A 144,179-nucleotide genomic window follows, 5' to 3' on the forward strand; every position below is an offset into this window, starting at 1 on the left:
GCATCCTTTTTGTTTTTTTACCCCTTGTATTTTCATGGCCAAAATGAAGATTTTGCTTCTCTTTGGCATTCCCCATAGAGAGAAATAAATCCACAGAAACCACAACTACTGTTTTCTGCTATCCCTCATCCTGTCCAGAAATAAAACAACCAAAAACAGTCAACTCTCACCAGAGCAATCACTCCTCCTCCACCAAATAAACCAATCAACACCTGATTGGGAAACATACACACACACACACAGTCCATATGGTCAGCTGCCGTTTTGATTTAAAGAGCTGCTCTAAAAGAACTCATTGTGTTTCTTTACAGTATTAAAAAAAAACTAATGAGATTTTATTTTAAAAAGATTAAACTTTCACAGCTCAAGTAGATAATTGCCCCTTGATGTTGCTGGAAAGGAGAAAGTGCTATTTCAGAGTTGGTCATTTTGCTTTCAACACAACAGCGTCATTACTCTGAAAGCTCCACAGTGATAAGTTGTCCTAATTTGCCTTGCCCTGTGGGCTGAGCACTTTCACAGCTTTAAGTAAGAGTAAATCCACTCTGCTGCAATGAAATAAAACCCGTGCTCCAGTCAAGTTTTCGCTCGTTGACAGGATAATGCTTTAATAAATGATAGCATTCTATACGTACCTCTTGTGGGATTTATGGGAAATCTAGTTGTATGAGAAATGGCAGAATGCTGTATGTATACACATGTTTCCCGATGATATTGTGCGTCTCGTTTTATTTCCCTGATTTAGTGAGGATTCTGGCCTCACCTTGTTCTTCTACTGTTTGTTGCCCTTAAAGTTGCAGTGAACGTTTGGTGATTTGGTGGAGAAACAATGTAAACATGGACCGTGTATAGAAATAGTCTTTCAGGTTGTTCCTGAGGCCAAATAGAAAGCTAAAATACGTATATAGGCACACGAGTGTGGCACCATCGGTTGCGTAAAGAAGTCTATGGAAACATGAGTCTAATTAACGTCAGTAAACATTTTTCCAGGGAGTTTATCGGTAGTTTCAGGTCTTTATCAATAGAACATGATGTCTGTTCTGTAACTTATGGAGAAAAGATAGTAGATAAAGTATGGCACATATGAGTGGACACCACTTGCAGGTGACGCCCTATGATCCTACGGTTGCAAAACGTCAACATGATGCCGGCCAAATCACAATTGGTTGCCACTTTGTTCATTTATCAGCGCCTGCTTTATCCTCAACATGAGGGTTCGTGGGGGCTGCTGGTTCCAATCCCAGCTGTGACATAGGGCGAAAGGCGGGGTCAAGTTCATCACAGGACATAGAGAAAAACAAAAAACCATTCACTCTCACACTCAATTTGAGAGTGTTCAATTAACCTCTGCATGCTTTTGGACACGCTAACACCCAACACTCAAGGAACGTTCCCCTATTGTTCTCCTGAGGTTAGTTACAACCAAACCAAAAGCTAACATTTAGAGAATGTTCCCTGAGGGTTAGGTGGGAGCCTAAAGCCTTGTTTATGCTTGAGCCTGACACTGTGGCGCGGGGTCCCTGCAGACGGCGCGCAACCTACAAGCATGCACGGAGGTGTTTATGCTCAACGTGTTGTTCGTTGCAGTATTTGCCTCAGCGTTAGGGGACTCTCGGACAGAAGAGTCATACAAATGCTTGTACAAGCCGATCTGCCCAGTCTTCCCTCCAAGGCGTCCATGTTGAAAATGAAGAGATGGCTCACGGCTGCAGCTGACAATGTTACAACAATTCAAAAAGAGGTGCACGACCAAGCGCCGCGACACCTTTTGGAGCCGACGCGCCCGACCTGACGCAGGATATGACGTCATTTGTGTTGCACGCCCGGCACTCTACGGCGACCATAAACCTAGCTTAACGCTCCCTAAACGTTGAGCGTTCTCTAAAGGTTGTATGGAGGTTGTGACAAAGTAACGTTCTGAGAACCGAACGTGCAGCCAAAAACTAACGTTATAGCAAAACTTTCCATATCAACCACAGGAGAACCTAGGGGGAGAACCTTCAGGGAGCGTTCAGAACTTTCTTGGGAACCAAAAATTGTTAGCTGAGACACAGGGAGAACATGCAAACACAGCAAGGCCCGAACCAGGGCACAACAGTGGTAGCCACGTGCACCACTGTGTGGCCCAGTTGCCACTTCAATGATATTTGTATGCTGTGTTCCTTCATCTGAAAACAGGCTCTGCCAAGCAATATACGTTCAGACCTGACTGAGGGAGCATTTGTGTGAGGCAGCACAAGTGTGGGCAGGGGCAAGGGTTGTTGAGTTTATCCTGTCAAATTGCTGAATGGCCGAGGTTTTATGAGCTTTTCTTTGTGATTTCAGTCATACTCCAACCTGCTTTGTGCCCAGTGTTGCTGTTGCCTCGTTACATAAAATGCGTGCGGTGCGGTGATGTCGCTGAGGAACACAACATCTCACCACTGCTATATTGAGAGTGAGTTGTATTGTGTGAACTGTGTGAACTCATGGTGAGTGGTTTGAATGTAACTGACATGTGTTTGTATTTAAAAGTTACACACTGCAGTTTTAATGACAGACTAAACAATCAGGAAAAGTATTTTCACGTGGGAAACTGAAAATACTTTATTAATATTGGTTATACAGTGCATTAACATGGGTAAGACCAAAAAACATTGCCTTGTCATTGAAGTTAGTGAAGTTTGAAGTCCATGGTCTTACAGCCTGTCACACCAGTACTGTGATGTCTCGATGTGCGATGGCACATCGGCGTGGATGACCTCCTGTGGGTCACATGGAGGACTGCGAGGAGGGCTGTTGACCCCCGAGTCACTATCAGGACTGTATGTGTTCAGCTTTCCCTCTTTGAAGGTCACCCCCAGCTTGTAAACAGGAAGTGATGCAGGTGCGGGCGACGCCTCGGCCTTTGGTTTTAAGTTTTTGAACTGTCGCAGGCGCACCACCTCCCTGCGCTCGCGCGTGCACGGCAGCAGCACAGAGACGTCCTTGCGGAATTTGGAGCTCATGCCGAAGTAGATGAGTGGGTTGTAGAAGCTGGCAGACTTGGCAAAGAGGCGCGTGATGATGCTGGTTGTGTTTGGCACATGGAAGCCCCAGGCCGACCACATAGACACCACTGCATATGGCGACCAGGCCAAGATGAAAGCTGTGCAGATTACAATGGAAATCTAGAAAAAAAACAAAAAAAAAACATAAGGGAACGATTGTCAGGAGTGTCATTACAAGAGATGAGTTTTATTTTCTTATTTAGAGAGCATTTTTAAAGGCACAGTATGTCATTCCTGCTGCTAGGTTTCTCTCAGTAAAACCAATGGCGAAAAATCGAGTTTGGTGACATCAGGAAGCAGTGTGGGATCATGGGAATTGTTGTCTTGTTGGCATTTCTGCTTTGCAAGGAGAGCTTTGATGGCAGAACATGCAGCAAAGTCGTACTATGATTTATATGATGTTTCGCCCCAAAAGTTGCTGAGATGGATAAAACAGATGATGTCTTTAAACACTGTCCAAAATGAAACTAAAACATATGTGTTTCTATGGATTTTTGATGGAAATATTTTGTCTAATATACTTTTTTTTTTTTTAACTGCAGGAATTCACGTCAAGATTCAAGAGTCTGAAAGGTCACATACCCTAGTGACGTCTCTTTCCACCTTCCTTTGGCGCGTGGTGAGTGACCCATCGGCTGACATGGCATTGGTGCTTTTCACTGAGTTGATAATGGAGACGTAAGAGAAGAGCATGATCATCACCGGGATGAAAAAGCAAAAGATGAGAATGGAGATGATGTAGGATTTGTGGATTGTGGAGTAGTTGGCTTTGGACCAGTCCACCTCACAGGTGCCGTAACCTCGATCTATAACAACAACACAAGAAACGGATTAAAAACACAATAGTTATTATTATCTTCTCCTTATCCAGGTCTGGATTGTGGGGACAGTAGTCACAGAAGAGACACTCCAGACAGATCCCAAGATGTTTCCAAGCCAGACAAGAGATGTAATCTCTCCGGCAAGATTAAAACAGAAATGAAGTCTTGTAATGATGTCCTTTGTTAGTGTATTTGGTGTGTGAGAACAGACCTGTGTAACTGCCCCAGCCCAAAAGCGGAGCGACGGACCAAAACATGGCTCCGGTCCAAACACAGATGAGTGAAACAGCGATGGTGTTCATGCTGATACAGTGTGCTGCGAAAACACACAACACACACACACGTGACACATTTGTGAAACAGCTGTTCGACTGTGGGTATTTCTTAAAAGGTTAGAAGTTGTGACTTTGGCAAATACGGGGCAGAAAAAGTGAGAGGCACATAAAGATCCAGCATTCTTGACTTTTTATAAATGTCAAGATTGTGACATTTATTCAACAATGAGGTCTTTTGTTACTTTAATAGCCTTTGCAAACATTTGGGACTGAAAAGAACCTCTATTGACAAAGTTCAAATGGCTGTCAGGGGAATAAAAATTGGTTCCCTCTATTCCCTAGCAGGTCTCGCATATCTTGTGTCAATATAGCATACAGTCAGTGCAGTAGAATTTCAATAGAAGGATTGTCAAAATATAATATCTTTGTTGTTATGGGTTACTAGCGTGCATGGGTTTGTCTGAAGGTCTGAATGTGCGTCTTATGGACCTGAAACCGCACTGCAAATTTAGATATATCTATATCTAGATCAGCATCTGTTGACTCTGGCAGTAGTTTTAAATATCTTCTGACCCCATAATACAGTTGACGATATCCCACATGTAACATGGATGTTAGCTTCAAAACCAGCGTGAAACAACACACACACGTTTATTTAGCTGATGTTTTATGAAAAACCACAAACAGCACAAAACCCACACTAACAAAAGAGGCACTTGCTGAATGTAATTTCCATATAATTAAGACATTCTTCAGCGTCAGGTTGACCCGAAAATAGAAAATGCCACCTCAAATTAACTTAATGACATGCTAACGTGGTGAAATTGTTAGAGACAAGTGGTAGTTGTTTCCACAGCTGACGTCGGTAATGAAGTTTCATTGGCACTGGGGAAAAAAACTGTCAAGATAAGAGCTGCGGGAATGCACACTCGTGTTCTGTCAATTCATTTCAAAGAGCTCTGCTCTGACCTTTGTTTGGATGACATCCCTTTATGTATCTGGTGATGCTGATAACGGTCAAGGTGTTGATGCTCGCGAGGCCAAACATCAGCGTGAAGAAGCCATCTACCTGGAAGCACAGAGAGGAGTTGGTGAATCGTCCCAGCTGACGCAAGGCGAACGACGAGGACAGAGCTGGACACCCGGAGACGGGACACACACAGAGGTGAACAACTATTCACTCTAACATTCTCTACTACAGGTAATTAAGAGTATTCAATTAACCTCTGCGTATTTTTGGACCCCTATCAGCTCGGGGCCCCAAGCAGTTGCCTGCCTTGCCTGTTCACAAGCTGCGCCTCTGGTTCTGACTGGGTCGTGACTAGAGCTGCAACTAACGATTATTTTCTCGATTAATTCTAATTTCTAATCGTTTGGTCCATAAAATACAGTCAGAAAATGTTAAACAATGTTGATCAGTGTTTGTGAAGCCTGGAAATGACGATGTTCTCGAATATCTTGTTTTGTCCACTAATCAAAGTGATTCAGTTTGAATGATTTCTTTGTTATGTGGAGCAAAGAAACTAAGAAAATATTCACATTTAAGAAGCTAAAACAGTCAGAAATGAAAAAAGCTTCAAACGGATGAATCGATGATCAAAATAGCCATTTAGTAATCGATGAATTGTTTCAACACTCCGACCTTAATCACATTGCCTCTGTTTCTCAGTCTGGCTCCAACTGTGTGACACCCAGCTCCTTCTTGTGCCGTTTCCAGGTGACATGGTTCAAATAAAATCTCTGATCTGACTTCCTTGAGCTTCCTTAGTACTAATACCTATTAAGGTCATGTTTTTTTTTATCACCCTCACATTTGGCACATTACCGGATTTCTTACGTCTGTCTAGACCAGTATGGGTTTAAATTAAAGCCTGTATTTTGCACATTATCCGTTTTCATAATAATTTACTGTCGGATCTCATCTGAAAAGACATCTGTGGCTTCTTGAAATGTGTTATTTGATCATCCCAGCTCAATCCTACCAGTTTAACAATAGTTTAACTTTTGCCTCTGGCTCAGAGCACAACAAAGGAGAATATTTTAAGTAAAATTATACTGTATTATTTTGAAAATATCAATCAACATGAAAGGGCTGATTCAATAGTACTCTGTCCCACTGGGTGCAAAAACACTGGCATCTGCAGCTTGCAACTATTCATGTCCCATCATGCTCCACGCAGTAATCGGGTTAATGCTTCTCACATGCCTGTCTCCTTCACCTTCTTGTTACTTCCCCTCCTCTATTTCTGTCACCACTCACTTTCCCCTTGTTTACTTCTGACGTTCCCTCTCTCAGGTCTCAGAAGAAGGCGAAATGAAATTTGCTGCACCAATATTTCTTTTTCACCCCGAAAACCTGAGACGGAATGTCTGGGAGATGAGATCATCTCAGTGGCTTCTACTGAAGCATTGGAGCAGCTCCCACCACACAGATTTTCACCTCTGAGGCCGAAGGTGATTTGATAATATCAGCTTGTTTTCATATATAACCCCAGAGGGTTCACTCAATGCAGCAAGGATATCATGGTTTCTACCACAGCTTTGCCTTGAGCAAGGAAAAAAAAAATTGCCTGGATGAATCCCAAGCTAAAGTATGACAACTATTTCATTTCAAGCTGTGGGTGTGGGAGATGGAAGGAAAACACAGGAAAGAACAGTATATCTTAGAAATTACACACAACAACTCACTTTTTTAATTTAAGGCAGATTATGTGTCATATTTCAGCAACATACTAGCAAATTATGCTGTCTGTGGATTTTTGTTTTTTTTCAAATGAGTTGTTTTCAGTTGGGTTGTTGACAGGTGCCACACTGCAGGTTTCTCCCATTTACATGCCTCCACAGTAGTAATCTTATTACAGATTTAACCTCCAGCAGACACGGCTAACAGCATAATCCCTTGCACATGAACTGGGATTGGCCAAAGACAGCAGATGGATACACACATCGTTTTTTTGTGTTCTGTAACACCATTACAGAGATTGAACTACTTATTAATGCTGTGAATTGCAAGGAATTCAGCCAGTAAAGAATTGTCCTTTATTTAAAATAGTGTTGATACACTAATAGACAAGATATTTTTGTACAAAATAACTGCTGCATGTTGTGATCTGTCTGGTTGTAAGTCTCTTCTGAAAGCACTGTTCAAAAGCCCCTCGGAAATCCGCAAATAACTAAGATGTTACAGAACCATTTACAAGCATGAACCGTTCTGGTGACGCCAAGCCGGAATATTATTTATGTTTAAAAAGAAAAAGTAAAAAAATAAATCAAACAATTCCTTTGGATGATGTTTACCTGGCAAGTCCAGATCCAGGTGATCAAGTATCCGTCATCTTTGAAGATGTTGAAGATTTCTAGGATCCCTCTGGAGTAGCCAAATACTGAGATGCTGGCATCAGAGACGGCGAGATTTAAAGTTAGAAAATCTGTCGGCTGAAGTGAGGCCCGTTGTCTGTACAGGATGAACATCACTAAACTGTTTCCAAACCAGGACAGCCATCCTACAGACAGACAAACATACACATTTACACATGTATAGTATAGTAGAGTATCATAGTATAGAGTATAATATAGTATAAAATAATATAGTATAGTATAATATAGTACAGTATAGTATAGTATAGTATAGGATAGTATGGCATAGTATAGTATAGTATCATATAATATAGTATATTATAATATAGTTTAGAATAATATAGTATAGTATGGTATAGCATGGTACAGTATAGTATAGTATAGTATAGTATAGTATTGAATAATATAGTACAGTATGGTATAGTATTGAATAATATAGTATAGTATGGTATAGTATAGTATTGAATAATATAGTATAGTATAATAGTATGGTATAGTATAGAATAATATAGTATAGTATCGTATTGAATAATATAGTATAGTATGGTATAGTATAGTATAGTATGGTATCGTATGGTATAGTATATAATAATATAGTATAGTATAGTATTGAATAATATAATATAGTGTAGTATAGTAATGAATAATAATAGTATAGTATGGTATAGTATAGTATTGAATAATATAGTATAGTATAGTATAGAATGATATAGTATAGTATAGAATAATATAGTATAGTATGGTATAGTATAATAGTATGGTGTATAGTATAGAATAATATAGTATAGTATCGTATTGAATAATATAGTATAGTATGGCATAGTATAGTATAGTATTGAATAATATAGTATAGTATAGTATAGAATATAGTATAGTATAGAATAATATAGTATGGTATAGTATAGTATTGAATAGTATAGTATGATATGTATGGTATGGTATAGTATATTATATTATATTATAGTATAGTAGAAGTTGGCAGCGTAGCTAAATAAAGTCAACAGATCAGAGTACAGCAGCAACAGTGCATCACAGTAGAGCAAAGAGATTAGAGTATGGTGGAGCAGAGCCGAGTAAAAGGTAATTTGAAGGTAAACATTTTAATTAAAAAAGACTTGAATAATGGAGAGAATAGAGGAAGAGTCTGATCGTATGTATTTCTTGAAATATAGTCTAATTTTTACAGCATGTATGTATCTAATGTATGGCATCTTCACTGATATTTGGTCCATGGATATAGGTAACACTCCTACTTCAAATCAAAAACAACTTTATATTTAGTTCATATGTTCCAATGTTCGAAGGTCGACTTACCCAACACTAACAGGTAGACGCCAATGATGGTCTCTCCTTGCTCGGACAGAGGAGGATCTGTGTGCAGAGTACTGAGGTTATTATTCCTCCATGGAATATTCACCACCTTCAGTGGGAAACCTTTCACCATTATTTCCATGGTCTGTCTGCCTTTGCTTCCAAGGCATGAATTGCCACTGTCCTCTTCAGTATCTCTGACCTCCTCTGCTCTCACTGCACACCGTCCTGTTACGACCAGGAGGGATTGACCGGTCACTACATTTTAAATCCAGCTTAGACGAAGTCTCCACTCACTGTCCTGTAGTGACTTCAGCTGTAATCCCATCAGTCAAGTAACAACTAAGAATATATTTATTATTCCTTGATTTTATTGCTGCTCTTTTTTTGAGAATGCTGTGAATGCAAGATCGCTCAGCATAGGGATTAAGTTATACATTATGTCCAGTTTATTCAAATTGGATTGATTTGGTTAAAGGTGCATTATGTAATAAATCTAAAGCAACTGGCCATAACATCCTCCTAATATGTCACAGAGACTCAAGAATAATGTTCATAGAGCAACAGTACTGAACAGTACAGCCAAAATATTTGCATTAAAAAAAATATTTTGCAGACTGCAAATCATATTTATGTTTTGAAATCATGTTTTGGCATGTGGCGCCACCTACCGCTGTCTACCAATCATTGCAGTCAGTAAAGTCTCAGCTGCCGGGCAACCACGGGTTGCCAGTTACGTCAGAAAACGAATTGAACGTAGTAACCGTTTTGGCCACATTCTTACATATGGCACCTTTAATTCTCCAGTAAAACAATCATTTGTGACTTATAATACTATGTGAAACTGAACTTGTATTTTGTTGTTGTTTTGTTGCTATAGATTAATATACAGCACATATCCACACAATATCATCATTTCAAACCTCAGAATATTGTAACTAATACAGAACCCCACAGACCAACATAGGGAAACTTCTTGTCACGTTGTATTTTCTGGCTATGGAAACATTTGTCACTGTGTTCCTGAAAAAGGTCAAGTTGAGTAAGGTCTGGCAACTATTTAACGTCACTGTCGCCACTCCAAAAAAAAAAACAGTCGTGCGCTAAATGTAACTCTTGTTCGCGTTCACGACAAATTCACTGTGCCAGGGTCAGTGCGAGAGTAGAGTGTATCACACGATATAAACAGTGTAAGTGAGGGCCAAACCAAGCCACAAAGCCAAGTTATGAGAGCCCTATGTTGGTGCAATCCTTTTGTAAATTTACATTAGCACAACACCTCCATCCATTACCCCTCCCCTCTTCACACTGAGCTCCTCTGTGTTAACACACATACAGATGGGGTAACCCGAACCACCCCCTCACTCTGTGTTTAGGTCACAGTGTGAACCTTGTTTCCCTCCTCTGGCTGTCACAGAGGAGCTCTGCTGGGCTTGCAGGATGTGGAGGGAAGGGTTGCTGGCTGCTGCCAGATACCCCGGTGCTTCCGAATTTTCCTCATCAAGCCCTTTCCTTCAGCCCCTGAAAGACCGCCGGTAGAAAAGAGGGACATGAAGCGAAAGGAAACGTGAACCTGTGACCTCAACTGTCACCCTGTTCAGCAGCAAACACTGAGCCCAGTCATCGTTCAACCCCAGCTTCACCCAGTGACGCCACACAACACAACTGTGAGTCCTGTGTGTGTGTGTGTGTGTGTTTGTGCAGCCCACAGTGGCTGAGGAGTCTTCTCTTTAAATGGATAGATAATGTCAGAATAATTGCAGGAAGCATCGTGTACAAACCTCAAAGTACAACAAAACCCGCTCATGGCCAGCCGTGACAGATGTTTGGGGTTTTAATCTGCTCGTAATAAAACACAAGATAATAGAGTGCTGCCCTGGTCAGTGCATATTTAAAAATATGCGATAAAAATAGAGGCAGCCACAGACAAAATGACAACTACCAAAATATGGTAATGCAAAATACCAAGGAAGTTGCACCAGAATGACAAAATAACGATTAGATAGATAGATAGATAGATAGATAGATAGATAGATAGATAGATAGATAGATAGATAGATAGATAGATAGATAGATAGATAGATCTGATAGCAAGCGAGTGGCACCTGACATGCTGCCAATAATGAGGACAGCTGCTACTGAGATTACACTGTGGCTAAGAGAAGTCATCAGAGGCTACAGAAGAGCCTGCACTTAGCAGGTGAACGTCTGACTGTCAGCAGGAGGCGGAGGGTATGAAGGCAGCCTCAACTCTGCAGTCATCCAGGCATGCATGCTCTATTTAAACCCAGAAAGCAGCAGTACACGCGGGGTCTACTAAACAAAGTCATCGGCTTGTTGTGCACACTGTGTACAATGCTCAGGTGTCAGCATGCTACTTCACGACTTCAAGATTGGCTTAACTGTCTCCTGTGTGCTTTGGCGCGCGTGTGAAGCTTGGCATTCAAACAGTGCAGCCACAGTAGGTCACTGTATCATTAGGCTTATGATTACTCTCTCTCTCTCTCTGTCTCTTTCCCTGTGTGTGTGTGTGTGTGTGTGTGTGTCGAGCAAAGCCTGCGACCGTGAGGTTAAAAGCTCACAGTTTTCCGAATGGAAACTCACAGACATAGATACTATTATGGAGGTGTGTGTTAAAGGCTGCAAGCTGTCTGAAGGCAACAAAGCCTCTCTTCACAGAGGACATACACCAGGTCAAGACAGGATCTGCTTTAAAAAAAAAAAAAAAAGAAAAGGTCTACACACACTTTCTCCCTGTCACTAAATGGGAGGCACAGGGACCACATGCATGAAGGCTCCACACAGTATGGAGGTAAATAGCTTGTCTGTCACTTTTTTCTGGAGTCAGTGTGTGCATGATTTTTGTCTGTAAATGTTTCTATACATCTACACAGTCATTAAAGGGCACAAAATCTTGGCCAACATGACTCTCAAGCCCAGTTTGGCCATATATATATATATATATGTACGTCATTTCTAAAATGGCTGGTGGACAGGATCGCTGACTTCCAAAAACATCCAGCTGGCCTACAGGTGAACATGGCACGCGTCCAATAACAAAACCCCTATAAACCGCATGTGCCAAGTTCACACCTCCGTCTCAAAGGGTTTGAGTCTCTCTCAGGGTGAATATCAGCTCACACAAGTGAGGAATTCACTGTTGTTCAGCAGATTACAACCCTGCATGTCACCGTGTAGCTCGAGACACTGTCGCTCGTGAGCATCGTACAAGTAAAGCTGACATTTGAGGTGGATATCACCCAAGAGATAACGGCGCAGATTTATGGTGCTGCTTTTAGATTTGTGAAACGGATTCTGAAGCACACAAATCCTGCAGTGACCTTACCGCAGACACAAAGACTTGGACTGTTTTCCTCCTCTGCTCTTGCTCCGTGCCACAGAGATTGTTGCTTAAAATACAATTGCTCAAAAGCCACTGCATTACGTTAACAAGCGTTAGCATTTCCGGCCCAGGAAAAGGGTAATTTACGCCACTGGATCTTATCTGCAACCATATTCGGGAGAAGAGGGCTACACTGTTGTTACCTTTAGAATAATACCTCATAATAAGGAAAAGAAACTGCATGTGTCTGAATGCATGTAAAGTTAACACAGGGGCCATGTGTTTTGACAAATGTGGATTGGTTTTGTGGCTCAAGATCTTTGGCTCTGAACCTCATGCAAACATTTATTTGGGCATTGGGGCCAATTTACAATTCCTCTTCCAGAGTTTGTTTGTTTAAGCAGGTAAGTTATGTAAATAGGTCTCATTTGGGGTTGACTGCCTGCTTTTCCTGAAGGGCTCCACACATCAGACTTGACTTGATATCCTGCCAAATGCTGTAATGTAATGATGTCTTCATATGGAATTTGTAAAGCTTATGACATGAGAAGTCATGCACACGATACGCTTGAGATTCAAGTGGTTAAGTTTTTGAGAGCAGGGACGCAGGGAACAGGAAATACAAATGCATAAATCATAACAGAAGTAAACGATTAGGAGGGACATTACAAAGACAAACTGTACATAAATAACATTACAATATAGCAACTTACTATACAAACAAAAATGAACTTCAGTGAGTTATTATAAGGTCAGCAAACTCCAACATTCAGAAAACCCTAAGGTTCATACCTCAAGAGGAGTGGATCTGTGTGGGTACAGTCCAGTTTTATAGCAGCTTTAAATCCACAAATAAAATCGTGCAGCCTGTTCAGATTCAGACACACTCAGATGCAAAAAAACAAAAAAAACATGGATCTTTTCCAAACGCAAACCAAAACACACTGGTAGCCTTAAAGTTTTTAAAGGATCTTTACATTGACGCCCTTTCTGTCAGTCTGTGGCTTTTGGTTCCAGCTTTTCAGAAAAGTGGGCAGCACTGCAGCAGTGTTTGGCTCAGTGGTGAGAGTACACAGATACGTTTTTTGCCTCAATGATCTGAGTGAAAGTGCTTTGACGTCGGACCTTGGATCCTCTCCCCAGGTGTTCTGTGGATCGAGAAGATTCCCTGACCTCGTTCCTTGGAGGAGCTCCAGCTGCAGCCTGACAAAACAATCTATCACACTGCAAATCTCTTTGGACGTGTCCAAGGAAGTACGTCTGTCCCACAGCCTGATGTGTTGGAACACATGGGCGGTGCTGCCGATGATGGAAAGTTGTAAACAAGCCCCGGAGCTGTCAGTCAGGATCAAAGTCACATCGGACAAGCATTTTCGAATCGCTTTTACAAAGCGTGACCTCATTAATCACGCAGGTGTTCTCAGCTGTCCTGACATGTCATTATCTTCTCCCTGAGTAGAAACTTGTTAGCCTTAAAGATGACACACTAGCTACTCCTGGTGACCCATGACACATGGCTGTTTGGGCCTAATTAAGAGACAACAACTGAATGACCTGCTGCCCGCTGGGTGAATGACGCCCCCTCCCCCCGGGCCCTTGTAAAACCTCAGTCCAAATTCAGATGTTTCATGTAGAACATTATAGAAATATGAATGTACTTGATCAGTGTTTATACATCTTTTCAAAAATGATACACCACTGTTGTGACCCGATCCAAGTATATTAAATTGTGACAAGAGAAAAGTTGTTTATAGTAGTCAGTGGTCAACATTTCTGATTGATATATTTCATGAGATGAATCAAAACTTAATTTTATGTAAGTTATTTAAAACATATAGAAATTACTCTAAAGTAAACTGCTGGAAAATGTTCAGCAAATGGATTTCCTGCTGCTCACCTGTTGGTCTTGAGCTGCAGTATAGTCTCTGGGAATAACTGCACTTGATCATCTTTCAGGAAATAATGAATATAGTTTGTGTTTACTCATTTGAGAAAATTGCTTATGATGTGTTGATATCTGTTTCTTATCTGCAGAGAAACCAAGGGCCAACTGTTGCTTCTGCTCAGATACAGAAGACTACATTTTATAGAGGCAAGTAATGTTAATCTTTCATCAATTGAAATATCAAACTATTTATTTGTTGTTGTTTTTTTGTTTTTTTTACAATGTATAACCCTCTAAGGTACACACCAAGAAAAAAGCAAAGGAAAAATTATTTATAATATATATACATATTAAATACAATAACGACATAACAATCCGACTCACAAAAACCTCGGAAAAGTTAATGCTGATATTCTACCACTGAACTATTGGACATTCAAAAGTTTAGAGAAAGTTCACCTGTAAAGGTTAGAGTGCATTTTAGGTGCATTCTGAAATTGAATCCAAAAGCCAAACATCCCTAACTTTTTGTGAGTAGTGTTTATATATCTTTTTTTTTTTTTTTTTAAATTAGACTCTACAGTATTTTAGATACAGTCCTCTACCAAACGGTTGAGATTTCTGTTCATAATAAACCTGGTTTGCGTAATTCATAAAGTACAACATTCAGAACAAGTCACATTAATTTACTAATTAGCGAGTTCAGCTGGATGCATTTTTCAACGAGATATAGTGACTTAAAGTGTGGTCGACCAAATGGTTGAGTAGTACCTTAAAGCGGAACTAGACCGGAAGTTCCTATTATCGCTGTTTTTTTGGTGTGTATCTGCGTCATTACCTTGTTTATGAAGCCCTGACGGTTCAAAACAAAGAGTTCAGCCATTGCTGAGAACGTTGTGTTTTATTGAAATCTCGGGGCTCAACGAGATCACTGAAAATCCCGTAATAGTTACGTAAGCAGCGGTTCTCCTGAACAACCGATCGTCCTGCTCCGGGCGGTAGTCCGGGCACATCCGGTTGCGTACATTGAACCGCAGAAGAAGAATAACGTCCGTTGTGGAGGTGTTTCACGAGCAACAGTGTCTTCTGACTCTGGGTCAGACTCCGGATTAAAGTCATAAAAGGGACTGTGGCGGGGAGTCGTGAAGAAGCTATTTTTAAACACTGTTAAAACAATGTTTTGATAATGAGGAGCAGTGCATCCGCCGTTCCAGAGGGGGGCGATGCGCTTCTGAGAACGGATGTGCTGGATAGTACTGGCCAATCACAAGACTCTGTCTTCTGGGGGTGAAAGTTCACTCTGAAATCTCGCAGCAGAAAAACACTGTCAGAAAAGAGGATTTCTATCGGCTAGTTTGCAGCAACTAGGAGGTTTTTGACCATAAAAACAAGTTAATGTATGTAAGTAGACCTCCATAACTAACATATATGTGCAACAGGACCACTCTATGTGACCTTTAAAGGGTTAACCAACCATTCTTGCATGTTTTGAAGGCAATCGAGAGGTCACACTGTGTTGGATCACGGAAAACTGATTTCACAAAGCTCTGGCCATCGCTGTGGAGAAAATAATAGGTAAGTAAAAAAAAAAGTAATGTGACAATTTAATACAGCAACTGGTAAAACATGGAGACATGCACATGTGTTCAGAAATACACACGGGGCAGGTGCATATAGACGGATAATAAATGAAATGGATGGACATGCACATGGTAGATGTAGCATTAAAGTGTTGATAGTTATTCGTTCAAGCTCATTTTTTTTGTATCCGCGACGGTTGAGCCTTCTGCAGCCTGGTCTCACTTAGAAGCACTTTCCTGACCACCTGGACAACATACCAGACAGTCCGTGTAGTGACTCACTTAAATGTTCAATTCCCAGCTGTACAACACCTGCTGAGATCTGTGCTCCCACTTTAAACACCAGCCACATGGTATTGTATCTTAACTGCGAACAACTGAGCCAAAGCAGAGCAAAAAAAAAAAAAAGGTTTATCATATCTAATATCTGTTTCATCATTAGAGAAGTAATGCCACACAAGAAGCTGAGCCGTCTAATCTAAAGAGTGACGGATGGAGAATGAGGAAGAATGACTCATCCTTTGAGGCCGGTGCCATTCATTGATAAAAAATAAAAAACCCCAACAACTTGTAATACAATCACACTGTCTACTAATGTAATCACAATCAATTTAATCTCTTCCTTTTGCCGGAGAGAAAGTGCAATTAGAGACTTAGTAACTGCAGCAACCTGCAACAACTGAAATTTCGGCCAGTGACTGAGTTTAAATGTAATATTAGTTTGGATTGTGAATGTTCTCCTTTTTCCTTTAGATCTACATTTTGGTCTCTAGGAAATCCTAAGGGAAATATCTGTCTCTTCTGTTGCTAAATGTGCTTCTATGCCACTGAACGTTAAATCTTTACTTTGCTTTTCCTGCTGAGAAAGTAATGTGGACTTTTTTTTTTTTTTTTTTTTTTACTGCCTGCACTGACCAAAAACCACACCACGAGAGCTGAGGGAGTAAACTTAAATGTTAAAGTTGCGGTCAAACGACTTAACAATCAGCTGTGGATTCAGGTGAAATTTTGACCCGTGAATTGACCCAGTATGCAAATGAAAATCACAATCCAAAACATTTAATTATCACTGCAGGCATTTTCTAAATCTAATTTGTTGATTTAAAGGAAGGTTCTCAAATGGCAGATTTCTGCGTGACTCAGCCCTCATGCATTTCTCCGCAGTGACATGTGTAGTGCATGTGTGTTCACATTTCCTCTTGATGTTCTCTATGTGTAGCAGTAAAGTTCAGCCCAGTTAATGTGATAGATATCCAACACCTTTCTCAAAGATACAGTAACCCCCACCTGACCACCCCTTCCCCTTTCCTTTCCACCCGCAGACACTTCATGGTCCTGTGCTGTGGAGAAGGAGAGCTCTGTTTCACAGGTCATGTGACACAGGTCAAGGTCTGCTCCTTGACAACAAGTACAGTGTCGAGGTTGAGGCTTATACATCTCAGGCCGATCCACTGGTACGGTTCTTTTAGAATACCTGCCTCTTTCGAGTCTTTAAAAAAGCGTAGCCAGAATAAAATAATCTTTATAATTTAAAATTAAAGGTGCATTATGTATTAAATCTAAAGCAACTGGCCATAAAATCCTCCTAATATGTCACAGAGACTGAGGAATAATATTCATATAACAAACTGAACTCACCAACAACAACAGTACAGACAAAATATTTGCATTAACAAAAGATATTTTGCAGACTGCAAATCATGTTTTGAAATCAGATTTTGGCATGTGGCGCCACCTACCGCCGTCTACCAATCATTACAGTCAGTAGAGTCTCAGCTGCTGAGCAACCACGGGTTGCCAGTTACGTCAGAAAACGAAACCTAAAAGACCTCGGTATTTTGAATTTGAATGTAGTAACCGTTTTTGGCCACATTGTTACATATGGCACCTTTAAGAAACAGAAACACAAAGTGAAACATGGCATCACAAGGTAAAATATATAACTATAGCTGTAGCAGAGAGATGAAAGAGTTCCCAGCTTGATCGTAGGCCTGAAGCCAAGACAATCTACTTTGAAACGTGCTGATGAAGCTGAAAGTCTCTGCAGGCTCATATCGCCGGGACATCTTTAACAGATTCTGATACTCATAAAATTGGCTCTAATCTATGATCAGACACTAAACATAAAAAAACACAATAAGCATGCATACATTACATCCCACAGCAATCACAGAGAAATAAGTCTTCATCAGAGAGAAGGCACAATATTAAAGGTCTCAGCTTTCATGGAGGTATTTTTGATCCAATGGTTAACGGATATTAATTTTTAATTGGATTGAAAATACCACATAAACATAAGTTCCCGCATTATACTGTATTTTACAACATGTTCAGATCTGCACACTGCTTTCAGCTCTGATGCTAATAGCAATGCAGGAATGTGTGTTTTTAAAAAAAGAGTGCTTAACTCTGTCAATACCTGCCGTAGAAAATCATATTAATTTAATTGTTTTTTTTTCCTTTGCGCACTTACCTATTCCGACCACATTCAAAAGGGTGTGTTTCAGTGAGAGCAGCTGTGTTGAGATTGTCGAGCTGATTTGAAGATATTTTTATTTCAAAGTTGACATGTCGGTGTGTTTCTGTAAAAACTAATTTGCGGTGGCCAAATTCAGCTTTTTGCGATTACTTATTGTTGTTGTTTTCTGTATTTTGTAAAGGTATTCTTGGTTTCTACAGTACAAATTTTATTGACATGGTTAAAGGTGCCATATGTAAGAATGTGGCCAAAAACGGTTACTACATTCAAATTCAAAATACAGCGGTCTTTTAGGTTTCGTTTTCTGACGTAACTGTCAACCAGTGGTTGCTCGGCAGCTGAGACTCTACTGACTGCAATGATTGGTAGACGGTGGTAGGTGGCGCCACATGCCAAAACGTGATTTCAAAACATAAACAGGATTTGCAGTCTGCAAAAGATTTTTTTTAATGCAAATATTTTGGCTGTACTGTTGTTGTTGGTGAGTTCAGTTTGTTATATGAACATTATTCCTGAGTCTCTGTCACATATTAGGAGGATTTTATGGCCAGTTGCTTTAGATTTATTACATAATGCACCTTTAGTTAATTCAAACTCACAGCAGGGTACAAAGCAATCATTGCATTTCTGTTCGCCTCGGTTTTACATAGAGTTTGGTTCTCATTAGTGAATGCTGGCAAAAAAGAAATTAACACACTAATATCACTGTATTTAGTCACGTGATTCACCTGATGTGACCTATAGACAGCTAAAGAGATAATGACTCTTTTTTACTTGACTGCGTAATTTCACTAAAATGCAACTGAAGGTCATCATTGTCAGGCAAGTGACTACAACATATGACTATCATCACCACCATCATCAGAACATCTTTCATGCAGTGTTAGAGTAGAAGTGCAGGGTTCACTCTAGCCGTAGTCTGTGTGATGGGATGGGAACGGTGCTGTTTGTCTGCACAGTGAACCTGCCGGGGGTCAGAGGTGAAGCTGAACCACCACTCCTGTCCTCACATGAATGACCTGAGGGGAGGCCAACAAAGAGATGAAAAGGTGGGAGGACAAGTGGAGTGAGAAAGCAAAATGAGCGACAGAGCATTATTGTGAAAATCCTCACTCCTCACTGCACTTTCACTTTTCATCAAGAGTTTTTCGGCTGCACATGAGCTGAAGGAATGCACCGCAGGGCAGCCTTCAGGCTCATGCTGACAGTGCACAGTTCCCCACAGCATCGTGTCCTCACCCTTCCCGTGCGTCTCACACCACCCACGTCCCGACATGTCCACGTCTGTCCAGATTCAGTATGTATACCTATGCAGCATCATCTGTTTTCCCACATCATTGAATAGACGCATGTTATTTAATTTCCATATAAATTCTAAGGCCAACCAGATGTGAGACTAAAAGCAGATTTCTTTAGACGTGTGGAGACAAATTACCTCGACTGGTGCCAATCCATCTGCACAGCGAGTATAAAGGAAGTCAAAGACGAGTGTTTGGCCTCCTCGTTCCCTCAGACAATGAGATTGATAGCCCTGCAGGTTATGTGTGGACATAACAACGTTGTCTCCCCTCTGTCCAACTTTCCTTTACAGCTGTGGAAGCTGCAGGTTGCACAAGTTGAAATGTGGTTCACTTTGAGATGCAGCCACAAGATAAAGACACTTTTTATTTTTTATTTCACAAGAATCACAAAGTGTCATTTAATCAGTAGCAATTGTACTTGTAGAAACCATTTTGCACTTTGGAGAACTATGACTTGGATGAGTGAGAATATACACAGACATCCCCTGGGGACTCAAACAATCCTCTCACCCACACCCTTGATAATATCTACACACATGCTACAACATTTTTAAAAAATGCTGCTTTTCCACAAGCTGTTTCCCTTCTACGCCTTGAGAAAAAACATGTTGGCTTCCAAAGTTAGATTGTAAAGGTTGTAGCTATTAGCAACCTGACCACAGACATACCTCTTTGAGTAACAGTTAAACAGAAAATCAAACACTTATTGTAAACATTTTAGGAATAGAAAGACAAATTGGTGCTCATGATGAGCCAGAAGCATATATTCTCTTTTCAGCTTCACTATAGAGTGAACTAGAGTGGATTTCACTCTTCAACAGTTGTCAAAAATCTTCCACTTGGCACAAATAAGCCCATATTCACATATGTACGAATACCTAAATACCAACACCCCCATTTTCTTCATTGTCACACACCCTCTGATACACACACCGTAAAAAAACCAGAGAGCAATAAAAACAAAGTCGATCATAAAAGACAGATGTGGGCTACGTAGTGGTGCAGTGAAATCTGCAGGTTGTTGGTTCTCTTGAGATTTTCCCATTTCCTCCCACAGTCCAAAAACATGCAACATTGGGGATTAGGTTAATTAAATACAAAATATACAAAAAATACAAAATACTTGTGAATGAGAGTGAATGGTTGCCCTGCGATGGACTGGCAACCCATCCAGCTCCCTGTGACTCTCATTTAGAGAATAAAGTGGCAGAAAATGGATGGATGGAAGACAGATGTTGCAATAGGATACAAGATTAAACTTGGCTTCTTGCCTCCAGTGAGAGACAAAGATAATACTGCTATGGTATATGAACGTATGCATTGGGTGTGCAGGGTCGGTTGAACAGTAGCAGCCAGTGCTGAAAAGTGCAAACAGTTCGGCCCTGAAGGCTTTCCACTGTATAAGCCCATAGCTCACATATTTAGACCAATAGTGATAAAAGGGCCAAATGCCAAATAGGAAAAGATATTATTTTCTACCAGTTTAACAATTTACAACCAGGCTTTTCTTTTAAAAACACTTCAGCTCAGAAACACACTCCAGTGTGGTCCTGCACAGTCAGTGCATTCTCTCTAAAGTACTATTGTGGGGCAGAGCAGTTGACAAATGATGTTTGATTTATGTTCAATACTTCCACCAACTCAAAAAGTTATCCCTGCACTTCTGGCAGCCTTACGGTGAAGCACATCGTCTCAGTTTAACCAAACCCTCTCATCCATATGCTGTTTTCATACCGGTGCACTTGAAGAAACACTGACTGTTAGTGAGAAGTCCTCCCTGTGTTGACTATTATTCTACTCTCTACAGGGTGGGCTATTTCATTGGAGGTATCAAATGATCACATATTCTGCTTTCCCTTGTGTGGATGTAGTGGTGAAGGCATCAATGAGCCACTGTCGAGGTGAAGGACGCTCACACGCAACCAGAAAGAGGCAGCTGTCGGTCATACACAGGATTAAACCACCTCAGGAATACTTCATCTTTGGTCAGTTAAAGACTTTAAAGGTTCAGTGTGTGATATCAAAGATGTTTTATTGGCATACATTGAATATAGCACCTATAAATGAGTTTGTACAGTATACGTTTATAATCTCAATAATAAAAAAAAACCCTTGTGCCTTAGAATATGAGTAAGGTACAGTCGGATGTGAATTTCACACAAGCGGCATGTGTACTTCCTGAAGTAGATGGGAAAGGAAGGATTTCAATTACAGGATGTACAACACAATAACCTGTAACTCTCATTTTACCACCTGCGGGTAGTATTTAATACTCAAAACAACATGACGAAGGAGCCTTTCAAGTACCCTGGCATATTTGATTACATGCTCACAGTGAAGGGTTAACAGAAACAGAGCTGATGACCAAACCCATGAGCCATTAACACTCTTCATTTTCACCTGGCATCATGAAAGAAGATCTTCAGTCACGACATGTTGAAGAACACACTCCAACGTCTCTGCCAGGGGGGGTGGAGAGTAGTCTTAATAGTATTAGGTGTGGTTGCAACTCTGGGTAAGTGTTTTTGCACTAACAAGACATTTTTGCTTGTTCTTCAACTTCAAATGAAGTACAGGCTTAAAAATCAGAGAGTCTCTAAACATCTGCTGGAGCAGATGATGCAGCTGCTGCACCACAAACCAGAGGCAACACCATCAGCTGACTTCAGTACGGGCCTTTGGGAGAGAGGTGGGACACTGTGCTCTCCCTACAGGTATCAGTGACTCCTGAGCTGCAGGAATCAGATCCAGATGTGAAGCTATTATTATTATTATTATTAGTAGTAGTATTATTGTAATATATTTTTAATGCACACAAACCATAACCTTAAAATATTCAGACATACCCAAAACTGCAAAGTAAATACAACCCACTCAGCATTATTCATTGTAATTTAATGCATATCATGCATCTGTGGTTATGTGTAAAATATACTTAACCTGAAGCCACAATAATTGCTCATGCTATGGAAAAACTGATCTGCAGCACCATCTACCTACAAGAGCGAAGAGGAGCAGGTGCGACCGAGACTAAATAAACGGTCATGAAAACATTTCTCTAAAACCAAACTCGAGTGACTATGTTCATAGAGATCATTCCACCTTTCCCTTAAATAAAGCCTCAAACTTCTAACTAACAGTATAGGATACTATAGTTTATCTTATTTATTAGTAAGCTGTCAATGAGTTAAAATCATACATGTGTATGTAATTCTCAAACAGGAAATAGTAGGGCAAACCAATTTTTAGCAATAACAGTAATAAGTCTAATCTAATGGTGGCCCAAACATGCACAGTACTGCATATATTTAATATAATGATAAATGCATCTGTGCGATTCTGCAGTTGTAATTAAAAGAAGAAACCTATCGCCAGAGAAAGAATCAAGGCAGAGTCACTTTAATGAATGTATTTAATGAAGAGTGGGGTTAGTGGGAGTGCTTAAACTACATGTCATTGGATTCATTACTTTGTTAGGCAACACAAGTGATTCCTTTCAAATACAAATATTCATATTCGCAAACAATAAGAACCAATGGTAAAACGTATAATACAAAAGCACAATATGGTCAATTGTTCAAATTATAATTGTTCCTTCATGCGTACAAGTACCGAGAGCACTTGGTGATCAATACCATCAACATGTCATTACATCATGTAGCTACAGTGATGGATGTGTAGAATAATCTAACTTGGTTACAGCAAGTATTGCCCTCTTATGGCAAGAGAAAGTGGATTTGTAATTTTGCAGGACATTCTTGAGAATAAATAAAATTCATTTCAAGTAGATAATCAAGAGTATAATAACACAAAAGAAACCCTAAAGACTCATAATCAAACCTTTCCAAAAATAGGAAAGTCATAAAGCTTACAAACATCATAATATTTATTATACATTATACCTATAAGGCTTTACCAACCTAAAACAAAGGTTATTTCAGGTTTTTAGCTCATCTGTAGGTGTAAATTTAAAATTAATTTTATTTTCAATCGCTGTTTTTTTTTTTGTTCAGTGACAAGGCTATCTAAAGTTCAAAATGCTGTTGTGTCACCAAAATCCTTGTTCCATTTGGTGTACATATGAAGAGTGGTTGGGCTAACGCTGGGTTTGATTCGCTTCAGGGAATCTTCAAAGTCTTTCCTCCTGATGTTCCGCATCTGTGAACGCACACACAAGCTTAACTATACAGATAAATACCACGCAATGATGAATGAGTTTGAAGGAGTCAGTGTGTCACATTCCTGGTACTTTAAAAATGACAATCTCACCTCATTAGCAGCCATACATCGGACCTGGTCTGGTCCCAACTCTGTGTAGAATACATTTTTACATGAAACCCAAGCAAAAAAAAACGTCCATTATATATGCATAAACTTGAGAATGTGATTAATACAATAATGTAATGATGAGGTAATACCTCTTATTGGCCCAAGTGCAGCATCTTTGGCTAATGACGTCAGATCACTTCCTGAATATCCTGAAGTCTCTCTGTCAAATTACATATCGAGGCATTATTGCACAGTAACGGTAAAATAACTTGGTAAAAGCTGTGTGACAAGATCATTTGAAACTCACTTTGCCAGATAGGACAGCTCACTCGTGCTCAGTGGATTCCCATGCCTTCCCAAAAGATTTTTCAGCAGTGTGAGTCTTGTCTGGAGCACAGAATATAACAACATTTAAATCAATAAAAAAAGCAGACAAATTACCTTTATGCACTCATGACAAATCTCACAGTAAATACCTGTTCATCTGGCAACGCCACGTAAACCCTCTTTGCAAACCGTCTGTTGATAAACATAAGAAAATTGTGTTTACCTTGTACCAACAAAACCAATAATGACTGAATTGTTATAGTGACTGTATGGTATACCTGAGGACAGCTTCATCAAGCTCTTGAGGCCTGTTGGTTGCTCCCATTACAAGTACTCTATCATCTCCTCCTGACTGCACCTACAACAAAGACGCACTGCTGTCAAAATGACACCAATGACCGACACACCCATGTCATGATCAGATTACAGTGGCTGCTCTTACCCCATCAAACTCGATGAGGAACTCCGTTTTTAAACGACGAGAGGCATCATGTTCTCCCTCTCTCCTTTCACAAAGTAAACTATCGACTTCATCTGAGAGTCAAAAACAGACAAACAATTCAAGGTTTATTCATCAGTTGAAATCAGGAGAATAAAACTGTATGAACAAAGTAATACATACCGATAAAGATGACAGAGGGCTGTAATTCTCTGGAAACTGCAAAAAGTGCTCTAACAAGCTTCTCGCCTTCTCCCACCTGTGATGGAGATGAAATAAGAGGTTAAAGAAATAACAGGACTGAATTTAACCTCATGTCACAGACCTACTCCGCAAAAACAGACCATTTGAATTGTTTTACTTACATATTTCGACGTCAAACTGGCTGCGCTGATGTTGAAGAATGTTGCATTTGACTCCGCTGCGACAGCTTTGGCCTTGGAAAAGGAAACAATCCATGTTAGTTCATCACCATCACTGATGAAATCAGTATCAACAGCTACAGGCAAATGAAAACGCATACTGCATAGATACAAAAACTGTTGGACAGTTATGCGATTAACAGACAGACGATGTGTTCCTTGAATGAATAGATAGTTGTTGAACATACCAGCATGGTTTTCCCATTTCCAGGTGGGCCAAATAAAAGCAGACCACGTGGTGGAGCTCTCAGGCCAGTGAAGAGCTACATGGGCAAATGGCATGAAAAAAAGTAGAACATGACATGAAACCTTGGATAGATATGGAGAGCAAAGACATAATGTGTTACGTGATTACCTCTGGTCTTAAGGCAGGCAGGATAACTATCTCTTGGAGTGCTTGCTTGGCCAGATTCTGTCCTGCAATGTCTTCAAAGGATACAGCAGGTCCACTACAACGAACAAGAGCAAATGACTTTAACTGCATATTTTTTTCATTTGAATGTCAGTCACGGATTAGAGTCGTAACAGTATTGCTTCTGCATACCTGTCAATGATTTCATTCAGAATCAAGTTGGCCAACTTGCTGTCCACGTTCTTAAAGTTTCTCATATCTCTCCTCTGTGGTTTCGATGATGCAGGTTTTCCATTTTGTGTTTTTCCCACCCTTGGGGTCACCTTAGAGGGGGACAAAATATCCAGAGAATAAACACTTCATCAGAGGGAGACATCTTGACAACACTAGTCTCACTGCACTGTATCAGCCCCAGGGAATGATGTGGCTACACTCATTATCATTATGTTACAGGGAAGAAAGTGCTCCATTAGGATTTCTTTATTCAATCACAGTTGCCTTGAGCAATGATAAGCCATGGATGCCATGAGTTGTGTCCCTGCATAATAATAATGTCCTTTTTTTGTCTTTTTTTTTTTTAACCGTAAGACACGGAAAGCAGAAGGAAAGAAGAAAATGACAGGCTTACACCCATAATCCGGTGGGTCAGAGTATGAAATAAAATACAATATCAACAGAATAAATACCAAAATGCATCGTTTCATTCACCTTTGCATCAGATGCTCGAGTTGGGGGTCTGACAGCACTGTGCGGCCTGATGTTTGTGGAAACTGTGGGTTGACATTTAGGAGTAGGCTTTGGCTGTGGAGGGACATGATTTAAAGTCTTCCTGGGTTCATTCTTGCTTTTAGATGCCAGTGTTGTCTCTGGAAGATAAAACATAAATAAGCATCTTCAGCTAAACAACGATTGACAAAAGTATTATGGTAATACCTGTGAGCAGAGAAAGACTTCAATAGGCATGGGACAAAATCAAAACTTCCTGTCTCAGTTACTCTGACCAAAATAACTGTGACAATATTGTGATAATTGTAAAAGTATGCTTTAATATAGTTTCTTTTTTGGGTTCTTTAACATATACTGGTGGAGTCTTCTGTCTGCGCTATCCATAGGCTTTAGACAGTGTGCACAAGCATAACTGAATGTGCGATTTACCAGAGACATGCTCCAATATAACTCTTTTATTCTTAAATATAAACAGGCGGAGATTTGTGTCTATACCCTACATTAATTTGTTTCGTACTTATGAATATGATACACATGAACAAATGTTACTAAATATACGTTACTTACATTAATAAAAAAATTACTTAAGACACACGCTTTTAAATTGTAATCATTTCCTCCATTAACAACAATGAAAAAACGTGGTCAACTTATTATGGATGTATTTCATCCAGAGTCATGAGAATATCGTGTATCGTCCCATCATAAGATGACATTACCTAAAAGAGCAAGTCTGTCTCTAGCCATGGTGAGATTGTTGATCATTTTATCCTGTAGCCTCTTTGCACGGTCATATTGGTCACCTGCTAAAAAGACAAACAAACAGAATATTAGGCTTAATCATGTCAACACTGCACATCATGTGTATCTGAGGGGTTCTTTGTAAATTACCTGGTGCTGTGATCTCGACTGCAATACCCTTTTCAAGCTCAGCAATTCCTTTCTTGTACCATTGCACAGCCTCCCCCTTCTCACCTGTCATCAGAGAGGACGTGGTGTTTATAACTGTAGCTGTCACACACCACCACACATCGGTTGTTAGCTCATAAACACGACAAACAAACCTGTATCATCTTCGTCAATCCTCAACGCCTTCGAAATGTGCTCAAACGCCTGTTTGTGGTAGTTTTTAATAACTTCGCCGCTGTCTTTGCTCTTACTAGCGTTCATTTTGGCCGACAATACTCCCACGACACGGTCTCTTTCTTCTCAAAAGTTCGCCCAAATACGAAAATGGATGCGGTCAAATTCAGCTCTTTAAAAATCTGCATTTATTAACGCTTCGGTTCGCAGAAAATGATACAACAACAACAGCCATATATTATCTGCGATAATGGCTCCTCATCAATACACAGACGTTCCATCCGCTTCTGACTTCCGCTTTCCGTCTCAGTGTGCACCCTCGATATCAGTCCCCCACCTATGCGTGGTGAAAACAAACGCCTCTAATTCAGGATTGCGTCCGAATTTAGGGATTTATGGCGATATTAGAATAACTACAAATGTTGAAAAATAATAATGATAATAATAATAATAATAATCATTTATGGCAAAATTATACATTCATTTTTTTCCGTGTAGCCCCAGTCAGACCCACCTCCAAGACCAACCAGTGGCCCATAATGCACACTTTGGGAATCACTGGATTAATTTAATTGAATGTAATTAAATTTTATTCAGTGTTACTGTTTGCTTTGCACTGTTATATCCGCATTTCTCCTCCTAAAATGTTCAGATCGTTTATTCTATTTTTTTTTTTTTTTTTTTTTAATATTGAACGTGTTCTAGAACTTTTCTCCCAGAAGAAATGAACTGAGACAGAGGGCAGATCTAAGCAAGGTAGATCACAGGCAACGGCATGAGTACATTCAGAATGGTGCGTTCCAATGATGACTCAGCATTCCCATCTAGATTTTCTGGGGAAATGTATATGTTGCAGTTTCACTTAAATGTGTTATTTTAATGTCTCAAGTCATTCTGTCCAAAATCCGATACACACACTTAACGGGCAGAGCTTCAGCTGCACTTCCTGGATCTTTTAACAAATCACGTTATATTTACCAATCCAACAACCAATCAAAATGCTCTGACGTCGTTGTGATTGCCCTGTCAGAAACGCCCCTTACCTGGCTCGACAGACAAACCAGTAATCCTAAAAGCCTGCCTGTGACAGTTCACTGATGTTAAATATCAGCACAGAACAAAGACTCTGTAATTTGTGCCTTTCCAATCTTTCTTGAAATTTGCACAAGGCAGTCAAAGAAACTAAACTAGCTGCTAACCGGTAACAACAGTGGTCAGCTGACGGAGCACTGAGTTTAGCCCAGCTGTCTCTCTGTAGTCTGGCTGCCCTTTGTCTTTACAATCAAGTGAGCTAGCAGGCGTAGTTTATTCTTCGGGCTCGCTCACGTCGGCTTGACCAGTTTATTTATTTATTTATTTTTCTTCGCCTGACAAGCGTGAAGATAGGCGGCTTGGAAACCAAGATGTCGAACCAAGTGGTGTGCAGAGAAGCAACTCATTCCGGGAGCTGGTACTCTGCTTCGGGTAACTGCTCACAGACATCCGCCTGCGTTAGCACACTGCATGCTAGCTGGTTGCTGTTGTTTTTTTTAATCCCACAATAGCGTGTTAAATCAGTTTTGTTGACTTTTTTTTAGTGTCACCACCATGATCCCAAAAACTGTCACTATCACGGATTGTCACAACCGATGGCGATAGGCAACGCCGTGTTTGCAGCGCTAATCCAGTTGATTAAAAAGTCGACGAGCTAACATTTAGCCGGTGATGACTGCTTCATCTTCGCTGTCCCATTGTTGCCTCGTTGGGTTGAGCTAATTCAGCACTTCACCCTCGGGGGGTGGATTGAAATGTTGTCAAACAAATGGGCATCCGCCAGTCAGCGTTTCCCATCTGACATGGAATCAAACCTTTTAACTTAACAATAGCTAACATGGCTAATATTGCAGAACTTCCTGGCCTACCCACTATTCGGCTACACAAGATATTTATCAAAACAGACAACCAGCAACTGTTTCAACTAAAGCTAGTTGTATATAGTCGTGTTTTCGTTCTTGTACCACGACTCATTTAAGAAAAAACAGACTGGTTTGGGTAGGGCAGAAAATTAAAGCTTCATGTTGCACCCCTTCCACCATTTCAAAGCTGGTCTTTTGTGTATTCCCTTTAAGCTTGCCAGGCACACTGCCCTGTTAATAATCGTTCGACGCAACAAACAAAGTATGGTTAAACAACAGTCTCATTTCAAGGCTGAGGTAATGTTAATCTCACTCAATCCTAATGTCTTTGGTCATTTTTACAAAAGCAGTTATACATGTTGTTCCTGTTGTATCCTGTATATTCAACCACATTAATATGTGATTAGACAACACCATACATGATATTGATATCAGTCCAAAACTGGTCAAAATCACTGGATCGAATACTCTGATATGATCCAAAAATCCTAAATATCTTCTTCAAATGATGTCATGCTATAATATAAAGTCAGCTGTGTCGACTTATTTAAAGCTAAAAGGAGCCAAGTGTAATTTGGTTTATGAACAAAGCTAAATAACAGCAAACATGTTCATGTTGTGGTGAGTTACTTAATATTTGCAACACAATTGGAGCATCAAGTATTTGAAACAGCTGCTAATGTCTCAGTCGTAAATGCATTAGCACAAATGTGTTATTAACAGATTTGTACTTAAAAAAATGTATAACAACTGTAACTGATTATATTAATATTGACACTCAAGGTTATGATATCAGTATCTGACATGAAATCATGGTATTCAGTCATTCCTAACACACATTTAGCTATCTCTTAGTTGGCATTCATGTAATTTTTTTGCAGCATTTCACACTAATGAAAAAATAACACTGGTAGTCTTTACAGTAAAACAGGGCAGTGGGTTAAAGCAGTATTCTTCAAAGTGTTTAAATCACACTTGTTGTTTTCTTGTGTCTGTCTTATCTTACTCTTAGTGATCAAACTATTCTGATTATATCTACTCTTATTTGTTTTGTAGGCATTGAGAAAACTGAGTTTGTGGCTCCTCTTTAGTTAATGTATGTCTTTTTTGTACCTGTTCAGGTCCTCAGCTGAATGGACAACTAGAGGGCTGGCTGTCCCAAGCGCAGTCCACATTCAGACCTGCTCGAGCCATCATAGCACCGTAAGCACATTTTGTCTACTTAAGAAAAATGTAATATGAGCGTTTCAAACGATATTGGTGATGTCATTTCACTCTATAATTATGACATGTTTTTGTTTTCAGGCATGCTGGGTACACCTACTGTGGAGCTTGTGCGGCACATGCCTACAAGCAGGTTGATCCCTCTGTTACGTAAGTTATTCAGATTTCAGGTCTCTTTACCTTATTTACAAATCAATTGTATGGCTGTTTCTTATCCTGGATTGCCCTAAGACTGAACATGTTTAGTTCATTTAAGAAGATAGGACATAGTGCCAGCCAGTGGTGTGCTTTTTATGGAGTAGTAGTTTTATGGAGTGAGATAATTTGCTGTTACCCTTCAGCCGTAGAGTGTTCATCCTGGGACCTTCACACCACGTGGCCCTTTCCCGCTGTGCCCTGTCACCTGCACACATCTATAGAACACCTCTCTATGACCTGAGAGTCGACCAGAAGAGTATGTACTTTTTTTGTACATTATTTCCACCTTTGTTTGTTATGCTTAAACATGCCAACTGGACAATTGTATCTCAAGGTATTGGGTGATGTGAGCGAGTGACATAACCACAGTTATGTCACAACAATATGAATTGTTGTTTTGCATTACTCCAAAATGGGCCTTTTATTTTTATATCCGGAGCCAAGTCGGCTCTACTGAGGCTACCATCTTTGACAAACCATGTTTTTACAATATACTGCAATGGACAAACATCGTTTGAGCTTTGGTGCTAACTGAAGGCTAAATAATGTATCCAACACACTTGGCAGGGAAGGATGAGATGAGGGATATTCAGCTGCAACATCAAAATTGTACACACTGTGCCTTTAAGTGTATTTTGGAACATTGCAAGTCAATAATAAAACCAGAGCTCTAATTGACTCTTCTCGGTGATTACCTAGCAGAGTGAACCTCCACTCTTCTTGGCAATTCAAAACATTTGTTAATCTCCTGGTCATGATAGCGTGCATCAATTAAAGTGAAACTCACCTCTCTTTTCCAGTTTATGCTGACCTCTGGAAGACTGGGTTGTTTGAGCGGATGAGTCTGAAGACGGATCAAGACGAGCACAGTATTGAAATGCACTTGCCTTACATCGCTAAAGCCATGGAGAGGTAATGTACATTGGAGGAGCATTCACTTGACTAATTGATGCTGTACAGTTTCAAAGAGGATGGAACAGTAAAATGGTTCAGAAAAGCAGGGATCGGATAGTATGAAATGAACCAAACTTATTAGTACAAGCATATTGTCCAAATGTGTTTATTTAAAGCCTGTGGTCAGACATTAATGTAGGTGTTGCATGTATTGTATAAAGATGTCCGGTTATTGTGGATGATGGATGACGGAGACTTAAACTGCAAATTTTAATTCCACCTGTGACTATTGGACGTTGTTAATTAAAAATGTTGATGTTTTAGCCGCAAAGATGAGTTTAGCGTCGTCCCTGTGCTTGTGGGCGCCCTGAGTGAGTCTAAGGAGCAGGAATACGGGAAGGTGCTCAGCAAGTATCTAGCAGACCCTTCCAACCTTTTCGTCATCTCATCTGACTTCTGCCACTGGGGTAGGTACTGACCAGTCAAAACAAGAGAAAGTTACAACTCAACAACTCTATCCTGTCCATTTTAAGTATAGTGTTTGATCTCAGGATCATTTCTGTGATGATGTCCATTTCTCCTTTGAAGGTCATCGGTTCCACTACACATACTACGATGAATCTCAAGGGGAGATCTACAGGTCTATTGAACATCTTGATAAAATGGTAAACAAGTGTAAATTAAGTTTTAACTACAGAACGGCTCACAATAGCTTATATATGCACTATATTGGGTTCTAGAGATCACAACATACTTCAGTCTGAAGTTGTTTTGAAAGAAAAACTGCATTGAAGAATGGATATTCCCTACTTTTACGACAGTTATGCCTTTTCAAAAGGGTACACGTATGACTTTTTCCTCTCTTCTCCTCTTGCTTGTGAAGGGGATGGGCATTATAGAGCAGCTGGATCCCATGTCTTTCACTAACTACTTGAAGAAGTACCGCAACACCATATGTGGACGTCACCCGATTGGAGTGCTGTTAAATGTAAGTACCATAGAAATGGAGTGATTATTTGATTGTTTTGCTTCTTTACAAAGGGCTTTATGTAAAACGTTCTATTCTCGCACAGTGAAGATGCAGTTTGAATTCGTAATGGTAACACAGTAACCTTCCAGAATTCCCTGACATTTTTGATACAGTGCCTCCTTGTGAACATAGATCTCTATGTCTGTAGGTACAGCTAGACATGATAAAGACTGTGGCATGTGTTATAGCAGACAGATGTGATAGACTGTCAAATCTACACTTGATGCTTTAAAAAAAAAAAAGGCAATTCACACCGGAAAAGAGAGAGACAAAAAAAATCAATAACATTAAACAGACAAATATTTTCAATGGCTCAACAGCTGAAGAGACTTATCCAACTGTCAGTGCCTCAGTGCTTCCTTGCTTAAAGTGATCATTACATTTAAAGGTTTATTTGCACCCAACAGTCCAAACTTAGGCGGAAGCAGTCAGAATGTAGCATGAGAAGATGGTAGTTGTAAGATGTTAGCGTAAATGTATCTCCTTTTGTGGAAATGACACTTGCTGTCCTTATTGGTGTTGGGGTGCCTCATGGTGGTGCTTCTCCGTTTCAGGCTGTGGCCGAGCTGAGGAAGTCTGGTTTAGAAATGGACTTCTCTTTCCTGAACTACGCCCAGTCAAGTGAGTGCAGGAACCGGCAGGATAGCTCCGTGAGTTATGCTGCCGGGGCACTCATCGTTCATTGAGGTCGACTTCCGCAGGGGCTAATGCAGCGCTGCCACCCTGTCCTTACTATCTATCGCCATAACCCCAACACCCTACCTGTCACCCCGACCCCAGTTGCACCCACTATTTACAGGAAGGACCTAGACACTCGAAGCCAATACAGAGTCCTCTGTCTCTCCCTCTTCTCGGTTTGAAGTGAGTCTCAGAGAGTTTGTTTGATGCATTTTTTTCTTGAAGTGCGGTTTTGAGATTATGTTAGAGCAAATGGTTTGACGAGATGGGAAGAATGCATATTAATTTGGCTTAGTGTACACATTGGGAGGGAAATAATTATTATAATTTTTTTTTGCAAGGACTGTAGTTGTCCTCTTAGTCCATTTTTGTTTTCCTGGAAAAACAATGGGTTTTGGGTTGTAATGCAATCTTTATATTTGGCCTCTTGGTAATTTGTGCTCATGTAATTTGCCTCAGAAAAGGAATACAAAATAAAACTGCAGCTCTAAATGGAGAACACTGAAATGTTGCCAGATGAAAATGAAGTGAGTGTTTTGACTGACTGCTTTAAGCTACATGTGACTTAAATTTTTAAAAACAGTGTCATGGGAAATTTCTACTAATGCATAACGTCCTATATTGTAGTTGCTAATAAAGGGCTGCACCCAACAGAGTTCACCAACTCCCTGTACAAAACCAAAAACATTATTACCCTCATATTAGTTTATCAAATATTATCTTTTATTCACATTTTATTCCTTTTCATGTATTCCTTTTTTTAGTTCTATTACTAGGCACAATGGTATTTACTTAATTAGTGTTCAGATTTGAACAAAAGCAGTGTGATCAGTGAAGCTGCAAAGTCAACAACATAGTTTACCTGTTAAATTAGCTGTGCAACACTGCTCCCAGATTCCATACATGTGTAGCATCATAGATATGTTTTTCCGGGTCCAGACTGTGGTTAAACGTTTGCCACAGAACTGTCATCAAACTTGGGTATATTGTGCAAAAGACTCCAACACTGACATCTCTAGTCTTTGTTTACACTGCCACCTTAAATCTCTGTTGAACGGTCAAATGGAAGACTCTATTATTATACAGTTGTAGATCATAGTTTGGTTTGATTTGGCTGGAACAAAATAGCAAGGTGGTTAAGGCTTGGATGGTCTGATAAGCTGAAGGAACTGTTACTAAATCTATTTGCTAGGTTGTAATTTACAGCTCTTTTTCTTCATACAGTATGATTTGATTTAAGAATACAAAATGTTATTGGGAAGATTTAGGTATTTATCCTCAATCAAATGTTTGTATTTACAGTTTTGCTGCTCTCCATTCAATGAGAGTATTTTTATGACAAGATTAGCAACCATGTAATGAATGAATGAATGGAGTTCAGCACAGAGTTATGATGTAATGCTTCTATCCAGGGGTGACAGATGCTGTTGGATGTAAACGTATAATATACTGTATTTTTTTTCCAGTTATTTGCAGTGTAATCCTGCTGCCTGAAATATTCCTGCAATATTTTCATGTATTTTCAAACTGCATTTAAGATATGAATACAGAAACGTGATGATTTACAGTGGCACTATAGGCTTTCAGTAAGAATATGACGCCTTTGTCGGTGGCTGACGTATGTTGCCACATTCCCAATAACACGATGCAGTCCACTAGCACTGGTCTTTCAGCACCATTTCAATATCTGGTTGAACCTGTGAGCATAGAATGAAAACTGAATCTTGAGTCACTTGATCTCTGATGTTAATTTAAGGGAAACTAGTAAAGCATGACACACTGTGTGCTATTGTGCCTTTTATCACTGTTGCACATATACAGTACATATAAAGCTTTTTCTCTTTTTTTGTAGTCTTATTCTAAAATGTGTACTTTTAGTAATGTTTTTTTTTCTACATGTATCAATCCCCCCTTTGCCTATAGTGTCCAACAATGCCTCCATGTCACCCAGCACTCCAGGAGTATGTGACCTGTCCCTTGCATCTGTTGGCCCAAAATGGCACCAACTGTTATGTCCTCTCTCCAGCAGGGAGTGGTATTCTGTTTTCTACACCTCACCTCATTCCTGTAGAGAGAGAGGCAAAGGCTGAACCTCAACACTGTTCGTTTTTTTCTGTTAATGGGTCTTTGTGTGTCTCTTAGAAAATGATTTTTGTATTATTTGTCTCTTGCTTAGAGAATGGGAACTTACACAACACAAACCTAAAATATACTACTTAACTGCTCCATGAATGGAGTTGTTTCGATCTCAGGTTCCACTGACAAAGCATCCCAAAAGGCTCTTCAATAAAGGCTGTGGATTCATGTTACAAAACAAGTAAAATGTACTGAAAAGCCTGTCTGCTCTGGTGTCTTGTTCTTCAAGTAGCTACAGTCACACAACATGGACTTGGTTCATATATTATAAATCAATGTTTCTAGTCACTGGCTTCAGCCAATGCTGTCTACTCCTATTTCTGTACTGTAGCATGTTGAGTTTGGTTGTGAACTGTGAGCATATTTCAACCCAGCATACAAAGTGTGAAACAGACACTTTTCTGGAGTTCTGGCAGAATCAGCTTAGAATAAATATCCACTTTGTTTAACAGTGGAGGGTATTTATTGATGTCACCAGCAGGGGGAGCCAGATGGTTGGAGGAAAACTGCAAAAATAAACACATGACCACACAATGTATGTAGACATTAACACAGTTAACTTCGACAGTCCTGTAATAAAACAGAAAGTACTGTGGCTGACTGAGGCAGGAGGCTATAAAAGCTGACAATATGTTGATGATATTTGTGGTGATTACCGAACTAGTTAATTTCCCATGCAGTGCATAATTACAGCTCTCAAAATATGAAATCCCCTTGTGACACTTAACTTTTATACCAGGTAACTGTCTATTGTACGATAATCAGATGCTATGTAATGTTTCCAGTGAGTCATTCAAGGAACAATGAACGGACTCTCATTTTATTGATCTGACAGTGTACTGATAATTTGTAAATTACTGTGTGCAATTTGAGGTCACGTAGTGGCTCACTGTTCAGGATCACATTAGTGCCACAGTTGTACTAGTAAAAAATAATGGAACTGAATGTAGCTATTAATAAATTAGCACCTATATGTCTATATAATCACATTTATTAAAAAAAAAAAAAAAAAAAAAAGTATGCATGCTACATCTGGACTTTCATGACTTTATTGTGAGTTAAGTCTGATCCCTTGCACAACTGCTGTTTCTTGTCGCTAGGTTATTGTTCACTGTGCAAAATCACGCACCAATAGTCACACGGTCGGAGATGCAAACATTGCTGTGTCTATAAACAAGACAGCTCGAAAGCTATAAATCGTTAGTATGCAATGCAACGTGTTGACAGATCCTTCCATTCAATCCATTCATTGTGTTCACTCCTATCATTGAGACATTGTGCATTTTAACGACTGTGCATTCTAAAGTACAAACGGTTAATCATAACCTCACCTCTAGCAATGTTTGTACCCATGCTGTGAAAAGGGGAGCAGTATTATGCTTCAGCAGACTTGACACACCTCTCTTTGATTTTGGTGGAGTCAAACAGGCTTTTTTTTTTAGATCCATTTTCACACATATCGAAGTCTAGTTTTAAAGCATAAAATACGACTGAAACATTCAATGTCTCTGAAGCACAGTGCAGTAATGTGATGCACTATGGGATCATTCTTGTAGGACTCTGCAACATGTTACATCACAGGAAGACCCAAAGCTGCGATGGACACCACAGGGTACTCCCCTCCTCAGTTAAGAGTTGCCTGTTTCCTGCAGGAGACACCAGCTTTCCTGAACCCCCCTCCGCTTAAAGTTTACCTCACACAGATCCTCCTGTACGCAGAAGTATCTGCTACTTTCAAAGGTAAATGCAGAGGCCTGTGCCTATGTTTGAGTCTGTTTGATGTGTAATGATAAGGAAATATTTATGCAAAGTACAAGCAAGTATTTAACCGTTAGATGGACAGGTTTTCCACATTTGAATTGCAAACTCATTCTGTGCTTCACTTCAATTTCTGGTATGAAGAGGATTACTATATAATAATATTTACTGACATTGTGTTTGTTAATGTCTTCTTAATATACCATTGTGACTTTGTGTTTTATTGTGTATATTATAGCATAAATCCTCCAAATGAAACATGACATTTTAGGTGAATCCCCTGTTCTTGATATGTAGCTTCATTTTGAATGTATTTGCTGCTGCACTGTGCTCAGTATGAAAATGACTGATCAGCCGACTATCAAATTGGTAGGAGCAGTATTTATTCTTCACCCATGTTTGGAGACTTGTGATTTTTAAATAATAAAGAGACATTTTTTGTGCTTCATATTACATTATGAAACCCTGATTTTAGAGGTCTTTATTTCTTCTAGGTTTGGTATTATTTTATCTTGGAATGGCCAACAACAAACACAGTGGCCAATATTCTAGAGAAGACCAGGAGAAGTAAATCACCAGATTCCCACAGGTAAGAAACAGAGATTACACATTACACAACATACTGTATGTCGGTACTCATAGTAACTCGAGGTCTGGTGCCAACTACTTTGGACATTTTGGAGTGGTTTGGCTTTGCTTTGGTCACCTTAGATTGGACCAAGAGTTTACCATCATAGGTGCCTAAAAGATTAAAACACAAGTACAATGACACTTGTCCCACTGATTATCATCATTAGAATTATTATGATCTCCCCTTCTTCACGTTTTACCAGGAGAAATTCAAAGACTATCCTAAATCACGAAAGGCTTTAATTCCATTCATCCTAAAGCACCTGATGTTCATCTGGGCAAACTGCACAGGGATTTTCACTCCTACTGCTGTACTACTAAAATAGAACAGAAATGACATCATAATCTGTTTTGGGTGATTTTTGCTTTGCAGTCTTGCCACCAGAGGAACACATTCATTTGCTTCTAATTCTTTCAAACACAGACTGCTACAAAAGGAACTGGCAAACAGTACTGATAAATGAACTTGGTGGACATAGCTGTGACTTTATCTAAACTAGTGATAGTTTTAAACTGGGAATATTTTGGATGCAGTAAATACAGTTCAGAAAAGGGTAGAACATTTCCACAGTGAATCCTGATAGATGTCCTTTATATGTGTTATGTGTTTTAAATTCTTAAGCATCTGATGAGAGAATACATTACTTTTTGTGAAGAATATAGAGTCTTGTTTCTGGAATAATCTTCAGTCCAAAAAATCGTCATAGCTGCAGTCGCTTTAATCAATTGACAAATGTATGTAAATTGTCAAACTAAACATTGCTGCCTTGTGTCATGTTCTTTATATTATTTATATGTATATTATCATGTTATTCATTGTTGTTAACGTTGTCATACATCACTGTATTGTATATGATGCTACTGCTGTCTGTCTTAGAATTTTACTTTGCTTATTTATTAATGATAATGAATATAATCAATACTTTTTAATAATTGTATTGAAAAATAAGTCAATGACTAAGGCCACAGAAATCTGGTACAGGTAGTATATTTACAGTATATATCGTCTACCCTTTGAAAAGTGAAAACAGCATCCATTCTATATGCTAATTCACATCTTGAATTATATATCTCACGTCTAATACAAGATTAGCAGTTTCTACTGCTACTTGCAGTGCGTTGAGTTTAGCTGTGAAGGAGTCCAGCACTCGTGGTCGCACATCGTGATCCGTAGACAGGGATGCTGGTGAGAATGGTGCGTACTTAGTGTTTATGTATGTCCACTTCCTACTTGGGCTACTTTCCACGAGTCCACAGCCACAGAGGCCCAAGCCATCCTCAATACCTCCTTTCATCATATCTGCAGCGAGGGTCCAGTGGTGAGCGTGAGTCAGATCAATCAAAGAATTCCCTCCACTGTGCTCCAGTGCTTTGGCCACAGAGTCCAGAGAGCAACAGAATCCCTCCATGCCAAGATGGTACTCGGAGGGCGAGCAACCCAGTACTGCTGCAGGCTCTGACACTTCATTGCTCTATGAGTGAAAATGTAACAATAATACAATATAACAAATGATTTAGATTAGATTGCTCTGGAAATAGATTTTCTAGATATTGGCTCTCACCTTGTGTCTGATGTAAGCAGCTAAGTGGGTCTCAGTACAGCCACCTCCAAGTAAAGCAGCCGGATCCCTAATGGTGAGTCTCAACACATGCTCTGTCTTCTGACACACCACCTGTAACAGACATGCAGACAGACAATACAACGGCAGTTCATCATTCACCTCCTTCCACCCCTGTAATGGACATTCCAAGCTGATGTGCAGTAGGCGCCTAAAACCAAAAAGGAAGATCATTTGGATAGTATGAGTTAAACACTCGTCACTTTCTCTTACCTTCAGCTCACTTAACATGGTCTCGTTCCTGTGGCAGAGAACCATGGTGCAGATTGCTGACTCCCCTGAGGGTTGTAAATGCAGCAGTGTCTTCGATCCAAACTGCCTTACACTGATTTCCCTCACCTCCCCATAAACCTTGGCTGGGAGTGTGGTATGTAATGTGGCCACAGGCTGAGCACCTATTAGTTAAAACACATACGAAAGAGAGCAATTAGCAAGTAATGATTAGAGTACTGTACATGCTACTCTTGCTAAACATATACTGTATTTCCCCTTATTTAGATTATTCTGGTACATTACATTATACATGTATTTATTCCAATGTTATCTTCACTGAATATACTGTGCATCACATATGTATTAGGTAAATCTAATATTGTCATTGCAGTTATATTACAGCAGATATACTACTATATCTGAAAGTATCAGATATAATATGATTTTTTTTTAACTCATACTTTACTGCACTACATAAATATGCCATTATAAATCTGCCAACAGGCCCGTGCCTACACCTGAGGCTTACCTGTCAGCTGAATTAGTGGTTCCATGAGATAAGCTCCAAGTCTCTCTATCACAATAACGCCTTCACTCCTCAGGTATTGCTGCAGGACTGGGTGGATAACCTTCTGACATACAAAGAGCTTTACCTCATCTGAAACCACCTGTTTGCCTAGCTCCAGGAGTTGTTCCAGGATCTGTAAATCTGAGTCTACACCTGCGGGAACCTCGATTAACCCTTCTCCTAGTTCACAAAGGTCTCCAGCAAGGGATGAACTGAACACCACCACAGACAGTGGCTTTGGATTCAGGTTGAGTTCCTTGTTGAGGCAAAAGTCACCAGTAACATCCAGCAGTAAACCTGGAAACACTGCAGAGTTAAGCACAGGATGGCCCTCAACATAGACACCCACTGTCTTGCCCATCATTACAACACATGGGTTGTTACAGGGCAGAGTCAGCAAAAATGCCTGCACAGCCAACCTGCTGATGTGCAGCATCTCCTGCTCTGTCAGCACACATGCGGGTTTACTGGAGATAACACTGCGAGCTAATGTGATCAGGCTCTGGCTGCTGCAGAAGTCGAGCTTCACTTTGCATCCACAGTCTTCTCTCTGCAGGTAACTGACGCACAGACCCAACAAGTGGGTGTTTATTCTGATGGTCACATTTGCTGCGAGGCCAGATTGCTTCGCTTGCTCAATGAGACTTAAACAGAGAGCGGCAGCGAACAAACCGCAGTCGCTGAAACGAGAGACGTGGTTGTGAATCGATGTTTTGATCAGATTCACCAAAGGCTGCGACGAGGAAATGGCTGGAAGTAGAACAGAAGAGGTGGAGGTGGTGACGACGTGCCCTCCGATGTTGTTATGAACTTGTTTTAGTCGTCCCGTCGGACCAAAGCAAGACGTGAGAAGTTGTCTCAGCAAACTTAGCTTGTTGCAAATATCGGCGTTGTCCAGTGGCAGATCCGTACACACAGAGGGGGATTTTTTGACAAGTCGAGACATCGCACACTACTCTGCAAATCCACGGAACAATTTCACACCTTTGGGCATTTTAAACCACTTGCCGTTTCAAATATCACCGAGAGTATCGTCACTTTAAACGAGTTTAGACAACCGCGGTGTGATAATACACTATTTCATGAAATCAAATACAACGTCAGCTAGTAATGTTCCCACGTCCTAAGCCCAGTGGCACTTGCAGCGTTGCCTGACCAAAAAGACGCATTTTTCTTATTATTTTTTAGGTGTTACGGTAAAAAACAAAAATCCACCAAAGGAGTCGTGGTCATATTTTATTAAGCACGTGAAAGTTGCATTTTTGTAGACTTTTATAGCTTTCAATTTCAATATTAACATAGTTTGTTTTCAAGACGCCTTTCGTTTCCATGGCAGTAGTTAAAGCGTTGGGTCCTCATAGGGACCTACTCAGTTAAGAGTCGCACTTTTGCTTCTTTTTTTTTTTTAAAGAAATTGAAGGGAAAAAATACAAAAAACACATCGCTATAATGTAATAACTCTCATTTCCCGTATTATAATCGAGATAGGAAGCCTCGCAGCCTTCTTACTCAGTGTGTTTCTGAGACATTTTTATTTTTGGCAGACGCTTGCAGTTGGACTACATACGGAATGTGACGTCATCTCACACAGCCCTGTCACTCGACGTTCAAAAATAAGGCGGTATGTATTCGTTGTCAGTTTTTACTAGATACACAACGTTTTATCGAGAGTAAAATGTGTCAATAAAGCACTTGCAGTGTAGTTAACATTGCACTCTACTGGTGTTTCTTAGCAGTGATCCGACTTCGTGTGAGCCGAGGGTTGTTAAGATAAAATGATTAAAAATGCTCGATTCTAATAAAAACCGACGTTGCAACATCCTGGTAGACTTTAACTGTTAACTAACGTACGTTTAGACTGATGAATTGGCGCAAAGAAAAAAAAAATGACGTCAAATAAAATGTGATCTTTTTCAGTTCTTATTCCGTTTGGTCCAGTTCAAACTGCCAGAAAATTATCAATCACATTTTTTTGAATATACAGGTTTATTCTGTTAACTAACGTACGTTTAGACTGATGAATTGGCGCAAAGAAAAAAAAAATGACGTCAAATAAAATGTGATCTTTTTCAGTTCTTATTCCGTTTGGTCCAGTTCAAACTGCCAGAAAATTATCAATCACATTTTTTTGAATATACAGGTTTTTATCGTTTGAAATTCTGGGGAAGAAACAGCAACAAAAAAACATCCTTTTACTGATGGTTTGAAATGCAAATCAGATGACTACAAATGTGGCTCATGCTATGCTCAGATCTGATTCATTAATAATGTCCATTGTCACCCATGTTGCATGATGATTGGATATATATATGATCTTGGGCCACATATTGAAGTGACACAAATCTGTTATCTTTTGTGTTTCTGTGTCCACATAGCTTTAAAAAAACAGATCTGAGTCTCTTGTCACAGAAGAGCAAATCTGGCCGTGACAACAGCATTGAGTGTTGCAGTATACATAATTTGTTGTGCGACAGAGAAATACTTTACTGAGACTTGACAGGTCGATTGTTTGGAAAGCGAGGTGATGCAAGCAAACTTTTCCTGTACCTGCATTTAAAATCTGTTACATACCTATGTGAGTACCCGTATGTTGTTATCAAATCAGCCCATGCAGATAGGTTGGTTATAAATGAACAAGGTTTGCAAAGGGGCACACAGTTCCTGGTAAATGTCCAGACACTTTCCTTTTGATTTGGGAACTTTAGTTCATGAATTTTGGAAATATTATAAATTGGCGACTTTAATGGTGTAGACCGTTTGACTGTCAAAAAAACTGCTTGCAGTCTGAACATGGTCTTAATCAGAATTGAAAAAGTTCAGATTCCATTTGTGCCATTCACGCTGTCATTAAGGTAAAAATAAAAGATAGAAGTGACTCACATGTGAGCCAAATAAAAAATTATCTGATTTAGGACACCTGAGCCTGCAGTCTAAAGCAAATGTGAGTCTAAACTGTTAATGAAATCAGGCTTGAGTAATACAACCTGATGTGTTCTACCATGTGTAATCCATGACTGTGTACTTGTTTCAGGTGAAACAGGCCGACTGTTGTCTGCAATGGCTCCTCACAAATTTGTCATTAAGGTGGGTGAAATCAAATACAGTTAACAGACATTTGCAGTGCATGAGTGGTTATCAACAAATAGAAGGTCAGATAGAGGGATGGAAATACAAATGTTTATATAAGTAGTAGTCGTGTTTGGGACATTCTGATTGACTTTTAAATTTACATTTATATGTTTTACATTATTTTTTATTCAGAACGGAAACTGTCCTTGTAAGTCCTTCTGGTACTAGTTTGCAACCTATTTATTGCACATATGTCTCCCATTTGGCATGGACACATTTAAGAAAGGAAGATTGTCCATTTAAAAAAAAAAAAAAAAAAATCTGATAACCAAATGTATCATCTAAAGACTTTAATCATATTAAATTAAGATAGAATCATAATAGTATCTTGTAAACACATTCTTAATTTGAAACAAGGAAGTTTTGGGGGCTTTCCTCTGACCACAAAACCTCATCATTACTTCAGTTCCCATAGAATGCAGACACAATGCTAAAGACAAAAGAATCATACAAATCTGCAGTTGATTAAGACTTTTTAGTTTCTTTTGCTGACATTCATTACAACTATGTTTGTTCTACTGGCAGACTTTAGAACTGGTTCCAGCAAGTGGCTTCAGTCATTCAGGAAAAGATGTGCAAACTTTGGCCCCTAGGGGGAGGTACAGCTACATGTGTCAACTGACTCACCTTTATGTTGCCTTGCCTGTATTCTTATTCTGATGTTGTTATTCATCCCTTAAAGGATGTTTCTGGTCATTTTTTTGCAAATCCAACCTGACTGCCTCCCTCAGAGCCTTATTGTCAGTGGATGCCGACACAGCAGAGGAAACTCATTCTTCTAGAAAGCCAAGCTGTTCATCCAGTGTCTGATGCTCTGTCAGGAATAATGCACATCAGATGTTTTTGTTAAGTGCAGAGAAAGCCACTGGTCTCTCTTTTGTTGATGTTTCATTTATTCAGAGTTTTGGATGAGGGCTGCAGACATTTGCACTGATCTCTCACATCCTCCATAATGCCATGTGTGCCTAGTTGACCAGATATTGCATTCAGTCCCTTTATTTGTTTCATATGCATGCCTGCATACAGACTACCCAACGACCCCCCTATGTTGGTTGTGGGAGAGTAAAACCCTGGAGGTTCATGGAGGGTTCCTTCCCACTGGGCACATAATGATACTGTTGTGTTATGCTGCCTGAGAAAATGCACACAGGCTGCTTCTACCATGCTTAACCAACTAACCACAAACAATTACATCAGAAGGGATCAGTCCAACGAACAGCATTCATGGCACTACCCGAGGCTTCTCTTTTTGCAAAACAAATCTGCTGTCCCCCATGTTTTTGAATGAGTGAATTAACGTCTCAGAACATTATAGACACTGTTATCATGAACTCTACTTGCCAACTTGCACAATCAGGGTGTGAGGGTTATTGAATTATGAGTTATGTTCTTGGATTCACGGTGTCATGTTTATTAGGACGTACAGTAGCATGGTTTATTATCCTTTTTCCTTAAATACTTTTCAAGCAGCTCCCTCACCAGTCTGTAGAAATGCAGGAAGTACTGGTGTGCTCCTTCTTAAATAGGCTTAGACTATATAGTGACCCGCCACTGCCCAGACCTCCTAAAAGAGGCCTGTAGGCTAAAACGGCGATCCTCTGAAGCATTTGCTTTCTTTCAGGACATTAGCAATATGCACCACTCACTTTCAAACCATCTTATGCAGCAGGTTGAAACAGAGGCATCAGTGGGGTGTTTTAAGAATAGAAAGTTTGAGGTATTGCAGAGCAGTTTAATGTCAGAGGTTCATGTGCTGTTTAGTGTTGTTGTCACTGTGCAGTTGAGCTCACATCAGACCACACATCTTATTTCAGTACAAAATCTTCGCAGTCTTATTAGCAGCATTTACCCACTTTCCAACCTTTTACAATAGAGGGTTGCAGTGGTTAAAGAAAACAAAGAACAGCCCCCTTCCATCTCCCCACTACCATACAAAAGTCACATTTCATAATGAGGCCAAACACTGCTCAGCCCGCTGTTTTTGTCAGTCCCCCAGTTTCTAATAGATGTAACTCCTTGAGTTTTGTTTGCTGTATGTTACCTGGAGATATTCCTGTCTGTTCTTGCTGCTGGAATTCCAGTCCTGGGTTGTGTCTCTTTTTATCGTAAAATAAAGAGGACTCAGGTGTGTTAACGTTCACCAGAATGAAGGGAGCTTTGCACACAAATCACTTCTACTCACTCTCTGTAAATAACATTTCCCCTCAGCAAAAATCAAGTCTCAAGCTTATATGGCAGTTTAAAAAATTGGAATGTAGAAATGTCTTTTTTTTTTTGTTAAGGGGGAAACCCAGGTGACTCACAGCACAGAGAGCACTGGCAAATGAGGACTGAGACGAGGGTTGTCCCACCCACAGATCTAAAGAGCTCCCAAGGGTTTTTTGCAGACTTGCGAAAAAGAGCGGAAGACAGAAAAACAGAGAGAAAGAGAGCGACTGAGACAAAGGGAGAGTGAGAGAATGCAAGTTTCATTGAGTGAGACTGCATCTGCTGCCCCTTCTCTCCCAACATAAACATCTGTGACTGGTTAATGTTAGCCTGTGAGCTAAGTGCAGTCCGAGAAGGTCTGGTTCTTATATGGTGCGATAGCAATGGCAAAGGGCAGCGAGTTGGGGAGGCGAGTAAAGCTGCACATAGTTTGGGCCCCATGCCCAACTTGGAGCAGCCCAGGCAGGAGGATGGAGAGCGGGGTCTTGGAGAGAGATAAGAAAAGGTAGAGAGTGATTTGGGAACTGAGAGTGATATAGACCAGAGCTCTGAAGTCCAGAAAAAGGGAAAAGAGCCATCAGAGAGTCGAGTTGTTTATTTACAGACAGGAAATATAAAGTAAAGAGAATTTTTCTTGTGTTTTGATGTGGATTGCAGGCAGATTTGTTCTCTAATTTTCTCATGTTCATGCCTCTGTTAACCAGACAATAGTTAACAGATTAGCAATGGGGAGAACTTGAGAGGAATTGAACTTAGCTTCCCACAGTCCAAAAGCATGCAGATTTGGATTAGGTCAATTGAACACTCTAAATTGACTATAGGTGAGAGTGAGAGTGAGAGTGAGAGTGAGAGTGAGAGTGAGAGTGAGAGTGAGAGTGAGAGTGAATGGTTGTTTGTCCATGGGTGTATCCCATCTTTCACCCTATATCAGCTGAGATTGGCGCCAGTGCCCCCCACGACTCTCATGTGGAGGATAAAGTGGTAGAAGATGAGTGAGTGAGTGAGCGAGAGAGAGCTTAGCCTTCAAGGAGACTTGGTCCTATTCATTCAGTGTGTGACAGGACATGGGATTTGGTATTGAGTAGCAGCCCTTGCTGCCTGTTCTCCAGCCTTCAGATTTTGTTCATAACTCTAAAAGGCCTGTGCAAATCAAGAACAAAGAAGCGGTGGCCTACTTAGATATGCATGAAAAGAGTAACTTCCTCTAGTAGTTTGCCCTTTAACCTATTGCCTTTAACATGTAAATGCAGTTTAATATATATTAATTAATAATTAATATATATATATTTTTTAACCCTTAGGGAAATTCAAGTTTCCATCAGCTCAGTACCAAAGCAGGACGTGTAAGTAGAGAAAATTACAAACGAGGCATTCAAATCTATATACAATATAAAAGATAAAATAACTACTGATGATTATAAAGTGCAAGATATATATAAAAAAACACTGCTTAAGAGAAGCAAGGCTCCTGTAGTCTGCTTTACTTTACTTACCTAAACATTATCCAACTGTTTGTATAGATCTCACAAAAGAGGGGCCATAGCTTGGCTTTAAGGGAGATATATGGAGGTCATAGTTCATGGCAGAGTTCAGCTTAGCGATCCACTGGTCATTCTTTGTGCTGGGAGTTGACAAATTTCGACCACATAATGTGATTGTAGTGAGAGTCTTTGTATCCTTTCTGCTGATTTTTTTGTATTATCGGTTACATGCAAAGTGTCCTTTGTAAAAGCTGCACCTCAACAGAGCTGGGACTCGAAGACTGACACTTAAGGGGAAAATATGTGCCTCCAGCAAAACCACAAGTTCTGCCAGGCAAATTAATTGTTTTCTTATTAGCGTGATTGCATTAGTTTGCATTCCTTACAAAATTCTCCATTCCTGAGGAGCTCAGGGTATCACATGCTGTTTTGTGTAAGGGGCAGACCAATGTTTATCATTAATGTCAAGTTCCTGGTTGAGCCTTGTCTGCTACTCTAATGTGATAAAAGGAAGTTAGTCTCAGGCTTGCTACATGTCTGGCTTTCAGCCCAAAACACACTCAATCAGCAGCTCAGGAACCACTTTAGGGGATTCACCCTGCTGCATTTCCCCATAAGGACCACTCTAAACTTCATACTACCCCCTTCTTAACCGAGGTATTGATCATATTAACCATGTGTTGCTACTCAGAGCTCACAGTTGCTTGTGTAATTGAGCCAACAGCACCCAAGACGATTGATCACACGTGTAGGGAGCAGAATATTAGATAGAACCTGCTTGCTGTGAAGAAAGACATTGCCACACCCCAATTACCAGTGATCACAGGAATCAACCTAGTGAGTAAATGATCACTTTCCCTGACGCACTGTCAGTAAAAGAAACAGCCATTACAACTGAAGGAACAATCACAGTGCCATTATAACCTATGAATTGATAAGTCATGTATAGTGGCAGATTTATTTTATTGATCTGTTCGTCAAGTTACCAAAACCTATCCAGTGGGTGACAATTCAGACCAAAGAACCGACTATGGAGCTCGTCTACAAGTTGATCCCTTTTTTCGATTGACAGGGTCTTGACCCTTTGTTGCTAGGTTCTCCCACACACTGGTAATTGTTGGGGGCAGTCAGCTGAGGCCACCAGTCATCCGTGGACTGACAAAGGACAGGGAATGGAGAGAGAACCAATCTATAGGGACAACCTGATACTGACAGGCAACAAGCACACATTTCTGGTCCATGGCATTTTTGCTTTTGTAAAAAGAGTGTTTATAGCAACTCCTTTCTTCAGTATTGTTTTGCCTAGCACTCTTATCTTTTGAACAGAGAATATTTACAAAATGTTTTGATTAACACAATTTAATGCTGTACACATTTTGACATCCAAATGGATGTTGTTTGTGGATTTGTCTCGGTGATACCAATGCAAAGACATTTCTTAGTAGAAGTTGGCTCATAATGAGGGGTTAGTAAGGATCACTGATTAGTCATATGGTGGTGCCCTCTCCTCGTCGAAATTCAAGTAGAAGTAAGGAGGCAGCTTAGCTTCAGTTATCATTTACACAAAGGCAATGAGAAAATGCCAAGTACAGTAGGAGGTAGGATTCAGTCTTTCAATGGAAGTGACAGATTGAACGATGCTACTGATTAACAGACAAAAAAAATACAGAAGAATAACACATTTAAGTGAAAATCATGCAACAACATACAACTAAGTATGATCCCAAAATCCAAAATAAATCACAATGTATAGATTATAACAATGGTCTCACAACCAAAACACAAGGACAACTCAAGTAAAAACATTATTACAGATTTCATAATGAAGAAAATATTGCAGTTTTCTACGAGGAGACGGCAAAAGAGGGTACATGAATATACTGAAAGAGGACATGAAAGTGGCAGGTGTGATGGTGATTCCATCAGCCGGAAGCGGAAGAAAAGGACTGTCCATAAAAAGATCGAGCCTCACTTCTGAAATTTAAAACCTGCATGTTTACAAGTAATCGGCTGCGGTTTGTGCTACTCTACCAAGCAGTACATACATAATCAAAATGGAAGAATATCAGTGTACTTTTCTAAGGAAGGAACTAAGGTAATTTATTCTGAAGAAGAGAAGGCAACTGCACAGCGTTTGGGGATGACAACTGCAGACTTATGTCCAGAACTAAAAACTAGGAAGTATTAGTATTTAGTCATTATGTCTGCAATACCTCAGCTTAGCATACAAGCTTAGCCTGAGTCGAAGCTTTTATTGTGCATAAGTATTACCTAAAATTAATTATTTCTCCTATTTGCAAGTTTTACACTGAGCCTGAAATCAAAGTCTACTTTTGTCTTTCTTTGTTTTTGCTACTACTTAAATGCCATTTTTGTCATTTTCATTTTGGCTTTCAGGTCAATATTTGTTGCTCCGCTGTGTCATGGTGTGGGTGGTCTCAGTCCATCCATAACTTCCTTGTCCAGGGATAGGCGAAGTTCACACGAGACCCACATCCATTTGTTCCCTGCAGTGGGCAGCTTTTGCACTCATGTGTAAACCATAATCAGACTAGCCTGAGAAAGATGTAAAAGCAACTTAACCAGCCACGGCATTTCTGGCCTCCCCGTCCTTTATAGCTTATTGTCGTTGACACAATGACGTGGTGCTTCAGGAATTTTGCTCAGCAGCACTCAAACGTAGTGAAGAACTGCAGAAAAATCGAGTGCTTTAGGGTAGATCGGAGTTTTATCACTTCTCTGGTATAAAGCAGTGTGGTCCCCATATATGTGGTGCATCTTTAGATGTGGTGCAGCCCACTGTGATCTTTGGCAGCAACTAGACTGCAAGGCTTATAGAACAAGAAGACACTTTTTACGCTGAGAGAGGGGAAATATGAGGAGACTGTCAAGATCATACTACTTTTTAAAGAGATGGGTATAGCGATGGCTAGACAGAGAAACCGGACGGAGGGGACTTGCTGTGAGAGGCCTGGGGTGGTGTTTGAGGACATAGGGGGTCGTTGTGGTTTGCCTCGCTGTCAATCACCCACACTCTGATTTCCTTTGTAGCCTATGAGCTCAATACCACTCAGCAACCTGTGGCTGTCCTTCTTTGTTACAGTGTGGGAATTTTGCTGTGCTGGTGGATCTCCATGTTCTGCCCCTGGGCGGCCAAGAGGACGCCAGCTGGTTTACTATGGGCCACATTGAGGTACAGACACAAGGAGAGGGCCATGCCTGTGAATAAGTGTGTGACTGAATATATGGCTTCTGTGCTGCTGGGGGCCTTTTCAAAAGAGAGCACTAGCGTGGAATATAAAATGACTTCCAGCTTTCTGTCCTTTCTTTTCAGGAATTTTTATTGTTGCAAAACTCTTCCCAACTCTCCACCTATCCACTTGCAGAGTTTGTTGCTATACTGACCAGTACCTAACACTTTCCTGTAAAGTCACATTCAAACGTGGATGAAATGTATGTTTTTTGTAGGAGGTAACAGCCCTGGTTCAAGATGCTGTTGACCAGAGGGTCAAGCAGTACACAGAGTCCCTCCACAGTAGAAGACACCTAAAGCAGAAGAAGGAACTGCCACCTGCTTCAGCCTGTTTTGTGAAAGGTACTACATAACATCGCAGCAGAGCCAAATTTTCTGTGCATTGATTGTGATATGATTTATTGCTAAACGTTCTATTGATGAACACAACATTTGCATGATAATGTCTTTACGCAGATCATTCATTTAATAAAAAAAATTGTGACAACTTAAGTACGAGTTGTCACTGTATCTCATTCTTATGGAATGAAGTCATCTTTACCTTCCCCTTCCTTGTCTTAGGTGTGTCTGTTATCCACTCTTGAATAAGATGGTTTATTTTGGCTGCAGGCTCTAAACCATTATTAATTCTTTTGTATGTCAGTGGAGACAGCTGTGTGCATGGTTGTGGGCTACTTAGCTCTGTGTGCAGTAACAAAACAGTCAGAAAACATTTCAAGGCTACTTTTTGGAAGGCAGCGTGGGTGAAAAGACAACAGTACCAGTTTGGACATGGTGGCTTTGACTGTGTTGCATTGTTTAACTTGGCACATTTCAGATGCTTTTGTTCATGCAACATGTTCAAGTCCATGAAAAGGGATATTGTTTGTTACCCCTTTGGTTAAGTGATGTTGGCACAACCGTGTTTGTCTGCACTTGACACTACAAATGGTTGCCGCATACAAACGCACATATAAACAGAGAAGTATCAGAATATTTTTTTGTGTAAACAATTCACTTGAATCCATCACTATTCATCCATTGCAGTTACATTCCCCAAGCCACCCACACACATGCCTTTGAAGCACTGTAGCTTTAGAGAAACCCCCAGCTGTGTGTTGCAAGGCACAAAGGTTTGTCACAGGTAGCAGTTAAGGGCAGTTAAACTGGGCTCTCTCAGCAGGGCAGGCCTGATTGTGAGAGTGGGATTACAGGGCAGTTGGCCCATAAAGTTTCTCCTGTGGCTGTATCGCTGTCTCTCACGCTACTCCCCTCCATTTTGGTCCTCTCAACCACTTAAGTGGTGTATTTATGTGTGCATTTGTTGTCATGCTTACATGCAAGTAACAATGTTGATATGAGCGTGTGCGCGAGTATGCAGCTGGTTTTTCAAACATATTACTATTTGGCAGTTTACGATTTAGCTGGCTGCTAGCTTTTGGCATGTAGTGTCACTCTGAGTCTTCCTACATTCCGTAAACATTCAAATATGAGATACTTTGATAGGGCATAAAATCGATCTACTCATCTGTCCAAAAAATGCACCTTGAATTTCTGTGTACCGATTTCTAAAAGAATTTCCAGGATTAAGCCGGGCCAGGGAAACTGTGGTGCTTGTGCAGAGCCCCCAGGCCAGCAAGAGTCCAACTCTGATCTGACTAAATGTATTCATGCAGTAGTAATTTGACTTCCAATTGCATTATGTGGGTGTATCAGTCAGACTTTAAGAAATTCAATTTAGTACTATTTCAGCCAGACCAGGCATGTTAACATGTATTTTAAAAGTCAGGTTTTAGTCAGGGTAACAAAATAATATTTTTTTTCACTGTGTAAATGTACTGACTGATAGTGTGTTGGAGAGATCTAGCCTCCCCTTGGGCTAGGTGTGAACAGGCTGACAGTGTAAGGTTACTGTAAATCCTGACTCATATTCCCCATGACAGACTGAGGAGAGACAGACAGATCTCTAATGATGGAGATTACAGACTGAAGCCCCTCACAGACATTTGCGTGCACACATTCACACGCTATATGAACAAGGGCACTATCAACATTTCCCAAGTCAAATATGCATGTTAAAAATGATTAAGCGTCTTGCCAAAAATAATGTACCCAGTGGAACGTGACTCCATACTATATCTGAGAATTACCCCCTCTGAGAACATGAAAAGGTACAGTGTCTCAAACAGGCCTACACAGTTAATGTGCTACAGTCCCATTAAAAGTCTTAAGTAAGTGTAATGACATTCTTGGTCTTTTCATTGTCCCAAGTGAGGGAGGCAGCCGAGCAGTAAAGGAGGAGACTGTGACTGTGAGAAGTGAGCTGGCAGGCAGGAGCCATAAAAAGGGGTGGGCAGACTATAGGCTTTGGGAGGGAAGCCCAAGAAACCTCAGGGTGGGTATTAAGTATTAGGGTCGTCTGTTCTGCAAGCAGGTCAAACGCTAACCTGCTAATCCTCACAGGACTTTCAGACTGTCCATAGCAGGGAGTAGAAGCCGCTTTTCTGCTCGTATCCATTTCAGCGGAAGACCTATTTGCATCTGTGTATGTCTGCGTGTAGCATTATGTTATTTGAGAGCAGAATTAAGCTGGATATCCTGCCGTGAGACATGCATGTGCTGGAACACGTGCACATGCATGTAGTTGCATATATCTAAAGGTGTGGGGTGGGATAATACTTGTGTCTGAGCCAATAATAGGTGGATGGAGTGTGGCGCTATGTGTGGGGATGGTATGGGAAGGGGTGGGGAGGAGGACCATGGGTCTTGTATGAGTTGGTGTTTGAGCTGGTGCCAGTGTGAAATCACAGGGGCTTTAGACAGCCGTAAGAACAGCGTAACTGCCTCAGCTGTTGGCACTTCAAATGAGCCATCAACAGCTTTTACCATTCCAAGGCCCTTTAATGCTAGTGTTAGTATCCGAGTTATCTCTATGGGTTATTGTATTTATGTATTTACTCTAAAGTGTGTGTAAAGCACCCAGTGAACATGTCAGAGAGGAGAGAGCAGCTTATCCCATGTCTCCTGCCAACATAAATCCAAGTCATTTCTTTAAATGTCAGCTGCACAGGCCAACTTCCAACAGCCACCCCCCCCCCCCTCTCATTTTTTACCCATGCTACTTGAAACTTGATTAGCTCATAGTGATGTGATTTATTTATGTTTTCAGAGAGATGAACAGAGGGAACTTTTCCCACCAAACATTTTGGCTCCAGACAAGCAGAGTGGACATGCTAGACTTTAGAAGCCCAGGGAAGGGGATCTTGGGAGAGGCCTCTCTTGCATTCTCCCTGGTAGACCGTGCTGAACACACCCACATTTCTCAGTGTAATTACAGATTGAAAATAAGTGGATAATAGGGTCTCAGTGCACAGATAAATACTTTTTTTGTCATTTAATATGATGCTTAAGTCAATACTCAGGTGGTTATGCATGTCACAGTTATCTTCATGAAGGTGCAAATGCTCTTCAGAAAACCTGTTCATGCATGATATGGTCCTCTTGGACAACACTACATGCTAAACACAGACAACCCACCCCCCAAAGTGTGGTTTATTGCATTGTATTGTATGTTGTCTGATATAATAGTATACTTTTACTGGATTAGATTGGATCCTGTGCACTTCCATTGTGGATTGGGGACTATATTGATTTCCATTTGCTCTTGTATCACTTAAACTCAAGGGGATATTAATTTTGTCGTTAGGGTATATGTTTGTGAGTATGTGTAGAGCGTAAACTGAGAAGGCTCATTTTACATGGATTTAGTTAACATGCCATTTCAAACTGCCAAAGCACATTACCAGATGTCTTATGTCTACTATTAGTATTGATACAGCCACATCGATCATGTGAGGCAGAGCTTGGGTGTTGTTAAGCATGGCGTTTGAGTCCTCCTTCTCGGAGGAGTTTGCGCAGCACTGGCAAAGTGGTACCTTGAGTCCGTTTTAGGCAGAGCTGGTTCCTTCTTCCTCTCTCTGCACAGGTGCCAGGGCTTAGACGGAGGGAACACCTGCCAGCCTCTTTCCCCATAGCCACGGCAGGCTGGAGAGGCATTTTCCCAGGCTCCCCAGATGAATGGTCACTAATAGCCGTGGGAGAGGGCTTTGCGAGTGCTGCACAGTGTACCACTGACTCCTCTTGGCAGCCCCATGAAGGGGGCTTAAGGCGGCCTGGCCATGGCCATTGCAGGAAAAGCACAAGTGTTGCTGGATAGCTTTACTGTTGGAGAATGTGTTTACGAATGACCATCTCCCTCCCTAAGAACAAAGTGGAGGGTTTGTAGAGACTAAAAGGGAAAATGGCTTGTTTTGCCTTGTCATAGATTTAGCTCTGTTGGTCTAGTGGCTCTTAGAAGACCTAAAGCCCCAGTCTAAAACAGTTAATTAAATTTTGAAAAAAAGCAAACAAACTGTTCATTCAGAAAGGAAATTAGACTTCCTCTGTTCAAAACACACAATATACACACATAAAAACCATAACACGTTTCTTTGATGTTCATCTTTTCGTGAATCACTTCATAGCAAATGTTCAGCCTCCTGCTGTGAAAGTTCACGGTTTGACATCCTGTATTTACTCATCGTGTTTCCTCTTGGTGCTACTGTGGCTATTACTATTTATGTGAGTAGCTGTTATGTGCAAACTGGTCTGTAAATAGAGAGGCATGTCTGTGGCAGTGTTACCTGCCCTGCTCTGTGTTACTGGGCGTGAGGCAGGCTGGGATTAAGGCTATGGGGAAAATGGAGACCTGTGACAGGAACAAAGGAATTCCAAGGCCCAGGCTGAAAATGGATCTTGATCAGAGTAGCCGCTTCAGCCAGCCTGTCCCTCTCCCAGCTCGCCCACCCTCTCCCAGCCCCTCCTGGGCAACCCCCTTCCCCCTGGTGCTTTGTGGTATTGCTGTGCGTCTTGAAATCCTTCCTGTAAGCCCCTGGCCTTACTCAGCAGCAATGCATAGGACAGTCTGACTCCACTGTTAAACTTCTCCACCTATTATTGCACACTTTTCCTTTTCTCCTTTTCCTTAATATAGGCATTAATGCACACTCTCCTCTTTAGCACCCTCCGTGTCCGCTCTGCATTCCTCATGTCGACTCTTCATGTTTTCCCACTTTTTCTCACTCTCCCTCTCCGCAGGGTCAGCTGCAGTCTCCTAGGACACAACCGCAATCCCCACCATAGCTGTCACACCACACTCTGTTCCCATATAATTAGGGTCTGAGCCTGAGCCTGAGCCTGAGCACGGATCACATTCATGTGACTGTTCCCCTTTACCACATTCTGGTCTGGGAGACGGCACACACTCTCTTGAACTCGTACTAAGTGTTCAGCTTGACCAGAATGCCATGTTTCAGGAATTAGGGAAATGTTTTAGAGGATGTCGTTGTTTTCCCCAGCTCTTACCTTCACTGCAATAGATATTAGCCCATGTCACGTGCTCTTGTGACCTTTGTGGTTTTCCCTGAGGGAAGGTGTCTTTGTAGTGCAGACTGCTAAAATTGTACCTTGCTATTAGGAGGGACCCAAGCACCTGAGGCCAACACAAGAAAACATCAGTAAAATTAAGTCTTACTTGCCCATTATCATGAGATGCAAGTTTTAAAGGACATAACTTAAGTCCAGATGCTGCTCTGCACAAGACTAATCCATATGAGCAGTACAAGCAGTTTGCATCTTCCTCATTCTGAATGGAGATTTGTGGTTGGGATAATTAAGATATAATGATGATTAAATCTGACTCTTTGTATTGTGACTGAATTTCTCTCCTCAGATTATGTTTCTGAGAAATAGATTTTCCCCCCCTTGATAATATTTCTCTGGTCCAAAATGCTCCCCACCACTGTAGTCACATGCTGCATTATGGGTTGGCCTGAGCTACCATGCTGCGGCGTATTTTGTAACTGTGATGAAGGGGTCACCCAAATGTTAAATTGAACACTCATGTGCAAATATTGTTTCAGGTGGACGTTGTGCAGGATGATAAGGCACACTGCTCTGCTATGGCCGTAGTTACAGTTACACACAGAGAGTGATGTCCTTCCAGGAAAGCCCCCACTTACATATGGGTAACTTCCTCAGGCTCTCTCATCCTTCTCCACTCCACCCCTCTCTCTCGCTCTAAGGCCACATTATACTTCTCCGACTGCGTATGCGTTATCCGTCTGCGTCACCACGGAGACGCCTCGAGCATTTATACTTCTGCGTCGTGGTGACGGACACTCGCTGCAATTTCCCGCCCGATCAGTAGGGGTCGCTGCGCAAGGTTGTTGTGCTTCTGGCTACAGTGAGCAATGGCGTCCGAGAAAGAAAGAGAGAGAAAGACTGTTGTTGTTGAAATAGTGGCCGTTTCTCACTTTTCTGTGTGACGGAACGCAGTTTTAAGATAATTTGAGGCGAGAAATTGGCCATTTAGAGACTAAACATGTGCTGTGTGTGTTAAGGTATGACGTATTTATAGTTCGGCAGCGGCGTTATCGGCGGGGATCAGCTCCGCCTCTGTCAGGACACCCGGAGCGCACTGAGAGCCGGCACAGAGCAGCTTCGCTCAGCCTGTCCTGAGGACCAATCGCAGCTCTTGCCGTCTCCGTAGTCCCTTGACGGAGTGACGGACACTTAAAAAATATTCCGTGCACCCGGAGACGACGCAGAGGCTCTTCGACAGGTTCTGCGTCGACGCAGAGTCTCTACGTAGCCTACGCAGAGCACTTTACGCAGAAGTATAAATTGGGCTTAAGCCCCATCTCTCCACCCACACTTTAGGACAGAGGGAGGGGGTCCACATCAAAGCGGAGATGTCAAAAGAGCAGGAATCTTAGGCACTGGTGTCTGACTGTCCTGCTGATTCAACTCCTGTTCATGAAGGGGTTTTCATGGGAATTGCAGTTATTTTGACACACAGTCACCACATTTACATGCACACTAAAAACTCTGTTAATGAGAGAAATCAGGTTACTGCAGGAAATCGGAGAGTGGCTTTACACGCACTGCAATAACCAGGTTACAGTAAAGTCTGCATTTAAATGCAGCTGGTGGGTAATCAGATTTCTCCTCTTGTTTTCTTGCCATGTTTCAGAACCAGCACGGGCATAATTTAACTGCAGTAATGACATATAATACAGCAGACTGAGGGGATTTTTTTAAAAAATTTTGGTTGAAATGTCTGGAATAATGGACTCAAAGTTGTTGTGCTCAAGTTTGAATTTAAACAAATAATCTGTGTCTTGTTTAGTGTTATTTACAACACTTTTGGTTTTAGTTTGGCTTTGGACATAACTGTTTTTGTATACAATTATACAGTGCTGTAAGTCATAATCGTTCCCTGCATTTATTGGCACTGTTGCCAGTGTTAACACTTTCCTTATCCTCCGTATTATAACACACATCTGCTCTTCTAACAAAAATTGAAGGCTGGCAAGGGAGTTGGTTTACTTCAGCATAAATCTAGTTGTGTTGAACAGCTATTTTAAATGCAATACTGCTGTTAGAGAAACTGAACTGCATATACAGTATGTAAATGCACTACTTAGGTATTCATCAAAGGCCTTGGACCCACCAGAAAACCTCTGCGGTGTATCGGTGCATGAGTCACAACAGCATGGGCTGTCAGGAATGCAGATTGTATGAAGAGCGAGGCTGTTTTCTAAGGCTGTTTTAATGAACTCAGGATATAACTGTAGTTAATAAAGTCTTGTCTATGGGGACTTACCTTTGACCCTGGTCTAAACGCTTCTTATCCCTGTTCCATTTTACAATCGTAGTCACTCTGGATGCCTTTTGGTTTGTTGACTTTTCTTTCCTCTCATTGTTTTTCCAGGAAGTGGTGAAAGCTGCAGGCATGTGTGTGTGTGTGTGTGTTTGTGTGTATGATATGCGTGTCTATGTGAGTGAGTGTGTCTCAAAATTGCAGTATTCTAGCCTTGGCACCAGCCTTGTGGTGTCTGTCTTTTTGCTGCAATTCTTTTGCGGTATATTACAAGATGGTCGAAGTCTCTTCATACAAGTGGTTACAATATTATCTACCACATTTCTAAAAACATGGCGTGCTAGCTTGTTGACTCTTTGATTTGACCTGTCATAATATTGTTGTGCCTTGGGTTTGAAAGCAATTAAATCCAATGCACAAGACCATCTTCTCTTGCAGGAAGTACAAATGAAACCCTTTCAAGTCTCCACTTTGCAGATTTGGTATTACACCATTGTGGGCCACATTTGCCACAGAAAGAGATCACTCGTTCTCAGTGGAGGCACCAGCAACCTGTTTGCTGGAGAGAAACATGAATGTAAGCTTATGAGACAACATGAGAGAACCCGGGCAGAGGGCCAAGAGCAACTCTGCACTGTGCAGGACGTTATAAAGTTGGAGCAACAGCTGATGTCTCGGACTGTGGCGTTAGACCAGTTCCCATCCCTGTGTGCAGACATCCCTGTCAAAGTTGTCCTGGGAATTGGCGACTCAAACCACCAGGGAAAGCGATGTGAATAGTTGTAGAGTCCATTGGACTAAATCAAAGCTTCTAAAAACATAGAAAGCCATGAGGCTGCAGTGAAAGAGGCTTGATCCCTGGACCCTAAAAGAGCAGAGAAAACACAACAGCGATACAGATCTGCATTCCTCTCAAGGTAGACATCCAGAGTGAGTGATAGCTGATCACTGCTCTGCTATTTGAAGAATGGTAGTTAAAAATGACAGCTTTTTTCTGCACATAATTCTGCTGTTGTTGGCCACAACCAACCACTACATACCCTTACAGTATCCTTCTCAAAAGTCTCTTTGGGATTAAAGAAACATTCTATTTGAAGCTTGTCTTGTTATGACAACCATTCTATGTTCTCAACTATTAAAGAGACAGACATCCAAAGATCCCAGCTCTAAAGAACGGGTCATTGAGGTAGGAAGTCTAATCGTGTATTTGACCATTAACATTAAGATGTGTCTCCCAGTTGTTAGTGACACATTTTTATACCATGCTATATTTGCAATGAAATGCTGAACACAAGTTGAAAGTGGCAACTTGCACCTGTACATTTAAGGTCATCATCATTCAATCTTAGATGCCCTGCACAGTAATTGTAGCCATGCCTCTTGAGAAGTTGCGTTTCATAACTTTCTTTCTTCTTAAATCTTGCACACCGCTATCACGCCACCGGTCATATCGTAGTACCACGTTGATCTTGATCTTGTACAGACAACCACTGGGGATTTTAGAGCTTAAAAGCAGAATGTTTATGCGGGGCCATATCTATCACCTTACCTCATTCCAGCATGCATCTCACCCACAAAACACCCCAAAACTCAATACTGGTTTATTAGAAGCCAGGGAAGTTAGCAAGCCAGTGTGCATGGCTAATAACCCTCAGGCTAATGATGATTTTAAAAAACAAACAAAAACAAAAAAACATTTACTAAATGCTAGTTTTACTCATAGTCATTGCTTTCTTTCAAGTCCCTTGATAATATAATGTTCAAAGTCGATGTATGTCCAAACTGCTAGTATAATATCCTGCATTCATGGATGTGCAACAATGTTCCCTGAGGCCATGCTTGACAAGTAGTAAAAACGATTTTACAGTTCCCCATCAATCACCCATCAAATGTATATGTTGCAGGGCATGCTAATCCCAATGCACATTCTGATTTCACAGACAGTTTTAGTTGGTAGTTCAGATATAAAAAGTGCACAAACAAACTGCAGTTTTTAAATTGATTCTAGAGCTCATTGTTAAGTTATGTGCCCACTTTAATTGTACAGATGGGATATGTAGTGTTCACGCTCTGGGAGATTTTTATGTATGTCAGCAAATGTTGAGTAAGCCGTCACAAGTTTTGCTGGAGGCTAAATTTCTGTTTGAGGATTAGAAACCTTCCCACAGGTGCACAACTAACCTGGGTTCAATGTTGATTAATAAGTGCCATGCCGATCCAAGTTTTAAATGCTTTATTTGCCCCTTTGATTGAATGCGTTTTAGGCTTTATCCCTCATGACAGATGGTTTGGAGTGTTTCATTAATGCATGTGTTGCTTCATTTGTCCATGTTGGCACTATTTTGCTTTGTTTAGTTCACTGAAGTATTGAACAATGCAGAGAGGAAAAAGAAAGCAGGGGTGGTACCATTAATCACTGGCGAATGGACTTAACCGCATACCTGTGGCAGTTTTGCAGCAAGCTGTGTCTGTAATTCCATGTCATTATCAGTAGAATCACATGAGAGCACCTTTCTCAAGACGATAATTAGACGCTTTGAATTGGTTCGATGACATCAGCTTATAGAGAAAGGGCAACAAAGCACCAACTTCACACCCATGCTTTTCTGTTCTGTGTTGCATGTTCACCCTGGAAATGTATTTGTCCCATTGGAGGTTAAACATTTTGTGGAGCCTTGTGCATCTGGTTTCTGTCAGAGTTGTTGCCCTTGGGGCGCATTTTCCTGTTAAATATCAGCATTTCAGAGATGAAGATGGTCTCATTTTTGGCTTAAGTTTTTGTTTTTGACATTAACCAGGGAGTTCTGAAAGAGTTGTGAGTGCAAGAGGTTAGAAGGTACTCAAACTACGGAAGAGCATAATCTTTTAAGTGAATGTTAAAATGAGATTTAATTAGGTTTTCACATGGCAACGCTGGTATGAGACCCCCAAACAGGAGCATTAGGCCCTATTCAGACCTGGTATTAACATCTGTCCTAAAAGATCTGATCACATGTGGACAGAGGTTAGTAATGTGACTGTGTTCACACCTGGCACACCTGCCATTTAAATAAGACTTCTCTCTTACTCACTCGTTTATACTCTCATGTTACCTCACACAAGCTTTGCCTCCACTGCCACCAACATTCTAGATTGGAGTACAAAGTTTAAAATGTTATTCCATGTCTAGGTTGGGCTCATGCTTGTATTGGGGTTGCCTTACATGCTGGCACTCCAGTCCAGGGAGCACCTAAAGAGCAAAGACAACAGCGCCAAGTCTAACTGTAGAGTAGAATAGAATTAAGTCATTGTAGGCACAGCATATAACGTAATTGGGAGTGCATTTATCACAATCAGTAATCACACATACCCACAGTCAGATTATTCAATTATCTTATAATGAATCCATAAAATCTCTGTTCATTCAAAATGGGTAGGTTATTAAAATATAAACCTTTGCTGTGAGAATATTGTTTTAAGTGCTTAAAGTTGTGGAAATAATTTTTTTGTTTCTGTGGTGATATTTAAAGCTCGCTGGAGGTAGCTGCAACTGGCAATGTCATCCAGGGAGGGCAGTGGACAGCCAATGATTTTTTTTTTGTGCAGACTAAATGACTGACTGCAACTTGAGCATGCTACTTACCACACTGAGATGTCATAGGTCAATATGTTCTCAATGCCACATCAGTAGAAGGCTAACAACAGTTCTTGATCCAGGTTGTTGTTCCTGAGTAATCTCAGGAAGTGTAATCGCTACTGTGCCTTCTTTACCGTCGCAGTGGTGTTGACTGTCCAGGAGAAGTCCTTGGAGATGAGAGTACTCAGGGATTTAAAGGTGTGCACTCACTCTTCACAGCCCCCATTTATGTAGTGGAGAGCAAGTACACCTCTCGTTTCTTTCTGAAGTCCAGGATAATTTTGGAGTGTCAAAAGCCACTTCGCTGAAGCACTGCGCCATCTTGAGTTACTGTATTTCCAAGGAACAACTGCATAGCGTGTTTGCTGGACCCTTGCTTTCAGTCAACAAATTCCTACAAGATTAGGCAACAGGCCACATTTTCTGCCCAGCACATCTTGCATACCATGAAAAACATTCCCATGACAAGTTAAGCAGAGGCTTGCTTGGGCCATGGTTTCTGTGCTTGTGCCAAACTCAGAGGTGAGTTACATTAAATTAAGAAAATGCAGCTCTCGGGGTCCCCCCACAGTTGGTAAATGGTATCATTTGTTACAACTGTCATATAAAATATCTGTCATACGGCTGTGCAATTAATCAAAACGCGTGTTTCAATCAAGATTGTGGCCTCAAACCATTCTAAAAACAAATTAACCGAAAACAAAACAATTATTACAAAAGGAGGGCTTTTATTCTGAAAATAACTCTTTTAATGTTGGAATGAAACTTCCTGTCCTGCTCGTCATCCAGCAAAAATACAACAATTCAGTGGAGTCCCTGGGTTAAACATGCAGCATAAGCAAAGATATATACAATATACTATAATTTATAGTTTTTTTAAGGTAAATTCATAAGGTTCGTTCAAAATTTCACATTTAAAGCCACTTTTTTTTTTACATACAATAAATTCTATTTGTTTCAAGTCGATGATTCGTGATTCAGTGTTGATCCAAATAATTAGTTTTTCTATAATCAGGCAGCCCTAATGTGTAACAGTAACATGTGCATTTATTTATTTTTTGTTTATTTTTTACCTCCTCCTCAGAGGTTATGTTTTCATCTGTGTGAGTTTACCTATAAATGTGTCCTTCTGTCAGCAACTCCCTGGCTATAGGTTTTGATCGAGCAATCTGAATTTTTGGTCATGGAGAGGTGATCACCCCAGTATGTATCCCATTAAACTGTGGAACGAATCTATGAACTGATGACGTCAAAAATCAATGATCAACTTTTTAAGAAATCCCAATTTCTGTATGGTTGTTTTGTGTCAAGGAGAGAGTTTGTAGTTTTCAGTCCCCTCTGTCTTGTTGAAGTCATTGTGGTGTGTTGTATTGTGTTATTGAGCTGTAAAAAAAGACAATTCTGTCAAAACATAACACATTTGTTATGTGTATGCACTATGCAGTGCCAGACACTCAATCATCAGAATAAGTCTCATTTGGAGCTGACCCAGATTACTGATTTGGCAGCAATTTAAATTTAACAAGAAAAGTTGCATTTAACAAGTTCAGATGTGTATATATCTCAGCAACATCTTCACAGATCAGGATGGACTTTGTAATGTTTATGTAAGATGATAAAAGCTTTAAGCAAGCAGCTAAAGTTCTATACAGATCCAGAAAATGTCTGCTTGTATGTAACATGTAGGTGACAAAGTGTTTAAGGCTTGGAGGTCTCTGCTCTCTGAGAGCTCTTGTTGTTAGCTGTAACTCTCTGTTTTTATTCTCCTTAGGGAAAACATTCGACCTGGTTGCCAATTTTTTGAAGCGCCACTTCAACCTGAGATGTATCGTCAAGCAACTCTATGGAGGTATGTAATATTCATGTTTTCAGAGAGACAATTCCATGTTAAACGAATCAGTGATTGACATTTTAAAGGCTCATACGCAGCCACATTTCCCACAGACGGAGCAAATCATCTGTGGTTTGTATGTTGATTTTTCTCCCCCTCACTTGGTTTTATGTCCTGTCCCTACCTGCTCGGGGTGTTGTTAAAAACAGGCAGCCATTAAGCGGTTCCCTTGAGAAGCTACTGAGTGGGAGGCAAAGATAGGAGGGCTGTCTTTAGATAGCAGTCACAATCTATCTCCATGGCCCATCTAGTGCCGGTGACCCTTGGCCACCTTTTCATGGGACCAACATGTCTCTCTTCCTGTCAGTAAAGTTAATATCTGCTCCCTAAGGGCCTGGGATGTTAAAGTATAGCTGACTTGCAACAGACAGAGATGTCGGCTTCTCCCTGTCTGTCTACTGCACATCATATTAAACCCAGCCTCATGTGGTTGTGTAATGCAGCCTACTGTGTTAGGTGCATATAGACATGGTCCACCAAAGTTATATACATATGTGTATGTATTTAAGAGCTTACTGTTTAGATAAAACACAATGGTGCTTTTTTTTTACACTTTTATTTTATTGTAATCATAATACATGATTCTTTTCACCTTTATAATACAACTATCACATTAGAAAGGCCCACACTTCCACTTGGTTTACAAGCCCAAGAGAAGGTTTTATGGATTGTTCAGATTTAAAAGGGTCCATCCTCAGTAAAGCGTGCATTTGATTTGTGAATCTTTGTTCCAGTCTTAGTTAGATATTTATCTTTAGCTGTAAAAAAAAAAATATATATATATGTATAAAAAATGATGGCCTGATAGTGGCTTAAGAATGTATGTCGTAATCTGTTAATCACAGGAAATTTGGGGAATTTATCAAGTGGTTGTTGTTAACATCCATTGAGCATCTAAACCCTACTCTGTAACTTTAGATTATTGGTCACTGTCACCATCACAGCACAAACTACATTAAGGCAGTTGTTTGCTGTATGAAAACTTGCACGATGTTTAACCACAGTTAAATGGTGGCTGTCCAATCGAGGTGATGTGTTTTAGCTCATTTGTTTGAAGACTAAATATTATGCTTAGTATAATAATTATGTTGTATTACTGATGTAAGTGGTCTTAAGAGTCCATGGTTATAAAATGTTCTCATATTTCATGCTCTTCACACAGCTCATAAATGTCAGCAGTTAGCATCTGTAATCTACCTTCTTTTTTTCTTGGTCTGAGGGTCGGTAAATACTTGGTGACTGTATTATGTAAAGTCAAACTTCCACCACAGCAAACTCCCCCCCCCCCGAGTTTGATTCCTAATTAGAAGTGAAACGACATCATTAACAAAGCATGGTCTTTGCTGTTTCTTTGCCTGTCTTCAGATTTGCGTGTGTTTCCTGAGCGATATGTTGTGTGTGTGAGCTGTCCAGAGAATGCCTCAGCACACCATGGAAACCCGAGCCTGGCCGCGGTGAGTGCTGTTTATACTCCTCTATTTCGTCTTCCAGTCGCCTGGCAAAAAGTCCTGCATGGGTTTGTGCATTATTATAGGAAAGTGCTGCCAAATCATTCTCCTCCTGTGTATATGCTGATGCTGATCTTTACGTCGGGGGACAGGGTGTTGAGTTGGGGTGTCCAAAGATGCAGTGTAACCCTCTGCTCCCAGATTATGCCAATTCATCCTAGTTTTACACTTTTATTTGTTAATTTATTTTGGCAACCACAAACAAGAGACCTCAAAGGAAGAAGGTAGACAAAAATATAGCCAAATATACGTCTTGAGAAAGGCTCGATCCTTCTGGAAGTGTGTGACTGTGGCCATGCAGTTTAACGTGGACACTCAGCAATTATTCATGTATAAAAATGACCCCCAACCACTTTGCTTTAAGTGTTAACAGTTAGTATAACCTTGATTTAATATATCATCCAATAACCATTATTCTCCATTATACAGCATATATTTAACGGTTCAAGAAAACTGCAACAGCACTTAAATTATTCTGTTATATGCATATTGTTTGGGGTTTTTAATCCCAAACTCCCTCGAGCATTCTGGGAAATAATAGTGGAGCCTCTCACCTTGGCACTCACATCAAGGACAGACACAGGACTCTCCCATCACATCCCATGATCAGTGACCCACTGTTTTTATATGGGTTTTTTGCTATTGTTTCCCTTTGAAATGTCTCTGCACTCTCCGCAGTTTGGCTTCCAATGAAAGCAGCGATTGTAATATTTTTAGTGGAGCAACATAGTCGTCAGTGAAAAGTTCATATTGTGTAACCAATTTTCCAGTTCAAGGAGGCATTGCTGTCGATTGCGTTCCTCTCCTCAGGATGTGGTTCTTTGGGCTCATACAGTACAAGCACTGGGAATTGGAGGGTGGGAGTCTTGTGGTGGAGCGCTCACTAGTCCAGCCTAGAGCGTGGTTTGTAAGGGAAAGATACCAGACAGCAAGGCTGAAGTTTTTCACATGACAAAAACAATTATTTGTTTATATCCCTTGTCCTGCTCCGATTTGTCAAATGGGGATTTTTTTTGGGCCATTTTATTGTTACCATGTCAAAAAATCTGACCAAGAAAAGTTAATATAGTGAGTCACAGCTGATGCAAGACTTAATAATGTTCCTGACTAAAAAATAATGTGGTTTTTGGAGTTCTTTGTCGAATTTAGTCATATGTTAAAGAAGAGGTCTTTTATCCCACAACTCTTGACAGCGCAATGTTTGTCCCAAGAAAAGCCGTGTTTTCCTGTATTTAGGGAGATTTCGGTTTGTGTGACTTGCCGAACAAAAATCCTTTACCGCAGTGGAAATGTAGACTCATCAATTCAATTTAACACTTCTCTTAAGGTCAAGGGGTTATGTTGTGAGGCAACTGAGGTGACATCATGTTTGGCCTTTTGTCATGTGAAAGCCAGTGTCTCGCTCCCACACGTGAGCTGCGTGTTTCTTGTATGCGATGTGCTGCTGTTTTAACTTATTAATCATTTTTTCAGCTGTGGTTCTGTTAGAGGAGGAGATGGTAAAATCAAGTCATTTCCAGTCATTTAGAAGGAGTGAGGATGACTATTATGGATTTTCTGTAAGGTCAATATGGGAGAAACCTACATATTTGTGAGAAGACAGATGTTTGACGATACTTAACCACTTAATAATTTCTACACGGAAAATGTATTTTTAAATGCTAACAATGCTAATGTCAAAGGTGTTATTGGTAGCAAAAATTATTTTATTTCAACAATGGATACTTTCAGCACTTTGTTTTGGTTTTGTCTTATAATTTATTTTATTTGATTTCATGTGAGCTTTAATGCATTTTTGCAATTTTTTTATGTTTATTATATCTTTTATCTCTTATTCTGTGCAGCACTTTGGTCCACTGTGGTTGTTTTAAAGTGCTTTTTCAAATATAAATAAAATTGGATTGGATTGGATTGGTTTTAAGACCACAACTTAACTAATTTGATTCAGCTTTGGTCGTACTGTTCTGTACCAATCCGATACGTACTATGCTGGCAACTCAGCAATGGGTTAGGGCACAGATAAAACCACTCAAAAAATACATTATTATTTTATTTATTTTGTGATATAATGCACATAATTAAAGAAAATAGACATAAAACTACTTAAAATATACAGTATATCACCAACAAAGTGTATGAGAGAGCGGGAGACCGAGAGCAATACTGAACCTTGACTAAAGCTCCCAATTTTGTTTCCCTGTCCAGAAGAAAAGTAACTCGTCAACTTCTTCTCCGCTGTGAGGCGTCTATATGTTTTTCGCCTCTCTTCTAGTTAAGACATTTTTGAAAGGGATAGTGAGGCTTTTTAGCTTTGGTATTGTTCAGTATTTCCCACACTTAGCAGCTCTCTGCTGGCTCTGCTGGTGTCCCGTGTGTTGAAATGCTACAAGCTGTGCTATTTGTGTGTTTTCAGGCCCAAAAAAAATAAATTTTGTGAATACACTGGCTGATATCAGGGATGCAAGCTTTTCAATTTAAGGTGTTTCCTTAATCTCAGAGCCAACTACAGGTCTGCCAAGACTGGACCATTGAAACAACTACATTTGCATGAGCCTGTAAGAAGACAACAAACTAAAAGTGTTTCACACACTAAATTATTTGTCTTCTTGACATTTGAAGATTTTTGTTCATTTTAAAAACTTATTGTGAAACGGCATCAACAGTGTGACGGGCAGTATGGGAAGGACGAACCAGTGTTTAGGATTGTGGCACTTGTTTTCTAGTCAGGCACAGAGTGGGCAGCTGAAGGGTGAGTGGCGTGCTGGGCTGCAGAAGTTTGGATCAAAGACAGAGCAGATGTGTTTCCAGCCCCCCTTCTCGTCTGAGCTCTGGACAAGCCTGTGTGTTTACTCATGACCTCAGCACGCCTCTAGTCTTCACAGCAACAGCTAGAAGCAGCGCGTTCCCAAGTGTCCAGTGTCTGCTGAGCTCCTCCGCACTGAGGCCAAAAACATGGCTATGGTCTTTTTGCATTCACAGTCCTACTCATTCATTCCAACCTGTCTTTAGCTGATTTTTCTTATGTGCACAAACTGAGTCAAACAGCCTGCCTTGCTCCTTACATGTGGGTGGATCCCAAAACGTTCATCATTGTTCAGGGATAAGAACTGTCCTTTATTTTAGGCAAGTATGAGTCCATGCATGTTTGTTGATTTTGTCGCAGGGAAGATGTGGTACGTTAGGAAAAAACAGGGCATGACTCCTCTGTGAGTGTGGGGTGGGTGGAGGTTGAGGGGCAGAAAACTGTGGATTTCATAAGCATCGCTGCAGGAGGCATTTCTGCCTGGCGAAACGGTGCTGTTGTTTCTTGGTGCATGTTGGAGAGTCGCTAATGCTGTTCAAAGGATTTCCAGTTGAGATAATAATTCAAGATTTTTAAAAATGTGTGCATGTATGAACAGCAAAAAAGTCTACTCTATGCAAAAACCTTGGAATAGTTAATATATTAGGCAGTGTCTTCAAAGACTAAGTGATATTTTGTAGCAGCAGTGAGGTATTTTGTAGACCACTCAGAGTCTGTTTGTCTGTAGCAGTGCATTGCTTTCAAGTGCAGCTGCATTAAAAGATAACCAACATAATCTTCGTATCTGTTCCTACCTTATCTTATGTCAGAGGGGGAACTGTTACTTCGCTGTATTTTATGTAGTTGGCTATCTTTTTGAAGTTATTTCCAGGAGTCATCCAGGGTTGGGGCATGAGATGAGATTCTGTGCTGGTATCCTTTAAAAACTAAGTGAGTCGTTCTCTGCTCTCTTTGCCCCCTTTGCCAGACTTATCTTTATAATCTGACTTCCAGATGTGCAGTATTGTTGCAGCTCCTGTTGTGGAGTCGTGTTGTTTTGGAGACTCGAGAGCTGGGGAGGGCACTGTTAGTCTAGGGTTGCATCACGAGAAGTGTTTTGTAGCTTTGTGAGTGGGCGAGCAGACTGGCTGGCGGTAGTGGTACTAGGATCAAATCCTTGTAGCTGAGGGAGAGGTGGTAGCAGCAGTGGGTAGATGTTCTTATTTACCACCATCTCTCCCTTTTGGAAGTTATGTACAAGATTAGGTAACAGTTCCCACACAGTACTAATGTTGAACCACATGAAATGTTTCAACACCATCTCTCTTTCGTCCCCTTTTATCGTCTATGTTCTCCTACAGCTGCTGTTTATAGAATGTTTGACCCATGGCAAATGACATGGCAACAATAGAAATAATCATTCATATACCATCTCTCTCTCTCTCTCTCTCTCTCTGAATGTCTGTCTTCCATTCTTCATCTACGAGCTGTGTGTATTTCCAGACTCTTCCTCTTTTCATGTTTATAACTATCAACCCCTCTGTTCTTTCACCCTCTCTTTCGCTCTTTTGAAGTCGTGCCGACAGGAACAGAGTGTAACTCAACTTTCCCAGAGAGCCTCCCATTGGCCTTGTGTTGATTTTTCTTTCAAGTTCATTTTCAAACAGCATTTATTCATATTAAACAGATGAGAATACATATCCAGTCATTACAATGCGAGCGATGGCACCCACATCTTTCACAGTATTGTTGTTGTTGGCGTGGGTGTGTGAGTGCGTAGGCAAATGCAAGTTCGTATGTGTGAATCTGCCCCAGTTTCAAATCCAAGGCTAGTTGTAGCTCTGGTTGTAAGAGAGCATAAAAAACTGAAGCTCTGCCCACACTCTGAAATGACTCCATCTCTACACAAAGGTTAGCTTGTGGAGAACTTCCTGTGTGAGGATTCCTGTGTTTGTGGGCATGTTGGGGAGCCTGTTGGGCTCAGGCAATATGACTCAGGGAGGTTACCTTTTTCTTTTGTTGGGCTCCTCTCTAAACACCGTCTTTCTCTTATTTATTTATTCTTTAGTATCTTGTACTTTGTTTCCCTTGTCCCTTGTGTCCTGTCGTCTCCGCCTCCTGCCCAGCCTCCATATTCACTCCCCGCCCTCTACATTCAACCCACCGTACCACAGACCAGAGTGCATTTGTTAAGTCTCAACACCCAGGACAAACCCACAATGCCCCAGCTTGCTCTTGCAGCTTGGGACAATTACTTCTTCCCCTCCCTTTGTGTGAATGGTCATACATTGTTACTAGTATCATGTGGGAGAGGGGAGAGGACATTAATGATTTTTTTTCCCTCTGTGATCACATTAACTGGTGGATGCCAAAGCTTACCGCATTGGCTTTCTCCATCTTAAATTGCACATTGATCATTTGACTAACCAGCTTATGCAGTAGTAATGATCTGAAAATTGAACGATATTAAATATACACAGCGGCTACAACCTCAGTTTTCCAAGATTTAACATCTGTCTGGTTGTATTTTCCCACTGCAGATGCTTACAGAGGTTATAGCCTTTTCTGACGAAACAGCAATGTCATTCTGTCCCGTTTGATGATTTTGGTCAAGTCCTAACTTTTCCATCATGCACCACCAGCACTTGTTGTGATATTTCATGACAAGTTCTCCCTTGTCAATGAAGTATCTCAACATCTATAGTATGGATTAGAACAAGCTTTTATACTCTACTTACACACTAAGTCCCCAGAGCATCCTGTAAACTTTGGCCAACCTTTCACTTTTTCTCCAGCAGCGTCTTGATGTCTGGAAATTTATTTTTTGATTGCCATTAAAATTGGCACCAGTGTTTAAATCAAAAAGCTCTTCATCTGTGAGTGTTTAATCTAACGTTTCATTGCGATCGATTACTACACTCTACAAAAATATAAACGCACAAAGAAAAACCTGTAGTTATTGTTATGTGACAAAACAGAGTAACTATCCAAAAATAACAGTACAACTTTATCAATAAAGTGGGTCATAGACAATGGCGGGTCGATGATCCAAGTTCACAAACTTCCACGTCCACCATTAGCCTCACGCAGAGCGGTACACCGGCGACGCTGGACATCACCAGGTTGTCGATCGTGGCCTTGGGGATGTTGTCCCATTCCTGCAGAGCCAGTTGAAGTTGGCGGCCGTTCTGGGGAACTGGAACTGGAACCCGCTGGCGGACACGCCTATCCAGAACATCCCAAAGGTGTACGATAGGTGACATGTCTGGTGTATACGGCGCCATTCAGTTGTGTTGTCACAGCTGTAACGCTCAACCCAGCACTCAGCATGCCAATGGCACGCTCCCTCATGATTTGTGACATCTGTGGCATATTGAAAAGTGACAAAAGTCCACATTTTGGTGTGCCCTTTTATTAACCAGACCATAAGGAGTGTCTGTTTACTGGTCGCGCATATTGACCACCACTCTGCCATGCTCCATGACTCTTGTGAGTTGAAATACTCAATCTGAGATTGTAGTCAATAGGAGTGGCCAAGAGACACTGGACTACTGGGTTTGAGCAAAACAAATCATTCCATAAACAAATGCATCAAAAATCTGAGCAAATGTCATGACATTCTATTTTTGTTCACCATTTCAAGTTTGTGCGTTCATATATTTTTTTTGAGTATAAAGTAACTCATTTTCTGAAAATGGCCTTATGAGGGCACACGTTGGAGAGACTGAATCTTTTTTCCCTTTCCATATTACCTACTATCTAATCCCGACCCACAGATATTTCCTTACTTAATGATAAAAAAAAAGGCAGGGGACATTTTTGTGGGAAACCCTGGACTAACTGGACTCAACACCTCCCTGTCTCTCAGTGGTGGGCCTCTCCAACACAGACTGATCCCACCACAGAGCGTCACAGGAAATCATTCCTGCCGGTGTCCATAAAACAGTTTAACTCATCCCCTAAAAGTGTCAAACACAACACACGTGCCGTAATTCTCTGCTGCGACTGCTACTGTGTATAATTATGCTTGTATATACCTTGTGCAAAATAACATTTTAAACTGATTTATTGTTTTAGTTCAGTTTAGCTGCTTCTGTACATACAGTATATCATGTTTACACATGCTATTTATCATCCAGTAATGTCATTCAGCCATGTTTATTGCCACAGCATCAAAGGGTCATCTTTCTTATGTATGCTGTACTTTTATAGGGAATGAGTGTTATCCTGTTTCCGATGGAGCAAATGTGATGCATAGAATTTGCCCCTAGCAAGTAATAAAGTATTCAGACTCTGATTATTTACTTACCAAGATCAGTCTTGTACAGCCAGGAGGAGTATTCCATCTTTGACAGCCAAGTTGGGTACAAACCTGTCATTCATGTGTGTATATATATATATATGAATAAAAAAAATAAACGTAGAAAGTGAGATTACAGTGTCTTATTTGGTTATAACGCTTATTTCTTTTAAAGTAGAAAGTGTCAATCTCTCTGACTTACAGTTTGGCTTCTGTAATTAATCTAATTAAACTAATTTAATGAATCACCTTTACCGGGCCCACGGTTGGTGTAGTGGTTAGCACTCTTGCCTTTGCAAGAGCAAGAAGACCTGGGTTCGAGCCCCCCGTTTGGAACAGCTTTGGAACAAGGGCCTTTCTGCAAGGAGTTTGCAGTTCTCTCCGTGTGTGTGTGGGTTTTCTCCGGGTTCGCCGGCTTCGCCCTACAGTCCAAAAACATGCGATTAGGTGAATTGGTCGCTCTAAATTGACCGTAGGTGGGAGAGTGTGAGTGAATGGTTGATTGTCTCTATGTGTGGCCCTGCGATGGACTGGCGAACTGCCCAGGGTGTACCCCGTCTATCGCCCAATGTCAGCACCCCCCGCGCTGGAGGATAAAGCGGTAGATAATGGATGGATGGATGGACCTTTACCTTGCCATTAAGCGACACTTAAATTGTGAAATAGTTTTCAGTTTGGCTCTGTGTGGACAACACTTATATACAAACAAGAGACAGAGTTAGCGCTAAAGATCTTTTCTTCTGATCAGACCAATCCAGACCAATCTTGCTAAAGTTCCATAGAGAAGGATATAATATATACATACAAAAAGTGTCAAATATGAGGCTTTGAAACCAGGGAAACTGAAATTCAAATTGCTGCTTCAGTCTCCAAATGATGAGGCTACTTCCGCTTACTTGTTTATATATATATATATATATATATATATATATATATTTATCCATGCTCCTCTGAGGAGCTTTTATCCTGTTTTCACATGTTTTCCATTCCCAAGCCTCCGTTGGGAATGGGAATTAATGAAGATGACAGAGCAAAGCAGAGGAACATCTCTGTCATCTTATTGATGGACTCTTTTATAATCACTGTTTTAAAATGTCAACAAGGTTTCACTGTTTTGTATTCGTGCCTCAGGCTGTCGAGCCTCAGAAACGAAGAAACACGCGTCATACTTTTTGACAAGTCAGTCATTAGTCTTTGAGTTGGTTAGTTTGGATATGATTAAGTGGATGACAAACACTTGGTGCCAGCTGGGGTGTTAACGTGTGTGTCTGAAATCATTATAGAAAACATTCTTGTGCTGTAGGCAAGTTGAAATAGGAAAGCAGAACCACAATTTTGTATTCATGAGACTCGGGGTTGGACAGTGATTAATGTTAATGTTTTATTTAGGGAATTCCTTCCAACTATTTTGAAAATGGTTTAATTGGTTTGTGGTTTTCTTTTGTAATAATAATTTTTGAAAAAGTGATCTAAATTTTCAGCTTCTTAAATGTGAATATTTTATGATTTATTTGCTCCGTGCAACAAAGAAATCAAGGAAACACAGGAATGAGTAATGTTGGTTTGTGGACAAAACAAGATATTTTGAGCTGTGGAAAACACCACTCAGCATTTTTCTGACATTTTATGGACCACACAATTAATCAATGAATCGAGAAAATAATTGACAGATGAATCAATTATGTAAATAATTGCTAGCTGCAGCCCTGGTTTACTTGTATTCATTAAGTTTGGATTTTTGCAGCAGCAGCAGCAGTGGTTGTTTTTAATGTGCCACAATGCCAGACTGATGACAGCAGTCTGCTGTTGATCCAAACCTATCCAGGATGCCAGGAATAATATTTTTTGTTTACACCAATTCTGTTTGTCCTCTCTAGACTGAGCTGAGTGAACAAAGCAGATCCGAATATTTTTCCAGAGCAGGAGAAACCCAAGAGCCTTTAAACAGCCCCACAAAAACAAAGAAGACAGTGCTTCAAAAGATGTAAGTATGATCTAATGCAGAACTTTCCAGTCCCACCAGTCGGAGAGGACACTCAAATATCTCTTCATATCCTCTTATCCTTTTGACTTTTTCAGAGCCAAACAAGCTAGTGTCCAGCAGCAGCAGCTCCATGCCTCCGAGATGGGGGAGCAGCACACTGACCAGAGAGCCTGTCCCAAAGAACAAAGAGGGGAACTTCAAATGCGAGAGTCTGAATCAAGCCACAAAGGAACTGTGTCAATCCCAGAGGCAAAGCACCAGGTGCCTTGTCCCAAAGCCTTAACTGAAGCCATGGCTCAGATTGGGACTACTCAAAAGCAGGGTCTGACCCAGGAACAGCAGACTGACGCTAGCTCTCCGAACAGCAAAAACCCAGCAGGAGCCTCAGCAGTTTTCTGCCAACAAGAACTCCGTCAGGAGACCAGTAAGAGCAAGAGGTGCAAGCTGAGTGATGCCGGGGTAGACCCTTACCCACAAAAGGCCAAGAGGGCGTGCTTTGGAAGACCTCCAGCCACAATGCTAACTCATTCCACCGAGTGCTCTACACAAACATCCAAGCATGACCTTCTTCCTCTGCCGCCCCTTCCTCCAGTCGAAGCCAAGGCAGAGTCCAAGGCTTTCCCAGTCTCCAAGTGCATGAAAACCACACTGGAAGTAGAGCTGCTTACGCCAGGGAAATGCGCCCAGAGGCTCCCCCTCACAAGCAATAACACGGCACAGACAAACCAAAACAGGCTGGCCACAAGTCTGAGGGGCCTATCTGTCAAGCCTGCATCCTCGGGCTCCTCTATTAGTTCCAGATCCACACTCGGAGAGGAGGGGGATGAATGTGTGCCCAGAACCTCTAGATTACGACGAGTGAAGAAGTCCTGAGGGAGAGAGACAAGCTACAGTAAAGATGCCTGACGCCACAGAGATAGAGATGATATTGTGTCAGGCTACATGTTTACCCCATGCAGTCTCCTCAGATGACTTGCATTTGTACATGTCACAGTTTACAATAACAATATCTCTTCTTCTCACATGTGCTTTACAGACGGGCAGTATACACACGCACACAGGCACGCACGCACGCACACAGATCAAATGCTGAACATATCATAGCAATTGATACATGAGCTACTCTTTGTCAAATACTTGAAACAGACTTTGCCTCCACCCATAAATAGTGGTGGTCAAGAGAGGCTTGCAAATGAAAGTCAAAAACCTTTAATTGGAGTTTAGATTTGGTTTTGTGTTAAAGATTGTGGATTTCAGACAGGCAGGAGCCATGCAGTACGTCATGGCTTTCAGTCTGAAACGCTGGCTCCTACGTGTCTGAAAAGTGTCCAGTTTCCCCACTGAAGCTCTGCTGTGATTGATTGCTATTTCCACTTTTATTTCATCACGCTGTGCTCAAAAATGTCTTTTTGTATTTTTCGATTTCATTCCGACGCAATTTGCTCTGTGCTTAGCTGCTAAGTACCTGAAATCTATCTTTAGATGTGAGGGGGTTTATGCAGCTTTTGTACTGAACTTGAACTAAATGTGTGGTTGTACGGGGTACATTGAACTATTAGTGGTTTTAGATGTTATGGCAACAATATCTCAGGTTAAAACGTAGAAAGTGAAATTGTGCCGTCGCCCCCGATATTCAACAGAGTTGCTTGTGCCTTTTATTGAGCAGGATCTAGAGTGAGCATAGGGCAACTCGGGGCCAACTCATGATGACAAAATGTTGCCTGGACACATTACTCTTGATTTGTGTTTTATTGTAGTGGAAATGCATTTATAATTGAATCATGAATAAATGTTTTCTTCCCCATGAGAAAAATCTGAATGTTTGTGGAGATCAATATCACAGGCTGATACTTTTCTATTGTAATGTTGCACTCAGTCCAGACTGATGAACAGCCATGATGACCACTAATAATAATAAAGCAGCAGTATTGGCAGATGTAACCTGAAATGAATCACTAACACACAGACCCTTGTGTTTTAAGTCATTCTCACAAAGTGCTGATAATCCCTTGCCTTGGCTCTAATCCCTTTAAACAGATTCTGCAGAAGAGCACGTCTTAAAATCTGTTCAACATCACAATGCAGGCATCTCAGCCTTCATGGCTTGAAAGGTTTTAGTTAAACCTGCAACGAAAACCACACCAACAAGGAGAACATTGTCTGAGGGTCATGTGGAGCAAGGGTATTTTTGACTCCAGGACTGACTTAATGCAAGGATGGCTCACAACAGCATAATTGGCTGTAAACACATTTGGATGTAGACCTTGCTCATGTTTGTGATGACTATCCAGCAGCAGTTCCCACGACAAGAAAGCTTGCATGTGCTCACACTAGGGAGTTCACGATTGCTTGTTCATTGTTCATTCATGGAGTTTCATATTTGTAAAACATTGCTTAAGTCCATAAAAAAGCCCAGAAAAATCTTGTTTCCCAGAGTCACAGCTGTGTACGAGCACACCGAAGCGTGGTCATGTGGCGTCTTGGGAACGGCGCTACTGTCAGGGAACCGAACGATATAAAACTTAAATGTATGCATATCGATTATATAGTTATTGTTGTTATAGTTCCTAATGATATGATCACGTTAGTCTGCAGGTTTTCTGACCTGACTTTAATTTCATATGTTATGATCATTATATTAAACGTAATAGTAATTCTAACGATCGGTTAGCTTTATTTGTAAACCACCTATCCAAAAACCTGTTGAATATTCAATGGAATTGTTTTTGTACTCATCATAAAAGTACTTAATGTTGTCATTATTTTCTTGGACAATAATATCTGAAATCCCTGAGTTCTGTGACAGCTAAATTTTGGATTTTATAACATTTTTGATTATCAGTGAATGGAAAATCAAATAATATAATATATAATATATAATATAATAATATTTGATTGGATTTATATCAGGGAAATCAGGCAAAAACAACATGATTCCTCTAACAACACATAAACGAACAGCCACAGTCAATTAAATAAACCATTAAAATGATCATTTTAACCTTTAATTATGTCATTATACTTTTCAGATTACTATATTCACTATTGTTGGTTTTGCCATTTATTTACAAATCCATGGATTAAAGCCCGAAGCAAACATTCCATCAGTATTCATGAAATCCTCCAGCATGTCAGTGGCGTACTCCCATCATGCCTTTCGCTGTCGAAAGGCATGATGCGCCATACTATAGAATGACTTTTTGGTAAAATTTTTGACGACATGCTATAGCATGACATTTTGGTCAAATTTTGGGCGAAATGCTATAGTATGACTTTTTTGTCAAATTTTGGACTACATGCTAAACTATGACTTTTTGGTCAAATTCTGGGCGACATGCTATAGTATGACTCTTTGGTAAAATTTTGGACAACATGGTATACTATTAATTTTTTGGTCAAATTTTGGATGACATGCTATAGTATGACTTTTTGTGAAATTTTGGACGACATGCTATATAGTATGACTTTTTGGTCAAATTTTGGACGACATGCTATAATATAACTTTTTTGGTCAAATTTTGGACGACATGCTAAACTATGACTTTTTGGTCACTATGACGTTTTGGTCAAATTCTTTTTTTTTTAAATTAAAAACAGATTTTGGACGTAATTGTGTAGTATGACATTGAGGTCGACGACATAGTAAAGTATGACGTTTTGGTCACATTTTGGGCTAAAAAAAAATGTCAAAAAAATTGTCCAATTTTGGACGACATAGTATAGTATTGACGTTTTGGTCAAATTTTGAACAACATTTTTTTTTCCAAAAAAATTGTCAGATTTTGGACGAAATAGTGTAGTATGACATTGAAGTCGACGACATAGTATAGTATGACGTTTTGGTCACATTTTGGGCTAAAAAACAAATTTTCAGATTTTGGACAACATAGTTTAGTGACGTTTTTGTCAAATTCTGGACCTTTTTTTTTTTTTTTTTTTAAATGGTCAGATTTTGGACGAAATAGTGTAGTATGACTTTTCGGTCTACGACATAGTATAGTTCAATGTTTGGTCGACATAGTATAGTATGACATTTTTGTCAAATTCTGGACCAAATTGTTTTTTTCCCAAAAATTGTCCAATTTTGGACGACATAGTATAAGTATGATGTTTTGGCCAAATTTTGGACTAAAAAAGTTAATTCAAAAAAAATTGTCAGATTTTGTACGAAATTGCATAGTATGACATTGAATTTGACAACATAGTGTAGTCTGATGTTTTTGGACCAATAAGCTTTATGTACTCTATTACTTTTCATGGCTTATTATCAGTCATTGTATATAAACATAGAGGATGATATGTGACCTCAGAAATGTGCTGCCGAAACCCGGGATTGAACCAGGGACCTTCAGACCGTCGCTCTCCCAACAGCTATTTCGGCACTACTGGATGATTTATTGTGAGCTTTTTTGTAACTCTTTTTCCAATTCTGGACAGAAAAATTGTTGACGTTTTGGTTACATTTTGGGCTAAAAAACTAATTTTAAATTTCTTTTCCTGACATAGTATAGTATGACATTTTTGTCAAATTCTGGACCAAATTGTTTTTTTCAAAAAAATTGTCAGATTTTGGACGAAATAGTGTAGTATGACATTGAGGTCGACAACATAGTATAGTATGACGTTTCGGTCAAATTTTGGAGAACAATTTTTTTCCAAAAAAATGGTCCGATTTTGGACGAAATAGTGTAGTATGACTTTTTGGTCTACGACATAGCATAGTACGACATTTTGGTCACATTTTGGGCTAAAAAAAATTTGGATTTTTTTTTGCGATTTTGGACGACATAGTATAGTATGACATTTTTGTCAAATTCTGGACCAAATTGTTTTTTTCAAAAAAATGGTCAGATTTTGGACGAAATAGTGTAATATGACATTGAGGTTGACGACATAGTATAGTATGACGTTTTGGTCACATTTTGGGCTAAAAAAAATTTGGATTTTTTTTTGCGATTTTGGACGACATAGTATAGTATTAGGTTTTGGCCCCATTTTGGACTAAAAAAGTTTATTCAAAAAAGTGGTCAGATTTTGTATGAAATTGAAAAATTGACAACATAGTGTATTCTGACATTTTTGGACCAATATGCTTTTTGTACTCTATTACTTTTCATGGCTTATTATCATTCATTGTATACATAGAGGATGATATGTGACCTCAGGAATGTCTTGCCGAAACCCGGGATTGAACCAGGGACCTTCAGATCTTCAGTCTGACGCTCTCCCAACTGAGCTATTTCGGCACACCTTGTTGTTTTAGTGTGCGCTTTTTTTTGACTCTTTTTCCCAATTTTGGACAGAAAAATTGTTGGACTTTTTTTCCCATCATAATTTGGACGACATACTGTAGTACGACGTTTTGTTTAAATATTTTTTTTCAAAAAAATTGTCCGAATTTTGAATGAAATAGTGTAGTATGACATTGAGGTCGATAACATAGGATAATATGAGGTTTTGGTCACATTTTGGGCTAAAAAAAATTGTCCAAAAAATTGTCCAATTTTGGACGACATAGTATAGTACGACATTTTGGTCACATTTTGGGCAAAAATTTTTTTGATATTTTTTTTCCAAATTTGGAGGACATAGTATAGTATGACATTTATGTCAAATTCTGGACCAAATTGTTTTTTTCAAAAACATTGTCCGATTTTGGACAAAAATAGTGTAGTATGACATTGAGGTCGATAACATAGTATAGTATGAGGTTTTGGTCACATTTTGGGCTAAAAAAAATTGTCCAAAAAATTGTCAAATTTTGGACGACATAGTATAGTATGAAATTTTGGAGAACAATTTTTTTCCCAAAAAATCGTCCGATTTTGGACGAAATGGTGTAGTATGACTTTTTGGTCTACGACATAGTATAGTACGACATTTTGGTCACATTTTGGGCTTAAAAAAAATTTGGATTTTTTTTTGCAATTTTGGACGACATAGTATAGTATGACATTTTTGTCAAATTCTGGACCAAATTGTTTTTTTCAAAAAAATGGTCGGATCTTGGACGAAATAGTGTAATATGACATTGAGGTTGACAACATAGTATAGTATGAGGTTTTGGTCACATTTTGGGCTAAAAAAAATTGTCCAAAAAATTGTCCAATTTTGGACGACATAGTATAGTATGACGTTTTGGTCAAATTTTGGACAACAATTTTTTTCCCCAAAAAATTGTACGATTTTGGACGAAATTGTGTAGTATGACTTTTTGGTCTACGACAAAGTATAGTACGACATTTTGGTCAAATATTGGACAAAATTTTTTTGATTTTTTTTTCCAAATTTGGACGACATAGTATAGTATGACATTTTTGTCTAATTCTGGACCAAATTGTTTTTTTCAAAAACATTGTCCGATTTTGGACAAAAATAGTGTAGTATGACATTGAGGTCGACAACATAGTATATAGTATGAGGTTTTGGTCACATTTTGGGCTAAAAAAAATTCCCAAAAATGTTCCAATTTTGGACGACATAGTATAGTATGAGGTTTTGGCCACATTTTGGACTAAAAAAGTTTATTCAAAAAAGTGGTCAGATTTTGTACGAAATTGTGTAGTATGACATTGAAATTGACGACATAGTGTATTCTGACATTTTTGGACCAATGTGCTTTTTGTACTCTATTAATTTTCATGGCCTATTATCAGTCATTGTATATAAACATAGAGGATGATATGTGACCTCAGGAATGTCCTGCCGAAACCCGGGATTGAACCAGGGACCTTCAGATCTTCAGTCTGACGCTCTCCCAACTGAGATATTTCGGCACACCTTGTTGCTTTAGTGTGCGCTTTTTTTTGACTCTTTTTCCCAATTTTGGACAGAAAAATTGTTGGACTTTTTTTCCCATCATAATTTGGACGACATACTGTAGTACGACGTTTTGTTTAAATATTTTTTTTCAAAAAAATTGTCCGAATTTTGAATGAAATAGTGTAGTATGACATTGAGGTCGACAACATAGTATAGTATGAGGTTTTGGTCACATTTTGGGCTAAAAAAAATTGTCCAAAAAATTGTCCAATTTTGGACGACATAGTATAGTACGACATTTTGGTCACATTTTGGGCAAAAAAAATTTTGATATTTTTTTTCCAAATTTGGACGACATAGTATAGTATGACATTTTTGTCAAATTCTGGACCAAATTGTTTTTTTCAAAAACATTGTCCGATTTTGGACAAAAATAGTGTAGTATGACATTGAGGTCGATAACATAGTATAGTATGAGGTTTTGGTCACATTTTGGGCTAAAAAAAATTGTCAAAAAAATTGTCAAATTTTGGGCGACATAGTATAGTATGACGTTTTGGTCAAATTTTGGACAACAATTTTTTTCCCAAAAAATTGTCCGATTTTGGACGAAATAGTGTAGTATGACTTTTTGGTCTACGACATAGCATAGTACGACATTTTGGTCACATTTTGGGCTAAAAAAAATTTGGATTTTTTTTTTGCAATTTTGGACGACATAGTATAGTATGACATTTTTGTCAAATTCTGGACCAAATTGTTTTTTTCAAAAAAATGGTCAGATTTTGGACGAAATAGTGTAATATGACATTGAGGTTGACGACATAGTATAGTATGAGGTTTTGGCCACATTTTGGACTAAAAAAGTGGTCAGATTTTGTACGAAATTGTGTAGTATGACATTGAAATTGACGACATAGTGTATTCTGATGTTTTTGGACCAATGTGCTTTTTGTACTCCATTAATTTTCATGGCCTATTATCAGTCATTGTATATAAACATAGAGGATGATATGTGACCTCAGGAATGTCCTGCCGAAACCCGGGATTGAACCAGGGACCTTCAGATCTTCAGTCTGACGCTCTCCCAACTGAGCTATTTCGGCACATATCGTTGCTTCAGTGTGCGCTTTTTTTTGACTCTTTTTCCCAATTTTGGACAGAAAAATTGTTGGACTTTTTTTCCCCATCATAATTTGGACTACATACTGTAGTACGACATTTTGTTTAAATTTTTTTTTTCAAAAAAATTGTCCGAATTTTGAATGAAATAGTGTAGTATGACATTGAGGTCGACAACATAGTATAGTATGAGGTTTTGGTCACATTTTGGGCTAAAAAAAATTGTCCAAAAAATTGTCCAATTTTGGACGACATAGTATAGTACGACATTTTGGTCACATTTTGGGCAAAAAATTTTTTGATATTTTTTTTCCAAATTTGGACGACATAGTATAGTATGACATTTTTGTCAAATTCTGGACCAAATTGTTTTTTTCAAAAACATTGTCCGATTTTGGACAAAAATAGTGTAGTATGACATTGAGGTCGATAACATAGTATAGTATGAGGTTTTGGTCACATTTTGGGCTAAAAAAAATTGTCAAAAAAATTGTCAAATTTTGGGCGACATAGTATAGTATGACGTTTTGGTCAAATTTTGGACAACAATTTTTTTCCCAAAAAATTGTCCGATTTTGGACGAAATAGTGTAGTATGACTTTTTGGTCTACGACATAGCATAGTACGACATTTTGGTCACATTTTGGGCTAAAAAAAATTTGGATTTTTTTTTTGCAATTTTGGACGACATAGTATAGTATGACATTTTTGTCAAATTCTGGACCAAATTGTTTTTTTCAAAAAAATGGTCAGATTTTGGACGAAATAGTGTAATATGACATTGAGGTTGACGACATAGTATAGTATGAGGTTTTGGCCACATTTTGGACTAAAAAAGTGGTCAGATTTTGTACGAAATTGTGTAGTATGACATTGAAATTGACGACATAGTGTATTCTGATGTTTTTGGACCAATGTGCTTTTTGTACTCTATTAATTTTCATGGCCTATTATCAGTCATTGTATATAAACATAGAGGATGATATGTGACCTCAGGAATGTCCTGCCGAAACCCGGGATTGAACCAGGGACCTTCAGATCTTCAGTCTGACGCTCTCCCAACTGAGCTATTTCGGCACACCTCGTTGCTTTAGTGTGCGCTTTTTTTTGACTCTTTTTCCCAATTTTGGACAGAAAAATTGTTGGACTTTTTTTCCCCATCATAATTTGGACTACATACTGTAGTACGACATTTTGTTTAAATTTTTTTTTTCAAAAAAATTGTCCGAATTTTGAATGAAATAGTGTAGTATGACATTGAGGTCGACAACATAGTATAGTATGAGGTTTTGGTCACATTTTGGGCTAAAAAAAATTGTCCAAAAAATTGTCCAATTTTGGACGACATAGTATAGTACGACATTTTGGTCACATTTTGGGCAAAAAAAATTTTGATATTTTTTTTCCAAATTTGGACGACATAGTATAGTATGACATTTTTGTCAAATTCTGGACCAAATTGTTTTTTTCAAAAACATTGTCCGATTTTGGACAAAAATAGTGTAGTATGACATTGAGGTCGATAACATAGTATAGTATGAGGTTTTGGTCACATTTTGGGCTAAAAAAAATTGTCAAAAAAATTTTCAAATTTTGGGCGACATAGTATAGTATGACGTTTTGGTCAAATTTTGGACAACAATTTTTTTCCCAAAAAATTCTCCGATTTTGGACGAAATAGTGTAGTATGACTTTTTGGTCTACGACATAGCATAGTACGACATTTTGGTCACATTTTGGGCTAAAAAAATTTTGGATTTTTTTTTTGCAATTTTGGACGACATAGTATAGTATGACATTTTTGTCAAATTCTGGACCAAATTGTTTTTTTCAAAAAAATGGTCAGATTTTGGACGAAATAGTGTAATATGACATTGAGGTTGACGACATAGTATAGTATGAGGTTTTGGCCACATTTTGGACTAAAAAAGTGGTCAGATTTTGTACGAAATTGTGTAGTATGACATTGAAATTGACGACATAGTGTATTCTGATGTTTTTGGACCAATGTGCTTTTTGTACTCCATTAATTTTCATGGCCTATTATCAGTCATTGTATATAAACATAGAGGATGATATGTGACCTCAGGAATGTCCTGCCGAAACCCGGGATTGAACCAGGGACCTTCAGATCTTCAGTCTGACGCTCTCCCAACTGAGCTATTTCGGCACACCTCGTTGCTTTAGTGTGCGCTTTTTTTTGACTCTTTTTCCCAATTTTGGACAGAAAAATTGTTGGACTTTTTTTCCCCATCATAATTTGGACTACATACTGTAGTACGACATTTTGTTTAAATTTTTTTTTTCAAAAAAATTGTCCGAATTTTGAATGAAATAGTGTAGTATGACATTGAGGTCGACAACATAGTATAGTATGAGGTTTTGGTCACATTTTGGGCTAAAAAAAATTGTCTAAAAAATTGTCCAATTTTGGACGACATAGTATAGTATGACGTTTTGGTCAAATTTTGGACAACAATTTTTTTCCCCAAAAAATGGTCCGATTTTGGACGAAATTGTGTAGTATGACTTTTTGGTCTACGACAAAGTATAGTACGACATTTTGGTCACATTTTGGGCAAAAAAGAATTTTGATTTTTTTTTCCAAATTTGGACGACATAGTATAGTATGACATTTATGTCAAATTCTGGACCAAATTGTTTTTTTCAAAAAAATTGTCCGAATTTTGAATGAAATAGTGTAGTATGACATTGAGGTCGATAACATAGGATAATATGAGGTTTTGGTCACATTTTGGGCTAAAAAAGATTGTCCAAAAAATTGTCCAATTTTGGACGACATAGTATAGAACGACATTTTGGTCACATTTTGGGCAAAAATTTTTTTGATATTTTTTTTCCAAATTTGGAGGACATAGTATAGTATGACATTTTTGTCAAATTCTGGACCAAATTGTTTTTTTCAAAAACATTGTCCGATTTTGGACAAAAATAGTGTAGTATGACATTGAGGTCGATAACATAGTATAGTATGAGGTTTTGGTCACATTTTGGGCTAAAAAAAATTGTCCAAAAAATTGTCAAATTTTGGACGACATAGTATAGTATGACGTTTTGGTCAAATTTTGGAGAACAATTTTTTTCCAAAAAAATTGTCCGATTTTGGACGAAATAGTGTAGTATGACTTTTTGGTCTACGACATAGTATAGTACGACATTTTGGTCACATTTTGGGCTAAAAAAAATTTGGATTTTTTTTTTGCAATTTTGGACGACATAGTATAGTATGACATTTTTGTCAAATTCTGGACCAAATTGTTTTTTTCAAAAAAATGGTCTGATTTTGGACGAAATAGTGTAATATGAAATTGAGGTTGACAACATAGTATAGTATGAGGTTTTGGTCACATTTTGGGCTAAAAAAAATTGTCCAAAAAATTGTCCAATTTTGGACGACATAGTATAGTATGACGTTTTGGTCAAATTTTGGACAACAATTTTTTTCCCCAAAAAATGGTACGATTTTGGACGAAATTGTGTAGTATGACTTTTTGGTCTACGACAAAGTATAGTACGACATTTTGGTCACATTTTGGGCTAAAAAAATTTGGATTTTTTTTTTGCAATTTTGGACGACATAGTATAGTATGACATTTATGTCAAATTCTGGACCAAATTGTGTTTTTCAAAAACATTGTCCGATTTTGGACAAAAATAGTGTAGTATGACATTGAGGTCGATAACATAGTATAGTATGAGGTTTTGGTCACATTTTGGGCTAAAAAAAATTGTCAAAAAAATTGTCAAATTTTGGACGACATAGTATAGTATGACGTTTTGGTCAAATATTGGACAAAATTTTTTTGATTTTTTTTTCCAAATTTGGACGACATAGTATAGTATGACATTTTTGTCAAATTCTGGACCAAATTGTTTTTTTCAAAAACATTGTCCGATTTTGGACAAAAATAGTGTAGTATGACATTGAGGTCGACAACATAGTATAGTATGAGGTTTTGGTCACATTTTGGGCTAAAAAAAATTGTCCAAAAAATTGTCCAATTTTGGACGACATAGTATAGTATGACGTTTTGGTCAAATTTTGGACAACAATTTTTTTCCCAAAAAAATGGTCTGATTTTGGACGAAATTGTGTAGTATGACTTTTTGGTCTACGTAATAGTATAGTACGACATTTTGTCACATTTTGGGCTAAAAAAAATTGTAAATTTTTTTTTCCAATTTTGGACGACATAGTATAGTATGACATTTTTGTCAAATTCTGGACCAAATTGTTTTTTTCAAAAAAATGGTCAGACTTTGGACGAAATAGTGTAATATGACATTGAGGTTGACGACATAGTATAGTATGACGTTTTGGTCACATTTTGGGAAAAAAAAAAATTCCCAAAAATGTTCCAATTTTGGACGACATAGTATAATATGAGGTTTTGGCCACATTTTGGACTAAAAAAGTTTATTCAAAAAATGGTCAGATTTTGTACGAAATTGTGTAGTATGACATTGAAATTGACGACATAGTGTATTCTGACGTTTTTGGACCAATGTGCTTTTTGTACTCTATCACTTTTCATGGCCTATTATCAGTCATTGTATATAAACATAGAGGATGATATGTGACCCCAGGAATGTCCTGCCGAAACCCGGGATTGAACCAGGGACCTTCAGATTGACGCTCTCCCAACTGAGCTATTTCGGCACACCTTGTTGCTTTAGTGTGCGCTATTTTTTGACTCTTTTTCCCAATTTTGGACAGAAAAATTGTTGGACTTTTTTTCCCATCATAATTTGGACGACATACTGTAGTACGACGTTTTGTTTAAATATTTTTTTTCAAAAAAATTGTCCGAATTTTGAATGAAATAGTGTAGTATGACATTGAGGTCGACAACATAGTATAGTATGAGGTTTTGGTCACATTTTGGGCTAAAACAAAATTGTCCAAAAAATTGTCCAATTTTGGACGACATAGTATAGTATGACGTTTTGGTCAAATTTTGGACAACAATTTTTTTCCCCAAAAAATGGTCCGATTTTGGACAAAAAATTGTGTAGTATGACTTTTTGGTCTACGACATAGTATAGTACGACATTTTGTTCACATTTTGGGCAAAAAAGAATTTTGATTTTTTTTTCCAAATTTGGACGACATAGTATAGTATGACATTTATGTCAAATTCTGGACCAAATTGTGTTTTTCAAAAACATTGTCCGATTTTGGACAAAAATAGTGTAGTATGACATTGAGGTCGATAACATAGTATAGTATGAGGTTTTGGTCACATTTTGGGCTAAAAAAAATTGTCAAAAAAATTGTCAAATTTTGGACGACATAGTATAGTATGACGTTTTGGTCAAATATTGGACAAAATTTTTTTGATTTTTTTTTTCCAAATTTGGACGACATAGTATAGTATGACATTTTTGTCAAATTCTGGACCAAATTGTTTTTTTCAAAAACATTGTCCGATTTTGGACAAAAATAGTGTAGTATGACATTGAGGTCGACAACATAGTATAGTATGAGGTTTTGGTCACATTTTGGGCTAAAAAAAATTGTCCAAAAAATTGTCCAATTTTGGACGACATAGTATAGTATGACGTTTTGGTCAAATTTTGGACAACAATTTTTTTCCCCAAAAAATGGTCCAATTTTGGACGAAATTGTGTAGTATGACTTTTTGGTCTACGTAATAGTATAGTACGACATTTTGTCACATTTTGGGCTAAAAACAATTGTCAAATTTTTTTTCCAATTTTGGACGACATAGTATAGTATGACATTTTTGTCAAATTCTGGACCAAATTGTTTTTTTCAAAAAAATGGTCAGATTTTGGACGAAATAGTGTAATATGACATTGAGGTTGACGACATAGTATAGTATGACGTTTTGGTCACAATTTGGGCAAAAATAATTCCCAAAAATGTTCCAATTTTGGACGACATAGTATAGTATGAGGTTTTGCCCACATTTTGGACGAAAAAAGTTTATTCAAAAAATGGTCAGATTTTGTACGAAATTGTGTAGTATGACATTGAAATTGACGACATAGTGTATTCTGACGTTTTTGGACCAATGTGCTTTTTGTACTCTATTACTTTTCATGGCCTAATATCAGTCAAAAGATATAAATGAATTAAACTTTAAGACCGATAAGCAGTGTTCATTCAGTGTTGTGAAATCTATTAACATATAATAATCCTGATAATCCATTAGTTCTCCGACAATAATCGGACCGAGAAAATCGATAACCGTGACATCCCTAGCTCAGACACATTTGTCTCGATGCGTCACAGACAGACTCATCACTCGCCAGATCCAGAAAAGACAACTTTAATTCTCCTTTCATACAAAATATTTAATAAATATGACTTTCAAAAATATATTGCCAGATCAACACATAATTCTCAAGTTCATAAACACAAAGTCAAAAATAGGACAAAATGTTGCCATGATCTCAAAGGGTTAACAAATGAGATAAAACATGTTTGTCTTTCAGAGCCTCAATTTTTTTTTTTTTTTAAAGAAACAAATGTGCACAGAAACAAAAGCAGACTCTTGCAGAGCAAGGCAGTGTATTTTATCTGATTCTACAGTGTTCCCATCGCCCCCCTTACTATTCAAGTACTCGTGGTCTAGCTTATGATATTACGCTGACTAAAGCAGATGGGAATTCTGGCATGTCTATTGATGTGACTTGCATTGCAAGTTGGTGGATTTTGACAGCCTCTGAAATATGTCAATGGGTTAAAGTGACGCTGCTGAAGGACTTTTGTTCCCTTAAGTATTTGTCCATTAATGGCAAGCAATATGTCTGCCACCATGGCCATCCTTCGCAGCAGCCCTGATAGTTTGTTGTCCTAACCTCACTTGCCTTCAATCAAGGTCCTGGCTACAAATAGTGAAATGTCAAACGTGTGGAAGAACAAACAAAAAAAAAGGATTTCTTTCAGGCCCAAAGTGCCTATCTTTTGTCGTCTTTGAAATTCGGCTTTAATAGAATTTGTTGGGAAAAAAAAAAACATTAAGTCACTGAAAGAAATGGTAGGCTTCCATAGCTATCAAAACCTTCGAACTAGACATAAATAAAAAGGAATGATATCTTAAGGCTCTTGATTATTAAGTTAATAAATCAAATATACACAATGATTAATAAAAAAAATTTACATATCTACACGTTCTAAATCGACATAAATTCTTCATATTGGCAGCAACTGCTGACACTGAACCTTTCCCTCCCCATCCCACCCCAAAAATAAAAATAAATAATAAAGTTGATTTTTTTTTTTTCATTTGACAGTTGCTGAAGTCTAAAGCTGAAAAGGCACTTTCTCCAAATGGAACTAGAAAGAATTTAAAACACAAACAAAAAAAAAATTATTTGCTCTAGTGTTGAACACGTCGGGTAGTTTTTAGTCATTGTACAACAATTACACCAGGAGCCCCTTCCATGTGTCCACAAAATAATAATAATAATAATAATAATAATAATAATAATAAAAAGACGACAAATGAAATGCATAGGAAGATACTTTTGCAACTAGTTCTACCATGAAATGTATACCAGTGCCTTGTGTTTCCAGCCAACCAAAGCAACCGTCACTGCCAGTGTAAGCCAGCTTGTCAAAACTTAAATTAACACGGGGAATATCTGAAAATACTGTGGGGTCACGACTGACATGAGAGTTTACAAAGCAATCACGCCAAAGAGCTCCCCCTGTTTCACCCACCACTGGGGTGTGAAGGCATAAGGCTTGGTTGCACAGCAACACAGCTGTCTGCTATACAATGTAGTCCATCCTGTTTATGCTGTTGGCTGTCTCCAAGTCTCTGTTGTCCTGTTTATTAGTCCAATTAGGGTGTTTGCATGTGGAGTTGGGATTAGAAATGGGCGTCTTCTCATCCCTCTCCACCAGTGTGTATGCTGGCTGTTTGGCAAAGCGGCCCTTCTGCAAGTGCCTCTCCTTGTCATCCTCGTCCCCCTCAGGGTTGTTTGTCCTAATTTTGGCAATGAGGGAGTTCTTGTTTTCGTAGTCTTTGATGGCCACTGTGAGGCCCACATGCTTCTCTATAGGGTTCTTGATTTGGTTAAGCTGCTCCCGCACGTTATTGGTCGTGTTGTCCTCGGAGACGGCGGACGAGGTGCCGTTGTGGTTGCTCTGCTTCCGCCGACGGCGCACGCACCACAGCAAAATGGAGACCAGCACAAGGACCCAGATGACAATGAAGATGGAGCTGAGGAGGGGCACAAGGTAATCTGGCGGAAGGGGAAAACCGAGTTAAAACGAGTTAATAGACATATTGTAGTACTATTATCAGACTGGATAGATCACTAGAATGCATTTGCCAGTGCGACCTAACATCTGAGCCCTGAACAGAAGAGAGGGCTGCTTCTATTTGGCTATGGCAGCAGTCTGCTGTCACCATGTTGATAAATGGTAGACACATGCGGGAGGGAGTCTTACTACAACTTCAGCCAGTCGCTGTACGAGCCATGTCGCCGAAAAGCTCTAATCTTTTCCATTGGAATCCTGGCTACGTTCTTTTTATGCTCAATTACAACTGCCATATGATGCCCCAGTTGTGTGGGAAGGGAATTATTTTTCTTACGTGCACATTTTTTTTTCTTTGGTGCATTGTTGTCATATTAAGGGCTTGGCTTCATCTCATCCGATCTTTTCAAATAAGGAAAACAAAAACAATCCTCCACCCATTTCTACAAGTGTGTGCAAGCCTGGAAAACTGCGAAAGCAACAAGCAAGAGTTTGGATGTGGTTCATACCAGTTTTGCTGGGACTTGGCATGCGCACCTCTGCAATGGCAGAGATTACGGTGTTGTTCCCATTGTGTTTGCTAACCAAGTCGATTATCCTGTCTGTGATCTCTTTAATGGGGCTCCGGTCCAAGCGATGGTCTCCTGTAGACTACAAGTGCCAGAAAGAAAGTGACGTTAGAAATCTGTTGGCTCAGGTCGACATTCCATCTTGCCTGCCACTGATTGGTGTTTACATGTTGTCAAACCGATGAAATAAAACAATTAAAGCTAAGTCCATACTCCATTAGCGCATGTCTTATTGCTGCTAGAAAGCATGCTGCAGGCTATAAATCAACAATGCTTTTTTTTTTTTTTTTTGAGTGGGTTATTAGCAGCCCGCTAACACGTGGCAGTGTGGGAGTGGGAGAGGGTACTTACGATGCAGACGTGGATCTCATTGCTGGCTGAGAATGAGGGGTCACAAGTTATGGACACAGAATGCTCCAAGGAGAAATTCTTCACAACATACAAGTGCCTCAGCTGCTTGCACACTTCCTCCACAGTCAAGGCCTAGATATGACGAAGAAATAAAGCAAACCTTAGTGCTCATGAAAAAGCAGAGAAACAAGAGAAACACTCAACAGCTCGGCCTGGATCTGGCAGTAGTTTTATGCTATCAGTTTGGGATCAGCCTTATTTACATTAAAGACCACATGCTTATTAAGCTTGTTACTATATGTTGCAATGCTTGTAAACACAACTGGCAAGTAATAATCCTGTCGCCAATGGTCCTATTCATATCAAATCCATTACATCCTTAAATTAAACTTGCAGCGTGGTTACGAGAACCAAAGACCAAAACTTGGATGTAGACAGGACAGAGATTAAAATATATATATTTTTTTCTGCCTGAAGAACATTTTAATACATGACTAAATTGAGTTATGTGCAAAAAAATAAAAAAAATTTGCCCAAAAGGGATGATTGAGCTCTTATGAAAACCTGATCTTTCATGGTTTGCTGCTCCTATTCATTTCAGTGTGGTGGCATGAAAAATGACCCTTTAATTTAACGGCTCCTTCCCTGGTGCCTAGGTAAACTCACTCGAGGCATGATCTCCTTGTTGAAGGTGAAGGTGATGTTGGCGCAGCTGTTGTCCTGGTAACTGGAGCTGGGGTGGCATTTGATGGTTGGTGGGGGAGGGTTGGAGGGCCAGCACTCTCCCAAGTCGTGACAGGGCTTCACAAAGCAGTGGCCCTCTCTGATGGGGATGCAGCTCTGACCTAAGGGACAGCTACCTTGACCTTTGGCACCCAGTGTGCATGACAAAGGGCCGCACCACATCTGGATAGAAAAACATGACGATGCGTTGAGATTATATCACAAACTTTTCCCAATCTATGGAGCAAACATTGACGCGTCTGTGTCTGTAAACCCATAAAGATTGAAGCCAATATGCATTACATTAAACTTCGTTTGTCCGGACATTTGGAGCCACATTTTTTGCATTTAAAACCGAAAACTTCACTGGCACCAAATGAAATGTGTCTGCAACGCTGAATGCCAAGGATTCAATACCCAGCCCTTACACAGGCTGTAAACTGTAATGGAATCTGTGACACCAGATTTTCCCAGTCAAGGCTTTTAGCAGCTTTGTATTTGTATCGTTTATCCATGCTACGTCAGGGAATTTGTGCGTATAATCTACGTCAAACACGCAATCTAGGCAGATCCCACAGATACAGTACTGTGCAGAAGTCCTCATCCAGAAAATACAGGAAACATGTATACAGTTTAAAAAAAAAAAAAATTCCCCCAGAAAAAAGCTTCTACAGGAAATACTGTCAAGTATGTAACGTGACCTACCCTTACACTTACACAATACCATAATTGAAACGCGTAGAACTGGACTGGAACCTGGAAAAGCTCTGCTGTGAAAAAGGTCTATCACGCCATGTTTGTTCAAGACATGCTTGAACATTACATAGAAACGTTGAGTTAAGCTCATTGACATTTTGCCAATATACCTATAAGACCAACTTTCAACATAAAAACAACAAAACTGGTGGTGCCCTGAGACCTTTGCACAGTGCTGTAACCGTATTCCATAATCAGACTGTGTTTACCGTTGTAGCCTAAACCTCACAGAGATAATTTTTCGCCCAATGATGCATTTTCTTCCTGGGGGAGCCACGTGTGAGACACCATTGCCGTAGGTTAAACGACCATGATAATAATAGCACCACTTCAGGCCTCCGCTGTATATCAACAAATGACTCGTGATACCCGTTTCTAACCGTGCCATTGTGTTTCTTTTCAAAACAAATGGCATCATACCTGAGATCACTGAAGACAGTGGAGGCTACAACGCCATAAAACCCATGTAGCTCTTTTGCCATTTATTACATTTCTTTTTCCACAGCAATTCTGGCAACTTCAACAGTGAGCTGAAGACATACCTTTGTGCACACGACTTTCCCATTGGAACAGTGGCAGGTGTTGCAGTCTTCATCCCATTTGACTCCGTCTGCGGTGATGTGTCCATTAAGAGAGCAAGGTTTTCTGGTGACTGTGATCAATATAAAGACAGTGTTAGACATATGGAGTAAAACAGTGTCTTTGTCACATGGATTTGTCCCTCATCATCACACGAGGACTCACTTTCTTGACAGTGGGGCCCGCTCCTATCTGCAGAACACAGGCAGCGATACCCGTTGATCTCATCCACACAAGTGGAGCCAAAGGCACATGGGGATGACTGGCACTCATTTATATCTGTCAGGAGGAAAGCGAGGGGTAAGCAATGGCTCCTTCACGATGACCGCAGCCAGACGGCACACACAAATATTGAGTTAAGCAGTCGGCACACAAATCTAATTCCCATGCTAAATTCACTAAGGTCATGTGTTGTTTGAACAGTGCATCCACATACGCGTCAATTAATAAAAACAAGCAAACATGCTTTAAATCAGCTCTGGACATTTTTGCCCAAAGCAGCGTTAATAAAAGCAGCATCATTAGCAGGTACTCAGGAACTAAAGGCAGGACACGGCAGAACAAAGGGTTTGCAAAGGGAAAGAATGTGGCCATCTGAAAGCCTTTAAGAGGGAAAACACTCTGTGTAATCAGTGTCAGAGAGCATGGCTGATTTGCCGTTGGCCTGCTAAGCTGGTTTCCCCCAGGGGACAGCAGCAGGGCCTGCAGAGGTGACACCAAAACAGCTTGGCCTGGCCTGCAGCCCAACGCACAGATAATTGGCCCGACTAGACCCTCCATTTGGAGCGACTGGAACAATCTTACAACTCATGGCTCCTGCTCTAACAGGGATCAGGGAGGAGTGGGAGGCAGGGTTAATACTCACTGATCCGACAGTCTGGACCCGCGAAGCCTGGGGCGCACTCACAGCGGTACCAGTTATCCCCGTCCACACAGGTTCCACTGTTGTAGCTGCAAAAAGAAGAGGCGTGCAGTGAGACTCCCGAGTTCGTATCTCAGGATAACCCCAGGCTTCCACAATGACGTATATTCATGCCTCGTTTCATATCAAAACAATTTTAGACAGCACTCTTCTCACCAGTCAAAACATAATATGCTTTCTCCAAAACAATTAAGGTAATCAAACTGGTTTATGGGTTGGTTTTATTGGACAAGTGTGCATGCACTTGGGAGTGAACTCCCATGTTGTGTGTGTGGTTGAAAAAGAGTTGCGTCTGGGAGTTCACAGTAAAGGGTTAGCTGACTGCATCCCAGGAATGACAAGAAAGGGTGTATGCTTGGTTCTCAGAAAAGAGACGGTGAGAAAGAAAAGCCTGCAGGTGAGAAACTATGACACATACAGTATAAGTCTGTTTAAGAGTCTAAATCCACTTACCATGGGTGGGGACTGCAGTCGTTGGTATCTGAATGAGAGAAAAAAATGGAGAAGACAGAAAATAGTGAGTGTGTTGTTTTTTTTTGCTCACTCCCTCTTCAGCAGTGAATGCTAATGGCACGTGATGACAAAGATCTGCACATCTGAGGCTGCATGTGCACGTGCATGTTTGGCTGGTCAGGCCTCAAATGACAACACTGCCTTATTAACAACTCTATAAACTGAGATCCAGCCCCCCCCCCACCCCACCCCACCCCTTCGCCCTCATTGCTGCCACCTACAGCACCCACACACCCAGCTTCCTCTCCTCTGCAAACGTAGAATTTAGGTTTTTGGAGAACACGCATACAAGGCAGGGATTCCAGGGAAATGGAGGAGGTCTGCAGAACAAGCAGACATGTCACTCTTTGGACAAGAATGCAAGGACGAGAAAGTGTGGGTGTGTGTTGCATTAGGCGAAGGGGGAGAGAGAGAGAGACACATCTGTCTCCACTTTACTGAGCCCCTTTCTCCCTCCTCCTTTCTATTCTCATGGCTAACAAAGGAGACGAAAAAGATAAAAAAAAAAGAATAATAAAAAAAAGGTACAGATCAAGGGAGGATGAGAGTCAGATTTAATCAAATGCAGGACTTCACCTCTGCACCGAGTAGCAAGAGGTTTATCATCATTTAATAGCAATAAATGTCAACAGTTATCCCGTCCACCGTTCTCTCTTTAAAAGCACTTACTCTGGGTGCACGTGGGACCTTCCCAGCCTTCCTTGCAGACGCAGGTGAATGACTCCCCAGTCACGACACATGTACCTCCATTCTCACATGGGTTAGGAAGACAACTTGAATTCTTGGCTGAGACAGAAAAGAAAGAAGAAAGAAGAATTCAGCTGTTGTCAGTGAATTTTTCCCTGCCAACTTAACAGGGGATTATCGGTGCAATCATAAACCTTTAAAAGGAGCAAGACTGCTGCTGCTGCTTTGGCCCTTTTAAAGTTGGATTTCCTATTTTCTCTAAGGAAATGTGCATTCCATGACTTTGAAGTGTATTGTCAGTGCAATCTGGGATTTTAAGCAGATATCTGTCAGCGCTCACAGCGGAGGAGAAATGGGCGAGGAGGGAGATGGGAAGAAAAGGAGCGTTGACAGAGTGAAGGGATAAAAACTGTTTGTTGACCTTACGCATCTGACAGTGCTGATTAATATCTGAGACGAGACGGAGCTCTCCCACAAAGCAATCATCATCTGTGTGTGCTTGTGTGTGTGTGTGTGTCCAGTGTGTGATGAAACACCTAACCGAACGTGACTCACCTATGTTGCACGTCGTACCCTCCCATCCTGGCGAGCACTTGCACTGGAACGTATCTCCCTCATCGTGGCAGGTGCCACCATTGTTGCACGTGGCTTCATCGCACTGACTCTCACCTGAAAAGGGAGCATTTGCATCTTAGAAAACACGAGATTGGGCAATTATATACAGCCATAAGCACATACCATCAGCCTGCACAGACAGACTACATGGGTGTGGAAAAACAAAAAAGCAACAAAAAAAAAAAAAAAGGACTCTTACGGGAGTGGCACGTCTTTCCCTTCCAGCCATTCTTACACTCGCAAAAAAAGTCAGTCACCAGGTCTCGACATGTCCCTCCATTATGACAGGGGTTGGTGCTGCAGTCATCTATATCTAGTGGATACATTGGACAAGAGCGTGATTTATGTGCAGCACATCAAACAGGGTGTTTATGTTGAAACACGGATTTAACAGTCCCAAAAGGAGACTCAAGGTTTGCTTTGACACCACAAAACAACCACTCCTACTCACTGATTTCACAGTGGTCGCCCTCCCAGCCGTCGCCACAGATGCACTGGTACACGCTGACTTTGTCAATGCAAGTGCCTCCGTTGTGGCACGGGTTACTCTCACAGTCGTTAATGTCTGATATTGTTAAAAAGAATGTGGAGAAGAGAGGAGGGGGAAAAAAAAACATTTAGATTGAGGCACTTTTTTTTTTTTTTTTGATATATTGCGATACTGATACTGCGTGTGAAAACATACTCTCGTGACAGTAGGTGCCTCTGAAGCCCTCCTGGCATTCACAGCTAAACTGTCCTCCAGCCTGACTCCGGCAACGGCCATGAGGTCCGCACACATTTGACGAAATGTAACGCTCTCCTCCTGGTGTGCTGTTGGACGCCACTGCGACCGTGCAGCTGTCGATCACTGCAAATATAGACCCACTGTTAGATAGTGAAACAACTGGCAAAGCCTGTTCTGACCTACACTTGTTCCTAATCATAAAAAAGCTGTTTGTGCCTTCCAGGTGAAATGGAAACGTTTTTTTTTTTGGCCTACCACTGGCATTCAAGTAATGTATACAACCATCAACTGGTCAATGTTATAAGAAGTACACTTAAGGAGACACAACGACAAATGACCAGTACAAGAAAATTCACACTGCTTGCAATATGCCATTACTCTTTTAGAAACAGTTTAGCTTCGTCTTTGTCACTCAGCACCATAATACCCTCCCTTTCCCCCCCCCCCCCCGCCTGATCAGATTCAGAGCCTCGGGTGAGTTTTCTGCCCTGTAATCAATGAATTCTTGCCAAGGGCAGAGAGAATCTCACTGTCTGGTATCTGACTCTGTGGTTGGTCCACTCACTCAATTACACATGCACACACAGAGAAGAAAAAAAGTGCAAATTCACTGAAAAGGGAAAAAAAAAAAGAAAAAAAGCGAGTTAGCCCACCAAGTCGTTATGAAGAACACACACAGTGCTATCAGCCTTTTGCCAGTTTTTCAGTGAAATCAGAGGAGGGGATAATCATGGGAAAAGCTGCACTGAGAAGATGGAGGGGGCAGTCGTCAAGGAATCGACTTCCAAAAACACTGCTCACCTTGGCCAGGAAACTTCAGTGAGCAAAACTTGAACATAAGTACTGCCCTCATGGGGAAAATATGGGCATACTGCTCAGACAAAATGACGATGACCTGGCCTTATTCAGCAATTTACTGAAATGTGCTGAAGGCACCACTTTTCAGAAACATTTTGGGGGAAAAAAAAGTCAAAGAGCAAAAAAAAAGCTGGTGGTTATTGCCTGCAGGAGACGTACCTTTGCATGTGGTGGTGCGACAGTGGTCTTTAAGGTGAGAGCAATTTTTGCCCTCGTAGTCCTCTGAGCAAGCACAGTAGTAGTCAGTGGCCAGGTTGAAGCAGGCCGCTCCGTTCTGACATGGGTTGGGCAAGCAGTAATCGATATCCAGCTAGGGTAGAAAGATATTGAATAGAGAGCTATGAACCTGATAGCTGACATAGTTTCTGCTACACTAAACAGAGTCTAAACCCACAGCATCCTCCCTACAGGCTGTGCCAGGAAATAACACACGCACTGTGCTTTGAGGAAGGGGAAAAACAAGGCAGAGACATAGGAGCCGTCCTCCGAGTCTGGGCTTCAGCACTGAGGAATGTATCCCGCTGTAGCCAGGAGCAGCTTCAACAAAGCACTCCCTTTTAAGAAGGACTGTGGAACAACAGCCATTTAAAAGGGTGGGGCAGGAAACCTTTACAACGAACCCGAAGATGCAGCAATGTTGGCAGAATTTTTTTTTTTTGCAGGGTTGAGGGCTAAAGATACAAAATGATAGCTGGGAGGATGCATGTATGTGGGCTTAATTGTGTGTGAGATGGCGGTGGGAGTCGCGTCTCACCTGGCAGAGATTTCCTGAGAAGCCAGCCAGACACAGGCACTGGAATCCGTTGACTTCGTCCTGACAACGGCCGCCGTTCAGACACGGCGAGCTAGCGCACTCGTCGAGGTCTCTCTCGCAGTGCTCGCCAGCAAAGCCGGGGGGGCACACGCAGCGATACCCGTTTACCAAGTCCTGAAATACAGAGAGCGGTTTACCTCATGCGACCAAGTATTTAATAAACGGTTCCGACAGGGTGGGGTCTGAATAACAATAACTGTCAATCCAGTAAACAGGATGAAGAGCGAGGCCGATGGGGGTGTTTTGCGGGAGACGGGGGCTCCGCATTTCTTTCAACACATTTCCCTGGCACTGGCTCAACACATTAATGTTTACGGTAATCTAATCTAGTTTGGTCAAGGAACTTGTGTCCCTCCCTGAGAAACCCTCATAACTTACTCCCCTCAGATTTGATTTCAGAGAGGAATTCCACAATAATTCCTCCGACTGTTTGGAGAGAACAGTTAACTGCAGCTATTTATAAAACCACTGAACATTTCCCAGGCTTCAACAAAAAAAAGTTGGAAAAAAAATGACATAAAACAAACAAACAAACTGGCAAATGACACTGTGACATTAGATAGAGCTGGTCGTTTTTGTGACCCAATACATACCTTACAAGTTCCCCCATTCTGGCACTGGTCCTTGCAGTCGTTTATATCTGCACAAGAAAACAAATCGACGGATTAATTCTGGACAGCTTGACTAAATAGCCTGTCTTTAAAAAACAAGTCTGCGCTTTATGTTTCCCATGCTAGGGGCCTTTAAAAACATTGTTGGAGCAAGAGCTCCAGAGTGCTCTGCAAGAGCTGGATAATGTGGCTGCAGAATCAGTGCAACATGGAGTATTGAGCAATCCTGTCTGCTGCCAATTGAAACTACTCCTGGGATTGTTTTGAGCCACTTTTAATCACCACAGTCTTGGCCACACAAAAGGTAATAATAATACATCAGCTTCATAGGGCAGGGGAAAGCCTGCGCTCATCCAACTGCTTGCTTTATGTTTTTCATAAAGCTTTAATTCAGGCTCTTCTGAATGGATAGGAAAAGAAATAAAGAAAACAGAGCAGTAGCTGGACAGGTGTCCCCATTCCACAGCTGCTGCCGACAGCCTTCAACTCACTGATGTCACAGTTCTGCCCCATCCAGCCAGGGAGACATTCGCAGAAGTATCCGCCAATCAGGTTGCGGCACGAGTTGGCATTGACACAGGGCTTGCTATCACATTCATTGGCATCTAGAGAGGAGGGGGGGGGGGGAAGAGAGAGTGGGTTAGGGGCAGTTGCATGTGCAGCTGACAGACGTGAAGTGTTGGAAAGAGCTCAGGTGGCTCACCTATCAAACAAGTCTTTCCTGTCCACTGTGAGGGACAGTGGCATTTGTAACCGTTGACCAGGTCCTGGCAGGTACCTCCGTGGTTACAGGGGTTTGGAGAGCAGTCGTCAACATCTGTGTAAGAGAATCACATTATGGTTGTCAAAAACAATTATCCCCGATGGCTGTACTGACATTAAAATGGGTGCAGGCCGAGTCTTACTAATAGTGCAGGAGGGGCCGCTCCAGCCGAGCGCACAGTGACATTCATAGCCTTGACTGGTTTCTGAACAGCTCCCTCCATTAGAGCATGGATTGGACAGACAGGCATGTTCCGCTGGGAAGAGAAAGACAATTTTAAAAATAGGTCACACACACACCCCTATGAGTAATATTAAGGAAAAGTTCACCCCTTTTTGTATTTAAAGGTGCATTATCTAATAAATCTAAAGCAACTGGCCATAAAATCCTCCTAATATGTCACAGAGACTCAGGAATAATGTTCATATAACAAACTGAACTCACCAACAACAACAGTACATCCAAAATATTTGCATTTAAAAAAATATTTTGCAGTCTGCAAATCATGTTTATGTATTGAAAGCACGGTTTGGCATGTGGCGCCAACTACCGCCGTCTACCAATCATTGCAGTCAGTAGAGTCTCAGCTGCCGAGCAACCACGGGTTGCCAGTTACGTCAGAAAACGAAACCTAAAAGACCTCAGTATTTTGAATTTGAATGTAGTAACCGTTTTTGGCCACATTCTTACATATGGCACCTTTAAGAAACATTCACCATACGAAAGAAACCATTTTTTTAATCAATATAACACAAAGGACAGTTCAAAACTTTTGCAAGGGTTAGTCGCTTGTCTGTCCATGGAGAATTTTGAAACCACTTACTAAAACAACTTGTTTCTTCAAATTCCACTCAAGAGCACAACTTCATCTTTGACTAGCTGACATTTTATCCCGATAATAATCAATATTGGCCGATTACATTTTGGCCATGTTGCCAAGTCCTACTTCACTCACCCCTGGAAAACCTCTCACTCTCCTGCTAGGTCCACTTTGTCAGTAGAAGACACCCAGGCTTGGACTTCTTCCCTCATCCATCATCTATCCCCCCCCCCCCCCCCCCCTCCTCCTCATCCACTGCCCCCCAAAGGCTGCTTAAAATTCCCCAATCTCACTCGCAGTACCCGCCCAGCAGACCAAACCACCAGGAAATCATCTTTCATGCTAAGTTGACCCGACCAATGCACCGTGACTTCCCTCTGACTCCCCGCCATTCTTCTTCTGAGGAGGCACAAGATGAGAGAGTGGCGGGAGAGAGCGCGGGAGAGAGAGAGTGGGTTGTGGGGGGCGGGGGGGTTTGTAGTGTTGTGAAGCTTAGCACTGGAGTTCCTCCTCTATGGATGAGTTAAGGATGAGTAGGTCCCAAATAAATAAAAAATTAATAATTCACTCTGGGGATAAGTAAGCCATTGGAAGTGATCAGTGCATGGTTCTTGCTTTGCTGTTGGGAGGAGGGAGGGGAGAGGCTCTAGCGCTGAGGCCTCTGTGTTACTATGTCCCGACGCATCCACTGGTCTGCAGACCTCCTGTTACGAAGGGCACCGTTTCCTGACATCTCTGCAGTTAAGCTGTCATCACCCGGCGAGGCTCAGATTTAATGAGGAAGAAACCATCATCTCCATGGTAAGTGTTCGCAGCAGCTGAACCTTAGCACCACACCCATATGTCTAGAGTGTCTGAAGAGTGAGGGGACGGCCAGCCACTGAAGTTCAGACCGGTGGATTACCTGACTTGGGGGCCACTCACGCTGGAGTGGAGACCAATTATTGCCAAGTTACCACCTCCTCTGATTACAAACTGAGGGAACCTCTGACCTTTTGTCTAGAAACTCAGCGAGCCCACGACCTTCCCTCTTATTACAACTGCGAGCACAACTTTTTAAGCCCCTAGGATCAAATATTTTAGGCAAACCAGAGCATCTTACATTTAGAATAAAAAAAAGATGGCCATCTAGATCAGATTTACTTTGTTTAATATTGCACTCGCACAACTTTGGGGCCTCACAATGAACAAAGAACAGTCACAATCGTAGCAGCAGACGAGATGGGTTGAGCTCATTGGATCCCATAACATGATAGCCTCCATACCAGACCTTAAATACATGGCTAATGCAAGTACCTTTCAAACTACAAACTCTATAACTTAACTGGTAAATATTTAAAGTCGGAGATAACACCATTGCCATCATCAAGTCCATTTACTTTCAAGCTCCGGTTGTCCCAATGAAAACAATAACAAAAGACCTAGTTTGATGAGGCTTTGAAGCAACATGGGGTCATGGGAATTGTTTTGTTGTCTAGTTTGGTTCCCCTGTGCATGTTTACTTTACAGGGGGAACTTGAAGAATATGAAGGAAATGACAATGGGAAGTTGTCATTAATTGGTGTTAAATAAGCACAATAAAATGAGAAAAAAAAGAAAAGAAAAAAAAACGACTAGTACTGATGCTTCATAGGGGGTTTGACCCAGAAGTTAGGGTTAGCAGAGATAATGCGGGCAAAGCAGATGACGTCTTTAAAGGCAACCAAAATGAAACCATTAGTTAGTAGATTTTAGATATCTTAGCATATCAGATGCTCACCTCTCTGACAGTTGGCACCAGAGTAACCTTCAGCACACGTACACTGGTACTTGTCAGGCCCCGTGTTGATACACGTTCCTCCGTTCAAGCATGGCTGGTGAGTGCCACAGTAGTTCAGATCTGAAAAAAAAAAGGAGTGTTCCACCACAACTTTAGTTAGTTTTGGCACAAATGTACACGCATGTACAGCTACTGCAACTGACAGGAGAGAAAGATAATAACCTTTATCACAAAGATGACCGCCCCAGTTGGTGTCGCATAGGCACTGCCAGGGCTCCACACAAGTGCCGTGCACACATCCTGGGTGAGGGATGCATTTGTCACAATACTGGCCCTGCCAGCCATAAAGGCACCTGCAAGAAACACAGAGAGCGACGCCATCAGCCTCAGAAGTATATATATATATATATTCAACAATATAAATCACAATTTAACTTTCTTTAATTGTAATGTAGCAGAGGTTCAGCGTATAATTATGTTTATACACTGCACAACTAGACATATTCGTTGTTTTCTGCCCATAAAAAATTATAAAACCACGATTTCTGGGTATGTCTTGTTAATACAGTTTGGACTAATTTGAAAATGTTTATATATATCATAAATCAGCCAACACACACACACACACACAGTGAACATTCATAATGAACTATTAAAATGAGGTCAGAGCGGCGCAAATGTCTCATTATGTTGTTTCCAACTCCTTAAAAAGAAGAGCGATATTCGATAATTTGAATTTAATGAAGTACGAATCGGCATATATAACATGGTGCTGTAAAAAACGAAACAAAGAGGCAGTATTCTCACTCTCACAACACTGAGCTGCGTCTTAAAAGACCACTAATAAATCTCCAGAAGCGGGGAGTTTACGCAAGACCTTTTCAACAATACTTGGGGACGAGGAAACTGAGCAGTATTTAGCATTCTACCAAACTGAAAAAACAAAACAAAAAAAAACTAAATTACAGTTCCAATGGGACCTTTAGCATGGCTAACAGCATGCGGCCAGACGCTCTCTTTAACAACACTGCCTGTGGCTTGGCAGTAGTGACATCTTTGCAGAGATTCCAGCCCTCTTTGCTGTTACATTGCTGCTCATCCTTTTTCCCATGAGTTGCTGCGCCCCAAGGCCGAGGTGGGGAACACTGCCTGCTGACCACTGAAATGTCCAGGTACATAATTATACTGATAATGTTGCCCTTTTTCTTCCCAGGCTTCGTAATTAAGACAAGCAATCCAGCCCGACTGATAAGCCTGCTCTTTAAAAGGTGGTGAAGTGGTGATGGAGTTGCTGCTGTGGAGCCAAGTGACAGGAAACAACGCATCCCTCTGGGGGAGCAGTGCACTGATTAGCCCCAAGAAACGGATGGACTGTAAAAATAAACGCGGTGGTTAAGTAAACCTCAGTCTATGATTAAAAGGGCTATTCTTAAAAGTGTGCTAATCCTCTCCATGAGAAGCAGAGCAGGATTCCTCAGCAAGGTCCCAAATCATTTACAGTGATTACAAGGCCAAATTGTTAGAGAATGCGACATCACATTGTGCATTACCGCTGATGCACCGAAGATTATGACCTTTGATTTAAAAACAAACCTCTTTAGGAGTCTGTAGATTGTGACAAAGCAGTTTTCTATTGAGGTGATCTTCATTATTACGGCCATTGAAACAATGAAATGTAAGGATGTAATTAAAAAGAAAGAGCCCTAGCAACAAGAAAATCCCAGAGAGCATAATTAGTCGCGGTTCTGTTGACATAAAATCAGTGACAAGGCGGCTGCTCTAGCCTGCAGCCAATACTGCAATGTACTGCTGTTGTCTGACGCTGTTGAACACCTCAATGATGGGAAACAACGAACTGACTACAACAGACGCAGAGCTCGCTTGGACAGTTTGTTGGCAGGCAAACTGCATATAAACACTCCAACCCAGATCTTCAAATATAGCCACACCTGTGCAGAGACAAAGGCAATTCAACCTCTTGTTCTGCCAGTGGCCTCACAAGCACATTCAAGAAACCCGATGATGTCAAAAGCTTGGGAAAAACAACAAAGATTGTGCACAAAATGAACAAGCCCGATCATCCCTGTGCTTGATTCACGGCCAAATCAGACAAGAAAGCAACCAATGCGTGAGCTGTGGGAAGACACGGGTACTGCAGGGCCTCCTCCAGGATGAGGTTGATATTCAACTGTGACTGCACACAATGCCCAAGCTCTGATATCCATCTGTGCCTGGCTTTTCCTCTGGCTGTATGCACAAACAGCATTAGGAAGCCATTAGCTACACAAACAATACACTTTAAGGCACATGCGAATGTTACAGGCGATCTGACTGATAACACTTGCAGGGAAACATAAAGGCTGCTTTTTCCAACATGGAGCGTTCGGCAGTTGAGACACTCCTTTCTCCGGTCAAAAGCTCCGTGAGAGATTTACAAGTAGCTTAGGCTAAATTTCTCTTAGAGCCTGGACGGTGATAAGTCTCTTGACCAGAAAACCAAACACATACAAGCACACATCCACGCCATGATAGAACTGGTGTTTTGACACATTCCCTACATACTAACTGAATGATTCGCACCGCAGACTTGTTTGGCATTTCCCATGATACAAAAGCAGTAAATTCATTGACACCAGACTCATAAATCATACAGAGCAGCCTCGGTCACTTACTTGCATCCACCTGGCTCCTTACATGATCCATGTTCAGTGCTGCAGCCTTGTCGACATATAGCTATAAGACAAAGAAGTTTTCTTCATGGTAACTCAATTCTATCGCTGTTCCATTCAATACTTGTTTTGATTGTACTGGCAAATATAATAATTATTGTTATTATCCTCTGATATTTGGGTCTGAGAATAAATACAGTTATCAGCAAATAAACAAGTTGGCCCTGCTTATCTAGACGGTAAAACATTGGAAAAAAAACTACATGACGATACATGTTTTTCAGAGTCATACAGTCAATGAAAAATGCTTTATTTGAAAAGGCTTTGGGAACTCCAAAAACAAAGTCTTAAATTTGACGGAAACCGCACAAGAGACAGTGTGTCAGCATGATTCACAGCTTGCAGACCGACTGAGAGTCATTCATACTCATACGTACTAATCAGACTGTCTCAAGCCGATCACTGATCTCAGCAAGGCTCACCTGTGTTGCAGTCAGGTCCAGACCAGCCTTCCAGACAGGTCTTATTTCCATTGTAGTCACACGTGTAATGTCCAAAGAACTCATCTCGTGGCCGACAAAACTTGTTGCAGCCGAATCCGTAGTAGTGCTCGTCACAAGTGACCCGGATCTGGTACTCGAACTGGGCCACAGGGCCATTGTGAGTCAACTTCTGCCAATGCGGGCTGGGGTTGATCATGCCAGAATGTGAGGCTTTCTCTATTAATTTTCCATCTGCACCTAAAACACGAGGAGTCACACAATTAGCCACATGACAGCAAGGGAAAGGGAAATAAATTTAAAAAGAACGCAAAACAAAAACAGTGCACTGTGCATTTGGGAGTTGCAGTGTTCTCCATGATGATACAGCGGGAACCCAAAAATGCTCCAAAAATTCTGACTCAAATTGCAGAAGAGCTATGAGATAGCACATTACTTATAATTAAAAGCAGCCATGTGTGCCGAGGAGGAAGAAAAGTACAAGGAGGAAATGCAGAAAAAAGCAATAGACTGCCTGTAATGAGCATGCTTAACGGCTTTTTTTCTCACGCTCCTTCTCCAGCTCTCCCTGGATAGTTTCTGATTCTCAGGTTTACAGCTAGAGGATATTACTGGTCTTAGATGCAGCCTTTTGCATCTGCTCAGGCGAGGACAGAACCACAGTCACCATAAATTATAGAGTTGAGGACACCAATGCCACAGTTACTGCTGGGAAGTCTGCCAGTGTGCCATCAGCACTTTCTTTCAGGCAGCTTTTTCTCACATACATTCTTGCGAGTAATCGAAAAAAAAAAAAAAAAAATCTTGAGTCAACTCTTTTACACAGACTTGCACACAAGTATCCCCATGCACACTTCAGACGGGGAAGCAAAGGCCTAGCTTGATGTTGTGATTGTGCAACGCTCGGGGAGACTCGCAAACAGAAAACAAACTTATTTTCATGTCAAACACGAAAGAGGTCATGGCTCTGTCAAACGACCAAGGACTGACCTGAGGACCAGGGGCCACACGGAGCTTCACAGCACACTCTCACTTAGCAAACACACTCTGCCCAACCTCCAGACACTAAACTGTACACATACGTACAAAAACCACACACACTAACACCACTCATTCACCCACACACGCAGCACTCTACTACTTGATATCTAAATCTTCCACCTGGGAGAGAATGAAAAATGTGTCACCGCAGTTATTTACTGCGCTCACATGAGCAAGAGGTGGCTGACCGTTGGGTGAGTCGCTCCTCTGTGTAGTATGATGCAATACAATTCAGTGGGAGGGGTGGCGTGCTGCCCTTTATTTACTGTGCTGTGGGTGTATGTAACAGGGATCGGGGGGGTGTAGTGAAATCACAGTGCCTGGTAACATTTCTCAGTGGTCTGGGATCCAGGACTTTGCTGTGTGGCATTTCTCTACCGACTGCCGGCCTGCAGTGTCAGGAGTAACACCCTCTTGCTACCTGCTGCCTGGCTCGCAGTTAAACATAAATCTGAGCAGCTTGACACAACTTAAAAAGGTCATAGTTGACCGTCAAAATAGTTGGATAGGAAAAAAAAAATCTTACTTTAAAAGCTGTATATAGTGATCCATTTTGGTGAACACAGGAGAAACACTGATTAAGTACTTTTTGTCAATATCTGTGATTAAAAAAATAAAGTTAGTATATAATTAAAACAAAGCTTTTTAATTCATTAGGAGTCTAAGAAAAAACTTTTTCAAATGACTAAATTTGAGAATTGTCACAACACACATATGAAACTAACGGAGCTGTGAACTCGCCTAGTGGAGCTCCGAGGGGCTTAACCAGCACCGACTGTGTACATTCAGGGGGCTTTTCACACCAGTGCCCTAATAGGTCTCTGGGGAGCGGCAAATACAGCAGAAAAGGCCGAAACCTCCTTGACGTCGAACAGACCTGCATAAACAAGCTCTCCCTCGATATCATCACGCTGTTGCCAATCATAGCGCCAGCCAGCAGGAACCCCTAGGCACATTTATTGGCAGAAACCGAACCTGGCAGCCCCAAATTTACATTCAGCATGTAACCACCATGTTCTTCCCACATTCCGGGGTAAGAACAGCCAAAGTCTTTAAAAAAAAAAAAAAAAAGTGTTGTACTACACATGCTCTGCGCTTAGACCGCAGCCCATCTGAGCCACAGATAAGTTTAATCTCCAGGGGCAGCATAGCTCAGAGGCGTCAGCCCCCCCATACTTCTAGGCCCGCTGGCTGGTTGCAGTGCTGAGCAGTGCTGGGCGGCCGGATGAACTCTGTGTTTCACGCCTCAGTGACAGTGAGACAGTGTGACCCTGACCCTTGCTGGCAGCACCTGCCATCAGTCATTGGCCAAATGAAAACATTTTCATAGTCCTTTACCTCGCCACATTTCCTTCTCCCCGTCTGACCCCCCACATCACCCCACCTCTCCCCCATCTGCCCTGCCCCCACTTCTTCTTAGCAACCGAACAGTGCAGTTGAATAAAGTAGGCATTTACACAATATTCTACAGATACATGAATAGCAAAATGTCATACCAGCGTGACACGGTTCACATTATACGAAGGAGAAGAACACGACACGGAAAAAACAAAGAGCAACAATGGAGGACATCCAGCAGTAAGAGTTCTTTAGTCCTGGCATGTGGCTGTTTATCACACGAAGAAGACAAGCTTTGTTTGAGGCTGCATGGGAAAACACTTTTGTTTTGCCTGTTCAGCACACGCAAGTGATGATTCGCTCTTGACGAATCAACGGACTGCAGTGTTTCTGGCTACGTCCCCTTTAGGAGCCGGACCACAGTGATTGGCATCCCCAAAACTGTGTTGATCAATTTTGGGAACATTTGACTATGGAAATGCAAATAACTGCATAGCATACCAAACTGAACCAAACTCCGCTGCTTGGTGGAAAGCTGGGTTTTACAGGCACCTGCCAACACACTGTCTTAACACAGACACACACCACCGGCGGAAGGCAGAATAAACTTCCTATGTGACCCTCAACACAACTTTATTCCAGATGCTGCCTTAAGGGAAAAGGGGAGAGACAGAAAAGCAAGGAGAAGGGGGGGGGGGGAGAAAAAGGACAATGCTATATCCAATACTCACCACTGGTTTCATTGTTTAAGTCCAAGGCTTCCACTATCAACGTGTAGGACCTCTGCAGAAGACAAGACAGAGATACAAGAAATGTGAGCCAAGAGTAAACCACAGTATCACATAATAAATGTTTTGTTTGACAGCCCTTTGTTTGTTAGCAACCATGCAAATGAACTACAGGGGAATCTAGAGCAGGTCTACACTTAAAATGATCACAGACGTATATCACTCTATCAACCATAAACAGTCATGTTTGATGATAAATAAGCACCATTACATGTGCATTAAACCTCAGAGAAAGTTAAATCTCTCTCTCAACTCGTTTGTTTACAATGAGAGCAGGTACAGCAGCTGGTTACTTATAACACTGGTCTAGTCGCTCTCTTTATAAGAGGGTAAGATTGTGGTGAGGCAGCAATTAGGATGACAGTAACCTGGGCTGTGGTGTATTCTAGCTGGACACCCACCAAGCTGGAGGATGACTGATGCACACAAACTGCAAGCCTAAAAGAGCTGGCCTACAAAGGTCTCAAAGAAATGACTAGAAAAAGTCAAAATAAAAAAAAAGAAAGGGATACTACATCATACAATGCCAGCAACATGTCTTCATCTCAACCACGTAACCTTGCGATCCTTAGAATAAGCTTTTTCCCCCCCAAAAAAACAGTTTTCCACATGTTTAGAAAAATGTGGTGAGTTAAGTCAGTGGACAATTTCCAGTGTTCTCCAAAAGCACATAATAGGTTTTGTTTTGCAATGTATACAGGATTTTCAATTTCATGCCTCAAACCTCTAACCAAACGATATGAAGGCAAGACACAAAAAGAAGCGCGTGTAATGACTGTTGAGGCAAAACAAATTTGTAGGACAGGAAAGAGGATGAGTGGTGATATTACTGAATGAGTCCTACACTCTGGAAGGCTGGAAGGCCCTTCTTGATTTCAGCACTCCCAAAAAAATGCTTTGTCTGATCCAGGGTCTTTAGCACTCACACCGATATCAGCTTACACATTCACTGTGCCCTGTGCCACAGTCATGAGGGAGCAAACAATGTGTCGGGGAGCAGGCACGACAGGGTCAGAGAAAAAGTACACAATTGTGAAAAGTCCAATCCACTTACAGTGTCCAAGCATCCACTAGAAACAGCTACATGTTACATTCACACACGCTTGCCTCCTAGCAGCGCTGCTTGGAGGCATTTCAGTAATTCTGCAGTGCTGCTATGTTTCTCTTAGTGGTGATGACTTCATGGTAAACAAAGCCGCTCAAAAGGAAAACCCCTGTTCACTTCCCACCAAAAGAATGAAAAGGGTATGACTCACGCCTGAAGTCTTTTTTTTTTTCATGGCTTCACCTTGTTTTCTCAGCTATTCAACTTTCCATCTTTCCTTGAGGTACCCGTCTCATCCCGTGCCAGTATTTTACTGCAATCAGGGCAGCTATTATTTGAAATTCAGCGCTCATCAGCTACACACACACAGCGTATTCTGATTCACAATTGTCTGCAATCACCGACAAAGAGCTTGGCTATGAGTCAGTAGTAATGTGATCCTTCATCATCTCTCACTACAATCCAAACTATATCTAGTAACATTAACTCCAAGAACTACTGTCCTTTGGCTTCTCTTTAAGCAAGGAGCGGTTTCATGCGAATGTTTTTCCCAAACTTGTGCAACAGCTGAATATGGCCAACTTCATGTCCACAAAGACATGAAGTCTTGGGTTTGGTGGAAATTTGTTTGAAAAGGTCACCCAAAAATACATACATACATAGGAGTATTTTCGGGGTTGAGCTCATCCTAAAAACAGGAACTCAAATGCAACATCACAGTGAATACATGAAGTTAAGATATCTCCATTTCTTCAAATGTGTAAATTAGTCATCACTGCAACATCAGATTGACGTCTATGTGACCAACATGGTCTTACATTAGAATTTGTAATCGTCTCGTCACCCTTCAGTGACCTCTCAAAACAACCCAAACTTTTTTGGATATTATCAGTGGGTAATGTATCAGTTACATTAGGACAAACAACACCAACACATCTTTACACTGTGTCAAGGACTGAGGGATTTAAAAAAATACAAGTATTAAATCACTCTTTGCTGTACTATTATGCACCGTTTTCCAAAACTAAGATTGTTTTAGCACACTTTCTGTATCGCTGTATCAACAGCATAAGAAGTCAAATCTCATAATTACTCAATGCAACAAGTAGCCTGACCATTAGTCAGATGCTTAGTTCCAGACCAAATAACTGCTCCCAGAAAGTGAGATACTGCCCGACTCCTCATTCACTAACAGCCCATAACTCCACACTGGTTATCAGCTTGTAACCGTCTGCCACTGCCAGGTTCACTTTTCCCAGGCTCCCAGCTGACTCACAAGTTCTCTTTGAACTACAGAGCACTCTCTCTCTCCCTCCCTACACGCACACACACACACGCTCTCGCATATACACACACACACACACACACACCTCCAAGAGCAACAAGTGTGGCCATATGTCTTCTTATCTTTCCTGGCCAAGTTACACTGTCCAACAGACAAGCAACATAAGCGATAAAGATCATTCCAGTTCGAATCGCAGTGACTTGCCAAAGAACACTACTGAATCCTCTCTGTAGGGGAATTTTACCAACACACACACACACACACACACGCACTCACACACACACACGCACACGCACACACACACACACACACACACAGGCGCAGCTCTTGACGGAAAACTGAGCCATCTATTCAAACAGGCAAAAGTCAAAGGTCTAAATAAAGGCACGGCACAACAGATTAGACCAGTCTTGGCCTCCACTCTGCACAGAGGAAATGTAAACAGTCTAGTCAAAGGGATGTTGACCTTATGTATCAGTTTTCCTGAATCAATCACTTCAAAAGCCTCAAGCTGGGATGTCCCCAATGATCGGGACAGTCAAGTTTGCCTTTAATGCAAAACTCGGGCATAAAAAGACAAAAAAAAACAACAACAACCTTCAAGTCACCGAGTTCATCGATGGGCTGGACAATGAGACTTAGAGACGATTAAACAGCTTACTGAATATTTTAGTATAAAATCATCGATCAGCCTATTACACAAGTGAACCTCACCCAGATTTTAAACACGCAACCTTTGCAAACAAAAACAAGAGACACGGTAAACACATAGTGAGACAGGGCAAACGAGATCAAAATATGAACCTGTGAGGCTGGGACCAGGAAATAAAAGCGCATGAAGCGTACAACAAAACATGCAAAGAGCCGTTTGTGTATTTTAAAAAGGTCAACCATTCGTAAAGAGAACAAAAGCACAGGTGATCTTAATCAGCAGTATTATTAGCGCACGATGTCACTTTCCCAAACTATTGATAAGCAGTGTAAGATTAGAACCCATTATATCACGTAACAAATGAGAAAAAGTCTTTAATACAGTAGAGGAGTGAAAGAAACAACCAAAAAATGCACAACAAAACAGTATTACTGCAGAAACCATCAGCTGGATCAGTTCTCAGAGCCATAATCAAAGGCATATTTAACTCAAAAGAGAGGGCCAATATTTAAAGCTGAGCAGATTAATGGTACAAATTAAATAATGGCCTAATCCAGTAAACAGGTCTTCTCTTTTCTTTTATAGGTGTAAAATGAACACAGTTTGGCCCCCGAGAGCTAACTTCATCACTGCTGAGCCCACAACTGTTTCCTTTCGCTTTGCTCTACACTGAAATCCAGCTGCACAGCCTCTATTATGCGCCGTAATCCTCACTGTAGTCACCGACGGCAACAGCATTGTCCGCCCGCGTGAAACACCGCGACGACCTGGGCAGCTGGAAGCTCACGCTTCTCTGCAGAAAATGCACGCAAAAGACTCCGCGCATGGCTCTAAAACACAGATGTGCTGATGTATAAAGATGCCCAGCAGCCAGCGTTCAGCTGGACGCCTCTTGCCCTAGCTGATCTAAGCACATGTGTGTGTAGCCTCATTAAGTGCAGCGGTTACTGTGGGTGGCAAGGTTAAAGCGATGAAATGCCTGGGGTCCAACCGAGCGTGACTTAAACAAAGCCCTTGGCCTGGACAAGAGGCCAACTTCATGCAGCTCACAAGAGAGGATGGTGGGGGGGGGGGCTTTATGAACTCAACAGAGGGAGTACCCAACAACCCAGTTTGCACCACACTGCCATCTGTCCACAACAGCCAATCAACGTGATATCATACCTAACCTGACAATTGTTAATGTGTGCTGAAGTAAAGCAGTTCAAGTGAACTGGAAATGGTACCAGCTTTTCTTTCACTGTCAACAACTTCTGTTGTTGGGACTGATTTTCAACCAGTAAGATGAAACTAATCTGGCTCCAAGCATTCATGCCAGTTTGGTGTTGCCATAGCGTAACATAAACAGAAACCTTTGTTTTTTTAAAAAAAAGAAAAAAAGGTGTGAGGTGCCAATGTCTAAGTGGATAGCAAATAATAAAAAAAAAACAGTGCATATCATATTGCATGCTATCCTGCTGGGAAAAATTGCTTTGAGGTCATCGGGGAAAAAAAACACAAAGCTAAAATCATCTTCTCTGCCCTAAAGGTATCACGCAAGGACGGTACAACGTGACAGGAAACTGCACGTGATCTCCCCACGTCTTTCGCTCATTCTGGCTGTTCGATTGCCTTCTCTGCACAAGAAACTCCATCAAGATTCGAGGTAAAAATAGCCTTGATGTAATTGGACACACACACATACACATACCAGCAGACTGTGCCTTTCACCCATCCAGGCACAGTGGAGGGGTTTGTGGGCCAAAACTGTGGGGCCAGTCAGTCTGTGTGTGTGTGTGTGTGTGTGCACCCTCCTGCTTTTTCTTTTTTTTTTTTTTTTGGAAAAACGTTCTCTGACATGACAAATCATATCTCTCACAGAGCTACAATGCTTCCACGGGCCTGTCAGCCTCATGTATTTACACTCTGAAGAAGAGCTGACACTTGAGGAAACCAGAAAGTGGGTTTTTTCACCCCCGGAGTTACTGCACTGAAGCAACATGAGCAGAAAACAGAGAAGGAGAAATCTAGGGAGAACGCAACTCATCCAACTTTTTTCAGGCCAGGAGGAAAACACTTATAAAGAAGTATCAAGTAGCAGCCAAAGCATGTTTGTTTTATATATAAAGGGGAGTGCACAACATGGATCTCTTTCTGAAATATGATTTGATTTGTAGTCACACAGATTGGTTTTGGTGGTTTAAATTCGCTGGGGCTCTCTGAAAAACCATGGTTTTATGATTAACAAAAACATAATCATAAAAACATCATTTAAGGCATAATAGTTTGTCAGTCTGGGCCTGAGGGAGAAAAAGACCTGCAGCTGGTTAATTGGCGCAGATAATGAGGAGAGACCAGGGGGTCCTTTCTCAAAGGGAGCTACAAAAAAAAAAAAAAAAAATCAAAAGAGAAGCCCGTTCTTTGCTTGTTGTGCTTTCTGAAAACGACTTGACAGACAGTAATTGCGCAGAATTGCCGTGAAAACAGACATTCTCTCTCTCTCTGTTATTTTCCTTTTGGGGGAAAAGCGCGTCTGGACGCATAGACAGTTTTTCTTTTTGTTTTTTGTTTTAATTCTCCTCACTCACCGGCCAGGCAAAGCTGAAGGGCAAAACTATCCTGGATTTGTCATTCCTGACAGAGCTCTTGAAAGAAAATGTATTCCCTCCGAGGACAGGCGTAGATCCCACTCCGAAGCTGCAGGGCCCTGCAGCGGAAACTCTCGACTGGTATTCCTTCAGGCAAACTTTAAAAAACGTATCGCACTCGTCCCGCGTGCACTTTCTATCCGCCGTGTTCCGTGTGCCGTCGCAACACATGCCGTTCAGCAGCTCTCCGTTCACATTGTGCATCGATAAGAGTTGCAACTCGAATTGTCCAGATCCCTCTGACACCTGTTGGGAGACACGAGAGTGAATGCCACGGGAAAACTCGGAGCGCCCATTGTTTCACATTGTTTGCTGCTCATCTCTCGGGGGTTTATGCACAAAACAGCTGTGGATGTTACACATTTGGATGGAATAACGCGACAATTCAAAAAAGCACGTACCTTGACAAGAAAGCAGAGTAAAAAGGCAGCAACCACCGAGCCCCGTCTCAAAATCATGCCTGCTGTTGCCACTCGTTTGTACTAGTTGTCTGGCCGACACACGGCACCAGAGCTCTCCTCTGGTTTGAACATGCACGAGTGGGGAACACGACTTTTTCTGGTCAGCGAAGCACAGGTTCACGGCACATAGGAAGACTCTTCCCGGTGTTGTCCCTCGGCTTCTCCGCGCGTCCTCTTTGCCCCCGTTTCCACTTTGTTGGTGAGGAAAGTTTTACACAGTAGCCATGCGGCAGCCGGACCCACTGTTGACTGACTGACTGACTGCTGGTCTGAGCTGGAGCTGGCTACACAAGTTCAACATGGAGGGGAGTGTCCGTGCGCGGAGCCATGTGCCTCCATATTCATGAGCGCGTGCTCAGTGAGCCCGCCCCCCCTCTCCTCTCCTCTCACCATATGAACATAATCAGATGCTCAAGTTTGATGTGAATGCCTTGTTCACACTGTCATGTACATCGAGTTTTGAAAAACTGGGCTGCAAAAAAAAGTTTAAATTATGAGATGAAAGTCGAAATTATGAGATAAATATTCATAATCATGAGATAAAAAGTCGAAATTATGAGATGAAAAGTTGAAATTGTGAGATAAAAAGTCGAAATTGTGAGATAAAAAGAAAAAGTCGAAATTATGAGATAAAAAGTCGAAATTGTGAGATAAAAAGTCAAAATTATGAGATAAAAAGTCAAAATTATGAGATAAAGTCATAATCATGAGATAAAAAGTAATAATATGAGACAAAAAGTCGAAATTATGAGATAAAATGTCATAATCATGAGATAAAAAGTCATAATATGAGATAAAAAGTCGAAATTATGAGATAAAATGTCGAAATTATGAGATAAAAAGTCATAATCATGAGATAAAAAGTCAAAATTATGAGATAAAAAGTCATAATCATGAGATAAAAAGTCATAATTATGAGATAAAAAGTCGAAATCATGAGATAAAATGTCGAAATTATGAAATAAAAAGTCAAAATTATGAGATAAAAAGTCGAAATTATCAGATATAAAGTCGAAATTATGAGATATAAAGTCATAATTATGAGATATAAAGTCGAAATTATGAGATAAAAAGTCGAAATTATATGATAAAAAGTCGAAATTATGAGATATAATGTCATAATTATGAGATAAAAAGTCAAAATTATGAGATAAAAAGTCATAATCATGAGCTAAAAAGTCATAATATGAGATAAAAAGTCGAAAATATGAGATACAATGTCGAAATTATGAGATATAAAGTCACAATTATGAGATAAAAAGTCGAAATTATAAGATAAAAAGTCGAAATTATGAGATATATAGTCATTATTATGAGATCATTTGTTGATGACTTCTATCTCATATTTATGAGATAGTATCTCATACATTCGACTTCTTAGCTCATAATTTCGACTTTCTGTCTTATAATTTTGACTTGTTTGGCAATTTTTTCCCCCCAAGTGGCAGAAACGGGCTTCCATACAAATACAATTCAAACCACTACATTCACATAAACAGCCATGTTGTTAAATTACAGTTAAGATTTAATGGTTCACATCCATAACAAGCCTCTTGCATCAGATTTTTATGTGAATGCAACTCTGACAAAAGAATATGTCATATTTGTTTCTACCGACGCGGGATAAATGTGTGAAACGGAAGCTTTTGCAGCAAATATGTGGGGTCAGCGTTCTTCTCCTTTTGTTGTTTTTGCTTTGATGCCAGGGTCAGTGAGGGCAACGCTCACTTCACCTTGGTAATCTGAACGCAGCCTACCTACGCTCGGATTTCCCAGGCAGAAATGACTTACATCTGCATTTTTTTTTCTTTGTTGATGTAACTCAGATTGCCAATTCAGATTTTCAATCTGATGTTATTGTTGTTGTTGTCATCGGCCTGCACCAGAAGCGCGTGAAAGCGGTAATGTTAACATATCGCAAATCTGATTTGATTCATGAATAACAGTGCAGACAAAGATCTGATTTGAGAAATAAATCAGATTTGCCTGCATAGCCTAAATTAAGCCATAGAAGAGTATGATCTAAATGATAAGATTATCTAATAAGTTTATGTGTTAAATAAAGGTTATTGTAAGATTATATGAAAAGGAGATTGCTTCAAAGGGCCGTTTTGGCAGAGATGTGATGTGTTGGAAAATCAGAGTGGAAACAAAGTAGAGCCTGCAGTCATATTGATAATCATAAGTCATCACAACCACAAACCCAAACACAAATGAATTATATTTTCAGACAAGCATCAATTTACACTTCTCCCCCTCCGTTATGAGACCTTATCGTCCTGCATCCTGCATTAGTAGCATACTCTGCTCACCACAATTTATGGTGTTATTTAAACTTATAAAGATTTATGTAAGCTGAGAAGGTGGGCAGGCCAAGCGCAGTGTTTTCTCTCTACGTTCATGCCACTGGGTAACACTCTTAAAACATCTGAAGTTACAAAATGAGCCTGCATCAAGGCCAGTAGCTGAGTCAAGGGCATCTGGTTGAATGCATGGTATGAGAGTCGTCTTTCTTCATGAAATGCAAACCTTGGGGAAAAGAGCATTGCATTCCATCATAGCGAACATTAAATAGCAACACATTTTCAGTATGTTTTTTCCCCTGAAGAAAATACTTAAAATTGTTTAAAATGTAGATGAATTCTTGGCTGTGAAAGCAAATGACGTTATTTTGTATCATAAAAGCAGACTGTCAAGTTTCATACCTACTTGAGGAATGTCACACGTTTTAAATGTCTTGCAGTTGAAATTCTGTTTCCTACAATCGACAATCTAGTTTATGGTAAAGCATCATAGTGCCAGTGAAACCTCTGCAGAACAGACTGACGGATTGCTAAAAGACACATTTTCCGCCCCAATATCCCTATGTTGTGGAAGACAGCCGTGTCCAGGTGTAGAAGTGGATCAGTGACTGCACACACATTCATATAAGAAGATATATGAATGTGTGTGTGTGTGTGTGTGTGCAACACACACCCCCGTGGTTAGTGATTTGTGTGGACCAATTACACAGGTCATTCAATGGGTCACGATCAAGGAGACACAGTTGGGAACTGCGGCATTGCAGAAAGAGGAGTGCATCAATCAGTAACTACATAACGTTTCACCATCACACTTTATAGCCATTTATGAGTGTCACACATGTACCTGTACATGGGCCTGCATTTTCTTACTATTTTTTGTTTACTCTACTTCACCTTTTTCACTTGCGGCAGCAAAACGTAACTTTGCACGGATGCCTTGTGGATTGTGGCTCCTGGAGGGAAAGTCACAAACATGCAGGTGCAGTGTTGTTTCAGTGCGATCAAACTGGAATGTTTCTGAGTGCTGTTCCACCGTCTTAAATCACTGCTGTCAAATCTCAGACGTCACATTTCCTGTGGTTGAACTTCAAGATAAAAAAGGTTGCACTTCCTCCCTGCCCGCCGCATTCACCGAGCTGATAGACATCTCAGGTTACAGGCCTCGCTGAAATGCTCACTCCATGTAATTAGGGTTAATTGGAGACGTATTTAACCCCGGGGAACATTACTTTACTTGTGGACGGTTTGTGTTGGCGGTGGTGGTGGTGGTGGGGTGACAGGATTCCATCTGCTGTGCCCCATTGACCTGCCCAGAGGTGCAGATGTGGGGGAGCAGACGTGGTACTGAAGTTCAATGGAAAAGCACCATTAGATAATATGAACCCATTAGATTAATCAATTAAGAAAGCAAATCATTTTGACTTTGTTATTTTAGATATTATCAAGTCAAGTTTCAACACTGAAATATTTCTTTACTTCATCTTGTTCATGTCCTACATTCGCAGACATTTAAAATATTCTTTTTCGAAGAGAATATTTTTGCATAATTATGCAGAGAACATGATATTTTCTCAGTGCAGCTGCACCCCCTTCGCTGCGTCTCATTACAGCTAATAGGTATCTGCAGCGTGTTCACTGTTGCCTATAAGCATGGTCTATAGTCGTCATGGAGTACAGACAGGGTTTCTCCTCTGAGGCCATGGTGCTAATCTCCTGCAGCTTTAATGTGATTATGATAATGATCACACAAATGACCCCTGGGCTTGGGGGATCCATGGTTCACACATTCTCACACACAAGCTGCACAGGCACTCTGACTCGACTGGCCCGCATTGGAGACCACCAGACTAAACCAGCCCTGATGACCTGCTCCCGTTTTTTTTTTGTTTTTTTTCTGTCCTCGTTGGGCTTGGATGAGTGGAGTGAATGACCAAATAAATTCCAACCTGCAACAATAGAGCTGAATGGCCATGAGAGAGATGAATATCTTTTGTTGTCTGACACCCAATGCCGTATTCCAATCCAATTACCTCAGCCTTTTGCAACCCCTGCTATCGCAGTCCATGGCCTTGGAGCCTGCCTGAATTCAAACTCAGACCCCTGACAAGAATTTAGTGGATTAGGTGCTCAGTGAGCGTTCCCTTCCCCCCTACCTTTACTAAAATATGTGGTGCACTCTCTTCAGAAAAGGATTACCAACCATGTATTTTTAAGTTTTACCCCATTTATTTTAATGTCATCACAGTCTGCTTCCAAAGAATCTAATCATTTCCCTCACATTCTTGTTTTGTGTATGTGTTGCTTCGACAAGGACTTTTATTGTGGACAGTCAACAGTGGCAGACAAGAATGCACCGCGTGACAGAGTGCAAGTGGATTTTCTCTTTTGCATCGGAGCATGGTAAAGGTGACATGTGCTTCAAACATCAGCTACGCCCCTTAAGAAATAAACATCAGGGCCATTGGAGCTACTTCAGCTACAGGAAGTGTGATTGGGCAGTTGGAAGTAAGTATTCCCCCTCTTGTCTCTATAATTTTGAGATGATTAATGATTAATTTCCACCTGCACTTAGAAATGCCATTTGTTTATGGTTGATCCATCTTCTTGTTTGACCATCACTGTGCAGACTTGTTTTTCCTTAACATTTTGCACGAGTGTATTTTATGTATATTATCTCACCAAGTCACTCAGCTGTAACTGGAGCACGTGCATTAGCAGGAAGGATGTAATTTCTTTGTCTTCTGCACAGTAAACGTCCACTTCAAAACACGATACTGGCTGGTTTGTCCATTCAGGCTTGCCTTAAAGGTGCATTATGTAATAAATCTAAAGCAACTGGCCATAAAATCCTCCTAATATGTCACAGAGACTCAGGAATAATGTTCATATAACAAACTGAACTCACCAACAACAACAGTACAGCCAAAATATTTGCATTAAAAAAAATATTTTGCAGACTGCAAATCATGTTTATGTTTTGAAATCATGTTTTGGCATGTTGCGCCACCTACCGCCGTCTACCAATCATTGCAGTCAGTAGAGTCTCAGCTGCCGAGCAACCACGGGTTGCCAGTTACATCAGAAAACGAAACCTAAAAGACCTCGTTATTTTGAATTTGAATGTAGTAACCGTTTTTGGCCACATTCTTACATATGGCACCTTTAAGTTGGAAAACTAGGAAAAACAAAAGCATGTATTCTTACGTGATTATACACTTAAATAAATAAACATAATAATGGCTAGTATATCCAATTCCTGCTGATACAGATTCATCAAAAGTTGCACACTGGACCTTTAAAACTCAACGTCTCCAGAGCACATACACTGAGAGGACTGTCCTCTGTGGTTGGGAGCCACTGGACCACAACAACAAGTTAATTGTAAACAGTACTGCAGAGCTCGACTACAGCAGTTAAATACTGGAATGAGGCATCAACATAAATAATGTAATTAAATACTTATTTAATATAATATAGTATATTTTTAAACGCGTTGCAATGGTACAGATATACAAGAGCAGATATACAGTGCATTTGTGTTCTGGTGAGGGCGATTTCACTGAGAAAGTCAATTCCCACCAGACGTACATGTGTTACAGAGTAATTGAGATAATGTAAACACGGTCATTTCAGGTTTGCAGTAAGTGGACATGGCCTTGTGCTGTCCAAACAAACTATCTGGAGCTGTGGTTTGCACCCGGACAATCAATAACTAAAATAGCCAGAGAAGTTAATGAATTTACACAAGTCTATCTGACTATATCTGTGTAAGAGTGAAAGATGTGTAGCATGAAAAACAAAAAAAAAAAGCACACGTGGGCAGGATATGAGTGTTAAAACCACAGAGCCAAAAGGGAAGATCTAAGTGTTCAGCCTATTTAAAAGCATTACAGTGTTTACATGGTGTTGTTTATGAGAGCTGCTTTTACAGAGCATTTTACAGATGGTATCAGCGACCGTCGCTCAGATAAATATTATTTTCCACTGTTAAAGGTGGTCACTTTGTTAGTTTTAACATTTATATGAAAGCCAGCTCTGTGGGGGTGATAGCATTTTGATGTCGGAGTGTGTATGTGGTGAGTACTTCGTTGCGGCGAGTGCACGGGGTAGTCCAGCTGCTATGCGGAGGTTAAGTAAAAATTGGATTACAGAGGGTTAGGTTAAAGACATGGGTTTTGATTTTCATTGGTTCAAACTGGGCTTAATGGCTGTGGTGATGCTGTGGGTGACTCATTTATGTCAAGTTTATTCTAGATGTCCGTCTTTTATTTTTTACAGCATAAGTCATTCAGCACGCTTACATGACTTTATATATAACAATATATATATATATATATATATAATTTTCATGTCAGTCCAAGTAGAAGCGGACTTTTAATACAGATGTAAACATGTTAGTCTCGCTAAATTTTTACAAAATCAAATTTCTCAAAGCCATATACAAACACACCCAGATAATGCTGGTAATTGGCAGTGGAGTTACTATTGCATATATACATTCAGTTGGATCAGAGTTGGACTCATATTGGCCTGGGTGCTCTGTGCATACACCACAGTTCCCCAGAATATCACTGACAATAACAGTGACAAAAACAAGCCATTTCTTAGGACTGACAAATGGCATCGACAGACTCAAAAAAAAGCTTCTATCCGTCAACCATAGTGTTGTTAAATGCTGCTAAATAAAATAAAACTATGTGGAATAATTCCCTACACTACAAGTGCAATATAAAAAAACATGTTGTGTTGTGATGTGCAATATCCTGGCAAGGTGCAATATTTCCTGCCTTATTTATCCAATTCACCCTTTCATTTCATTTGTTCTTAGTTTATATAGTACATTTATATGTATTTATATTCTTAACATTTCTTCTTTTACTTAATTTTATTTAATTTGTTAAAACTCTTACCCATAATTACTGCTTGTTTTAGGACTCTCCGGCACTGAATGTTGACACTTTTAATCTTGTTGTGCAATTTATTGAACAATGACAATAAAAAGATTTTAATACTGGTTCTGACTTGTGAATGACCTGACTGGATGGGGAAGTATCACCAGCTGGTGTAGTAGAGATGAATTCAGTCAATGAATCTAAATTACCCACTAGTGCTTGTATACTGGGACAAGGACAGTAGTCTAATTGCACGGCATAGTTGAGCTACAACCAAATCACATACTGAAATAAAAGTGCTTAGTAGATAAGGTTCTTTGGCTTGTCCTCATAGGGGAACCCTTTTGGAGGGTTCCACCAAGAACCCTTTAAAAACCCTTTATTCAGGAAAGGGGTTTTCAAAATGGTTCTCACTGGAACCATTAGTGTTACCAAGAACCCTTGAAAAACCCTTTCCCAAAGGGTTTTTCAGAAGCAAATGGTTCCAGGTAGAACCTCAGCCCTTGTAGAAGGACCCTTTTGGAACCCTTATTTCTAAGAGTATACAAGGATAGATATTTCATGAGCCCTTGGATCAAGTGCACATGTTCGATTAAGAAGCTGTGAAAGCATCACCACTGCGTGTGTGTGTGTGTCCTCGCCTCGCATATCCGTAATGGCCAAGAGGCTGTTTGATCCTCCGAAGGGAGGGAAGGCCAGGAGACTGCAGTCAGTGAAACAAATCAGATTATCTCCGCTTAGGCCTCGTAGCCTACTACTCACCAGCATAGCATTTCCACCTGGTTAACAATACCAGATCTCATACCGCTGAGCTTCCCCTTGCGATCATGTGATTAAGTGATTTGTGTGTGTGAGTGCACAACGCGTCATATCGTGGTTGTTTCACTGCAGGCAGAGAGACAGAGCATCGCTTTGATTGGATTTGTACCCGCCAGTGAAAAAAAAGGCGGCCTAAGAATAAACTGGAATGCAGAGGAATGTTTACAGTTTAAATCATTGATCAATGAGACAATGTCTCAGGTGGGAGGATGCAAACTACTCAGGGAGAAAAGATTAGATCCTTTACCTCTCACACCATCCAAGGTGGTCTCCCAAAGTTTGGAGGGCCTGTGTGTGTTGGCCTTGGAAGCAGTGAGTCAGAACAGTGCTCTCTCCAAACAGGATATTGGCCCTCGCTTGAGGTGAGTGCGGCTAATTACCTGAACTTCCTATCTGGAGGAGGTGACACTGATAAAACTCTTTCCCCTCTTTTGTCTTTTTTGTCGCTCACATAAACGGCTGGATCAGAGGAGAGAAACTCTCGCTATAAACGTGATCTGAGGAACTCGTGTGAGTCCACAGGCCCAGTGGAACTGACTTCCATTGCCAGCCTTGAAAGAAAATATTGATGCTGGCAAAGTCTTGGCGTCCCTCACACCATGACATAACAGTTTTTCCATGACATGTTTGATGATTGCTTCCAAATGGGCCTGTCAGTTTTAATATAGGTGACCCTGGCATGTCACTTTCCTCTAAAGTAAACACAATCCACGGGCTCTCCCACACATACAGAATGTATGATCACACACACACACAGCAATGAGTCTTGAGATAGAACAGGCATTTGCGAGTTGATATATGTTTTCATGTTTAATCTTCTCACTCTTAACTGGGGCAGTTTGAATTAATGTTGTTTTTATAGGTCTTTTTTTTAGGAGATTGAAAGCCACATTGTTGTTTCAAGAAACTGGAAGTGCGTCCACGATATGACATTTGTACGGTTATTTGCAGGTAGGACCTTTAAAAAGAATGACCACTTCAATTCAATAGAAGAAGCATGTCAGGATGTTTACTTTACACTTTGCCTTACCGTTATGCATTAAAACACAGTCCAAGTGTGAGTTGGTAATTCATATCACAATAAACCTGTCCCTAGTCCTATTCAGTTCTAGGCTTAGATCCAATGCCAACATCAAGTGAGTCAACATACTGACAATTAGATTAAACTGTGTCAACTAACTAAGGGAAGGGCATCATTTGCTTTGTTTGTAGTGTGTGTGTGTGTGTGTGTGTGTGTGTGTGTGTGTGTCCCTGCTCCACTCGACAGCCACAAAGAGCTTGGAAATCTGTGGGAACAGATCACTTACAAGACACATGGCAAAGCTGAATATTGGAATGGTCCACTTCACTGGAGCATGTCAACTACCTGTTAATGTTAAACTAATGAGCCCACTTTCATTCCCATTGTGAATGTGCTGCTAGGTTGAAGAATTTGACACACAATGTAAATCACCCCGCTCAAGTCTAATGATGGAAAAGAACGGACATTAAAAAAATAAAAGAAAAGAAAAGAAAAGAAAAATCGTATTTTATTTTTTTGGTGCCTGCACACATGCACGAGTGAGCCGTTAAACAAACTGAATAATATGCAGCCTCAGCCAAGTTCTGGAGGCTGCGATACTAAAACCTGACTGCTAATTCTTTTGACTTGAGAGGACACATTTTAAACTTTATACGTCGTTACCGTATCCTGTATTCTAGACAAATTGCAAGTTTTTTTTAAAGTCAGCTGGGTGAATACAAAGAAAATGTCATGCTTCTGTTGAGTCCGTACAAACGGAGCAATGACACATGATCAATGGTAAACCTCAGCATGGTTAAATTTCACTATGGTGTAATAGGCAACAGGAGCATTTTTATTGCCATCTCTTTTTTTTTTCTTGGCCATGGTTTTCAATATGTTGTGTGAAGTTGTCATAAAACTGTCAGTGGGAGTGATTTTTTTTCCACCCAGCGTGATGACAAATAGCTTGTAGGCAATGTATGCATGGGTGTCATACAGACACCGTACTGTGTAATGCTTTTTCTAATTATCAGTGTGGCTTATTGGATTAAACTCTTGGTGTGGGAGAAATCTTTAAAAATAACTATCTGGTTAGACTTACACCAATACATTGCTGCAAATGTTTCCTTGCAAATCTAAACTTTTCACATTGCGTACTGTGTGTCTGTGCTCGACAGTATTGCATTCAAGAAATCATGAAAAGTGAAGAAAAAGAAAATGGGAATGGCTCAAAAAGGCTCATTATTTCCTTCTTCAGAGCCTCAAAGAATTCCTGTGGTTGAAGAGGGAACAGACACCCAGAAAAAAAAGGCTGCATCGATGTAGCTGCTCCCAGTGTGCATAGGTACAAAAAATGTGTTTGCTACTCTTCTGCTCTTTCGTGTTAAGCCAAGTTTAGAAATTTGACCATATTTAAGCCTCAAAAAACATTGTTATTTATTTATTTATTTATTCATTCATAGCACTGTTCAGCTAAACATCCAATCAGCTTTGAGTGTGAGGGCAAGTCTTGTTTTTTTTTTGTTTTTTTTAACTAAGGTAAGAAAGTGGATACCTCTGCATGGTTGGTGGAGTCGCAGCCCTTTGAAGAGGTGTCGGTTTGCAACAAACTGGCATCTCTGTTTGGTTCTGTCCTTTGCTGGCTACTCCACATTAAATGAGCCAAATCTCCAAAGCAAAGTGCAACTATTGACAGCAAATGGAAAAGGAGAAAAAGAGAATTGCACTGAAATGTTGATAAGCAAAGATGGCAATCAACAAAGGCCAAAATGTGACAAGGCTGCACACGTTTAAAGGAATTTCTCAAAGTTTTGAACTTTAAATTGAAAGTAGTTTTGAAAGTAGAAGTGCAAAGATGGGGGCTGTAGATCACGTAAAAGATAGGAGGAGCTTCAGTGTATAAATATATGACTCTTAAATGAGCTTGGTTGCCTTGCAATGATGAGACATATTGCTATTTTCATGTATTACATATGTTTATATACTTGTACAGTTGAGTACCTGGGCGACATCAAGTGCATCTGTGCCCTGCTGCACGTTCTCTGAACCTGGCTATAGGCTGGAGGAAGCGGAGAGTGTTTTGACACGAGGGTGCCTGTCTGTCACTGGTCAAGTCGACTTGTGCTGAAAGAGAGTGAACTGCTGGCAAGTCTCACAGGGTCTGTGAATCAAGGTCGGACCATGCAGAAGGGGCCCCAGTGTTTTCCTAATTCACTGACAGACACAGCATATTCTGTTTATGATGATGGCTAAACAAAAACAGTCTGGAAACCATAGACTCCCAACCTTGTTTTAATTATTTTTATTTGATAATGTTTTTTCATGCTGGCCTGATCAGAATCCCTGAATGGCTTTTTAATGTGGTGTGCAGATGCCTGAATGTCTCATCTCCCTCAGTGCATTATGCTTTATGTAAATCAAGGGGGGGGGGGGCGGGGGGGAAGAGAGATCTTTTGTGTCAGCACATCTGACATTCCTTTGTGCTAAGTTAAAGGCTTGTCTTGTGAAATCATGCTTCGCCGCTATTGTGGACATGTGGTTTGTGAACATTCATTATGAGGAGCTTGTGAGTGAAATGATGTTAGCTTTCAGAGCTGAAAGTGAGAGGTTGTGCTCATTAGCAGACTCAGGATGAGACCCAGTCTCGCACTGGTTTGTCGAGTCCTAACACTTAATTTATGAATATATTTATATCAAGGACAGCGGGGACATTATAGACAAGGTTAAAGGACACTATACAAGCACGTTTCCATGCCAACCTTTAGAAAAATGCGAAAAACTTCATATTAATTCTGGCTCAATTAATACAGAGTGCATTCACGTTAACCAGCAATCATTACGCTCCAGTGATCTAAAGGCCATTGTCACACAGGCACTTGAAGAAGTCTTTTGTGTAACAGAAGAATGGCAAACTGACCCCCGGCAGAGCGGAGCAAAGCCAGGCAGACGTTTCTTCAGCCCCACCACCCTCTCCTCTCAGCAGCCCGGAGTAAAATTTCAGAGTCAGAGTGGCCATGAGTGTTGCTGAGTGATAGGCAGAGAGAGGAGACCCTAAACCCAATAGCTTTGATGACTGAAACAAAACACAGAGTCCCTATAGACTATAGCCTGCAGGTCTGGGACTAAGCAGGTTGTCATGCTTGCACAAGAGCTCCCAAAGTCTGAATATACGTGTAATTATTATTACTGTATGCTGTTTATTCTAAATATTGACATATTGTGTTCAAAGCCAGAAACAAGAAATCCTCTCATATCTCATCAATTAATGTTTGTTGCAGTTGCCTCATGATGGTGAGGAGAAGACCAGACAGTGTTGACAATGACAATGATTCCGTGAGGCCAAATGTGAACCTACTGGGTCACAAATTTTTGACCTTGTATGAAATAAAATGCTATTTTTATGAATGATCTCAATCATCCCCCATTCATTCATTCATTCATTCATAAAAGTGCTAAGTAGAACCATATAAGGTTCTTCGGCTCCGGTTCCACCTGGAACCCTTTCGGAGGGTTCAACCAAGAACCCTCTTAAAACCCTTTATTCAGGAAAGGGGTTTTAAAGGGTTCTCTGGATCAAAATGGTTTTTACTGAAACCATTAGTGTTACCAAGAAGGAGGAAAAAAGTTGTTCAGAAGCAAATGGTTCCATGTAGAACCTAAGCCCTTGTAGAAGGACCCTTCTGGAACCCTTATTTCTAAGTGTAGCTCACCTGTGTATGCCAACAGAATCAGAACCGACGCTCAGGAAGTTTGCTTTATGTGACATCAACATGTTAGTCAGACTGAAATCGTCCTAAATCTAATTGCTCAATGTTGGACTAACCCGCCCAGATGATGCAATTGAGAGTCGAATTACAACTCAGCTCACTGGAAATAATTGAAGGAGAAGTTATACAGAAAAATAAGACAACAGCAACAAAAACAAAGCAAAATTCAGTTCAGACTGTTGAGGTGATCAATTTTATGTTCTGTCAGCATAAAAAAGCAAAATATTTCACGGATGGGAGGAATGCTAACAATGCAGCTAGTTGTTAGCAGATAAACCAGGAACCATCTAGTGGCGTGTTTGATTCAGTAAGGTATGTATTTTTTTGTGACCTTCCCTTGGGGTACTAGAGTAATGACACGGTACAATGTGGGGGTGGAGCTGGAACCACGACAGTCAACTGATTGGGGAGACAGAAAAACATCACTCCGTCACGACTAGAGTTTCTTAAACTCCTGCAACCTATTCTTATACAAAGCTTGATGTCTTGTTGAGACAAACAGCCACAAACCGAGCTGCTGGATGTCCCTCCATTGTGTTGTTGTCTGTTGTGCCACGTTGAAATTCGTTCCTCGTTGTTTGTTGTCAGCGAACCCGTACATGGCCATTGGACACAGCACACTGTACCATGATGGAAACATGGCTCAACAAGCTAAATGGGGATATATGGCCACCTAGTGCACCCGAAGCACAGACACCTCAGTTATTAAATGAAAGTGCTATGGGACAAGGACAATGGTGACAATGTCTTCCTCATGCCATTAAATTTAGGAAAGCTCATAAAAAGAATAGTGATTAGTCAAATTAGGAATGATTACATGTATTACCCCATTAAACCAAGTAAAAACCTAAGCATTGTAACTTAATTTGGGGAAACAAAAAAAAACAGAGTTTGCTATGGGCTAGGTGTGAACATTTCAAAGCCACAAAGCTAAAGACAAAGAACATGCCATACTGGCAGAATGACGCACTATAATGTCAGTTATTTTTCATTAAGCCCTGTGGCGGCAGCAAGAGATTGCCACGCTGTACCAGAGTTTGAAAAAAAAGCAAAAAAAAAAGCCATGCTCTTTTGTCATTTTGCTGCAACTCCCTCTGCATATTTAACAGTATAGTTGATGCATTTTTTTGGCCAGCAAAACATTTGTTTACCCAAGACATGAATATGAACAATGTTTTCAATATTTTGAATATTTGTTCACCCAACACTTGAAAATGAAAAATGTTTTCAATATTTTGAGGCACTAACCATGTCCTGTGGGTGTGTTTCCTGTAGGTGTGGCAACCAGCAGTTAGCTGGTTGTGGCTCTTGTGGCCAGTGGCCACAATGTTGGGAAATCCTAAGACAATAAAGTAACAAAAAGCAAAGTGAAGCATGTGTTTACCTCAGTCTCATGTTGGATGCTGGTTCAAAGTTGACAGCTTTTCAACATACAGTAAGTGGCGTGATGGGGAGTGGTAGAGGTAATGAAAATAACGATAAGGATCTTGCTGACTCATAGTGAGAGCTTTAATAATTTTTTTTTTATGCTGAATTGTCTCATTATGTTTCTTCCAAAAGTACTACCCCGACCAGCACTGTTACCACCAGTCTTTGTGAAGGTTATAGTCACATTATTAGTATAGCAGATGTAAAAATGAATTATATGCATATTGATGTGGAGTGTAGAAACACAGGCACTCAAGGCAACAGGAAATTTTTTTAGAAGCCAGTGTCTTCAAAAATACATATGATCATTAAAACATACTTATACTTATCAGAAGTCTAAAAGACTATTTTAAAGCTCCCATAGAGTGGTCCTATCATACATATATGTGAGTAATGGAGGTCTACTTACATACATTAACTTGTTTTTATGGTCAAAAACCTCCTGAGCGGATAGAAATCTCTCCTCACTGAAGCTCTCATCAGCCGCGCTGTTTCAGACTGAAATCTCACACCCAGAAGACAGACTGTGTTGTGATTGGCCAGCCAGCGAGAGCTTTCCCATTTGTTTTGTGATTGGCCAATACCTGGAAGTGACGTAATTAGCACGTCAGCTCTCAGAAGCACAGCTCCCCCTCTGGAACGGTGGATGTACTGCTACTCATTATCAAAACATTGTTTTAACAGTGTTTAAAAATGGCTTCGTAACGACTCCTCGCCGCAGTCCCTTTTACACCTTTGACCCAGAGTCAGAAGACACTGTCGCTCCTGAAACACCTCCACAACGGACGTTCTTCTTCTTCTTCTGCGGTGCAATATACGCAACCGAATGTGCCCGGACTAGTGCCCAGAGCAGGACGATCTGCTGTTCAGGAGAACCGCTGTTTACGTAACCAGACTGTTATTTTTTTTAGATCTCGCTGAGCCCAAGATTACAATACAACACAGCGTTCTCAGCAGGGGCTGAACGTTTGTTTTGAACCTTCAGGGCTTCATGAACAAGGTAATGGCGCAGATACACACCAAAAAAAACAACGTTAATTGGGAGCTTTAAGATAAGGAAAAGTTGCCTGTGATAAACGTTGGTGGGAAAACTGGTGTTGGGAGAAACCAGAGAACCAGTTCAGATACATTTACTATACAGATTTATGATCTTTAAAAAAAAAAGCATGATACAATGCATGAAGTTGTTTTAAAAAATATGTCTCTTTGTCATGGGTGCAGTCTTTGTTCAGCATCAAAGCCTCAACAAATCCAATCACTACGTGCTTCATGTCTCGAGGATGTGTGTGTGAGAAAGAGTGAACACTGGATGGCAAAATGTTCCAGGTTCATCGGATGTGTCTAAATCCGCAGTTGCTCAGTCAAAGAGCAAGAGAGGGAGAGAGAGAGGCTCCGTCTCGTTTTATTTCCCCTCGGAAACATACCCAGAGTATTATGTGTAATACTGGGAAAAGGGAGGGAGTACACAGACAGCTGAACAAAGGCAATGCAAACAGCTGTGCCAGTGCAAACAACAGTCAGATTATTTGCGAGTGAGGCAGGCCACACTAACATAATACTGCAATCAAATCACAGCAGCCATTATCTTGCTCTTCAGCTGTGTGTGTGAACATGACCAGTCAACGTTTTAAAACAGATACATTTACAACTACAGTTTTTACTGAAACTTCAACTGTAGTCCTGGTCGTGAACAGCGGTACAAAGGTACGCCGTAAACTTCAAGGTTTAAAAAAAAATTAAAAAAAAAAAAATGGGTCACCAGAAATTACAGGGATTAAACCTACATTTTCAGCCCTAACCTTTATTAATGGCAAACAATGTCTCTTTTGGGACAACTGCAGTGTAGGACCAAACTAATTAATGCCCTGAATTACCAGGATAGTACTACATTACAGGAATTGTTAGTATCTCACAACAATGAGAAAAGCCACAACCAAGGAAAAGCAGATTTGGTAGGTCAGAGTTTCATCCAACAGCAAGAAAATGACCCAAAGCATTCGGAAAAAAAAGAACCAGATGGAGGCTTCAAATGATGAAGACAAACACAGTTTGCATGCAGCCTGCTGAAATGGCTGCACAGAGGGCATGGGTAGAAAAGAACGTCAGAAGTTCCCTCGACTGTTGAATGAACAAACATTGAGATTACATTTATTTTAACAGGAGGAGTTTGTGATTTCTTGTTTTTCTTTTTTTAATGTCCCAAAAATCTTCTCAAGTTAAAAACAATTGAAAAAATGTGATTTTTCTCACCTTGTTTTCAAAACCTAATGGTTGTACTGAATTGGGGACGATCATAATACTGTATTCCCAGCTGAATCACAACAGTTTTGCCTCGTATCTGCTCAAATGCACTCAGAGGACAGAGGTTCTCAGACTCGATGGTTTCTCACTTGACGTGGCTGGCTGCAGTAGGAGGATCATTGTTGATACAGCTGATCTCTGTTATTCCAAGTGAAATATATGGCCTTGTTTGTTTTCAGAGATAGACCCAACGCTTTGCTTGAAGTTCATATTTATCTATTGAGGGAAACATGTCAGCACAGTTCCAGTTTGGACTTTTAACTCTCCTTTCCTCGTCGTCTTACTGAAGAATAATTAATCTGCATGTCCTGATTACATTTGACTGCTTTGCCAAAAGTGTCACATGCCAACAACTGATTGAACAAGTGATGTGCATGTGGTGTTTCTTTTGTTTCTGAATTCTCGTACAACTCTACAATTCCAAATACAATTTGTATTAAATCTGAATCCACTTTATTGAATCAAAAATGTGCAAAAATGTGTCTCTCTTTTACTGTTCTGTGCATGTTCCTTCTAATTTGACCTGCTGTACGTACACAATGTCATGTTAGACTCTCAGAGATAAAAACGACATCACATTTTAGAAATGCAATAACCTTGTTACTGTTTGTTTGTTTTTTTGTTTTTTTTTAAACTGTAATCCTTGTAATACTCATTACTGGGTACAGTAATAAGGTTACTATATAGTGAGTAATGTGTTACTGCCCAACACTGCATGCCAAGTGTATTACCACCTCCTCTCCGCATTATCTAATTTAAAAAGCAAACAAGGAGCAAAAACATCTCAGTAAAACACATTTATTGAACTGAACGTGATGAGATGTGGTGGATTTTATGAGCCATCGTCTGACAAAAATTTGTGCATTGTCGCTCCCACAGTGTTCTGCCATAAACAGTGGATAGCAGTAGTTTAAGAGTTGCGTGCAAAAGACAATACCTTGTGGAGCTATTGAACACCCTTGTAATGGAACAAGACGGTTTCATTAGTATCTATAATGGGGGGGAACACAAGTAAGTAAAAGCATTGTTCGATCCTCTTGGCACGAAACAAGCAAATGCTCTCTGTGCAAGAACTCTCAGCAGACTAATATTAGAACCAGAGAGAAGTCTGTTATATAGCACTGTGAGATGTATTTACAAGCAACAATAATACAAGACTGATGGCATTGTTATTGCTTTAAGGTTTCTTAGGACAAATTGGTCTTTGCCTAAACTCTCTCATGCTGTGGTTTGGACACATAAGACAATATTCAGGTTTGGGTTTTTTTTGCATGTGGCTGAAGTAATGACATTACCTCAGTGGTATATGAGGCAATACAGTATTCCTCTACGTCTTTGAAGGGAGGGGGAAGTCCCCTCGTCTGTGTGCTGTTTGACTGGACTGGCTGAGTAATGCAGCCTGGGATTAGGTGGAGCAGCCTTGCAGCAGCAAACCCTCCCTCGCACTGATCTGTCTGGATCAGAACCACAGCTGGCCTATGTCTTTCCACTGTGTTACAGCTGGAACATACAAGTGTAGTTATAAATGTAAAAATTTTTTTATATACATTACATTACTATACATTGGTTACGCTTGCCAAATGTGCAGTCATCATCGAATTCGAATGTGAACTGGCTCTGTTTTGTTCTGATGCAGGTGAAACATGGCCAGGACGCCTCCTTGGAAAAGAGACTTGCAAACGTCAATGGGATTATCCTGGTGAAATAAAGGTTAAATAAAATAAACAGCACCACCAATAGTTTGTCCAGTCAAAAGAACAATTGCAGCTTTACCAAAAAAAAAAAGACAGAGTTGATATTAATGGCTTGTGCCCTGTGATGCAGAGTGTACATTTGTGATTCCCTTGTTGGTCACAAAATGGCTTTTAAACGAACAAGTTTCCATTTGCTTTATGAGCATTATAAATTATGTGTTAGGAAATCTGGCTTGGCTACAATCTGCATACTATAGAAAAGTACATTTTCAAAATTATATATCTCCAATAGGAGATAATTCCAGATTTTGGTTGACAGGGGTGAGTTTGTACTCGTGAGAAAAGGGTTGGAGATAAATGGTTAAAAAAGTTACAAAACCAAAGTTTTCAAGCATTTCACTAAAGAGAGACAAGTCAATAGCGCTCATTGACATATTTGTTGCAAGAGCCTTTTGGCCAGGGAAATATTTATTTACTCAACACAGATGTGAATAATGTTTTCAGTATTTTGAGGTATAAACCATGTCCTGTGGCTATATTTCCTATAGGTGTGGTGACCGGCAGAAAGATGGGCTGTGGCTGTTGTGGGTAGTGGCCACACACAACATTTTGGAAATCATAGCAAAATAACACACGGAGAAAGCAGAGCAAAGGGGGAGAAAAAAAAAATTTCAGCTTCATGGTGAATGCTAATTCAATGCTGACAGCTAATCAAGATAAGTGGGATGTTGGGGTGGAAAGGTGGGAAGGTGGTGGTTGTGGTTGGGAGTAATGATAACGATCTCACTGACAGTGAACAATTGGACATTCCTCTATCTTACTAAGCAATGTGGCTTATCACTAGGTGCCATGTCAATAAAATTTACTTTAAATGGTTTAGTAATTGAAAAACACCCACCACTGGTTAATGTAACTAGTAAATGCCTATACATGTTAGTGGACTGATTTCCACACCGACTCCTCACAGAATGTGCTCGAGGGTCACCATATCAAATCAAAATATGACACTGTTCACTCATCTATCTATAAAGCAAGTTGCGTCTGTGTGTCTGTGACAGGCATATCTCGCTGACCATTAGTAAGATCGCTCTAAGACTTTGGATATGGGTTGAGCATGGCCCGATGCATCCTTGATTTTCTAATTTGTTGAAGGAATTTTAATTTTCGCTGATTTATCACGCTTTACCAGGCAGGCATCGGCTCATCAGCAGCAGCTGCGCTGTCTGGAGCGGGGAGGTGGGAGTGAAGACGCTGTCCTCACTGTGGGTGAGACATTTTCACACGGTTCACCGCAGAACATGGTGTTACGATGAAACGATGAAGTCGGTGTCCATTCACCAATACTTGAGAACATATTTATTTCGCATTAGCATGCTACTACTTTGCGGCTAACTTGGCGAACCTGCTTCCAAAGGTAAGCTAGCGAGGCATTGATTAGCATCATTGTGAGGCTAACATAATACAAACACTGTGCAACCTCATTAAGCACAACGCAAATTAGCATTAGCGTAGCTAGATGTTTCGTGACCGTCAGCCACGCCTTGTTAGCATTCACGGTCCTTATCGTGCATTACCATAACTGAAAAATCCTCTTCATCTCCCACTATAGGAATACATACTTCCTACGGGCACTGCATTAGTTTGGTTAAAATAAATTACAACACTTCTTTGCATCAAATCATTACAGCAGGGGTCTCAAACTCAAATGACCTATATGCATCTATTGTGGTCAAGAGGGGGCCGGCCTAAAGAACAAAAAGTGGGAAATAAAACAACTGTTCACAATATTGCAAAATGAATGTATTAATATCAAAAACAGACATTTATTTTAACTTACATAAATAATAGAGTGGACAACTGTAATTAAAATTTTGTGCCAGGAGCCGTTTCGGCCAATGCCATTCCTAATTATGACCAAATGTCTTATTATTACTGTTATAAAAACATTGCTAGCAAACATATATTAAGTCCTATCACCTCGCTGGCAGCTGTGCCTCAGCTACACACTGTGTTTAAAAGATGGTGAGGTCGTGGGCCATGTTTTAGATTACATCTGGCCCCCTACTTAATATTACATGATATTAAGTGGGGGGGCCACATGTGGCCCCCGGGCCGCCAGTTTGAGACCCCTGCATTACAGTATAGAAGTGGCAGAAAAAACAACTGGCTATGTAAAATGTCAACGTTAAATCATTAGACAGATGTTAAGGGTGGCAGTTTAAAAGCACAGTTTAAAAAAATGATTAATGCTGGGACTTGACAGAATGAGAATTAATGAGCAATCCAATCATATACGTGGTTAAAACAACTGCCAAAGACAGAAAACACCCCTCATTAGTGTTGAAAGACAACGGCAAATATGTGACGGCCCGCTCCCATTTTCCATAGCTATCTTGCAAAATCTCAATGGAAAACTAATCAAGCTGTAATTTACAAAATGCACAATTGTTTATACAAAGAACAGGGTTCGCTAATTAAAAAGAAAACAATGATTAGTCTGTAAGAAGTAGTTCGGAGGAGAGAAATATGCAGATCATCTTAGTAAAAGCCTCATTATTTGATTGTTTATGTTGTACCACAGGGACTTGTTACATATTTTTCATGCAGTAGGTTGACAAAGGTAGCACGAACTACTCAGCTGCACGTAACTGGGTGGAAATTGGCTGTATGTTATCAGAAGATTACAATCTAAGCTCTGCGGTGTGTGCATGTAATTCATGCCATATCCTGTGAGGGCCTCAGGTTAAACAGGCAAACCTAAGCTACATGAACAAGACTTCAATCACTGTGAGGCCCCATTAGGATACACAGGAGCATTCAGTGCTGGCAGTCGATTCATGAGTGACATGAGTTTAGATGAAAATGGAACAATAATTATAGAGACAACGCGTTGGCAACAGTTTGTGGTGTTCCAGTTGTGAGAGGTGTTTTGATTAAGCAATCATGTTTTTCGGGTTTTTTTTTGTGGCGAGGTGATGGATTGGGTGTGTGTGGCGCACAGGGGGCTTGTATGCTTTCTGAGGCAGCAGTGGCAGTCTCCATGAGGTGTCTGTATTTTAGCGTCTTTGGAAAGACTCACTCCCAAATTTAGGTCTGAGGCTTTAGTCCCAGCATGCAGCAGCGTGGAGTGAAAGATTAAAATGCAGAGGGAAGTGTTTAACCCCTACCACCCTTTCAATAAACCTAACTCGTGTCCTATTTAATGAAATATCTTGAGAGTATATTTATTGGGGGGCTTTATGTGAGCATGAAGGAGTGGGGTGTTCTTGTACATTCCTGTTTCAGCGTTTGCTGGATGGTTTGGTTTAGCAAATTCAAGTCTGTGGGTTTTGGTTGGTTAAAAAGTCTGACATAAATATGTTGCAGATTTAGCAAAAAAAGGCACTGAAAGGTTTAACCAACACTTAAATTGTCATTACTTTTTGAGTAAAACAATTTAAGCAATCATAAATACTATTATATTGTCCAATTTTTCTGTACAAAACAGTTTTTGGTCATACAGTGCTTGGTTGTGAGCCTATGCCTCTGGGTGAGTTAGGTCTGGGGTTTGGTTTTGTTAGGAGACACGTTTTATTTTATATATCGGTGGCTGTGGGTCAGTGGGTAGAGTGGATCTTCTCCCAAAGGTCGGGGTTTCAATTACTGGCTCTTGTAGGCAACATGCTGATGTGTCCCTGGGCAAGACGCTGAACCCCAGTTCGCTGAATATGTGTGTGTGACTGGGCGAATGGCAAAACTGTAAAAATGCAGACCATTACTCCCATAATGCTGATGCAAGGCACTATGTCCAACAAGCACATATAATGCTAGCTATAAACTGCTACAAATTCAAAAAGTTTTGTTTTTCACTTGCTAAGTGGAAGCCAACTACTGAGCACTCTCTTGGTAAAATCTAGTTAGCATAGATTGCTAACACTGCTTACACATAATTTCAAAGCCATGTGTATCACGAGAATATCTTGCCTACCCAGGGCCCTATTTAGATGATCTATTTGGTCTAAAGCGTGCGGTGCAAGTTCAGGCATGTCCAACACCAATTTTGCTAGTTACCCGGCACATAATTTCAGTGCAAAGTTGGTTCAAAGAGGTTGTACATTGTAGTGTCTCGGTGTATTTTGGACATAACAACATCATCATCTGTTTTCTTTGTCGTTCCCTTCTTTTGCACTAATGGGTACATGGTCCTTGGCCGTCTCTCCCAACAACAACAACTCCATTAGACTGCACATAATATGTAATTGCGCCAACATATAACTGATGAGGAAGGGGATGAAGAGAAGGAGCAGTGTGAATAAGCATGTTTGAATAAACATGAAAACACTGCGCCATCGACTTTAGACGCAACGATTTTCTGCTGCCTCAAAATAGCAATGCACCAACAAAGCTGGAGCGGAGGTGCAAAAATGCAAGTGTATTACATTATAGAGAGAAGGATTCCAGCCTCAGCTCCATACACCATTACATTCATCAAGGCTTTAATGAAAAACAACAAATGACAGATGCATCTTTGAGCTGCTCTTATACTCTCTCCAGAACAGCACTTTCCCTAGTTTTTGTGAACATGGCATTGTTTCAAGAAATGTCTTCATAAATAAAAACAGCAACAACACAACACAACACTGTAGTATATATGTGGAAGAAGACGTGGAGCATGCCCATAAAGCTTGTGGTTAGGTGACATCTAACAAGGTTAGAGAGGTGAGACTATGACATCATTGTGTCCCCAAGGTTGCATCTTGGTTGCATGCATGAAATGGACATGGGCCCTTAGTACACCCACTAACAACAATAAGAAGGAAGTGCAGTGGTGTTCAGGGATAACGACCCTTTTCTCTACAAGGTTACAGACATGTTTAAGGCTCCCAAGCTTCCAGTCAGCACCTGATTAACACCAAAGGCCTCCCCCTTTTCTCCGATCCACTTTCATCTGTGTAGTCATCTACCCTCTGTGTGAAATGGAGACTGTGGTCTTGTCAAAACTGCGTCTGTGGACAGTCTGCATCGTGTTATTAGCACCTCAACTGATTACCAAAGCCAAGAAGGAATAAAACTTGGACAGACTCAGTCATCTGTGCTTTTTTTATTTTTTGCCCCTTTTCTCTTACAGAGGCTCCAACAGGATCATTATGAGTCATCGTAACGCCACTGTGGTTCTTCTGAAAAATGTTATTCTTGGACCTTCCGACCTACTCATGATTGCTTTGAACTTGAGTGTCAGAAAAAAAGAGTAATCCAATTTAATTAGGTCAAACACTTCTCACTGACAACTAAAGACAATCCACCAGGTTAATGATAAGTCAGGAAATGAAGGATTTAGATCTTTAATTTCTGACAGAAAGGCTATCTAACGATGCATCAGTTATACTGTAGGTGAACCATAAACGACGGGTGTATCAGTCTAGATCTTAATAGACCCAATGACTACATTACTATTGGAGGCCTGTGCCTAAGTAGTTTTTAAATTACACATAGCGCATACACACACATTTAAGATTGTCATAATTTTTATTACATAGTTGTGCAGGAGGAGTGAGTAAAAACCTTTTAAAAAAACAGCACTAAAAGTGTTGCCCCAGTCAATGAAAATCTGTATAAGCACCCATGAGTTTAGTGATCTGAGCAAAAGTGAATTGAAAAACCTTAGTACTAAAAATATTGTATGCATGGAGTCCCAGGTTCCCTTAGTGACATCAAAATCATACCTATTTTGGAAAAAAGCTTATTATATATTTGCATCGCACTATTTACAAATGTAATGAAAACCTCATCAAAGTAACCGAAAAGATAGAAAACACCAAAACCAAAGTGTGTGATATTTCTGATGACAAGGCACTTTCTCTGTGGGTTTACCACAATCTCTCTGTATTAGGGGCATGTTTATATGACTCCAGCTCCAAAACACATGCATATAGTATTTTATTACTAAGGCATCGCCATAGGTCTTTCAGGGGAGATTTGGGGTGTGCTTTCAGGAAAACACAACCACTTATTAAAGTCTAGACGCAACATAAAACCATCAGACATCATTCTGGAGTAAGCACTCGCAGCAGTCGGTGTCAGCTCAACCACGCTGGTTGTGTGCTGCTGTCAACCAGCTTTGTACAGTGTTCAGCCTGATTCTAAGATACTTAAGTGTTTGACATACTTGATAACTGTCACTTGACTGAACTTGATGAGTCCATTCATCTCCTACTGTGCCAAAAAGTATTCCAATGTTTCTGTGTAACCAAACGCCTCCAGTTGGCTATTTATATCAGCCTAATCCATAATCTCAGTTTATTTATTTGTATCCATATCATCGATGAAGTTATTGATATAAATGATGAGGAAGAGTTTTGAATTTACTTTTACTGGGAGAACAATGGTAAAGCAAAACAATTGTGTTTATTGTAGACACAGATAGATGGAGAGTCTGAGGGTTCTTAGCTATTCCTAGGACTGCACTCTTCAAGACAGAGACCTAAAATGTTCCTGGAATCTACAGAAGCCACTCTCCCTCCTGGTATCATTTAATCAGATTCTTCCTATCTGCTTTTGTCCATCTATGGTGTGTTCCAGTAGCCCACTTCTCAGCAGGTTTATGTGGTTCCTTAACACCTGACACAGACCTTGTTGATCAACCTCAGAATCCTCAATCTGCATGTTTTTGGATTGTGGGAGGAAGCCGGAATACCCCGAGAGAACCCACATGTGCATAGGAAGAAGATGCAAACCACACACGAAGGCCGAAGAGAGAGATTAAGAAAGAGATATAGAGCAAACATCAGTGGATTGATTTTAAAGGTATGAAGGAAGCCACTATAGATTTTAGTACAGTAGGACAACAAAAGCACAAAAAAGGTTTATTGTCTAATGCACCAGTTATGGAATAAGTCATGCTGCTGACGATTACACCGTGACAGCAAAACAAGGACACAGTAAGTCTGGCACGGTAACATCCTGACTGGCATACAGCAAAACAAGGACACATAAAGTCTGGCAATCCTTCAGCTTACAAACACAGAAGCATTAAACTATGTTTTTGAAGGTTACCCGAGCTGGGTTGTGCCTAACCGTAAGAGATTTATAAACCGGTGTTTCCTTCACAGCAGAGCCAAGACATTCCAGAATATCCAGAGGTCTCTCACCTGCAGCACAGTGACGCTATCAGTGCTAGATTTACAAGCTCTGATACTGCATGCTGGTGGCTGAGCCTGCATATCAAGGAAAATAAACCCGATGAAAGGGCTCAAGGGATGGGAAAAGCTTTTGGTTTAAAAACAAATTCCCCTCCTCAACCATCTCCAACATGTAAGGGAAATTCTCCATACAATGGATTCTCTCATTATAGATAAACTCCAGAGTTAAAACAGACCATCCCAACATCATTGGAATTAGTCAGAGAAGCAAGACCTTGTTTTGGAGTCTCAGCAAAGAGTGCAGTCATTAATTTGTGAACTTCTTATGTAACATCAGTACTTAGATGTCCTTCTCGGTGCTGGGGATGCTGGCACATTCCAACCTGAGTTGACCGTATAAGGAAGCATACCTTATACAAAAAAAAAAAGCAAATCTGAAGAATCTGTGACTTTTATCATCTCAAGTTGTGACTACAATGTTAATAACCATGACTTAGTGACCATCAACAAAAAAGCGAAAGGATTCTCACATGGCTGTTTGCCTCACTCTCGGTCAGTGTCTTGACATTCAAAGGGAAACCGTGAGCGCTTTTGGAATGAAAGCATTTCACTTATCTTTTAGCAAGACATTGAGATAGAGAGAACATAGCAAGGTGAAAGCAATGGGGCTGTGTGTGTCTGTGCACATGAACAGGTCTCAGGAGTCCGGAGGTCTGGCCCACTCTTCAAATGGCACAGTGTTTGTTGGGGAATGTGCAATTATGGAGGCCAGGCCTTTGATCCAGGTTTTCCATCAGAGCTAAATTGTCCTCACATTGAGCGCTGCAGTGTATCCTTGGGCACTCCTTTATATTCTGCTGCTCTTTCATGTGCACCCCTCTGGAACTCAAAGCATCCCCTCTTGAAAAGTGAGCTTTGGCCTGTCCATGCTCCAGTGCGGTGGGGAAAAAAAACCCTAGCCACTACATCTATGCGTGCGTATGAGCACAAACAACCATTAACTAACTATGTATGAAGGAATCTAATAGAGAGTAATGAAGTGTAGCTGTATGAGATATAGACGACTCTGCCACTGTGCCACTGAGCATGCTGCCATCTCAGAGAAAGTTTGTCTCACACTGAACAATAGATTTCAAACACTTAAGTCACATAGAAATGTACTTGATTTAAAGGTGCATTATGTAATAAATGCAACTGGCCATACAATCCTCCTAATATGTCACAGAGACTCAGGAATAATGTTCATATAACAAACTGAACTCACCAACAACAACAGTACAGCCAAAATATTTGCATTAAAAAAACATTTTGCAGACTGCAAATCTTGTTTATGTTTTGAAATCACGGCCGTCTACCAATCACTGCAGTCCGTAGAGTCTCAGTTGCTGAGCAACCACGGGTTGCCAGTTACGTAAAAAAACGAAACCTAAAAGACCTCAGGATTTTGAATTTGAATGTAGTAACCGTTTTTGGCCACATTCTTACATATGGCACCTTTAAGTGATGGAGGCAGAAAACAGATGAATAACTCCTGCTAAAATGATAGATATTCTTCAGCTGAGGGAGAATGAACAGTTTAAGAAGCAACTAAATCTTCAGTTCTTCCATTTAGAAAAGGAAACATTATTCTTGAGATATATTAGACCAAAGTGGGTGGAGACTTAAGTGGCTAAAAATCGATTTTTACTTGTGTCTCCGCTGGCAGCGTCCATGTCCAAGGCTGCTGCGTGGTTGTCTGGATGGGTTAAACTTCATGTTACATGTGTTTAAGTGTGTGAGGACAAAGTGTTTGTGACAGGAAGTTTGTGAGCCTGCACTTGCGTGAGTCTGAGTCTGTGATTGTGATTCTTTCCACATGGTCTCATGTGTTATCTGTCCGGCTCTTAATAACTACCACCTCTGTCAGATTAACCAGAGGGACTTTCTCTGGGTCTTTTTTCTTTTTTTCTTTCCCTCAGTGACCTTAGTTACTCCTTTTTTCTAACATCAAGGTTGGATGCTTCTTATGCTCTCCTCCAAAGGAGTCTTTCACGCATTTAATGCACTGAGATCATCTGAGCATTTATCTCAGATCAGATGGTTCCCTACTGTCCTCTCGGTTGTGTCCTCGTGTAGCTTAAATAATTTGACGTGAATCTACAACTAAACGACCTGCAGATGTTTTATTATGAAGTAAAATCACAATAACGATGGAGGTTTCTCCACAATGTTGTGGTTTAAATGAGGTGTTTGGGTCTCTTCTGCAACAGTTCAGAGCATCGATTTCGTCTTAGAGAAAACAATCTGGCCAAATGTAATAGCTCTATATTGTAATATTGTCTCTCTAGACATGTATCATCACTACCTCCATCATGGTATAAGTAATCATTCCACCTTCAAACATTAGGGGGGATCAAGCTACATGACATCCATTGTCCACCAAATGACAAATACCAGTGACATTGGTGGAGTTTTCCTGAAGCACATTTAAAAGAACATAGTCGAGCAAAGTGCTGTTAAGTAATCAAGCAAACATTTAAAAAAAAAACACAAACCGAGGACAACACACATCAAATGAGAAGCATGTACACAGCACAAATGCCAAAGAGAAAAGATGTGTTTTTAAGACAGACTTAAATCCCATCAAGACGCATTGTAATAACTTTGGTGATCCCGTAAAAGACCAGTGTATGAGAATTAGTGGCTTCTAATGATGAGACTGCAGACTGTAACAAACCGAGGACTCCTCCACTCACCCCTCCCTTTCCCAAGTGCATCAGGGAACAACAGTGGCCTTCACAAACCAGAGAGAATAATCGTTCTTCATCTGTGCAGTAAGCTTCCGCTTGAAAATGTGAATCACAGACTCTGGGTGGTTTGAACAGAAGCACAGGGAAAAAAAACGAGTTTTTACCTTAAAGTGGTCTTTATTGATTGATTGTTGCAGGGATGAGTCTGAAGGTGGAGAGGCCCTGTATGCTCTGAGGTTCACAGCTGCAACAGGAACTTAGTCACTCCTCACTCTGTCAGTCAATCACTTTTGCAGCTGAAAAGCATAGCCAGCGTCTCCACCGGTGATGCACAGAACCTATTAAAGCATCCAGAGTTTTCAACTGGCAGAGGCAGTCAGAACGGAACCTTATCCTTCAGCCGTGCGCTACGGCACGTCATCGCCATGTGAGAAGTACATGGAAATAATGAAATTACGCTGCAAACATGTTCAGCGATCGACCGCAATAATCAGTCGTCATTAACTCACTCGCGCCGGAGCGCAAGGAGGAACCTGAGCATCACCAGTGGAGAGGCTCTGTATGGATTCCAGCTGCAAGAGGAATGTGCCGATAAACTGATGAAGGACAAAGTGCATGCTGTGAATCAAGTAATTAAAAAAAACGTCATTTTTTTCTCCCCCGTGGCAGTGCTACACACAGAACCATGATGGTGTGAGATGGTGGCCTCTGTGAAGAAAGGCCCTAGGGTTAGGGTAGATATAAAATTCTTATTCTAAGGCTACGAAAAAAGTGTAATGATTATGTTTTAAAGCAACTATACCCTTGTACAAAAATACTTATGGGTATTATATTAAATTTCTGCCAGTAAACTGTCATAATGTGTAACTTGTCACCAAATACCACTATATATACACTAAATATGACACTATCTGTTAGTTCTAATGCAAAACGGAAATGGTGGTGGTAAATACTACCTTTACCATCATCATTTTACTCTATCCCTTCACTTTTTAAATAAAGAACAATCCCCACACTGCTCTACATGACCTACCTGTTGTATGTATGGAACAAAAGAGTGAAGCACTGGTTTGTTTTTTTTATTATAGGTGTGTCAGCACTGTACCTGCAAGCTGAGTACACATTGCTCCAAATGTGACAAGCTTCTACTTGTATTGGACATACAAGTTCTGTGTCACAATTCCGTTTGCTTAACCTCTGTGCGATTTTAAGGATGAGGACGTAATGCGTCAAAGGTATGTTTTCTTTGTTTGCAATCAAAGTTTTTACACCTACCCAACAATTATTTCCCCGCGTTTCTTTGAAGATTGTGTAATGGTCTAACAATCATAATCAATGGTTTCTAAAAAAAATAAATAAAAAATAAGGATTAAAAAAAAAAGGTTTCGGCTGAACAGGTTGTTTGGGAGAAGATTACAAAGTTTCATATTTCATCTACTTCCTGTGGTTAAGGTAATAGCTTAATCCCACAGCCCCACACACTGTATCAACCCCCTGCACCCCGACAGTTCAGCTGCTCTCGGAGCGGTTGAGCTGTGTTAAGCCGCTGTGTTAAATAGCTGCAGGAATGTGTTTTAAGTGGTCTCTGTGTTTTTGGATGAGGCCAGGCCCAGGCGCTGCACTTAAAACCTTCCACTCTTCCCTCTCCGCTGGCGAGGTGCCAGGCTCTGCTGCAGGGTGGTGGGTCCTCTGTGAACGCGATGGTGTGAGAGTGTGTGCATTACAAGCATGTAGGTGAGGCCCCGGCCTTCTCTTTAGTGGCTCTCACTGTGGTGAACAGAGCTGTGACGTGATGTCTCCTGTCTCTGAAGTCTGAGCCTGTGGGCCGTGTTCACT

At 40.5% G+C, this 144,179-nt stretch overlaps 6 protein-coding genes across 6 annotated transcripts; 2 read left to right on the forward strand and 4 right to left on the reverse strand.

Annotated features, from left to right (window-relative positions):
- Positions 1-2,665: 2,665 nt before the first annotated feature.
- On the reverse strand, positions 2,666-8,935 carry opn6a (opsin 6, group member a; the record flags this gene model as incomplete). The annotated part of the gene is made up of 6 exons (XM_083897796.1): positions 2,666-3,149; positions 3,612-3,835; positions 4,062-4,166; positions 5,095-5,194; positions 7,423-7,628; positions 8,797-8,935. The coding sequence occupies 6 exons, from the start codon at positions 8,933-8,935 to the stop codon at positions 2,679-2,681; spliced, it is 1,245 nt and encodes a 414-aa protein (XP_083753922.1). The 3' UTR covers positions 2,666-2,678.
- Positions 8,936-22,821: 13,886 nt separating this feature from the next.
- spast (spastin) lies at positions 22,822-27,216 on the reverse strand. Its single transcript, XM_083897884.1, has 16 exons — positions 26,981-27,216; positions 26,808-26,891; positions 26,636-26,722; positions 25,899-26,056; positions 25,383-25,513; positions 25,194-25,287; positions 25,027-25,101; positions 24,782-24,853; positions 24,600-24,675; positions 24,420-24,511; positions 24,256-24,335; positions 24,127-24,169; positions 23,958-24,037; positions 23,800-23,870; positions 23,651-23,691; positions 22,822-23,539 (listed from the first exon to the last, which is right to left on the reverse strand). The coding sequence occupies exons 1-16, from the start codon at positions 27,084-27,086 to the stop codon at positions 23,414-23,416; spliced, it is 1,416 nt and encodes a 471-aa protein (XP_083754010.1). The 5' UTR covers positions 27,087-27,216; the 3' UTR covers positions 22,822-23,413.
- A 975-nt stretch (positions 27,217-28,191) lies between these two features.
- On the forward strand, positions 28,192-35,048 carry memo1 (mediator of cell motility 1). Its single transcript, XM_083897836.1, has 9 exons — positions 28,192-28,463; positions 30,016-30,097; positions 30,200-30,268; positions 30,460-30,572; positions 31,117-31,228; positions 31,535-31,677; positions 31,799-31,875; positions 32,094-32,198; positions 32,795-35,048. The coding sequence occupies exons 1-9, from the start codon at positions 28,403-28,405 to the stop codon at positions 32,924-32,926; spliced, it is 894 nt and encodes a 297-aa protein (XP_083753962.1). The 5' UTR covers positions 28,192-28,402; the 3' UTR covers positions 32,927-35,048.
- Positions 35,049-38,488: 3,440 nt separating this feature from the next.
- On the reverse strand, positions 38,489-40,788 carry mkks (MKKS centrosomal shuttling protein; the record flags this gene model as incomplete). Its single annotated transcript, XM_083897861.1, has 4 exons — positions 38,489-38,914; positions 39,005-39,115; positions 39,275-39,456; positions 39,804-40,788. The coding sequence occupies 4 exons, from the start codon at positions 40,786-40,788 to the stop codon at positions 38,489-38,491; spliced, it is 1,704 nt and encodes a 567-aa protein (XP_083753987.1).
- A 2,111-nt stretch (positions 40,789-42,899) lies between these two features.
- On the forward strand, positions 42,900-74,548 carry slx4ip (SLX4 interacting protein; the record flags this gene model as incomplete). The annotated part of the gene is made up of 7 exons (XM_083898211.1): positions 42,900-42,926; positions 49,764-49,853; positions 50,129-50,255; positions 62,982-63,059; positions 64,467-64,555; positions 73,569-73,675; positions 73,771-74,548. The coding sequence occupies 7 exons, from the start codon at positions 42,900-42,902 to the stop codon at positions 74,546-74,548; spliced, it is 1,296 nt and encodes a 431-aa protein (XP_083754337.1).
- Positions 74,549-88,849: 14,301 nt separating this feature from the next.
- Positions 88,850-114,508, reverse strand: LOC310934081 (protein jagged-1b-like). The gene is made up of 26 exons (XM_083897712.1): positions 114,230-114,508; positions 113,769-114,074; positions 108,163-108,214; positions 105,035-105,292; positions 104,556-104,616; positions 102,106-102,236; positions 101,884-102,003; positions 99,447-99,560; positions 99,245-99,358; positions 99,033-99,146; positions 98,524-98,570; positions 97,871-98,044; positions 97,276-97,426; positions 96,217-96,381; positions 95,983-96,096; positions 95,731-95,844; positions 95,472-95,585; positions 94,899-95,015; positions 94,170-94,197; positions 93,660-93,745; positions 92,960-93,073; positions 92,758-92,867; positions 91,403-91,642; positions 90,737-90,868; positions 90,326-90,467; positions 88,850-89,800 (listed from the first exon to the last, which is right to left on the reverse strand). The coding sequence occupies exons 1-26, from the start codon at positions 114,284-114,286 to the stop codon at positions 89,325-89,327; spliced, it is 3,651 nt and encodes a 1,216-aa protein (XP_083753838.1). The 5' UTR covers positions 114,287-114,508; the 3' UTR covers positions 88,850-89,324.
- Positions 114,509-144,179: the final 29,671 nt, after the last annotated feature.

This window comes from Microchirus variegatus, assembly GCF_963457635.1.
Source record: "Microchirus variegatus genome assembly, chromosome: 11".
Taxonomy (NCBI): domain Eukaryota; kingdom Metazoa; phylum Chordata; class Actinopteri; order Pleuronectiformes; family Soleidae; genus Microchirus; species Microchirus variegatus.

Excerpts from the sequence above, each read along its gene's own strand:
- spast (XM_083897884.1), bottom strand. The coding sequence starts at position 27,086 with ATGAACGCTAGTAAGAGCAAAGACAGCGGCGAAGTTATTAAAAACTAC. Across the intron at positions 25,102-25,193 it reads TGCCTGCCTTAAGACCAGAG|CTCTTCACTGGCCTGAGAGC; the intron begins GTAATCACGTAA and ends TTGCCCATGTAG. Across the intron at positions 23,692-23,799 it reads TGCACTTGGGCCAATAAGAG|AGTTGGGACCAGACCAGGTC; the intron begins GTATTACCTCAT and ends TATTCTACACAG.
- memo1 (XM_083897836.1), top strand. The coding sequence starts at position 28,403 with ATGTCGAACCAAGTGGTGTGCAGAGAAGCAACTCATTCCGGGAGCTGG. Across the intron at positions 28,464-30,015 it reads GAGCTGGTACTCTGCTTCGG|GTCCTCAGCTGAATGGACAA; the intron begins GTAACTGCTCAC and ends GTACCTGTTCAG. Across the intron at positions 31,876-32,093 it reads TTGAACATCTTGATAAAATG|GGGATGGGCATTATAGAGCA; the intron begins GTAAACAAGTGT and ends TTGCTTGTGAAG.
- LOC310934081 (XM_083897712.1), bottom strand. The coding sequence starts at position 114,286 with ATGATTTTGAGACGGGGCTCGGTGGTTGCTGCCTTTTTACTCTGCTTT. Across the intron at positions 98,571-99,032 it reads GGGGCAGAACTGTGACATCA|ATATAAACGACTGCAAGGAC; the intron begins GTGAGTTGAAGG and ends TTTCTTGTGCAG. Across the intron at positions 95,016-95,471 it reads GGGTACGACGTGCAACATAG|CCAAGAATTCAAGTTGTCTT; the intron begins GTGAGTCACGTT and ends TTTCTGTCTCAG.